A 144,179-nucleotide genomic window follows, 5' to 3' on the forward strand; every position below is an offset into this window, starting at 1 on the left:
ACCTTTTGAATTTACACGTACCAACTTATCAGTATCTGGGGCCTGGCACAAAACTCGAAAAAAGACTAAAAAGAGGAGATACTGGTATAAATAAATTAGATCAAGCTGCTATGGAACACGATATTTTTTATGCAAAACATAGAGACACAAATTCCAGACATATCGCAGATAAAGTTTTGCAAGATAAGGCAATGGATAGATTTTTATCAAAAGATGCTAGTTTAGGTGAAAGATTTGTTGCGCTTCCAACAGCTGGAGCAATGTTTTTGAAGAGAAAACTAGGAATGGGAATCGAAGAGAACTTGAAATTTTAACTATATAAATGGAGGTGAACGTAAATTTCAGCAAAAATCAGAAAGAAAAAATAAAATCCGCTTTTAAGAAGAAAATACCCGTTAGTATTCAATTTAAAATAGATCAACTAAAAAAATGGCGAAGATAAGATATTTTTAACAAATAGACAATACAATAAACTCGAAAAACATAAGAAAAAACAATAAAGGAACCAGAATAGAATTTTCTTATAATCAGTTGAAAGAACTTAAAAATGGTGGACTTTTGAAAGATTTATTAGATTTTGGAGAAAATATTCCAGTTGTTAAAAATGTTGTTCCTTATGTTCGTAAAGCTGCTCCAATCGTTAAAAAAGATGTGATTCCTATTGTTCGAAACATTTTAAATTGGTTAGATAAAGAGTTGGAAGATGTTACAGGATCTGGATTAGATGAAAAAACTTTGAATTACGTGAAATCAAACATTGAAAAAAAAATTTAAACCTTTAACATTCGGAGAATTGGAAGAAATCTGCAAAAATATTAAACATTTTAGAGGAATCTTCATGAGAGATACATTACCTGAAAAAGTTTAAGAAATTTGAATGTGGAACTGTGAATTTAGACTCGATTATGGGAAGTGGAACTCATTGGATTTGTTATTATAAAAAAAATGATAAGAATGCATGTTATTTTGATTCGTATGGAAGAATTGAGGACAAACCACCTATAGAATTGATTAAATATTTGAAAAAATCAAGCGTCTACTACAATGACTCTCAGATTCAAGACTATAAAGATCCCCCCAATTTGTGTGGTCATTTATGTGTTTTTGTTTTGAATGAACTGAGTAATGGTAAAGATTTTAAAGAAGTTGTTAACAAATTATTGCTTAATAAATATGGATTCACAAAATATTTTTGACGTATTTGGTACACAAATTATTCAAAATGTAGATAATAGTTTCAATTTTTGATAGTTTGAGAAATGAGGTTTGATAACAAGTTAGAAAATTTATTACAAAACCTTCCAGATTCAGATATGTTTGCTGTCGAGATTGAAGATTTTAAAGCAGAATATGATAACAAACTTGCAAATTTCATGAGTTCAAATGAAGTTGCTGATAAAATAAAAAACATTGAAAAAAGAATTTGAAGATGGTGCAAAAAAAATATTTACCAATTTAATGTCTCATATCGAAAAAAGCTGATAAAATTACTGAAGCGATCAAAGTTGAAAAGAATTATGTTAGTTTGGCTAATAAGAAAAGAATTGTCGGTGTTCGACCTGGTATTGACAAACATGATGTTGTTGTTAAAGAGCAAATTTTAAAACCTCTAAAATTATCAGAAAACATCGATATTGTTGATTTACATGATCCGAATGTTAAAAATGCCTTAGATTTTAAAGGAAAAAGAATTAGCAGTGTTAGTAAAGGAATTAATCCGTTTGATGTTGTTGTAATGATTCAATTAGAAGATCCTATTAAAATGTTTAATGAAACTAAAACAAAATTACGAGAATCATAAACAGCATGTTAAAGATTTTACAACAGAAGTCTATGACAAGTTTAGAAGCCAGAAATAGAAGATCAGTAGACGATGTTGGGGAAATTAATGAAAAACTTACTAAATTTAAAGAGTCTTTTTGATAAGTTTAGTTTAGATGCTACGAAAAACTTTTGAGAATATTGGTCATAAATTTGTTGAATACAATGATTCTTATGCTGACAAATTTCAAAAAATAGAAGAACAACTTAATAAGTTCGAGGAAGATCTTACTGAAATAGGTATTCGCGTAGGGTTTTTATGCATGATAAAATTTCCTTATATTAAATGGCGCTCATATACTGTGTGAGGTGCAAAGAGAAAACTGCCACAAACGATATAAAATACTATGCAAACATTAACGGAGTTAAGAGAAATTTCTGGAAAATGTGCTGAATGTAACGCTAAAAAGAGCCAATTTATAAAAACTTGAAATTTTTCCCTAATAAATAGAGATGGCGGGACACTACAGTGCTTTCGATCTTTTTATAATGCAACACGAAAGAGATTTGAAAAAAGAACATTGGGATGATATTTCTCAAAAATATGAATTATCCGAAGATATGATGCGATTGTACATTAATAAGTTAAATTGGTTATAACATTGCAAAATATCAAAATCTGTCCCCAGAGTTCATTCAAGAAAATATACATTATCAATTAAAAGATCATATGTCTGTTCTTTGCCTCTATCAACACTTGAGTATAAAGTTTTTGGATGAAAATAAAGATACAGTTGATTGGAATAATATTATAGATAGCGGTTACTATTCCTGTGCAGATTTTATTGAAATATGTGACCGAGATCGCAAAATTTAAGGAACAGAATCCTGAATATGACGAAGTAGATCATTAAAAAAATGACTAAAATCTTTTCTTATCGACTTATACATTGATGTTTAAAATTTCTAAATTTTCTCTTATTAAATGGTGGACTACAAAAAAGTATTCAGGCGATATTGAAAGGGCGGAGTTTAAAAATTTCTATCCAATTAGTAAACAACATTTGAATGAACCGAAATAAAACAACTGAGTTTAATATTGATTTTGGAGATAAATTTTTGCTCGTCTAACTTCCAGTTTTATATTTCTGGAACTTTAACAAAACAAGATGGTCAAGCATATCTTGGAACTGATAATGTTAGATTAATCGATAATTTTATAACCGTTTTTTATTTTCTAAGATTGAAGTAAGAAAACACAATAAATTGATAGAAGAAGTCGAAAAACTGTGGCCAATTAAGCACAAATTAAAGGAACTATTTGTTATTCCAAAAGTGATGTATTTTCAAACAGTTTTGAATCAACTTTTAAAATTTGGACAATTTGAAGCGGGTCGGTGATTTAGCACATTTCGGCTTAGGATTCTTTGAAAATGTAAATTTTCCAATCTATAAAGGTGGATTTTACATTAGTTTTCATAAGAGCTGAAGACGATGATGTGATTTCTGAAGACTGCAACTGGAAATGTTATGCCTGTTGATGGCAAAATTACAATTTAACGAGTTTTTCATTAGAGTTCCGATGATTGATTACAAAACCACGAGTAAAATTCAGTTGATTGATGAAATTATAAAATCTCAAAACATCACGTTTAATTTTCTAGATTGGCAATGTATTGAGCAAAAAGGTATTTCCGGAAACAACTTATTCGTTCGATATCACAAATATTTATAGAAATATCTTCAATCCCAAGTTCGTTATCAATTGGTTTTCAAACAGATAGACAGAATAATCAAGAAAAAAATCCTTCAAAGTTTGTGATAGTTTGAATGTAAAAAATATCAGAGTAAAATTGAATGGTTCTTATTATCCAGATGAATTACAAAATTTAAACATTTCCGGTGGTCTTTTCAGAATCATGTATCAGATGTATCAAGATTTTAAGAAAGTTTACTACAAAAATATGGAAATGTATTACAACCCCAAAGAATTTATAGCAAATAGACCCATTTATGTCATTGATACAACAACAAAGAGTTTGACAAATATTTCTAGTTCAAAGAACGATATAATTATCAATATGGATTTTTCAAAATGCTGTTACAAACGCGATTTGTTATGTGGTTGTGGTTTCTGAGAAATTTTTAGCCTATGATGTGATTAAGAACGATATTAAAGAAATTCAGTAAAAATCGTCTTATTTTCTGTTGAGCGAATGTTAGCAAATTTCATTATTTCCGTTTATAGATTTTTCATTGAGATTTCTGGATTTTTTTCATTAAAACAGCTTATAAATGTAGAAGCAAACATTAAAACATTAAACAGTAAAACAGCTATAGATTCGGTTATTTTCCATTCGTGAGTTACAGATTCGTTTATTGTCCTTTAAACAGTATTTTACGTTGATTTTCTGACTGTCCCAAAAGTGCGCCAGAATCGGCATGTTTATATCTACTTATATATATATATATATATATATATATATATATATATATATATATATATATATATATATATATATATATATATAATTTTGCGTGCGTCCGTTTCCGCCTCAAACCGGATCCGGGTCAGCCATAGTCCGAGTGGAGCTCGTCAGTTCCGGTTCCTTCCACAGCTCCTCGAATTACGTACCTTCCAGTCTTAACCGATTCTTGCCAGCGCTCCTAGCGGATTTCTGGAATATCATATTTCGATTTCAGTCCATTGTAGAGCGCACCCTTAATCTACTTATTGTAATGTGTCTGATTAAACAAATAACTATAATCCAATATGAATCATGTGGCGATGAGTTGTAAAATCTTGACACACTCAGCTGCAAATCAAGTTTTGCTAGGTCTTGAGGTTATATGGTTGTCTACGATTATTACTTTTATTGAAATGTTGTAAAATGTTTTATGAGCAAGTACGGAAGAAGACATTTATGATTGTTTAGTAAATTCTTGATTAGAAATGTGTTTCCTAATACAAACTTCAGTAATAGAATACAGTTAAACATTGCATAGATTTAGATAAAACTGTACAGGATTAAAACAAGTACTGTTTTTAATTATTTTCATTAGTAAGGTATGTGTTTGAAAAAAAAGTAAATAAAAACAAGGCCGAATTTACGAAATATTCAGACAGTAAAACGTGTAGAAAATTAGGTCCCGTAACTGTAAAAATCCTACCAAATTTACTTGTTTTGTATACCAAGATATCTAGATAGTATTGTTATACACATCGTTGTCAAACACTTGCACTTGGCTGCTCTTTACCCCAATCACAGTACGACAGGTGTGATGTATTTCCTTACACTTGTATACGGCCAAGTCAACACAATAGAGAACAAGTCTCGTAGATGTAAGACGAAGCTTTGTGTAACAAGATCTAAGTTTATATCTGTCACTGACAACAATTATATTTGATTACATATTCCCACCCCAGATATAAGATAAGTGTTATTTCCTGTTAGAATTTAGCCAAAGTTTTGAAATTAAATAATTGATGGATCGCATACTTACCTAATAATAATAAATAATTATAATCAAAATAACAAAACTTTTTTATGTACTTGCTGTAATCTTCCTAAACTATTTTCCAGAATTCTACAAGAGTATTTATATAAAAAAAAGAACTTTTATGGACGTTATTTTCACATTAATAATAAAACAACAAGACGCTCTGAAGAAAAAAAAGGTTTTTCAATATTGCTGTTTTGTCTTATTATATTTAAGGAAAGAACGACTTACGTGCTGTACGGCACAGTCTCAAAAGCTGTACGGCACGTACAGATTTCAAAATCAATTTTGTTTCTCCATTGATAGTTAATTACTGATGTGATATTGCATGAGTAATAATACGGATGTTGATACATTCCAAACTATAGGGAGATAAACTGGTGATTTTTATTGCAGTACTTACAGGAATAAAGGGAACCGGTACCGTACTGATGGATATCGTGGCTCGATGTGGCTCAGTGTGGTTTTGAGCTGATGATACGAGATGTAAGCCAAACAAGGATTACAGCAGTAGTAGGTGATATTGAGTCTATTTAAATAACAAAGAGCACAGGTACTGTACAACATGATGACTCCCTGTGATCTGAGTAGATGATACGAGATGGAAGGCAAACACGGATTACAGCAGTAATAGGTGATATTTATGCTATTTAAAATAACAAAGAGCACAGGTACTCTACAACATGATGACTCCCTGTGATCTGAGTAGATGATACGAGATGGAAGGCAAACAAAGGATTACAAACAGTACTAGGTGATATTTAGTCTATTTAAATAACAAAGAGCACAGGTACTGTACAACATGATGACTCCCTGTGATCTGAGTAGATGATACGAGATGGAAGGCAAACACGGATTTACAGCAGTAATAGGTGATATTTAGTCTATTTAAATAACAAAGAGCACACGGTACTGTTACAACATGATGACTCCCTGTGATCTGAGTAGATGATACGAGATGGAAGGCAAACAAGGATTACAACAGTAGTAGGTGATATTTAGTCTATTTAAATAACAAAGAGCACAGGTACTGTACAACATGATGACTCCCTGTGATCTGAGTAGATGATACGAGATGGAAGGCAAACACGGATTACAGCAGTAGTAGGTGATATTTATGCTATTTAAATAACAAAGAGCACAGGTACTGTAACAACATGGATGACTTCCTGTGATCTGAGTAAGATGATACGAGATGGAAGGCAAACAAGGATTTACAAACAGTAGTAGGTGATATTTAGTCTATTTAAATAACAAAGAGCACAGGTACTGTACAAACATGATGACTCCCTGTGATCTGAGTAGATGATACGAGATGGAAGGCAAACAACGGATTACAGCAGTAATAGGTGATAATTTATGCTATTTAAATAACAAAGAGCAACAGGTACTCTACAATATGATGGACTTCCCTGTGATCTGAGTAGATGATACGAGATGGAAAGGCAAACAAGGATTACAGCAGTAGTAGGTGATATTGAGTCTATTTAAATAACAAAGAGCAACAGGTACTGTACAACATGATGACTCCCTGTGATCTGAGTAGATGATACGAGATGGCAGGCCAAACAAGGATTACAGCAGTAATAGGTGATATTGAGTCTATTTAAATAACAAAGAGCACAGGTACTGTACAACATGATGACTCCCTGTGATCTGAGTAGATGATACGAGATGGAAGGCAAACAAGGATTACAGCAGTAGTAGGTGATATTGAGTCTATTTAAATATCAAAGAGCACAGGTACTGTACAACATGATGACTCCCTGTGATCTGAGTAGATGATACGAGATGGAAGGCAAACACGGATTACAGCAGTAATAGGTGATATTTATGCTATTTAAATAACAAAGAGCACAGGTACTGTACAACATGATGACTCCCTGTGATCTGAGTAGATGATACGAGATGGAAGGCAAACAAGGATTACAACAGTAGTAGGTGGATATTTAGTCTATTTAAATAACAAAGAGCACAGGTACTGTACAACATGATGACTCCCTGTGATCTGAGTAGATGATACGAGATGGGAAGGCAAACACGGATTACACACAGTAATAGGTGATATTTAGTCTATTTAAATAACAAAGAGCACAGGTACTGTACAATTATGATGACTCCCTGTGATCTGAGTAGATGATACGAGATGGAAGGCAAACAAGGATTACAACAGTAATAGGTGATATTTATGCTATTTAAATAACAAAGAGCACAGGTACTGTTACAATATGATGACTACCTGTGTTCTGCGTAGATGATACGAGATGGAAGACAAACAAGGACTACAGCAGTAATAGGTGATATTTAGTCTATTTAAATAACAAAGAGCACAGGTACTGTTACAATATGATGACTACCTGTGTTCTGCGTAGATGATACGAGATGGAAGACAAACAAGGGATTACAGCAGTAATAGGTGATATTTAGTCTATTTAAATATCAAAGAGCACAGGTACTGTACAATATGTCGGCCCGGTGTGGCTGTGTGATCCGAGTAGATGATACGAGATGTAAGGCAAAACAAGGATTACAACAGTTAGCAGGTGATATTCAGTCCAACATTTACATACCAAAGAGCACAGGTACTGTATAATATGTCGGCCCGGTGTGATTTGAGTTGATGATTCGAGAAGGCAAACAAAGATTCAAATGGACAAACAGGTCAATGCAACCTCGACACGTAATAGGTCACCATTATTGTAAATGTGTCTACATTGTGTACAATCTTTCCCAAAACCTATCCAATTTCTCTGTCTAATTAAATTATTATAACCTGTTTAATATTCTTACTAAATATTAGAGTGGAAAGCAGTGTATTAGTGTTTTTATTTATGTTTCTGTCAATGAAACATGTGTACCTGATAATGTTATATAATTCGTGTTACAAACATCATCCTCCAGATGCTTTTTGAATCAAAACTGTTTAATTTAGTATGGACATAATGAATGAACTTACCAGAATTTCGCTGATTTAACGTCTTCTAAAAAATTCCTACGCGTCTGAAAACGCAAAAATTGATCATTCTTAGTTAAGTTCTCTAACTTTTTAATGGGCCAACTTGACTTGAGTCCCAGTGACAGCTAAACTGTAATGAAAGACTTTGTCGCCTCAACCCACTTTTGTCTGTCCTCTGATATCCTGTAATTCCACACACTTAATTGTAATTATACCAATATAAAGTTCTCATTTTGAACTTTTTAAGTATTCGTAATGTGGGAATATCGATATAATAATGCCCACTAATATATTGGTTAGATGCTAGTTTCATTATATATATTATACATTGTGTATAACCGTGATAATTGGTGAGATTCCGTAGATTATCCTTGAAAGGTGAACCGGAACCTTAGCGTCGATGGCGGGTTGTTATAGAATATACCCCGCATATTATGACAGCGGTAGCCGGCACTCGCTGAGCGGTTTCTAAGTGACACTAGCTGATTATATATATATTTTTTATTTTAAGCACTATAAAAGGGAGAATTCTGTCGACGTATCCCGCCTGTATGAAAAATTAAAAAAAAAAACAGTCTTTTCAGTTTAGATTTATAGTTTGACATGGCAGACATTATTTTTGTTGATGTGTCTGAAGAAGATAGCCTTGCTATCGAAAGGCCTCACAATAAATAAAAGTATTAAATATTAATTTAATTTTTTTAATGTAATTAAGACAGACATTATTTTCTAAGCTTGTTTGTCCAAGAATACAAGGGAACACTACAAGCACTCCTTTATTGGACTGAAAGGTAGATATAGCACTGATATTCTTTTTCAGGTTTGCGGTCCAACAATACAATAGAACACAGAAGTTATAGATATTGTATACACGTCCGCAGTCAAATAAATAAAATACAAACTACAAGCAACTCGAAATTGTGTACTGTATTGGACTAACAAGGAAGAGACATTCTCTTCTAGGCGTTCTCTGCCCTAATAAAGTAGCAATCCCTCTATTAAAAATATTATAAGATTTTAGACCATATAGACTGGAACTTATAGACAGATAAAATGACAAGTCTTCGTGAAACGCGTGTTACTAGCATTTGATAATCAAAACATAAACGTAAATTAAATATTTATACACGTATTTAAATGTCTTTTACAGTTCGAAGATGCTGGCCATAAAAATATGTAATGTGTAGAGGAAACCGCGTAGAGGCTACTTGGATAAAAAAAGGATACATATCCGAATTTGAATGTTAATCAAGAACTAATTAGTAGGAGCTGCAATAACGGAAGGGACATTACGATTTAGATGGTTTATTTCTCAGTTTGGACATATAAGGCAAATTATTCACAAACGATAATTCATAACTTAAAATGTTTATGACAATAATAACAGAAAAAGGATACTGTTTTTTGGGAATTTTTCAACCAAACCGCAACCTTCAAAATCATAATTTGGACAATTTTCAGATCCAACTAAAGACCGTATTTGTATACATGACAGTTACAAGTGTATCGCTTTTTAATATGTAATTTATAATTATATGACAAACTTGTTATTAAATTACCTCCTTAACTTTTATTCTTAACCTGGCAGTTCTAAAGATTCAGCATTTAGATTAAAGTCTTTATCGTTATTAACCTTTCAAATTCAATTTACTTGGCCATGTGATTTTGTAAACGATTATTTAAAAAAGATTTATTTTCAACACAAATTTAATTGAGCAGGTTTTGTTAATTTACCCGTTTTATAACGCGCAAAACGCCTAGACTTTAGAAGATATTTTCACTAGCAGAATCAATCATAGACTTTTTCCCTGGCCGAGAGTTTCGTAGAAAACTATGAAGTAACATGTATCTTCAATTCAAAATTAATGCAAGTAAAAGCTGCTTTTTATTAAATATATAGAACACTTCTATCTCAGATTACCTTATCAACAGGTTCGTTTGCTTACATTGTCTCAAACTTTTAATGAGCATCTTCATTCTTAATGAAAACTTTGTTGAAGGCTGTCTTCTTGTCTTGGTGTGAAGTCAACTCCAGACTAAGTTCGTCGACTCGAAACGTGACTTACGAAATACACTTGATATACGAATATCGGTACATCAACCAATAGGTAGCCCAAAACAATCACCGTTACTGAACTTTTTAAAACTTAAATTTTATATTATTTAAATAGCTCAAACTTTTAGCGGCAAAAAATAGATTCATGTTAATATGTGTTATAATCCGTGTTAATAACACCATGCTGTTCAGATCGACTAACTAATAAAACTTACTTGTGATTACTTAATTTTCAAATGTTCTGTGGATGTTCGTTCTGTGGATATTCAAATATATACATAAAGTACTGATCACTTTCGGGGTGTCTGAGGTCTAGCGAGGTCAGAATATCATTCAAAGAAAATGAGATCCGGCAGTCCTTCGAAAAGCTTTAGAATGTCATGTGTAAAATAAGGGCACATTCAGACCTTCTGTCAGGTAGCTTTTACATTTTAAGTATTATAATTGCTGCAAGTTTATTATTGACGATAGATGATTTGAGAAGATACGTTACAAAAATCAGAACACAGTTACATAGTTGTATACATATTGTGACTCTGCAGCTAATTATGGGTATTACATAAAATAAGTTTTTATTTTTTCTAGTATTTTAATATTTTTTATAAACACAAGAGAGACTAGTTAACGTTAGTTATATTTCTTCGAACACAGATACACCTATTTTAGAAACGTTGTACTGTATAAACAAACTCAACATTTCGATGTTTTTTCACAAACTTTATTAAGATATGATTACCCCTTACTTCCCCTCGTCAGCTCATCCCCTTCAAGCGGATTAGGTCAGCTATTGACAATGTGGTTCTGGAAATGTTCCTTCAGTTACAAGTTTTGCAACAGAATACAAACATTTACAATTACAAGTTATTACACAGGCTACGTTAAGATTATGCAAATCGGAATATAATGTTTAAAAGACACTCCTCGTACTATACAAATTTCTTTTTGTTTTAACCTGTATAAACTGACTTTTAAATAATGTGTGATTGCGATGGAAACATAAACAAAATATTTTTAAATTGCACCAAAGATTTATATATTGTATTAAAATTCGGCCTAAAATACTATGTTCTCGGTTTTATTAAAAATTATATGATTTATGTCCAACCAACAACATGCAGTGTTAGTATTCACAGACAATTTTATTAAGCAATTTCAATGATGGGTAAACCCCTCCACTGCTTCCAAACACCCTTTCACATCCCACGGAGAGATAGTGGTCAACAATGCGGTTCCAATAATGTTCTGTCGATAACCAGGTTTGCAAACCAATATTCAATGTTTGCAGAGAGAAACATAATTATCGTGATGAAGCGCGAATAATAGTGAGAACTGTGTATGAAAAAGGCAAATTTACTAACTTAGTAAGTGTCTTTGCTACTGTAACTTTGAGTTTTATTGGTTTTGGAAATAAACAATTAATTTATTACAGTCCTAGCAATAATGTGGAATTCGTAAAACAGCTTACTATGTCAATCGGTACGCACACCTGCTGATACTTTTATGCCATTGATTATTAAAGCATATGAACAGTCAAATTTAAGCTATAATTTATAGAATCAATTGATGTGAATCAATATTAAACCAAAATACTGAGAACTTATTGTGTAAATTTAATATTACAGCTTTAAAGTAATAAGAACTGAATGCAATGGACCAGATCAGGTCTGAGAAATCGGAACAAATCTCCGGCATTCCGCAAAAGAACGAGACCAATTATTGCTCTCTCAGGAAACATTGTAGTGCTTGAAAGCAATCTAAGAGATTTTATTTCTTCAAATAGCAGTTTCATAAATAAAATATTTTCTGGTTAGGTAATAACTTATATGAGTATGATTACCTAATTGCAAATTATTTATAAGCACTCTTTATTTTTCATTATGACTTTTAATAAAAATGTACGTCATCAAAAATGAAACGTTAAATGTTTAAAGTACAATTATTTACTGATAAAAACTATTCAACATCCCTTCCTACTCACTGCATCACAGACTTCCTTCTTTGGATGGCTTTCTCCGCACTAAAGGAAATTCCTTTTTGAGCTAGGTGAATTATTTTTGTTTTTATCAATTGTAGCATTTTTAAAGCTACAATTTATTTGTGTTTTTAATTAAAACTTAAATTAAATGAAATTTTTGGGAAAGAAAATATTGGGATTTAATATTAATTAGATTGTGAGAAGGTAGGATAAAAAACGAATATGTAATCCTTTGGCAAGTTAGTGCTGGTAACTTGAAATTGTTAAGAAGGCGGTTTCACTGCCTTAAATTAATGAGAACTTGTATTGTGTACTGCAGTTACGTAAGATCTGAAAGGGATATTGTAATTCAAATTGGATACGGCTGGGCCAGTGAGAGAACGCCGCCGCGGATGTCCATCAGATGGGGGGTGGAACTATGAAAACTGCCAGCTTATAATTTTCGGCCCTTTTTTGGTGAATTGAGAGTGCGCGCCGTGTTTCTAAATTTTTTTCCGCGAGGGATTTTGAGGTAAGCACCAAATTTATTGTACTTTATATTGAAATAGTCTTCCAAATCTGATATTATATTAATTTTTTCTCTCTTTTATAGGAAAAAATTAAATTTATAGAAAACTTCGGAGCAATCTGAATAACTGATTCTTGATGAACAATAAAGCACAATAGAATCAAAACAAGTTACATTTGGTTCAGACTTGCAAGAAAAGTGAATTAAAAATTGAACTTTGTTAATAACTTTGATAGAAATTTTGGATATTTAGTAATTTAATTTGAACTGTTTTTGTTGTGAATTTTTTATTGGAAGATATTTGAACTTTAATAGTTGTTTGAGAGAGTTGTAATCTGAATTGCAAAGACTTGAAAATTAAGGTACGATTAGTGGAAAGAAAAGTTAGATTTTTTATTTTTGAATTATGGTTGAACTTAGAAGTGAAGATTTTAATTTTAGTTATTTCCAAGTAGTATTTGATTTGTATTTGAAAAACTTTATTATTTTATTTAAGGAGAGAGCTCTGATTCTTAGTTTGATATATTTGACTGATGTTTTTTATTTCTTACCAAAGGAACATTTTACTATTAGTAAATGGTTTATCAATTCTTAGTGGAAAACAGAGTGATGAAAAATTATGAAACATTGAACTTTTTATTTTGCAAGTTTAAAATAAATCCATTATTTTATTTATAATTGTGATTTTTATTTAAGAAAAAAACCAGATAATATTTAATAGTTAAAACATCTTAGTAATAAATTTTACTAAATATTCACTCGGAGCTTATTAATCGAAGAATATTTTATATTGTCTTGGATGTCTGAATAATTAATATCTAAAATCCATGTTCGCGGTTATCAATGAATCTCGATTCAGCCAGGAAAGTCAAAAAGCAACCAGCACTGTACAATTTCGTCATTCACTCGAAGTAATCAAGTATAGGCAGTCTGTGATTGATGTGCGATGAAGGAACAAACCTCTCCTCTCTTTAAGCAGGGAAACCCATGAGTAGTAAAGGGAATGGAAAAGCATTTGCTAGTAGAAATGTAGTCGATTAGTAAAGAAAAGGAATGTTATACTCCATCAAGTTGAGCAAGACAAGCTAGCCAGGATTGTCGCCTTAGGTCAGACTATGATTATTTAGCTGCAAAGGGGTAATTAATTGTCTGCTAGAGTGGTGTCGAGTACTCCAGGGTTCTGCAGAACAATTTACCGTGTCTGCTACTGAAAGCCGGAGATTTGTTCCGATTTCTCACATCAATTCTGGTCCATTGCTTTCCGGTTCTCATTAGCTTCAAATGTTTGAATGAGTCTAAAGTTAATGATTTTTTCAATCTTTTAATTCTTAAATTTTATTTTCACAGAACACCTATATTCTTAAATATGTGTAATATGTTTAGTTTTGAAATCCATATATTCTAATTATAGCTCAGAATTTTGGAGTTTGCACTTGATCATCTGTGGTAATTTCATTACATTCTACTTATATCACAGCACTGTTTTCAATATATCACATTTTCACAATATTGCTCTCATATTTTAGTTTGTTTCATACACAGTTATAGGACAGAATCTATAAAATAGATTGTTTCATAACCACACTTAGGTGAAGAGAACTTTCCGTTTGGTCAAGACGTTGATCAGGTTAACGAATGTAATACTATGTTTTAAAATTTTCTACGAAACGGATATGTCAAGAGTATTACGTCGTTATATTTTAAGGTTTTGTTCTGATTAGTACGGTTTGGCTCTCGAAATGTTATATACTATTTGGTGACCTTTTAAAATTATAAGGTGAATTTATTATGAAATTTGTGAAAAATAGTGTTATGACTTGCGCTTAGAATACTCCATATCGCTACTCGTGAACAGTTTCATTATCTTTTATGAGGAAACGTTTTTATTGTTACAAGTATTAAACTAAAAATGGGCCGATGAACTTAATTTAACTTCGGTTTGGATTGTAAGTATTTTGTAAAAGGTTACTTGAAAACTTTGTGTTGAAACAGTTCAGTACCGTATTTGTCAATATCAATAGATTGGTGCTTGATTAGAAACAATAGTAGTATGAACAGTAGTTGTACTGCTAGCAATTGCTCTTAAAAGTTATAGAAAATAACTCAAATTTTAATATTAGAAGCTAAGCCGTATAGCAGGTAGAGGATACTCGAAATTTGAAGGCTCATGCAATTCCATTACCCGTTAAACCTATACTAATCACATGGTGTAAAACATTTAATTGATGTCAAATATGTAGCAACTATTTTGATAGTTTTTTTATTGGTTAAAGCTTGAAATGTCAGTGAACATGTTGGAGTAGGTTGTTCTAAAATTAAAATCTAGCAAATGTTTAGAAAGTATTCCATATCTTTCTGCAAGACTAAGTTAGCTATTTATGGATAAATTAGCTGACTTAGCTACTTTTGTTAAATTAAAAAAATTAATATCTTTTTTGAGTGTTAAATGTTTGTGGCTCCTCAAATGTATTGCAATTGAGTTTTGAACTAGACTAACAATAACATTATTGGGGCATGTGAGGGCGATGAGAAATAACTAAAGTCTGGCGTTTCTTGGTCCTCCGGACTTCAAAAGTCCGATTACATGAAAAATCAGGACAATACTTTGGTGCTGGGAAATGTAGGACATTTAAGACAAGACAGTATTTTTGACCGTGAATGTTAATTCATTTGAATTAAGAATTATTGGTAATATTTACAATATTACTGTAATCTGCTATAGCCTTGATTAACATTACTAATTATTTATCACTGGAAAAAGCCTAGGCCTGTGTTGAATTTAATTTGTTCCAAATATGATTTGACCAAAAAACATTACAATTCAATCATTCATTTAATAAAAGTGGTTATAATATAATTTTGAAAAAAGAAGTAGAGAAGTAAAGTTAAATTCTTATATTGTTGTAGTAGCACATTACCAAACTCATCCGCTGAAATTAGGAATTTGAAATGTCTGGTTGTGATGTATTATTAGTCATTATAATATAATAAGAATATCTAAAAAAGTTAAGATAAAAATCACTAATTTGAAATATATTTATTAATGAAGACTGACAGGGCTTAAATTATAAATTAAACATAAATCTAGAATAAAAATTTAATGAGGTATATAATATAGAAATGGTGATTTATTAATATTACATGTGCGTATTTTATAATTCTAGTTCATTATTATGAAGATCAACAATTTGTTTATTTTTGGAATAATATTCATACATTTCCAGAATCATTTACTGAAAAATTCAAACAAATTATGCATTAAAGCAGGATTTAAATATAAAAGGAAAATTATATCTAGCTTGTTGCAGAAACTATAACCGTCAGTTACAAAAGCTAAAATAAAAGTATAATTACAAAAAGAAAATTCTCACATTATGCGCTTCATTGCGATAATGATATTTCCCTGCTAACAGTGAGTACTGGTTACAAATCCAGTTATCGACAGAACATTTATTGGAACCGCTTTGCTGACCACTGACCGTAACTCCCAAGGGGTGTGAAAGGCCTGAGTGGGAGTGACAAGAGGAGGTTATTGATTATAACTGAACTTAATAGTTTTCTGTTATTTATGTATCTCGCTTCTAAGTAATATAGAGGACTATACGTTTAAATGTGCTCCCGCAGTTGGATTCACTGAATCTATTAAAAATAAGAACTCGATTTAATGCCAGTGTATATAGAATGTTAATTGTTCTTGTTTTTATGAGCTGTATAGTTACATGATTATTCTATGACTAGTTTTTTTGTTTATAGCCATACAATCCACATACTTTGTTCACACATAATCAATGGACTATATTAGCTTATCAAAGATAGGTAGATTCTTTTGTTTTTGAGTACGAATATTGAGTATTTATAGCGATATAAGTTGTTAATAAACTTACAAATATTAAACTATTTTTCTATGATCAGGATGAGTTCAAAATAAAATTTCAGGCATTGGACTATCTGGTTTTTTCAACTACTATATACATATTTTTAAAACCACCAATTAATTAGAGTAGGATTTGTTCATTTACCGCGCCCGATGTGGCACTGCTGGATAGAACGCGCAGACGACTCACCACATTGGCCGAGGGTGGTGTTACAGCGTTGTTCGCGCGGCCTCACTGCGCTGCGCTATGTATCAGCTATGAAGGAGGTTCACGATTTCATGAGGATTGTAAGGTTGGTAGTATGGCCCGCCCTCTCCTGGAAAATATTGTGTTTACGTTCTCAGTAAGAAGTTTCGTCTCTTTTTACTCTATCTGGGTAGTATATTTTTAATTTGGTGTTTATTTTACTCTTTAACATTCAAATAATATTGTTTTGCTCTTTAATGTATCTGCTTCGGATCATATATTTACTACATAAAGCATACACAATAATATGTTATTTTTGCTTCATAGTTAAATTATTTAATGAAGTTGGTGGTTGTATTAATTGTATAATTGTGGAAGTATAGTTTAATAATTAGGACAAATCTTGTTTTTTCGAATGCAATGGTGAAACTCATATTGAACAAAAATCACAAATTGATCAAACAAAAAAATCAATAAAGTGATCCTTTGGTGGATTTTTTTTGATCTCATAATACAATAAGTTGAAGTTGAAACCTGTTGCACAGGAAAAAGGTATGTTATGATGCGAATATGTTTAAAGTTATGAAGTATGTTCTGACATTGTGAATCGTTATGTTTAAAGAAGACCAAAGAGATTTAAAAAATATAAAAATCACTAAAATAGGGGTTTTATCGTTTTATGGAATTCAAATATATTAATTAGTAAGACGTAGTCAAGTGCTGGTCTTCTCACAGTTTCTCACTTGGCAGAATAAAACCTGAACAATGAAGTAATTTTGTTTTCTTCGGACGAGTTATCTAATTAACTCTTATCTCAAAGCTAATACGCACTCCTTAAGAAGTTTATAAGGAACAATAACTTCTGTCCAAATATTGGTACCGCGTCAGAGATGGAGTCAAAGACTACTGATAATATTAAAGTTTTGGATTCGTCTTGTGCTATGTTAGTAATTTGAGGGTGTATGCAGTCAACTCTTCGATCTCCTTTATGAGAAGACGTTCATACGCATTTAATAATGTTAAATGAATACAGATTTGCTCAATGTGAACAATACGTTATATTGTGATGATTTTCGTAATTAGTAGTTCTTGATCTTCTAATTAATGACGATGTTTATTTTGATTCTCACTTTGTCACTCTCTTTTATTCTGCAGCTAATTTATAATATATATTATTAGACTTCATGAAGTAAGGCAATGTAAATTATAGATAGAGATTATGAAGTGATTTTAGGGTTTATAGTTAATGAATTTAAAATTTTTGAGAATTAATATATAAACGATTTTATATAATATGATCACTTGTAGCCTGCGATGAATTACAAAAAGTATAACACAAGCATATATCGTAATTTAGAGGTTAACTTTCTGAATTTATAATGTTGGCAAGTGTCTGATATCCTATTATCTTTCAAAATAATCTCATTGTCAATATACATAAGATTTCTGTGCAAATAATCTATCATGTTGATATGCTTGAACAAGGGCCTTCATTTTGCACCACTCTTTCTAAACCCTTTTCGGAAAGACTTCTAGGATATTTGCACTTGAAAGTTATTCTGAACTCTCCCAGATCCTCTGTTAGGACAACTCCCGGAAATTATCTATTCTTAACTAAAATTACTCTCTTTTTATATACTCAATGTGATACATAATCTAGGAGTTTGTACAGTTATAAGTTTACAAGTGAGTTTATAATAGTAACCTGAAGCTTAACTCACTCATGGCTTTTATTTTTATCATTTATTTATTTCAATAAATTTTATTTAAAGGCAATAGAAATAATTAAACTTTAATGCCTAAAAACAAAATTTAACCCTGAATCTATTTGTATGCCGTCTATATAAAGTTTTTGCATTTAGTGATTTAAATATATACTACATTTTATATCATCTCGGCTCTATGTTCCGCAAATGGTGTTTTGGGTAAGTATAAGTTGATGTATCCAGAAGACACGTATATTTTGTGTATTTCGTAATTCCCATCGGTCGAGTTCGCAGGAAGCTATATTCTGGAATTAGTACAAAAAACAATCTTCAAACACACTTTGTCAGTGAGAATGAAGATAGCTCATTTAGATAGTTTGAGACAAAAGTACGTAAAGCGCAAACATTATACGAACTCTGTCATTGATAGGTATTTTTTGCTTATAAAAGATATGTCAACAGACAGTTAGTATGAAACCTAGCTTTTTTTACTTGGGAATAATTCGATTCTAAACATATTACAATACTACGCTTAATAATTAATTTGAATAACACATTTGAAAAGAGAACACTTATAGTCTTCTCTTATACATGTTTAACGAAAGTTCATATATCTCTAAAATTCCAATACTTAAGCATACTATTTGTATGCTTAGTTCCTTCTGTTCGCCTCAATTGGACTTGTTTATAAATTTTGTTGACCGGTTTTATATGATTATCAATATCCGGTGAATAGTTAATATGATTTTGATCTACTGATGTTGTTGGGTATGCTCATTATGTTCACTCAATAGTAATTCGCGGAATTTGTAAAACGACTTAATATAATGAAAATTCTCATCTTCACGTGTTGCTTCTGTCTACTACCTTTAACCTATTTCAGAAGGAAACAAGACTCTCCAACCCAAATGCAAGAGAAGTTTAAAAATGATAATAAATGTTCAAAATATAATATATTTGAGAGCTCCCCACATTACGTTTATTTTCATTTTATGATTTTTCAAGGTTGTGGTTTATGAATAAAGGTCATAACACCAATACCCATATTTCTCGTTGCAAATCGTACATAAAAATTTGAAGTCTATTGTAATGATCTATGTCAGCTGTATATGTCTCACAAAAACTCATATATTATCCAAAATTTAATTTGTATTTTGTCCCTAGCCACTATTTGATAGTCGACTAAGTTGTAAAAGTTATCTCTTTTGAAAAGTCGAATTCGTGTATATTGTCTCTTATCACGCAATTATTGCTGATACGCAGTTGATTATACGCAACTCTACTCACGGTGCGCTAATGCAGCCTTTGAATGTTAGAAATCGCAGTTTCATTTATATAAAACTTTTTACAGATGTTAATGTAAGTAACATTGTATAACAATATAATTAAAGATTCAATTATATACTGCTATTATACTCGCGCTTTTACTAAGACAGATTATATATGAGTGTCTCATTTTATTTTCTACATAGTCCAAGGACTATCTGGTGTAAAACCTCTTAACCAAATATAGAGGCCATGTTACCTTTATTAAAGGAGGTCCAGTACGCCTCGATGAGTTGTCTGTTTCCTTGTGAGTTCCAATGCAATTTTTCGATTTGTTGGAGCACTTGTATGTGTATGTTTTGTATTTTTGGACTGCGATACATGGAAAGAAATATCTATAGACCCTTATCTCGGCCATTTCATAATACAGACTATTCTTTAATGCTGTTAGTGTATCTATTGTATTTTTGGACCTCGCAAGATAACCTGAAAGAATATCAGTCATTAGTACCTTCTTGGCAGTCCAATACAGTGAGACACTGTAGTGTTCGCTTTGTATCTTGGCACAACGGGGTCTCAGAAAAGGAATATCTGGCCTAGTCATGTCCAACGACGGAAAAATTGGTATAAATTTGATGGAATCAAGACGGGATATTTAATATTGAGTCGGGACAGAATTCTCATTTAAGGAGCTTACCTTAGCCAACTTAAATAATCAGAAGTGTGAATAGGAGGAAAAAAAAAAGATAATCCTGGCTACAGCTGTTATAATATGTCTGGGGTATATTCTATAAACAGTCAGAAATTGACGCCAAGGATTCAACGTTCCATTTTTCGATTGATACTCCACAGAATGTCTCACTAATTATCAAGAGTATTAACAATTTATCATCATCATATGATGCAATAATGCATCCTAAAATTATATTTGTATAGTATTATTTTAACTAAAACTTAATAATTACGAGTTTAATTAAAAGTGTAAAATATGAAATTTTATATTAGGTGTATTTAGACTGTCAAGTGGGTGGAATTACAGGTTATGAGAGGACAGACAGTGAGCGACTTATTCGGCGACAAGTCTTTCATTACAGTTTTGCTGTCACTGAATCTATGTTGGCTCATTAAAAGTTCATAGAAATAAAACTAACATCGATCACTTTTGCGTTGTCAGACGCAGGGATGTTTGTAAGAAGACTTTTAGATATGAATGTGAAATTTGTGCTTAGTCCAAAAAATGTATGTCATACTAATTTAACGAGTTCTGTAAAAACTACAGTTTAAAAGATAAAGTATTTTTACTCACGAATATGTATATTAATAATACTATTAATGTCTTCATTAACACAAAATCTAATAAAGTAAATATAATACACTGTCTTCCCACTCTAGTATTTAGAATTAATAATATTTAATCAGGTTATAATTTTAATTTGACAGAGAATACTGTATAATATGCGCAGTTAAGATCATACATCATGCAAACATAGAACTGATACAATTAACGTGACTTATTTAATGTTCAAGGTTTCATTAATGCTTTTGCCGTTTGAATTCTTGTTTGCACTTACATCTTCGTATGATCAACTAGGTCACACAGTTCCTCCATAATGTACAGTACCAGTGTCTTTGTTATATTAAAATACTGGAATAATTATCAATCTGATTCAGATTGTAATCCTTGTGTGTTGCCTTACATCTCGTATCATCAGCTACTATCACACAGAGCCAAATATTGTACAGTACGGTGTTTTTTGTAATAAATATACTGGATGAATATCACTGTGTTACGTTGTATTCCTTGCGTTTGCTCTTACATCTCGTTCTCATTCAGCTCTACATTAACTGAGGCCAAATATTGTACACTACCGGTTGATCTGTGTATGTAAATACTGGACTCAATGTATCTGTTACAGGGGTAATCCTTGTTGGCTTACATCTCGTATCATCAGCTCAGATCACACCAGAGCCAACAATTTGTACAGACCAGGCTGATCTGTGTTCTATTAAATACTGGATAAAGTTTCATTGGTTACAGTTGCAATCCTTGTTTACCTATACATCTCGAATCACTACCCAGCTCACTCACGCAGCCACACCGACACACCCATATTGTACAGTACTTGGTCAATTACCTGATGTCTTCTTCATTGACCCAGCGTTGCTGGATGATGAATGCGTCATAATAAAATAAAAATAACTAGACTAAATTTTCTATTTTTACATATTTACAAATGCAAGTGGTGAAGGCTTAGGATATGTTTGACTCGCTCGTTCTGTAAAAATTTGGTTGAGTAGAGAGGGTTGTCCAGGGACCACTTCATAGCTGCAATTCGCTCAATACGGGCCCCATGCTCTCAAGAGCTTTAAGATTTTTTGAGGGAGGCTAGTTGTAATACTTACCAAGCTAGAGAATGCGGGAACAATCTCTTCGTCTTGTATTAGCTATAGTGAGACTGGTATTTAGGTGTAAGCTGTTCCTCAGCCTGTAGGCTCATCACTAGAGCTCTTCAACCCCTAGTTCCGAAGGCTGCACGGTTTTCATTGAAATGTAACAAGGGGTGTGGCGACACCATACTGGCTGAAAAACCGTGTACGATCTTTAAGTCGTGTAGGAAACATAAGGACTTGCAGTGATCATAACGAAGCCTGCAGATGAGATTGATACGCTATCAGCATGATTTTTGCAGACAATTTTTAATAAATTTGTCGGCACATCAGAATGAATGATCCCCAGCGTCAAAGTGATGACCGTAGTAGGGAATGTGGCTATGTAAACAGCCCGATGATATATAGTGACAAGATGTTTTTCTCCGTAATAGAGGCTTCAGTCTGCGCAACAAACAGGTTATCAAGACAGTTTCTTATCAGTTCTGCCATATCCCGTTCCACGTAAGTTGGAATCAAGAGCAAAGCCCCCCCCCCAAAAGTTTGACACACCCATGATGGTTAGCTTAGAGATTAAGGGTGCATGTTAAGATCCTGCGTTTTGGAAAGGTTTAGACTGAGTGTGTTGTGGTAAACCACATCCATTGCTTATGTACTAGACTTGGGCGTCTTGAATTCGCATCCTTCAGGTGTGCTCCGCTTTAAAGAATTGTAGATAATTCATTCTGCGAACAGAAGTAACAGCACCACCAACTCCCAGATACGTTAATTTAGTACCAAGAAGAGCATGGGTCCGCAGAACCTCGGATGCCGTGGAGGCAAGTGCAGAACAGCAGCGGCTTGGATGAGCCACCGTTAAAAGAAAATATTTCTATCGTTCCCTCTACGATAAGAATGGAAGCATTAGAATGAGGCTGCACTGTAAGCTTCCGTACCACTCAAGTTTTTCCTAAGATGACTCACTGTGGGAAACACTCAATTCTCAAAGGCTACACTGAGTATCTGTAAGAATCGCGCTGTTGACCTGCTTTGCTTCATAACGATTCATAACTTCTGCCACATGTTGACGCACAGCAGTTGTAGTTGAGTGGGGGGGGGGGGGGGGTGGCTCTAATAAATATCTATGTGTTATGCCAGAAAATAGTTGGTCTATCCAAGTCATAGACTAGTGTGCTTCTTATTATGTTGCTAATTACATTTTGTGATAATAGGAGTCAATGAGTCTGTCCACCCCCCCCCCACCCCACCCACCCCACCTCCCCCCCCCCCAACTTTATTAGCGCTCGATGATCTCAGGATTACCCTTCTTTGTAGACGGGATTGTACGTGAGACTTTAAGTGCCTTAGGAACAGCTGACCCAAGGAGTAATCAGAACTTGGTAAGGGGGCAGCAATGACATCTGAAAAGATAATTCAGCCACAGGGTGGACACCCATAAATATTTGAGACTTGAGGCATTTTTTATTGACATATTAACTCTTACATTTTGCAGGACGCGACGGATTCCAAGTTTAGAATGGAAAGGGCTTAGGCCTATTTACTCATGTGGCACAGAATGCCAATAGGCCAGCCGGATTCCATTGGTTCTATCGAAGATATTTATTGATTAGGTATATGTTTTACTTCATTTACATAGTAGTATTAAATGATCAGGGCATGACATTACACTTGAGTACTGGCTTGTAGTCTTTACAGGTTTATTTACCAGATCCATTGCCGCTTTGCAGGATTGAGTGGCTGACTCAATTTTAGATATGTGAATTTTGTTTAGCTATATATCATGTCTCCTGTAGATACAATTGTTTGCCCTTAAATACATGCTATACAATAATCCTGCTTTGAGCAGCCTGCAACCTTATATCTGTCATGAACGCCACCTAAAGTTCTAATATTGAAGTTCAGGGTGTTACCAGTCTTATTAGGGACTAGGAGATCGGCCCCCACCGATTGTTGAGATTAGCACAATTACTTTGTTTTAATGAATTAGTGGATAACTATCCTGTCAAGTAATAAATAAATTGGAAAACGGTTTTTGGATTGGCATTGTCATAGCATTCGAGACCAGTCTAGTTTATTTATAAGGGCTTTTGCTAAAATAAGGAAATGCTCGATCATATAAGGCCTAAAGCTATGATTGTATGTGCTATGCCAACTAGGACTGCTTTCAGTGCCAATCACCAATTATGTTTACATTAGGACACCGGGCAGTGGATGGCAATTACAGGTCTAGAATTGATGTTGAATGTTTCCCAGGTTATTGAGATTATGTGGCTCAGATTGCAATCTAGACAGTATTGATCACAGAGTTTGATTTTACTGTATACACCTGCCAAACGTTAGTTTCTAGTGGGATGCTTGTGTGTGACTCTATCTTTGCCACTATTTCTACAGTAGTTTGTATATTCGGTAATAATTATTGATTCCTGGGTTCTCGTTTACTCATATGTCAGATCGATGGGAGTGAATACATTTTGAACAATTCTTTGATCACGGTACTTAATAAATTGGTGTTTACTTGTAATAACTAATCATTTTACATTGTTCACATTGTTTTAAATTCAAATAGCTATAATCTACTGAATGAATCACTTTTTGATGTCGGTTTGCACGGCAATTGTTTGCTAAGATTTGACCTTTATTTGATACACACATAATTGACACTATGCCCGGACTATTTAATGATTTTGTCTGACTCCTTGTGGACGTCCCCTAAAGAGATTATCCAGTCGGTAATTGGGGGGGGGGTGGCAGCTGTATGCGTTTACTATCACCAGTAAGAGCAGTGTGAACTTTGTATTTTTTATATTGTGTTTACAAATAAAAAAGAGGTTTCAGACTTTAATTTGACACCCTGTATGAAAACAATACTATTCTAGATCGTTGTACACTTAAGCTTGTCTTTCAAGTTACGAGCTTGCTTTCTACTAAATTCTTGATTGGTAGCAAGTGTAAGAGGAAATCTTTTTTTTATAAAAAAAAACATCACTGTCGTACTGGTCGGGTGGATAGAATCAAGTGCAAAGTGTTGACGGTGATGAGTATAAACATTAATATCTAGATCATGTTACATCAACTTCGTTTTACACTACTAGGCTGCTCTCTACTGTGTTGATTTATAGGTATACAAGTGTACGGAAATACATACTGTCGTACTGTGACTGGGGTGGAAGGAGCAGCAAGGAGCAAGAGTTGACGGCGATGGGTTTAAAAACAATTATAATCTAGATCTTAGTTAAACAAACAAGTATATTGTGTCTGGTTTTATAGTTACGCGGGACTACTTCTACCCCGTTTACTGTCAGAATTTGTCTCTCCGGCGGAGCGCAAGTTTACTTTTTGCGATTCAGTGTTTATTGAATTAAAGTAAGGCAATAGTCAATTTATACCATTATGTGAATAATAATGCTAAAATATAAGTAAACTATATAAATCATACTATTTTATCTACTTATTTTTATATATATATATTTATATTGACACTTTTATAAAAATAATTAAAACATACTCGCTCGTATAAGATCTACAATACCGGTTTTGCAATCCCTAAAAGATGACGTTATAGGTCAACAAAGTAATTCACACTTTAACTTATACTTTAAATTTGAGCTTTGCCGTTTACCTTTTGGAGCTAAAATATTCTATTTTATCAATGCTCAACCAATATCATGATCTAATCTCTACTATAACGAGACTAGAAGAATACGTAATAAGTATTATCTTAAGGAATACATTTTTACACAGATATTGTTCATTAGTTTACGTTGGTTTTTGAGACAAGTATGCAGTTTAGGAAATGGAAAATTATTGGAGTAAGAACCGCTAAAATGATGAACTTTCCAGAGCTTCGAAAAGCGTATTATTACGAGATTGGAATGTTGCGTTAACTAAACCCGTTATTAACAGTACAACAACTATGTGGAGTTGTGCGATTATAGTACTTCGGTAATCATCGTACCTTCATATTTCATTGTAATTTGAAAAACTCAACTGTAATAGCTGTACTCACAACTTCCCTCAGCTTCGGTCTTAATGAAAGTTTAGTATAGGCGTTTATATTTAGATTTATTAATTGAGATTAATGTTCTGTATTTAATGAATACTATTATTCTAATACATTCTCTGCATACTGTCCAATGCCTGTCAATGCGTTCTAATATGTTTTACAGTACCTTTATATGTATTTAAAATGGGTGCTAGGATTTTACATGTTAATAGGAAGATGTTAAAGACCTTACATCCGATGTTAAAAGTATAATATATTGAAACCTATCGAAATATCCTTCAGTGTTCGGAATTCTTAGTTTTTTTTTTTGTTTTCAACCACGCTACAAATGTTGAAAGTTTGGGGTTGAGCGATTTATATTTATTAATTTGGAAAAATCAATCTCTGCATACTTTATCTTAAATCATTGTCCTAGTACCTTAGAATATATATCCCATCTAAACACCTGGGTGGTGTCCATAAGACAAAAACAGGAAAGGTTGAATTTTCTCTAGTTTTATATGAGTTTGTTAGGACCCATTGAAACATTTTCACTATTGCTAGCGTAATACAGAAGGAAGTCTATATATACAGTGATTATTAAAAACTATATTGTAGTACCATTTTTTATTGCAGAATTCTAGATGATGAAATAAGAAGAAATTAAATTAAATAAAACTTTAATTTTAGACATGTATATTTTGGCTGAATTTTACCACAATACTGACGAACAACAACTTTATTTCCTTGGCCTAATTTATGATAAAAATATCATGGGACATCGTACTGAGGCCGGTTCAATTACCTATATCTCGGTCATGTGGTTTTACTCTATAGTGTATGTGTGTGTGGTTTATTGGCTGAGAGGCACTGGACCATTTGAAGGCGTTTGGCCTTTTCCGGTGAGTGGCAACGACTCGGCCGTGGTGTACAAGTTAGGAGTAGCTCCAGTTTATATATTTTGTTTATTTAGTGTTTGTTAGTTTGTGAGCTATTCTCCTTCTGACACTGTGCGGCTAAGTTTACGGCCCCTCACTGATGAGGGTCAGGAGATGAGTGGATTTTCTGTGCATTTCCATCCTGCGTGGTCGCAGAGAACTTCGCTTTTGCGCTCTGCTGAAGGGGTACGGACACCATGATGGACATTTCTATAGTCAACATCTGTGATACCCTGGCCCTTATTCTTTATTTATTGGTTATTGTTTATTTTTTTTTTGCCATTCATATATAGTTTATATTTTGTTATATAATTTTAAGTTGTTTTTGATATTATTTAGTATATTTCTTGGTTTTTATTAGAGCCCACCCCTTAGCCGAAGGATACCGGGTGGAATTGGCATTTCTTGTTTCAAATTTCTGGGTTTCTAATTTTTGTAGCAGGTGCACTGACGAGGATTGTTTGAGGTATACTACTGCAGGCACTTTTATTTTTTTATTGTTTAGTAGCCTATATATATATACTATTTTTTTTGACTGGATAGGCCTATGCGGTTCTTAGTAAATGAGCCTGAGTATACTGACCACGGAGTTCTTTTTTACCTAGTTTTGTTTTGATCCGGATCCCACGTTCGCCACCGATGGGCGGCGCGCTTCCCTGATGGTTTGCTGTGGGTGTTGCGAGCGGCGATGTACGGTTTCAATGGTAGCAGAGCGTGGGTTAGCTGCATTCTTCCAGCTGTCTCTCAGTTCTGGTTTTGTTTGTTGGTGTAGGTTAGTGTTAGGTAGGGGGAGTAGAGTACACAATTTTTTTTTTCTTAGGAGCTCGCTTGACAGGATACCGGGTGGAATGGGTTTAGATGTCTTGCTTCCGGCAGACTTACACTTTGCAGGGAGCAGGGACTCTAAATGGCTTACCGCTAAATTATCTAACTGTACTTCTACTTCTCCCTATCGAATTATGGTGTTTTGGTTTCATTTAGTGCTTCTGTGTTTGTAGGTTGTGTTTGTGTATATTTGCAGGGTTTCTTATATTAGGTAGCGGGGGTATTTAAGTTCTTCACTTGGACTCGTCAGTGTAAGACCTTTTGTGAGTTGTGTCCTTAGGTTACTAAGTAATTGTTGCGTCCGACTTTGTTGTTTATTGTGGTAATTTTCTTTGTTTTAATTGTCTGGTATGGCGTTTATCCTGGTGCTTGAAACATTACGCAAGCACGAGTTGGTTTTTGAGGTCCTGGCGACGAGGACAGAAGCGAGGGAGATGTTGAGGGCTTTAAGAGCTGAATTACGGGCTTGTATAGCGTTGGGACGCAGCTGGATTGCAGCGTTCCAAATTATCACTGAATTTGAGTTTTGGAAAACCAGCATGGAGGAATTAGAAGACGATATTAATTTGGGAGTCACTTCCATGTCCGGGTCCAGACAAAGGCTAGTTGCATCTAGGCTGTTTTCCATTTGCGTGACAGAATAGTTTTATTATGTCAGCTCCTAGTTTAAACTCTGATATTAAAAGTTGGGCTCTTTTCGGGCCAGTAACAATAAAAAACAAGCCTTAGATGGTTTGAGTGAGGTGGCCCTCGGTGAAGAGAAGGGGGTTATAGGTTACCGCTGTCACTCCAACGGCGGTTCCCACTACCTTTACTTTTGCTATCCATCCACTCCGGCTCTTTCTTTCGAGCCTCCCAGAGTTACTATGGTCTCGATGGGTAGTGGTGAGCTTAATATATTAAGTTTGTGCTTCCTTTTCTATCTTTGGCAATACTGCCCCATCTTTGGGGAGTGTTTTACAACATTTTCCCCAGAGTTGATGGGTTGACACTAATTTACTTATCCATTTCCTTCTGGAAGTTTTTAAGCTAGAGAGTAATTTCTGGTTATGACAGATGCCATGCTTTTGCAGATTTTAGCGCAGTTTTCCTTAAGGCCGCATTTTGATCGCTTCTAGACATGCTTAAGAGGAGGTGCCACCTGTAACCGTTCCACGCGAGATCTTGGGTTTTCTTTGTCCTGTCGGGTAGGGTGCGTTGCGGGTGGATCGCGTTTACGTCTCAGGCACCAGACGAGAGTTGAGCCATTTTTCGGGAGATACGGATGTTATCCCGGTGTGCGCATGAGCTTGAGCGAAAACGGAGTTGGTGAGCTTATTTTGGAGGGCATTAAACATGAAGATAACGCTCCGTTTGATTACTTTTGTAGCCGTCCGCATCTTTTGGGTTTTTGGACCGCCTCCCATTCATCTCTCGGGGGTTCAGGATGCGGATGATCAAAGGAGGGCCATGTCGAGGAATCTTCCTCATTGCTCGGGCCGGTCCATGTCGCCGGTGCAGTTGAAGCCAGCAGCTGCCTCCTTCCGTAGGCAGCCTCCTACCTGTTATGGCTGCAAGCAAGTGGGAACTTATTAGCCGTTTTGTCCATTTAATAATCAAAAAACTAGTAAGCTTCGGACGAGTAAGCCGACTCGTGCCGTATAAGGTAATTTTGAGGCAAAATGTACCTGATTTTGATGGTAAAAAGGGTAGCTTGTTTAATGCCAGGAAAGAAAGAAAAAACAGAAAGAAATGACTTGGGGACAGTTATCATCGTTGGCGAGAGGGGAGGTTGCTGCTCTGGATGCGCAGGGAGTAAGGGCTGCCGCTCAACTCTGCCTCACAACGGGATGTATTGTGTGGGTATGTGGTGCAGAAGGCCTGGTTGATCTCGGGATCAGCACGTCAGCTGATTTCTTTGTGTATTTTGAAGATCTTAAAATTCTCTGGGCTATACGGCAGGTTGAGCTCGTTCAACTTATTGCTTGACTGCTTCACGCACAACCTTTACTATTATCTGTAGTGCCAGATTCAATCCAAAATTAATTATTTCTTTGGGAATTGGAGTTTTTGTGTGGCTAAGACTGACTTTTCCTTTCATCTTGGGAGCAGATTTTATCGGAAAAATCTGGCGATGATTTTGGATTTGGCTCCAGTCAGGTTTTCTTTGCTTTGCCAGGCGGGTGCTGTCTCCCTTTTCAGATGTCGAGTCTCGTGGGATACTGACTGCCTTAGTTAAAATAAAATAAGATGGAAGATAACGAGCATGATCCTCTGACCCCATTAGGGACAATCTTATCGCCGAAAGAGGTGAAGGACATAGGCAGATTTGTTCAGTTCTTCCTGAATGTCCTAACTGGACAAACTGGCACGACCAAATCTCTTGGATTTAACGAGATTGTCTTACAGACACCACGTCCTGTACGTTCCCTTCCTCCAATATAAGCTTGGCTCGCCTCCAAGATGGAAATTTGAGAAATATGATTGATGATTTATTAAGAGTGGGTTAATCGAGCCTGTCTGCTCAAATTTTCCGTCCAGCGTTTAGAGTGAAATAATGGGAAGTCCAGATTGTCCTGGTTTTATCGAAAGCTCAAGGCTCAGTAGAACTTGACTCGTGCTCTTCCCGATTTGCATTCTGCTTTCGACTGGTTTGGTAAGGCAAGTATTGCTCCATTTTTGATCTCTAATCAGGACTATCATAGATTCCTCTAAAAACGAGTCTCGATCTCACTGTTTTGTGTGCCTCATTGGAAATTTTGTACCAGTTCACCCGAGTGCCAATGGGCTGGCTGTGGCGGCCCAAAACACTCACATGACTCTGGTATTTAATCTTTTCATGATGTCAAATTTAAGTTCGTGTTCAACAATTGGATGACCTGCCTTGTTGTAAGTGAGGTTATGAGAGCACTTGATCATCTAGAGGAAGGTTCAACTAGCTGCGAGAGTCTGCCCTTTACGTCAAATCCTGAAAAGGTGAGTTTTGTCAGCCTGAAATATCGTTTTGGGTCATCTTGCTCTTCTTCTCGAGGTGTTGTATTGATCCAGAGACGAAAACCCAGGCAATAGGGAGTTTCCTCTCCTTAAGGATGCCAGGGGATTGCGCCCGTTGTGTGGGACTTGATAAATTTTTATCGTCGTTTCATCTCACAATGTTGTGAAGTGGCGGCCCCTCTGAATCTCTCTTAGGAAAAGGGTTCTAAGTCTTGAGTGGGGGGAAGGCAGCAAAACAGACTGCTTTTGAGCAGCTGAAAGAGGCAGTGATGACAGCCTCCAGTCTTGGCTATGCTGATTTCAGTCGTAAGTTCGTCTTGCAAAATGATGCTTCCTTCATTGCCGTTGCTGTCTGTTTTTTCACATGATTAGATGGTATCCGGCTGCACATAAGCTTATGCTTCACGCACGTTAAACCTGTGAGAAGAACGAGTTGTTCTGTTTATGAGCTGGAAGGTTTGGCTGTCGTGTTTGGAATTAATAAGTATCAGGACGTTACCTAGAACATAAGATTTTTGTTGGAACCGGACAATCCAGCCACTTTTTTGGCTCTTTGCTCCACCCCGTCAGCTCAGGGAGATTGGTCGCTGGGTAGTTCCAAATTTCTGCCCTTAAGTTCACAGTGCAGCACGTGCGAGGCACCCAAAATATTCATAGCAGACACCTCTGTCAGAATGTATCAATTACCAACGACCACCAGATAATTATCAGAGCCGCATGTTGTGGCGTGATCCTAGACTTATCTCTGGATTTTCGGACATTGTTCCACACCACTTAAGGATCCCGAGTGACTGCTATCATCAATTGAGCTTAAAAACGGAGGTGCCCACCCTACCTTATTTTCTGTACGAGGGGGCCCCCCCCCCCCCCCCCCCCCCCCCCCCCCCCCCTTGGGGGTCTGTGCTGCGTGAAAGCAGCGGAGAAAAACTAAGTTAGTGCTGCACCATCTTTCTTGTTTTACGTTGGTTCATTTGTATTTTCATTCTTCTCCAGTGGGCGGAATTAGGAATTCATAGACCATCGCGAAGATAGGGATTAGTTCAGTCTGGAAGGTATGGACCGGGATTATTGCAGCTCGAGTAGTTCTTGTGAAACTGTGCTCGCTACGACAAACCGTCAAAATACAAGGTGGGTCTTTGTATTCTGAGGTGGCGGAAAACCTTTGGAGAAGGTTTTCATTGACTATGTTGCGGGGACTCTCCCGCGTAGCAAAGTCCGGAAATAAGTTCCTTCTTGTTTGTGTGGATGCCTCTTCCAAGTTTGTTTGGTTGTTTCCCTTTGCGGAGTTGCTAACCGCGCAGCTCTCGGTGCAAGCACTTCGTAACATTTTTTTCAACACTTTGGAATCCCGCCACATTAGTTTCCGATAATATGGTTCACAGTTTGTCTCCAATATCTCTTTAAAAGAAATGTGCTTTGGGCACGGAATTCCGCCATGTGACTACTTCACCTTTTACTATTACTCAGCTTTCACGCGAACGGTTTAATCGCAATCTTCGATCTGCTTCATTGCCTTTCATGCGGAAAAATCAGACCACCTGGGATCAACAATACCTTGGATCAATTTGCCTTTAATACGGCCAGGCATTAAAGTCACAAGGCTGGTACCTTTCGAGTTATTATTTGGCTTTCACGCCAAAAACCCTTTGGCGAACTTTGGAAAATTAGCGATCTTTGTCCACCTCCTGGTACTCAATGTGAAAGCCACTTAGGAGGCAGCCAGGGAATCTTCATTCGTGGCAGGGAGCTTAGTAAGGGAGGAAGTACAACGAGGTTCGTATTGCCAATCCCTTCCGGTGGGGGATTAGTTTACTGCAAGGCTCACCCGTCAGTTCGGCTGTGGATAAAAGAAGCTGCTAAACTTTGCTACAGGTGGTATGGTTCTCCCACGCATCTTGAAGTTTCTGACTCCGGTGACTGCCCGACTCGAGGTGATCCTCAGTCGGGAAGATTTTCAGGGACAGGCGCACGCATATCCCTCTGAAGCCTTGCCGGAGTCATCGTGATTTCTCTTTAGTCTGTGAGGGAGGGTTTTAGGTCCAGAGGCCTGATACCTTGCTCCTTTTCCTGGATCAAGGTTCTGTTGTCTTCTTTGTACCACGCAAGTTGGAGTGATTTCTTGCTCCAATGGCTCTTTCTTGGTTTTCCTTCTGCAGACTCAGGGTTTCCGGTTTGATAATTGTCTTCAACCATTGGGGGGAGAGGCCATTTGTTTGGTTCTTCATCTTTGAAAGAAAGTAAACAGAGGGGGAGTTCTCCTTTTGGGGGGGGATTTGAGGCCGGTTCAATATATATCTCCGGCTCATGGGTAGTTTTATATAGTGTTGTGTGTGTGGTTTATTGGCTGCAGCGGGGCCCATTGACAATTTGAAGGCGTTTGCCTTCGGTAGAGTGGCTTACTAGGACTCCGAGCCGGGCGCGCGCGTCTCAAGTTAGCGAGTAGCTCCGTTTAATATATTTTTGTTTATTTAGTGTTTGTTGTTTTGCTGAGCTATTCTCTTTGACATGTGCGGCTAAGTTACGGCCCCTCATGATGAGGTCCTCAGACATGAGTGATTTTCTGCTGCCATCTCTCTCCATCATGCGTGGTCGCAGAGAAACCTCGCTATTTGCGCTCTGCTGAAGGACGGCCACCCATGATGGACATTTTATAGTCAACATTGTGATACCTGCCCATTTCATTTATTTATTTTTTATTGTTATTGTTGCCATTTATATGGTTTATATTTTGTTATTTAATTTTAAGTTGTTTTTGATAGTATTTCGTTATTTTGGATTTCATTAGGAGCCGCCCTTCGGAAGGATTTGGGTGGGGAATTGGCATTTCTTGGTTTCAAATTATGGCGTTTGATTTTTGTATGCAGAGTGCACCTGACGAGGAGGATTGTTTGAGGTTTATACTACTGCAGGCATTTTATTTTTTTTATTTAGTAGGTATATATATATTATAGTATATTTTGACTGGATAGGCCTATGCGGTGTTTGTAAATGAGCCTGAGGTATATGACCACGGTGTTCTTTTTTATAACCTAGTTTTGTTTTGATCCGCATCCTCGTCGGCCACCGATGGGCGCGCGCTTCCTGATGAGTTTGCTGTGGGTGTGCGAGCGGCGATGTACGGATTCAGTTACCCTACGTATAATATTGTAAATTGCGCTTCATTTTGGTATAATTCAACCAAGACTTTTATGAAGCAAGTTGATTTAACAGACAACTGTAATGAAGAGATTGTGTCCTTTTAATTTTTTTTCTTCCCCTATTGACAGCGCGGCATATTTTATCTCGTGATTTCCCGCTACTAAAAATGTGACGAATTCTAAATATCCAAATTCATAGTAAATTATATTATCATATTTTCAAAGCTGGGTATCACGGTGTGCATTAGTAAAAAAATTATTGTTTTGATAAACTTGTATAGTCTATTTGTTTGGATTTCTTCACAGACTGTGTGAATTAAAAAAATATTTTACTCCAATGGTGTTGTACTTATATAATACAACTATTTACTATATATATTATATATATATATATTTATATATTATTACAACACATTGAAGTATATTATTTATATTTTTATATATATATATATATATATATATATTGTGCAGGTTCTCCATAGGATCTGGCTGAGCTCATGTAATAGATCTGGACCCAGTAGGCTGTCAAAAATATCCCTTTTTTCTTTTACAGGAAATGGTTGCCTGCCGACCTCTCTACAGTACAACTCTAAGAATATAATGAGCTAAGGGCTTCGAATTTATTATAATTAATCCGCCGTCAGGTGAAATCGTTGCGAGTTTGATGACGGGCATAATCCTCTTATTAGATTTCTTTAGGCCTTTGACGTAGCCTTAACTATCCGTGGGATATTCGAGAACTCCGAATTTTAAAAATCTGTTTAGATGTTTGTACGGGGTTCAAACAATTTTCTTTTCTATATGGTGGTCTTCTATGCAGGTATCTCTCAAAAATAAATGCCTGTGCTCTGAAAGGTTTGCATCATATATTTGTTAAATCACATTTTCCTCTCCAGGAATTTAACCAATCTTCGTTTATGTTACTTGCGTGGACGTATCATTGTTTGAACTTACACACGTAGTTAATAGTTGGTATTTCTGTTAATGATATTTTCAGTAGACTACCAATCAATAATGCTATACTTATATGTATAGTAAAGTTTAATTCAGAAGTACATTTCTGTGATGGTCTCAAAATTTTACTTATCTGAATAACTTCTATGCATTATAATATTAATCAACTGAGTGCTTGTAATAAGGAATGGTTTCCCTTTTTAAAACTATTTAATGTATACTAATGTTACAGCCTCTCTCGCATTGTTTAAACCTTGTTCCATGGACATTTCCAATTTGAGACTCAATAGATTACTGTTCCGTTGGAATTCCAAAATGGATTATTATTTGTTTAATCTAAGTGTTGTATAAAGTTCCAAATCAAATTGTTCTTATACGTTTTGCGTTATGGAACGGATACCATCTGTTCATCAATCAAAAGTGCACCCAATACCTCTAACCTTATATATTAATAATGATAGGTATGCATTGGCTCTCTGTTTTATAGCAAAATAAATAGTTGAGGATTCAAATGAACAAAAATGAACAATTTGACAAGAGTGTTGAAATATAATTGATGCAATTAAAACCAATTATCGAGTGTGGTGCAGAAACAATGTTATTCATTTTGTTAACAAAGATTCCACACTATTTTTTTCCGGACATATTATATCAATAGATAATTTTACTTATTTTAATAATTGGTATGTGTACTGTGCCTTCCCGTTATATTTTTTTTGACAAAACTCGAAAATAGACTAACTTAGGAAATAAATATCAGCTGTTTCTAAATATGCCAAACATGTATATTTTAAAATTTCACAATAAATATTATGAATATCTTCTAATATTCCCAATCTACAAATCCCAAGAGGAAAATCATTAAATATGAGTATTTCAACTGCAAGTGGATTAATTATTACTCTGTGGAGTGGAGTCAAGTTACTACCAGGACTTCTGCTTGAACGATTGGTCGTGTTGCTACAGAAAGCCGGAGATTTGTTCCGATTTTCACATCAGATCTGGTCCATCGATTTCCAATTTATGCAATTAGCTCAAAGTTGTTCCAATGAGGTCCAGTAATGGGTTTTGCAATCTTTGATTCATGAATTTTTTTGTTTTATTTTTCTCAAAAACCATTCTACATTTCTTAGGCATGTGTAATTTGTTCTTTCTATTTCTAATTATAATCATAATTTTGGAGTGTTAAATTTTCAAGTGTAGTTCTTTCAATCTGTTTGCTTATAACCGTCATACTATCTTTGAATACGCTACTCACAACACCTTTCGCCTAATTTTAATTATAGCATATCATGTACAATCCCAACGAACAGGCTTAAAGACCTATAATGGAAGTCACATTTTCTTATTCATCTAGCACAGCTACTCGGAATTGTATTCTTTCTTGGCCTTTTCTTAAATATAGTTGAGAACATTAAAAAGGGTAAAGACAACAACAAATTAGTTCTTTTATAAATTAATGACTCCTAATATTTCAATATGTTTTGTGTTTCTTCGGAAAAAATTCTATACCAGAATTATTTTATACAGATAAACGTTTTTCAATATTGAAGATAAAAGCATTCTGCAGTAAGGAAACGAGTTATATGATGGAAATTTGAAAAAGGATATGGAGATATCCTACTATGGTATCCTAACCGGCAAACAGATTTTAAATATTATATTTAAAAAATCAGTAAAACTAGAGAGTTTATTTATAGTTGTTGTGAAAAAAGAGCTATATTTTACGTAATTTTATAGTGTTTGATGTTGGTGCAATTTTATATTTATTAGTAAATTAATTTCAAGTTGCTGTATCTTTAGAGTTTCTCACCTTTTGTAGAACTTAACAATGAAGTAATTTCGTTCTTGGGACCGTGGTTATAATTAATTCTGATTCAGACTCAAGCTAAACGCTTTAACAGAGTTTGTATAAGGAAACAAAAGCTTTGAGCCAATTTGGAACGCGTCAGAAGATGGAGTCTAAAGACAACTGATGTTTTAAAGTTTGAGAATCTTCTTGTGACTAAGTTTGAATGGGGTGTGAATTTTTAAACAGAAGTCTTTGATCCTTTGTGATGATTAAAATTCAACTTTAATAAGTTTCGAATACAGAATTACAATGAACAATACGTTTATTGTAAGGGTTTTCCTAATCTAATATTTTATATCTTGGGGCCACAAAATTATGACTATATTATTCTTGGCCTTTCAAAACTCCATATATTTAGCATTCAATAATAATAGAACTCGTGTAGGCTTGGGCTATATAAGTAAGGATATTAATTCGAGTGTTTTACGAGTTACAATTTTAGAATTAAATATTTTAAGAGATAAATACGTGGTTTAAAATGGTTAACAGGTTAGTTTCTATTCAGACTTTTTTAGTTCGAAGTTATTAAACCTAATATTACGTTTATTATGTTAAAGACAAAAACGATTATACTTTACTAGTTATAAATTCTTTCATTCTCATATTTTTTTAGTTATGTAATAATTCAATTAAAGGTTTATTGATGATAGATCAAAATTTTTAGAGTCGAGAAAGGCTCAGAATTTTTTAAGTAGTAACATTTGAATCGATAAAGAGCAAACATGAAAGAATGCAGTTATATGCATTTAAATTAGAATATACCTACCTTTCGTTAGAGAAACTGCAATTCAATGAAGCTATACATCATATCCGGATTAATTCATTGGGCACGAAGATGATAGAAAGTTAAATTTATTTTTAGGAATATAATCAATAAAAGGGTTTATTAGTTCCTTTAATAGATAATTATAGAGAAAATAAAATAAAGAAAAGTTGTTTACAGTACTGTACAGGATATTATTGTGTGGTTAAGTGTTTTACTTCACTATCATTAATATTTCACTATCTTTGTTTTAGTGAAAAACAAAGTTTTGGTACTCAATTTGTACTTCGCTTTCGGTCATTATTCGCACAGATGGCTTGTAAAGCTGGAGTAAATATTTTCATTCTACCAAATTTAGAATTATCATTCTAGTAGACCTACTACAACCAATACTAAACTAGTAGGTTGGCAGCGCATGCGCGGCTTGAGTGACAGCACTTGAAGTCGCTCTATCATTTATTTCTAAAAACAAGAAAATTATTTAATTAGCTAAGCCGTTGCCTCAGGTTCAATCGTTTGATGAAGCTAGACGGAACGAACAGACATCAGTGGAGACGTTGGACACTTAGATTTCAGTGAGTTCAGTGAAACGGTTTCGCCAGTGTGACATAGAACTATTGCTGACTACTGAAAACCTAGCGAGAAAGCAACACTGGACAGGTGTTCCATTGCTTACGGGGAGACTGGAGAGCGTTCTACAAACTCTCTCCAATGCTTATGATACTGTGTGGCGGTATCGGTTACGTCATGGGACTGCCAATTGATTGACGCGGGTTCGGTTAATCAGGATGCAAATCATTTTTGCTCTTCATTGGTGATCCCTTTACTAGAATCTTATTATTTTTCTCTCTGTTTCTGTTACATAGTTTTATCGTCTCATTTTTTGTTGAAGATTTTAACTTTTATTGTTTTCTCTTGTTGTAATTTTTTTTTTTTTATATTATTGTCCTTGTCTTGGTTTGTAGTTTTAAACTGTGATAAGTGTAATTGGTTGCTTTCTATTATTTGGGTTTTTTTAATATTTTGTTTATATATAATGTATTAAAACTTTTTAAATTATTTGTATATTTTTATATCATACATTATATTTTACTATTCTTACTGCAGTTATTTTATCAAATTACTTTTTATTTTTTTACAATTTTAAAATAATTTAATATATTACTCTAAATGCTTAGAATTAAATTCTAAAATATTTATTATCCAAATCAAAAAGCATTGTTTTTATTTTTATGTATTACGGCTGTTGTCCTTCTTAATACTGTACAACTTTTTAAAATTGGACAAGAGAATGTTCTCTTTGGAATTATCCAAAAGTGGCATGTCCACATATCCTATATGATAACTGTAAGTATAGAGAAGTTATTCCCTCTAAAAAATGGTGAAGTGGTCTGGGAGATGTCTAGGCAAAACCTGCAGTGCTACAATTAAAACGGATGGAAAGTACGAAGGATACTAATTACAGTAAGCGTAAACATAATGGACACCATCCTGTGACTATGCGCAGCCTCTCCACTCCACAACGCAACCATCTCGCCGCCTTCCGGTCACGCGGTTGAGCCCGGTACGTCCACCCCGCGCGTTTCGTCACCGCGGCTGAGCGGCATAGTCCACTCACACGCGCTCGTCACCCGCGCGGCCGCCCTGTGAGGTCGCCCTTCTTCACCTGCGGCAATTCCCATTGGTCGTGTCTTGAGGGGAAATTGAAAACTCAAAGCAAAAAAAGAACTTGAGTTAATGAAGGAGGACCGGAAGAAATAATTTTAAACCACTCAATAGAGGTTGGATATCGGTTGCTTCAATCACTGACCCGGGTGTTTGTCGCAGGGTCAGAGGGCAATGCCACCTAAGAAGAGATCAGGCAGTTCAGTGCGAATCTCAATACGGCTGTCTTGACAGTCGATGCGCTGAAAATCCTGGAACTTGCTGGGCTAGCCTTAGAACGACCATCGGAAGTTGCTTGAAGCGGAAGTTGCTTGCCACTAAGAGCTTGAAAAGAAAACCTGTGAATGCTTCCAAAGAAGGCAGATGGCGTAATGGAACAATCCAAGATAAACAGGAAACTTGCACATAAAACTGCAAAATCGTTATCATTTCTTCCTGAAGATAAAAATGCAATCCCTTCGCGATCAAAAAACTATATAACAAAGAAAATCGAAAAACAAGAAGTCAACAGATATATAATCAATAGTAGAAATATTAACAAAGCAAAGAAGAAAAAAACATGCAAGACAAAAAAATAGCAATAGAGTGAAAATTAGCCAAATTGCAAAGTCAGCAACCTATGGGGTCAACGAAAAACCTTGGATTTCAGCTCGGTGGTGTTCGAGGAGTGACAAGCCCGCGCTCGTGGTCTAGCAAGTCTTGTCTCACCTGATCAACGAGTGGATCTGAGGACTTCAGTGACGGGTGTGCTGCAGAAAGACTGGGGACCAAGCATGGAGCTGTTACATCTGATCTCGCTACCGACCATCGAGGAGGCTGCCTGCGTCATACTTGCGGTTCCAACTGACATCGCTGCCTGAGGAGTCATAAGACCATCTTTAGAGGATCATCGAGCAGCCACATCCTCACCCGCACAGGCCGGCAGTGTGTTAATGGTCTACATGATACCACCTCATAGATCACGGGGGACCTTACCTGCCTCGCCTTACCAGTGAACACAAACAAATACCGCCTGGTGAACAACTCTATATGGAACGAGTTGTGTGTCAGACACATAACGTCTAATCTACTCAACTTCAACTCATTCAGTAGGGCGGTGGTTCACTGGGCTGGAATGCACCTTGGCTGAGGGCAAGTAGTCTACTGGCCGAGCTTATTCTGGACCTATTGGAGAGTCTCTCGGCACGCGGCAGGGATAGGCTACAGCCTGGAGTGCTCCCCTCTACTCAACCGGCTCCCAGCTCTCTCTCAACAGACTCTTCTGCCACCCCAAGCAGAGACCCCACCACCGCCGCTTCCGCTGAGTCGCTCGCCTCCGCCCCTGGAGTCACGGTTTCCAGCTCGATAGCTAGCGCGGATGTGGTGAGAATGGCTCCTTTGCTACAGTGCTCTGAAGGACAATATAGACATTTATCCATCACACGTTGAATCTGTTTATTTAGGGGACCCCGCTTCAAACTCATAGGACCAAATTGACTAAACAAAAACACAAACTCATAAATCGGAAAAATCTCATAAATAATCACCCAGAAATTGAAATAAGACATGCTTCACCAAAATTGCACAAATCAGCACCAACAAATTGGAGAGAAATCCTAACTCATGTGCGAGGATCAAAAAACTGATCTCCACTTGTGATAACTCGAAAAAACTGGTTCTACGAGGACATATCTCGCAACATTCACAAAATTCCACCAATTTACAAAATTGGCTTTGCGCGTTTTGTTCGACCTCACTCCAAAAGGACGGGGGGCGTCCTGCAATTTTTCTGAAGACATAATTTTCATGTTCTCCCCCTTTCCGATCAAGTATTTAGGCCGAAAAGAGGACTTTGAAGCAGTTGGAATCAATTTGCCATAACAAACAAATTCTTTATATGATTAGTGATCACGGAATGTTACTAGAAAAGTCTCCCAGCGGATCGTAGGGGACACTTTTCTTTTCATAAATTCGAACAATTACTTACGATAAACTGATAAACCCAACGTTCAGATATTCGTTCGTAATGGGTGGATTTTAACATTGACGCGTTGGGAGCAAAATTCATCATGTCACACATTCGACTAGTCGATTTATTAGAGGTCATTCATACGTTGAGGTTGCTTTGTCAAAACACTCGACGTGAGTTACGGGCTCTACAACTAAATCGGTCTATCGACATAACGTCATCTCCAAATCACTCAAGTGGTCGCAGGAGTGTTCTGTGGTAAACACAGCGATTTCACGTCACACTATGGGCCAAGGAGGTCTCATAATTAAGTGGATAAAATTAGAAAGGGGAGCCCAAAAGTACACAAACAGGTAAGAGACGTAAGGCCATAGAAAACACGCATCACCTCAACACTTCCCTGTCTAAGAAAGAGACATGGCAATTTTCATAAATACATCTGATCCTGTAGAGCTGCAATTCAAAAACGTTTAACGGACACTATAAATTTTCATTTTATCATGCTGCTGCCCTCCAGGGAAAAATTACGTGTTTGCGAAGAAGAAAAAAATCAAACAACAAACATTGGATCAAATAAAGGCATTTTGGTTTCTAGAGAAAATATTAAAGTTTTTCTCGGAAATTTATAAAAAAATACTTCAAATTGATAACTTCAAATTTTTTTTGAGGAAATATAAAAAGCATTTTAACAGAAAAATGTGATCAAGGCTGCAAAAAAGCATATGATGTCTCCCAATTCATTTCTCTCTTCCAAAATACCATTTCAAAAACAACTTGGAGCTATCATTAACAATAAAAATCACACAGTTCAGAAGGCAAATCAAAATAATTAAAAATTGGGGACTAACTTTGGGGGAAAAAGGATGCAAACTGAGATTGCTAACCAGTTTAACGGGTTTTTCCGCACACCGTTGCTGGTAAGGGCTTGAGTCCTCGATCCACTGATGAACTCAACGTACGACCTCGACTCGAAGACAGAGCTCCAACAACACCTCCAATTGGTGTTGGCTCCTGTTGTTGAGGATTGAGTTAAACGAATTAATCAGCAGCTCCCAGCCAAAAAATCAAAACGATCTATAATCTGATGTCAACATGGGTTCATTAAAAGTGGTCTTCAAGCAACTTAGTGAGGCCATGTAACCCACTGATAAAATTCTTCATTCAAAGTGGAGTTTTCCCCTCCCTCTGAAAGACGACTAAAGTATGTCCCTATATTTAAGAAAGACGATCCGGCTGTCTATCAATAATTATAGGCCTGTCTCCATTTTTGCCCAGTATTGAGCAAAATATTTGAAATAACTTTTTCTCATACGAATGCTTTCCTTTTTTGGCCAAATACAATTCAGCTCTCTTGATGAACAATTTGGGTTCAGTAAGGGCAAAAAATCGACAACTGACCGCAGTTGTTAAGACTTGTTGATATGATTGTGGGAGGGGATAGAATAATCGGAAACACACAATGAGTGTGTATTCTTGGTCCTGTCCAAAGCATTCGATCTGCGTATGACCAGAACCACACTGCTAGACAAACTTGAGTATCATGGCAATTCTGAGGCGTGCCCCTTGATAGGGCTTAGCTCAATTCCTAAGCCAACAGATCCCAAGTTGTCCAAATTTTCAAATCAACTGTCAGGCCAATAAAACTGAAATATGGTGTCCCACGGGGTTCCATACTCCAGTCCTTGTGCTTTTCCTGCTCATATGTTCATACGACATGAGGATCATTCACTTCGGCATGGAAAAAATCTAGTGCAGTATGCTGATGATGTCGACTCTCTGTTTCATGTGGGGAAGAATCCAGTGAATTTTTGGAACAAACAGGCTTTTGTTGACATCAAACAACTGTGTCCAACACTTCGAACAGCCTCAAATCTTCACAGCAAAACTCATCAAAATCAAATGTTTTGACTTATTTCTTGGCGTGTGGTTTGGAAAAAACCTGGTGAAACCCGTACGTAGTTTCGTGGGTGACTCCTACACACTGGGACCGAAGTAGTCTGCTCTTTAAAATTCTCGGGAATTCCACCTAGATAGAGGGTTGACCTGAACTAGGATCATATTGACCCACAGTTTGTGCCAAAATTTCCTCAGGAATTTTCGTTCTGAAGTCTTTAGCAAAAATACTGCCCGAGTCAAGGTACTGATAACGGCGTTTTACGGCTTGGGATTTATCCCCATTTTGTCCTACGGTCTGGTCTCTCGTGGGGAGCGTGTGCAAATCACTCATCTTACAGAGAGTTTTCAGACTTCAAAAAAAATATCGGATTCGAATAATCCGCAAAAAAATCAATTACAGAGGAGGTCGTGCAGGCCCGGTTTTTCAAGTAAATTGCAGCTGTTGACGACTTGCCGTGTCTCTACATTTTAGAAAACAACCATGTTTTGTATGTACAAATGTGCCTTATCCAGAGGCCGGGACTTATACACTTGTATGAGGACACGAAGGCAGAGAAAAACTACCGTACGGAGAGACACAGAAACGGTAGTTTGTGAACGCTTGCCTTCGCTAAGCAGGTGGTAATTTCCTCTAACAGACTGCCGCAAACTCTATAAAAACTACCCCAACGCCCAAGGGCGTTCAAAGCTCGTCTTCTCAAACGCCTTTTGGTGTCGCAATTGCATTTTATATAATGCAGATGAGTTTTTTGAATTCGACTGGGAGGACCACACAATTGGAATATGAATGACTCCATTGTTTGAAGTGGGTTTCATTGGGCCAGGAAGAAAAGATGCGGGATTGTAAAACTGTATGTTTGGAATGAGGTAATGTGGTATGATGTTGTAAAAATTTTAGGAATAGGACTATACATATATTGACGCTTTGCTATGGCAACTTCTTACATGTTGTCCTTGCAATAAAAGGAATTTGAATTTGAAGTTTGAATAATTAATAAACTATATCATATGGAGATGAGAACTAAATAGGGTCTGGATGAATTCGATCAAGTAAATGAGGCCCGGTGTGCTTAAATGAAATCCGTTTTATTTACGACTGGGAGAAATTAAAGATCCGGATAAATTGAGGCCCAACTAAAAGAGCTAGTAGCTTCATATTGTGACACTTATTTTATGATTTGTCTCACTCTTTACCATGTAGTAATCGTCTCGTTGCAAATGTTCTTATTTTGTTGCAAACTCCATGGTCACTGTAGGAACTATTTCCAGAACCAATCGCCGACCTATTGTGATTGGAATGGGTTCTAGTGGTTGGCGAGAGAAGAGTGGGGTCCGACAACAATCGTTATTTCAGTTAATATTTGTTAAAAATAACAATCAAAGTTTGAGTTTGTTTATTACAGATTGAAAAGATCCGCCTGGTTCTACCGAAATGTAAAACTATAAATTACACATTAGAAATAAGACTCATTATCCAGGGAGCGTCCTGCGTTTATAAAAACATTATATTGGAAAAAAGAAAATGACTGTATATAATAGCAGCACGAATTACTATATAAAAAGTATGAGAATAATCACAGCTATTGTAAAAACGTAATTTTACACTTTCTTTAACCTATAATGATGGCAAGTGTACGAAAATTCTATTATTCCTTTTGAAATCATCATTCGTACAATAAACGAATGTGTTACAATAATTATAAATGCTCTGAAATATCTGAGTTGCTTCATTTTTGCACCCACCTGTGTTAAACCTCTAGAAGGATATTTTGAGCTTCCAGGACCCCCATCCGGAATTTATACTCACAAATAAATTGACTGCTGCTTTATTATCTCCATTTGTAATATTAGTGTATGTACAGTATATTTTGGTAATTTACAAAGTGAGTGCAACCTGAGCTAAACAAAATGGCTTTATATAAATATGTTTTATTTTATACATTTTAATAAGTAATAAATTCGTAAACCTTTAATGTTTGTTAAAAACTCATTACTTGACCCTGAATCTTATTTTTGTCGCTTAAAAGTGTGATCGATGTTATAGTATATATAACTTTATAATCATCTAAAAGTTCAGAATTGATGTTCTTGGGTAAGCTATAAGTTGCTGTATATTTGTGTGTATTTAGGATATTTCATGGTCATCTCGAGGGAGCTTAGTCTGGAGTTGGACTTCACATCGGGTCCAGAAGACAGCCTTCAACAAAGTTCTGTCAGTGAGAATAAAGATTGCTCTATTAGTAGTTTGAGACATAGTAAGCAAACGAACCTGTTGATAAACGGTTAATCTGCGATACATAATTCTACGAAGTTTTTGGAATTAAAAAAGTTTGTTTCCACAGAGGCTAAAATACTATGCAAAAATAACCATTTGAAATAAATCTTATCCATTTGTCTTTTATTATATAAAACCACGGTAATCCGAGGCATGGACCATTTATTAATTTTTTTCATGTTTTTAGATTTGTATGTAAACTTAATTAGATGGGGTTTAATATTATTTTGAGTCCGCTTATCGATTACACTAACCGAAATATATACTAATGGGAAAAGGGGGTGGATTACTATTTTGGTTGTTCAGGTTATGCTACTTGATATCCAGATGTTAAATCTAGTGGAATTTTGAAACGGTTTTATGATATCAGAGTTTATCTCTATTGCCCTAAAATATTTTTCAACAAGAACAACTCAACCAATTTCGTCTAGGATTTTTAAAATGTAACTCATGTTTCAATATAATAACTTCGAGAGCTCCATAAACCTAAATCAAGTGACTGATAAAATTTCGAAGTAAAAAATGTTATGATTCTTTATTTAATAACAATTTATCAATTTAATTCTAAAAATTTTAAATTCCGCTATTATAAAACAAAAAAACTTTTTTAAATAACCTTGCATAAAATATATGGTCTTAATCAAATATAAATTTTTTTAAAAAATTTTATTGGTATTTATAAGGTTATATTTGGATAAAAAATTGCCAAAAAACCAATACCATTTTCATGTTGAAGTCGAAAATAAAAATGTGAACTTACATATATAATGAATAACGTGCGTTATATGTCTACTGTTATAAATTAACAAATTAAATTAAATGTATCTGCTGTTATTGTTTGCTCTAATACTCTTTCCAAACTCTACATGGAAAACTCGGAGTATCTTATTATATATGTTTTTTATAAAATAATTAGTCTTTAAGGTTGTTATAAACTTCTACATGGTCAGTGTCTTTGAACAGTGAACGGAATGATTTAAAAAACTTTAAGAGAAAGTTAAGTTAAATTTATAAACAATATATTTTATGTTTATGTTTTCAATTATATATTGCTATTAAACTCGGGCATTTACTAAGGATAGATAGGTTATCAGTGAACTTTTGACCTTGTATTACAATGTCTCACACTATAAGGTGTAAAAACCTCTTAACCACACAACGGCGGGAATCAGTTACTTTATTAGGGCTCGAACGCCCCGAAATGAATGTCTCTTCCTTGTTAGTCCAATACAGTATTCGATTTTGAGCACTTGCAGTGTATTTTCGGACCTCATCCTGAAAGAATATCAGTCCAATACAGGAGTGCATGTGGTGTTCCCTTGTATACTTGGAAAATGGCTCAGAAAAGAATATCTGCCTTGTCTGTCTCAATGACGGAAAATTGAATAAATTTAATTAATTACAGACGAGGTATTTAATATGCTGAGACAGAACAGAACTCGCATTTATGTGCTTACTTATGCAAATTATATCATCAGCATGTGTAAAACTAGGAGATAGGTGAATTCGCGCTAGCAAGGGTCGGCTTCCGCTGTTATGAATGTGGGGTATATTCAATAACAGTCAGCCATGACGTCTAAGATTCTCGTCCATTTAGATTAGATACTCCACAGAATCTTCACTAAATATAGTGTATAAAAATGTATATATATATGATGAAACTACATCTAAACATATATGTTGTAGGTATTTTTTACAGCTTCTAAATCAAAGTTATTTCAAAGTGTAAAATGCGAACTTTTTATTGGTTGTAATTACAGTTCAGTTGGTGGAATTCGGAAATATCAGAGGACAGACAGAGGGGTGTTGAGGCGACAAGTCCTTCATTACAGTTTAGCTGCCACTGGGAATGAAGTTGGCTCATTAAAAGTTATAGAACTTAAACTTAAGAACGATAACTTTTGCAGTTGTCAGACTACAAAGTGGAGGTTTGTACGAAGACTTTAAATGAATGATATTTTGGTAGTCCATGTCTAATTTATATCCTTACTAAATAAACAATTCTGATTAAATAGACATTTTGAATGATAAACGTTTGTAACACGAATCTTATACTATAATTGGTTTATATTATTTCATTCCCAAAAATCTTTGATAAAATACCAAATAAACTTACTTCCACTCTAATAGTTTAATCTACAATATTAGCAGGTTTCAATTTTATACTTGACAGAGGAAAATTGATAGATGCTGGAAAAAGATTATAGCATAATGGAGGAACAGGTACAATTCACAGTGGCCCCTAGTTACATGTCAACGTTCCATTGATCTGTTTGCCCCATTGAATCCTTGTTTGCCCTTACATCTCGTCCACTTGGTCAGGACAAAAACACTTCACCGGGCTAGGGGTGAATATTGTATAGTCCCGGCGCTCTGACTAAATATCACCTGTTCGATGTCGTAATAGGTTTTGACTATATCAGCATTCATATTATGAATCTGTGATTCCGTATCAGAAATTTACTATCGATGTAAAACGGGGGAAATTAATTTTAATCTCAAACAATAAAAAAACAGTATTCAACAATACTACCTAGATCTTGAGTACACAAAAACATGTAAAATGTGTTTCGTTTTTACTAGCACGAAACTTGCTTTTATACACGTTTACTGTATGGATTTGCCTTTTATTCGGCATTGGAGTATTTTGTTTCTTATTTTTATAACAAAAAATTCTTACCCAATACAAATAGGAGTATTTTTGGTATCCCGTACTGTTTAGTTTGGGATGGATATTCATTCTGTAATGCTATTACAGGAGGGTGTCTCAGGAGTTGCATTTTCACCTCTAAGAAATTAATAAAATGATTGTGTTATACATATTTGTTTACTTACATACTCAGTTTTAATTCATTCGAAGAACGTAAATTGGTTTAGTGATTGCCACCGATTTCTGAACCAAGTGATTCTGCACAAAGTGAAGACTAAACAAATACAGAATTCAGAATTACAATTTGAGACTGAAGAATATATAAACTTCAATTCATTCGAATCCCAATAAATAATGTAGTATCAAGAATAACAAGTCTCTCGCCACATGATTCGTATTGGATTAATAGTGATTTATTTCATTCAGACACAGCACATATTCGAAGATTAGGACAGCTCTACATGAGTGAAATCTAATATTCATGTTCCAAAAATCCCCAGGAGCGCTGGCAGAATCAGTTGAAGGACGGAAGGTAAAGCGATAAGCTGTGGAAGGGAGCGGAACTTAGGTGCTCTCAGTGTCATCTAACAGAACGGTGTGACGTCGAGGGACAGTCACATGCACGAATGACTTAGTATTTATTGACCTTTGCTTAAAAGCTTTAACAATATCGCTCTTCCAAGTACACAAAACATTTTTACAAAATTGTTTAAAGAAACATGTTTTAAGGTCAACATTACAATGCCCAACTTAATTTATGGTTTAAATTAGAGATTTTCTCCGTCACCTTCAAAACACAACTCGCTTGTCCCTAGAGTTTTTGCTGATGGTGTGATGGAGACGTTGATTTTCTCTTAACTGATATGATAATGTATATATACTAACGTATTTATACATATATACATATCAGTGTAAGAGGAAAATCTTACTCTTCTCAACACCATGTCAGCAATAAATCTAGGGACAATGCGTAGTTGCTGTGTGTGTGAAGGTGACGGAAAAGCTCTAATTTTAAACCATAAAATTAGTTGGGCATTGTATGTTGACCTTAAAACATGTTTTAAAATTGTTGTAAAAATGTTTTGTGTACGTTGGAAGTAGCGATATGTTAAAGCTTTTAAGCAAAGGTTGCAATATATACTAAGTCATTCGTGATGTGTCTGTCCTACGTCACACCGGATCTGTTAGATGCACACTCGGTAAGTTCCGGTCCCTTCACAGCTTATCGCATTTACCTTCCTGTCTTCAATGATTCGTTGCCAGCGCTCCTAGGGCTTTTTGGAACATGATATTGAGATTTTCACTCAATGGTAGAAGCGTGTTCCCTAATTACTATGTGCTGTGTCTGAATAAATAAATCACTATAATCCAATACGCGATATCATGTGGTCGGAGGACTTGTGTATTCTTGATACGAATTATTTTGGGGAGTTCAGAATGAATTGAGTTTATATAGTTTTCTTCAGTCTCAGAATTGTAATTCTGAATTTCGTTTGTATAAGTCTTTCTCTTTGTGACTGATTCACTTGGTTCAGAAATCGGTGGCAATCAATATATACAATTACGTTTCTTTCGAATGAATTAAAATGTTGTGTGTAGTAATACAAATATGGATTAATACACATTCAACATTTTATTATTTCATGAGGTGAAATGCCGCCTGAGACACACTTCTGATAATAGCATTAGAAGATGAATATTCCCATCCCAAACTAAACCGTACCGGATACCAAAAAGTTCTCCTATTTGTATTGGTAAGATTTTTGTTAAATAAATTATATAACAAAATACGTCACCAATGCCGAATAAAAGGCAAATCCTTACAGTAAACGTGTAGAAAGCAAGTTTCGTGCTATAAAACGAAACACAATTTACATGTTTTGGTTTACAAGATCTAGGTAGTATTGTTTATACTGTTTATTATTGTTTGAGAATTAAAATTAATTTCGTTTTACCATCGATAGTAAATTACTGATACGGCATCACATGATTCATTAATATGAATGCTGATATATTAAAAAACTATTTCCGACACGAACAGGTTGTTATTTAGTCAGAGCGCCCGGGCTATACAATATGTCGACCCTGGCCCGTGAAGTTGTTTTGTCTGACCAGATGGTACGAGATGTAAGGCAAACAAGGATTCAAATGGGCTCAAAACAGATCAATGGACGTTTGACATGTAATAGGCTCCACGTTAATTGTACCTGTGTCTCCATTATGTACAATCTTTTTCAGATCTATCAAGTTCTCTGTCAATTAAAATTGTAACCTGCTAAATATTGTAATTAAATATTAGAGTGGAAAAGTAGTTTTATTGGTATTTTATCAAAGATTTTGGGGAATGAAATAATATAAACAATTATAGTATAAGATTCGTGTTACAAACGTTATCTTTCAAATGTCTATTTAATCAGAATTGTTTAATCTTAGTAATGGATATAATTAATGGACTTACCAAAAATTTCATTCAATTTAAGAGTCTTCGTACAAAACTCCACTTGTGATCTGGACAACGCAAAAGTTATCGTTCTTAGTTTGAGTTCTAATAATTTTAATGAGCCAAATTCATTCCCGCAGTGGCAGCTAAACTGTAATGAAGGACTTGTCGCCTCAACCTCCCCTCTGTTCTGTCCTCTGATATTACTGTAATTCTCACCAAACTGAATCTGTAATTTACACCAATATAAAAGTTCGCATTTTACACTTTTGAAATACTTGTGATTTAGAAGCTGTATAATAATACCTACAATATTAATTTTTTTAAATTTTAGATGGGTAGTTTCTTCATATATGATATAAATTTTTATACTCTAGTATTTAGTGAGATTCTGTGGAGTATCAATCTAAATGGACGAGAATTTAGCGTCATTGCTGAGCTGTTATGTATAATAACCCACATTATCATTAACAGCGGAAGCCGACCCTTGCTGCGCGAATTCACCTATTTAGGTTACACATGTGATGATATAAGTTTGCTAAGGTAAGCACATAAATGCGAGTTCTGGTCTGTCTCCATATTAAATACTCGACGTCTGTATTTAATTAAATTTAATTCATATTTTCCGTCATTGGACAGACAAGGCAGATATTCTTTCTGAGCCCGTTTTCCAAGGATACAAGGGAAACACCACATGCCACTCCTGTATTGGACTGATATTCTCTTTCAGGATTGAGGTCCGAAAATACACTGCAAGTGCTCAAAAATCGAATACTGTATTGGACTAACAAGGAAGTAGACATTCATTTCGGGGCGTTCTGAGCCCTAATATAAGTAACGTTCCGCCGTTGTGTGTTAAGAGGTTTTACACCAGATAGTGTGGACTTGTATAAAGGTAAAAGTACACTGATAACTATCTATCTTAGTAAAGCCCGAGTTAATAGCAGTATATAATTGAAACATAAACATAAATTATATTGTTATAAATTTACTTAACTTTCTCTTAAAGTTTTAAATCATTCGTTCACAGTTCAAAGACACTGACCATGTAGAGTTTATAACAACCTTAAAGACTAATTTTTATAAAAACATATATATATATCCGAGTTTCAATGTAGAGTTGAAGAGTAGTAGAGCAACAATAACAGCAGATACATTTAATTTAATTTGTTAATTTATAACTGTAGACATATAAAGCAAGTTATTCATTATATATGTATGTCAAATTTTTATTTCGACTTCAACATGAAAATGGTATTGGTTTTTTGCAAATTTTATCCAAATATAAACCTTATAAATCATAATTTTAAAAAAATTTATATTTGATTAAGACCATATATTTTATGCAAGGTTATTTAAAAAGTTTTTTGTTTATAATACGGAATTAAAAAAATTTTAGAATTAAATTGATAAATTGTTATTAAATTAAAATCTTAACTTTTTTTACTTCGAAATTTTCAGCACTGATTTAGTTTATGGAGCTCTCGAAGTTATTTATATTGAAACATGTGTTAACATTTTAAAATCCTAACGAAAATGGTTGAGTTGTTCTTGTGAAAAATATTTTAGGGCAATAGTAGAGTTGAACTCTGATATCATAACCGTTTCAAAATTCCATAGATTTACTCTTGGATATCAGTGGCATACCTAACAACATCAATAGTAATACTCATTAGTATATTTTCGGTTAGTGTAATCGATAAGCGGACTCAAAATTAATATTAACTCCATCTATTAGTTTACAACAAACTAAAACATAAAAATAATAAATGGTCCATGCCTCGGGATTAACGTGGGTTTTAATTAAATAAAAAGACAAATGATAGATTTATTTCAAATGTTTATGTTTGAATAGTTTTAGCATCTGTGGTAACAAACTTTTTATTCCAAAAACTCGTAGAATTTTGTATCGCAGATTACCTTATCAACAGGTTCGTTTGCTTACTTTTGTCTCAAACTTCTAATGAGCATCTTTATTCTCACTGACAACTTTGTTGAAGGCTGTTCTTTCTGGTCCCGATGTGAAGTCAACTCCAGACTAAGCTCCTCGAGTTGACCATGAATTTCTAAATACACAAAATATACAGCAACTTATAGCTTACCCAAAACATCATTCTGAACTTTGTGAGATTTAAATTTATATTATATATAAATCGATCAAACTTTTAGCGACAAAAATAGATTCAGGGTAATGTATGTGTTTAACATTAAGGTTTACGTATTTTATTACTTATTAAAATGTATAAAATAAATTATATTTATATAAAGCCATTTTGTTAGCTCAGGTTGCACTCACTTGTAATTACCAAATTATACTGTACATACACTAATATTACAAATGGAGTAATAATGCAGCAATTTAGTTGAGTATAAATTCCGGGATGGGGTCTGGGAAGCTCAGAATATCCTTCTAGAAGGTTTAACAAGTGGTGCAAAATGAAGGCACTTCAGATATTTCAAGCATTATAATTATTGTAACAAATTCGTTATTGACGAATGATGATTTCAAAGGATAATAGGATTTCGGACACTTGCCATCATTATAGTTAAGAAAGTGTAAAATTACGTTACATGCTTTTATTATACTTTTTGTAATTCGGCTGCTATTATATACAGTCATTTTCTTTTTTCCAATATATGTTTTTATAAACGCAGGACGCACTGGATAATGTTTATTATTTCTATGTGTAATTTTGTTTTACATTTCGGTAGAACCAGGCGGATCTTTTTCATTCTGTATAAACAACTCAAACTTTGATTGTTTTTTACAAATATTACTGAAAATAACGATGTTGTGACCCCTCTCTTCTCTCGCCATCCACTAGACCCATTCAAATCACAATAGGTCGGCGATTGGTTCTGGAAATGTTTCCTACAGTGACAAGGTTTGCAACAAAATAAGAACATTTGCAACGACAGATTACTACATGGTAAAGATAGACAAATCATAAATATGTGGAACAATATGAGTACAAGCTCTTTTAGTTGGGCCTCATTTATCCGGATCTAATTTATCCAGTCGTAAATTTATACGGATTTCATTTAACCGGGCTCTCATTTACTTGGATCGAATTCATCCAGACCATATTTATTCTCATCTCATATGATATTGTTAGTTAATTTTCAAATTCAAATTCAAATTCTTTATTGCAAGGACAACATGTATGAGTTGCATAGCAAACGTCAATATTGTATGAGTCTATTCTAAAATTTTAAAACATTCATACCACATTACCTCATTCAAACATACAGTTTTTACAATCCCGCATCTTTCATTCCTGGCCAATGAAACCCACTTCAAACATTGGAGTCAGTCATTCCAATTGTGTGGTCTCCCAGTCGAATTCAAAAAACTCATCTGCATTATAAAATGCATGCGACACCAAAAGGCGTTTGAGACGAGCTTTGAACGCCTTGGGCGTTGGGGTAGTTTTTATAGAGTTGGGCAGTCTGTTGAGGAAATTAACACCTGCTTGCGAAGGCAAGCGTTCACAAACTACCGTTCTGTGTCTTCCCGTACGGTAGTTTTCTCTGCCTCGTGTCTCATACATGTGTATGTCCCGGCCTCTGGTTTAAGGCACATTTGTACATACAAAACATGGTTGTTTCTAAAATGTAGAGACACGGCAACGTCAACAGCTGCAATTTCTTGAAAACCGGCCTGCACGACTCTCTGTAATTGATTTTTGCGATGATTCGAATCGATTTTTTTTTGAAGTTCTGAAAACTCTCTGGAAGAGAGTGTTTGCACACGCTCCCCACAGAACCAGACCGTAGGACAAATGGGATAAATCAAGCCGTTAATACGCCGTTATCAGTACCTGACTCGGGCAGTATTTTGCTAAAGACCTCAGAACGAAAATTCCTGAGGAAATTTTGGCACAAACGTGGTCAATATGATCATTCCAGGTCAACCCTCTATCAAGGGTGTATTCCCAGGAATTTTGAAGAGCAGACTTCGTCCAGTGTGGAGTCCCCCAAGAAAACTACGGGTTCACCAAGGTTTTCACCACACGCAAAGAAAAATTCAAAACATTTGATTTTGATGAGTTTGCTGTGAGATTGAGGCTGTTGAAGTGTTGGACACAGTTGTTGATGTCAACAAAAGCCTGTTGTTTCCAAAACTTCACTGGATTTCCCACTGAAACAGAGAGTCGTATCATCAGCATACTGCACTAGTTTTCCATGCCGAAGTGATGATCCTATGTCGTTGACATAGAGCAGGAAAAGCACAGGACTGAGTATGGATCCTGTGGGACACCATATTTCAGTTTTATTGGCCTGGACAGTTGATTTGAAATTTGGACAACTTGGGATCTGTGGCTTAGGAATGAGCTAAGCCATTCAAGGGGCACGCCTCGAATGCCATGAGACTCAAGTTTGTCTAGCAGTGTGTTATGGTCAACGCAGTCGAATGCTTTGGACAGGTCAAGAAACACACTCATTGTGTGTTTCCGATTTTCTATCCCTCCACAATCATATCAACAAGACTAACAACTGCGTCAGTTGTCGATTTGCCCTTTCTGAACCCAAATTGTTCATCAGAGAGCTGATTGTATTTGTCCAAAAAAGAAAGCATTCTTATGAGAAAAAGTTTTTCAAATATTTTGCTCAATACTGGCAAAATTGAGACAGGCCTATAATTATTGATAGACAGCGGATCGTCTTTCTTAAAATATTGGGACAACTTTAGCGACTTTCAGGAGGGAGGGGAAAACTCCACTTTGGAATGAAGAATTTATCAGTTGGGTTAATGGCCTCACTAAGTGCTTGAAGACACTTTTAATGAGCCATGTTGACATCAGATTTAGATCGTTTGATTTTTTGGCTGGGAGCTGCTGAATAATTCGTTTAAGCTCATCCTCAACAACAGGCGCCAACACCATGGAGTGTGTGGGGCTCTGTCTTCGCGAGGGGCGTACTTGAGGTTCAGATGGTCGAGGACTCAGCCCACCAGCAACGGTTGCGAAAAACCCGTTAAACTGGTTAGCAATCTCAGTTGCATCTTCCTCAAGTTTGTCCCCAATTTTAATTTTGATTTGCTTGTGAACTTGTGATTTATTGTTAATGATGCTCCAAGTTGTTTTTTGAAATGTTTTTGGAAGAGAGAATTGATTTGGAGACATCATATGCTTTTGCAGCTTGGATCACTTTTCTGTAAATGCTTTTATATTTCCTAAAAAAAATTTTGAAGTTATCATTTGAAGTATTTTTTATAAATTTCCGAGAAAAACTTTAATTTTTCTCTAGAAACCAAAATGCCTTTAGTGATCCAATGTTTGTTGTTTGATTTTTTTCGCAAACACTAATTTTTCTGGTAGGGCAGCAGATGTTAAAATGAAAATTTAGAGTGTCGTTAAACGTTTTGAATTGCTGCTCTACAGGATCAGATGAATTTAGAAAAATTCCATGTCTCTTTAGACAGGGAAGTGTTGAGGTGAGCGATGTTTTTCTGGCCTTACGTCTCTTACTGTTTGTGTACTTTTGGGCTCCCTTTCTAATTTTATTCCACTTATTATGACCTCTTGGCCATAGTGGTCGGAAATCGCTGTGTTTACCACAGACACTGCGACACTTGAGTGATTGGAGATGACGTTGTCGATAGCCGATTTAGTTGTAGCCGTAACTCTCGTCGGAGTGTTGACAAGCAACTCAAGGTTGAATGACCTCAATAAATCGACTAGTCGAATGGTGGACTGATGAATTTTGTCCAACGCGTCAATGTTAAAATCCCCCATTACGACGAATTTCTGACGTTGGTTAGTCAGTTTCGTAAGTAATTGTTCGAATTTTGAAAAGAAAGTGTCCTTACATCCGCTGGGAGACCTGTAAATTCCGATCACTAACAATTTAGATTTGTTTGTTTGCAAATTGATTCCTACTGCTTCAAAGTCTTTTTCGGCTAAATCTTGGATCGGAAAGGGGGAGAACATGAAATTTTGTTTCAGAAAAATTGCAACGCCCCCTCCTTTGGAGTGAGGTCGACAAAAACGCGCAAGCCAATTTGTAATTTGGAATTTTGTAATGTGCGAGATTTTCCTCGTTAAACCAGTTTTCAGTTATCACAAGGAGATCAGTTTTTTGATCCTCGCACATGAGTTGGATTTCTTCCAATTTGTTGGTTGCTGATTGTGCATTTTGGTGAAGCAGTCTTATTTCAATTTCTGGGTGATTATTTGAGATTTTTCCGATTTTGTTTGTTTTTTGTTTGTCAATTTGGTCCTATGAGTTGAAGCGGGGTCCCTAAAAAAACAGATTCAACGTGTGATGTTGATGGTCTATATTGTCCTTCAGGCACTGTAGCAAGAGGAGCCATTCTCACCACATCCGCGTAGCTATCGAGCTGGAAACCGGTGACCCGGGGCGGAGGCGAGCTGACCAGCGGAGGCGGCGGTGGTGGGGTCTCTGCTGGGGTGGCTGGAAGAGTGTTGGAGCTGGGAGCCGGTTGAGTAGGGGGCACTCCAGGCTGTAGCCCTATCCCTGCACGTGCCGAGAGACTCGCCAGATGGTCCAGAATAAGCTCGGCCAGTAGACACTTGCCCTCAGGCCCAAGGTGCATTCCATGCCCAGTGAACCACCGCCTACTGATGGAGTTGAAGTTGAGTAGATGTAGACGTTTGTGTCTGACACACAACTCTTCCATATAGTTGTTCACCAGGCGGGTTTGTTGGTTCACTGGGTGGCGGGCAGGTAGGTCGTGTCTATGGGGGACAGTAGCCAGTAACACACTGGCCGGGCCTGTGCGGGTGAGGATGTGCTGCTCGAGGTCTCTAAAGATGGTCTGAGACTCTCCGGCTGCGATGTCGTTGGTACCGGCAAGTATGACGCAGCAGCTCCTCGATGGCGGTGGAGATGCAGATGTAACAGCACCCAGCTTGGCCCCAGGCTTGCAGACACCCGTCACTGAAGTCCTCAGATCCACTCGTTGTTGGAGAAGAGCTGCTAGACCACGCGCGTGGCTGTCACCCTCGATCACCACCGAGCTGAAATCCAAGGTTTTTCGTGACCCCATGTTGTCTGATTGCAATTGGCTAGTTTTCACTCTATTGCTATTTTTTTGTCTTGCATGTTGTTTCTTCTTTGCTTTGTTAATATTTCTACTATTGGATTTTATATTCTTGTTGACTTCTTGTTTTTCTATTTTCTTGTTTATAGTTTTTGATCGCGAAGGGATTGTATTTTTTTCTTCAGGAAAGTAAATGATAACGATTTTGCAGTTTTATGTGCAGTTTCCTGTTTTTCTGGATTGTCCATTCGCCATCGCCTTCTTTGAAGCATTCACAGGTTTTCTTTTCAGCTCTTAGTGCAGCAACTTCCGCTTCAAGAACTTCGATGGTCGTTCTAAGGCTAGCCAGCAAGTTCCGATTTTCAGCGCATCGACTGTCAAGACAGCCGATTGATTCGCACTGAACTGCCTGATCTCTTCTTAGGTGGCATTGCCTTGACCCTGCGACAAACACCCGGTCAGTGAATTGAAGCAACCGTGTATCCGACTCTATTGAGTGGTTTAAAATTTTCTTCCGGTCCTCCTTCAGTAACTCAAGTTCTTTTTTGAGTTTGGAGTTTTCAATTTTCCCACTCAGACACGACCAAGGGAATTGCCGCAGGTGAAGAAGGGTCGACCTCACAGGGCGGCGGCCGGCGCGGGTGACGGAGCGCGTGGAGTGGACTTGCCGGGCTCAGCCGCGGGTGACGAAACGCGCGGGGTGGACGTACCGGGCTCAGCCGCGGGTGACGCGGAAGGCGGCGAGATGTTGCGTTGTGGAGTGGAGAGGCTGCGCATAGTCACAGGATGGTGTCCAGTATGTTTAGCGTTTACTGTAATTAGTTCCTTCTTACTTTCATCCGTTTTAATTGTAGCACTGCAGGTTTTGCCTAGACATCTCCAGACCACTTCACCATTTTTAAGGGAATAACTTTCTCTATACTTAAAGTTATCATATAGGATATGTGGCTTGCCACTTTTGGATAATTCCAAAGAGAACATTCTCTTGTCCAATTTTAAAAAGTTGTACAGTATTAAGAAGGACAACAACCGTATACAATAAAATAAATATACAATGCCTTTTTGATTTGGTAAAATAAATATTTTAGAATTTAATTTCTAAGGCATTTAGAGTAATATATTAAATTAGTTAAAATTGTAAATAAATAAAAAATAATTTGATAAAATAAATGCAGTAAGAATAGTAAAATATAATGTATGATATAAAAATATACAAAATAATTTAAAAGTTTTAATACATTATATATAAACAAAATATTAAAAAACCCAAATAAATAGAAATCAACAATATAAACAGTTAAAAAACTACAACAAAGACAGGACAATAAGTTAAAATTACAACAAAGAGAAAACAATAAAGTTAAAATTTCAACAAATAATGACGTTAAAACTATGTACAGAAACAGAGAGAAAAATAATAAGTTTCTAGTAAAGGGATCTCAATGAAGAGCAAAAATGATTTGCATCCGGGAGTAACCGAACCCGCGTCATTCAGATTGGCAGTCCATGACGTTACCGATACCGCCACACAGTAGTCATAAGCATTGGAGTAGAGTTTGTAGATCGCTCTCCAGTCTCACGTAAGCAATGAACAACCTGTTCCAGTGTGCTTTCTCGCTAGGTTCAGGTTAGTCAGCAAGTAGGGTTATGTGCACACTGGCGAAACCGTTCACTGTACTCACTGAAATCTAAGTGTCCAAACGTCTCCTCTGATGTCTCGTTCGTTCCGTCAGAGCTTCACAAAACGATTTTGAACCTGAGCACGGGCTTAGCTAATTAAATAATTTTTCTTGTTTTGAAATAAATGATAGAGCGACGTTCAAGTGCTGTCACTCAAAGCCGCGCATGCGCTCCAACCTACTAGTTAGTAGTGTTGTAGTAGGTCTACTAGAAGTTGATAATTCTAAATTTGGTAGATGAAAATATTTACTCCAGCTTTACTAGCATCTGTGCGAATAAATGACCGACGCGAAGTACAAATTGTACCAGAAACTTGTTTTTCAACTAAAAACATAGGATAGTGAAAATATTAATGATAGTGAAGTAAAACACTTAACCAAAAAATAATATTCCTGTACAGTACAGTAAACAACTTTTCTTTTAATTTATTTTCTCTATAATTAATCTATGTAAAGGAACTAATAAACCCTTTTATTGTTATATTTCTAAGAAATAAATTTAACTTTCTATCATCTTCGAGCCCAATGAATTAATCCGGAATATGATGTATAGCTTCATTGAATTGCAGTTTCTCTAAACTAAAGGTCGGTAAGTCTAATTTAATGCATATACTGCATTCTTCATGTTTGCTCTTTTATCGATTCAAATTTACTACATTAAAAAATTCTGAGGCCTTTCTCGACCTCAGAAAAATATTTTATCTATCATAATATACCTTTAATTGAATTTACATAACTAAAAAATATGAGAAATGAAAGATTTATAAACGTAGTAAAGTATAATCGTTTTGCTTTAACATAATAAACGTAATATTAGGTTAATAACTTCGAAACTAAAAAAGTCTGATATAGAAACTAACCTGTTTAACCATTTAAACCACGTATTCCTTAAATTTTTAATTCTAAAATTGTAACTCGTAAAACACTCGAATTAATATCCTTACTTATATAGCCAAGCCCTACACGAGTTCTAATTATTATTGAATGCTAAATTATGGAGGGTTTGAAAGGCCAAGATAATATAGTCATAATTGTGGCCCCAAGATATAGAAATATTAGATTAGGAAACCATTACAATATAACGTATTGTTCATTGTAATTCTGTATTCGAAACTTATTAAAGTTGAATTTAATCTCACAAAGGATCAAAGACTTCTGTTCACACCCCATTCAAACTTATCACAAGAAGATCCAAACTTTAAATCATCAGTTGTCTTTGACTCCATCTTCTGACGCGTTCCAATTTGGCTCAAAGTTTTTGTTTCCTTTACAAACTCGTTAGAAGCGTTTAGCTTTGTGGATAGAGTTAATTATAACTCGGTCCAAGGAACGAAATTACTTCATTGTTAAGTTCTACAAAGTGAGAAAACTCTAAAGATACAGCACTTGAAATTAAGTTTACTAATTAAATATAAAATGTCACCAACATCAAACACTATAAATTACGTTAAATATAGCTCTTTTTCACACGAAGCAATAAATAAACTCTCTAGTTTTACTGATTTTTTTAATATATATTTAAAATCTGTTTGCCGTTTAAGGATAACATAGTAGGATATCTCCATATCTTCAAAATTTCCATATAACGTACTTTTCCTTACGCAGAAGCTTTATCTTCAATATTGAAAAAACGTTATCTGTATAAATATAATTCTGTGTATAGTTTTTTCCGAATAAACACAAAACATATTGAAATATTAGGAGCATTAATTTATAAAAGAACTAATTTGTGTTGTCTTTAGCCCTTTTAATGTTCTCAATATATTTAAGAAAAGGCCAGAAAGAATACAATTCCGAGTAGCAGTGCTAGATGAGATAAGAAATTGGACATCATTATAGGTCTTTAAGCCTGTTCGTGTGGATGTACATGATATGCTATTATTAAAATAGGCGAAGTGTTAGAGCGTATTCAAAATAGTATACTGTGTTATAAGCAGAACGTAATGAAAGAACTACACGTTGAAAATTACAACTCCAAAATTAGGAGTTATAATTAGAATAGATGGAACATATTACACATGCCTAAGAATGTAGATGGTTTGAAATAAAATTCATGAATCAAAAGATTGAAAACCCATTACTTGGACTCATTGGAACAACTTTGAGCTAATGAGAATTGAAATCGATGGACCAGATCTGATGTGAGAAATCGGAACAAATCTCCGGCTTTCTGTAGCAGACACGACCAATCGTTCAGCAGAAGTCTGGAGTACTTGACTCCACTCCAGCAGATAATTAATTAATCCACTTGCAGTTAAATAATCATAGTTTAATGGATTTTCTCTTGGTTTTGTAGATGAATATTAGAAGATATTCATAATATTTATTGTGATATTTTAATATAAATGTTTGGCATATTTAAACAGCTGATTTTATTTCCTAAGTTAGTCTATTTTCGAGTTTTGTCAAAAAAAAATATAACGGGAAGGCAGCAGTACACATTCCATTATTAATTAAGTAAAATTATTCTATTGATATAATATGTAGCGGAAAAAAATAGTGTGGAATCTTTTGTAACAAAATGTAATAAATTGTTCTGCACCACTCTCGATAATTGGTTTAATTGCATCAATTATATATTTCAACACTCTTGTCAAATTGTTCATTTTGTTCATTTGAATCCCTCAAAAAACTATTTATTTGCATAAAACAGAGAGCCATATGCTTACCTATCATTTTTATTAATATATAAGGTTTGGTTTGGGTGCACTTTTGATTGATGAACAGATGTTTCTCGTTCCATAACGCAAAACGTATAAGATCATTTGATTTGGAACTTTATACAAACTTAGATTAAACAAATAATAATCATTTTGGAATTCCATCGGACTGTAATATAATTGTCCAAATTGAAATGCATGGAAAAGTTTAAAATTGCGAGAGAGGCTGTAACATTAGTTTACATTAATAGTTTTAAAAAGTGAAACCATTCTTATTACAAGCCACTCAGTGATTATTATTATTATGCATAGAAGTTATTCAGATAAGTAAATTTGAGACCATCACAGAAATGTACTTCTGAATTAAACTTTACTATACATTAAGTATAGCATGATTGATTGGGTAGTCTACTGTAAATATCATTAACAGAAATACCAACTATTAACTACGTGTGTAAGTTCAAACAATGATAGTCTACGCAAGTAACATAAACGAAGATTGGTATTCCTGGAGGAGGAAATGGATTTAACAAAATATTTGATGCAAACCTTCAAGAGCACAGCATTTAATTTTTGAGATATCCTGCAGAAAGACCGACCATATAGAAAAGAAATTGTTGCACCCCTTACAAACATCTAAAGAGTTTTAAAATCGTTCTCGAATATCCCACGGATTGTTAGGCTACGTAAAGGCTAAAGAAAATCTAATAAGAGGATATGCCCGTCATCAAACTCGACGTTCACCATGAAGGGCGGATATTATATATAAATTCGAAGCCCTTAGCTCATTTATTCTAGAGTTGTACTGTAGAGAGGTCGGCAGGCAACCATTCCTGTAAAAGAAAAAAGGGGATATTTTGACAGCCTACTGGGTCAGTCTTTACATGAAGCTCAGCCAGATCCTATGGAGAAACATGCACTATATATATATATATATATATATATATATATATATATATATATATACTTCAATGTGTTGTATATATATATATATATATATATATATATATATATATATATATAAGTTGTATATATATACAACACATTGGAGTAAAATATTTTTAATTCACACAGTCTGAAAACCAAAACAAAAAGACTAAACATATTTAAAAACATAAGTTTTTTACTAATGCAAACCTGATACCCCAGCTTTGAAAATATGATAATATAATTTACTATGAATTGGATATTTAGAATTTCGTCTCATTTTAGTAGCGGGAAATACGAAATAAAATATGCGCGCTGTAAATGAGGGAAGAAATAAAGACAATCTCTTCATTACAGTTGTCTGTTAAAGTCAACTTGCTTCATTAAAAAGTTGTTGAATTATACCAAAAGTGATCGCATTTACAATATTACGTATGGTACTGAAACCGTACATCGCCGCTCGCACACCCACAGCAAACCATCAGGGAAGCGCGCGCCCATGGTGGCGAACGGGATGCCGGATCAAAACAAAACTAGGTAAAAAAGAACACCGTGGTCAGTATACTCAGGCTCATTTACTAAGACACCGCATAGGCCTATCCAGTCAAAAATAAATATATATATATATACTATAAATAAAAAAAATAAAAAGTGCCTGCAGTAGTATACCTCAAACAATCCTCGTCAGGTGCACCTGCATACAAAAATTAGAAACGCCATAATTTGAAACAAGAAATGCCAATTCCACCCGGTATCCTTCGGCTAAGGGCGGGCTCCTAATGAAATCCAAGAAATAACTAAATATATCAAAAACTAACTTAAAATTAAATAACAAAATATAAACTATATAAATGGCAACAATAACAATAACAAATAAATAAAGAATATGGGCAGGGTATCACAGATGTTGACTAGTAGAAATGTCCATCATGGTGGCCGTCCTTCAGCAGAGCGCAAAAGCGAAGGTTCTCTGCGACCACGCATGATGGAGAGATGGCAGCAGAAAATCAACTCATCTCCTGGACCTCATCAGTGAGGGGCCGTAAACTTAGCCGCACATGTCAGAAGGAGAATAGCTCAGCAAAACTAACAAACACTAAATAAACAAAATATATTAAACTGGAGCTACTCCTAACTTGTACACCACGGCTCGGAGTCTTTGCCACTCTACCGGAAAGGCCAAACGCCTTCAAATGGTCAGTGGCCTCTGCAGCCAATAAACCACACACACATACACTATATAAAACACACATGAGCCGGGGAGATATAGGTATTGAACCGGCTCAGACTCCCCCCCCAAAAGGAGGAACTCCCCTCTGTTAATTTCTTCAAAATGAAGAACCAAACGAAATGCCTCTCCCCCCAATGGTTGAAGAATTATAAACCGGAAACCCTGAAGTCTGCAGAAGGGAAAACCAAGAAAATCCAGTTGGAGGCAAGAAATCACTCCAACTTGCGTGGGTACAAAGAAGAAAACAGGAACCTTGATCAGGAAGAAGGAGCAGAGGTGATCAGGCCTCTGGACCTAAAACCCTCCCGCACAGACTAAAGAGAAATCACGGATGACTCCGGCAAGGCTTCAGATGGGATATGTGCGCCTTCCTGAAAATCTTCCCGGACTGAGGATCTCCCAGTCGGGCAGTCACCGGAGTCAGAAACTTCAAGATGCGGTGGGGACCAGTCCACCTGTAGCAAAGTTTAGCAGCTCTTTTATCCACAGCCGAACTGACTGGGTGAGCCTTGCAGTAAACTAGATCCCCCACCTGGAAGGGATTGGCAATACGACCTCGGTTGTACTTCCTCCTTACTAACTCCCTAGCCCGAATGAGATTCCGCCTGGCTGCCTCCTAAGTGGCTTTCACATTGGGAGTACCAGGAGGTGGCAGAAGATCGCTAATTTTCCAAAGGTTCGCCAAAGGGTTGTTTGGCGGAAAGCCAAATAATAACTCGAAAGGTACCGCCTTGTGACTTTCATGCTGGGCCGTATTAAAGGCAAATTTGGATCCAAGGTAGTTGTTGATCCCAGGTGGTCTGATTTTCCGCATGAAAGGCAATGAGAGCAGATCGAAGATTGCGATTAAACCGTTCGGCGTGAGAAGGCTGAGGATAGAAAGGGGAAGTAGTCACATGGCGGATTCCGTGCCCAAAGCACATTCTTTTAAAGATATTGGAGACAAACTGTGAACCATTATCGGAAACTAAGGTGGCGGGGATTCCAAAGTGTTGAAAAAAATGGTTACGAAGTGCTTGCACCGTGAGCTGCGCGGTAGCACTCCGCAATGGGAACAACCAAACAAACTTGGAGAAGGCATCCACACAAACAAGTAGGAACTTATTTCCGGACTTGCTACGCGGGAGAGGCCCAACATAGTCAATGAAAACCTTCTCCAAAGGTTTTTCCGCCACCTCAGATGACAAAAGACCCAACTTGGTATTTTGAGCGGGTTTGCTTAGCGAGCACAGTTCACAAGAACGTACTCGAGCTGCAATATCCCGGTCCATACCTTTCCAGATGAACTAATCCCTAATCTTCGCGATGGTCTTATGAATTCCTAGATGTCCGCCCACAGGAGAAGAATGAAAATACTGAAAGACCATCGGTACAAGAAAGCTTGGCAGCACTAACTTAGGTTTTCTCCGCTGCTTGTCACGGCAGCACAGAGCACCTCGGTACAGAAAATAAGGAGGGTGGGCACCTCCGTTTTTAAGCTCATTGATGATAGCAGTCAGCTCGGGATCCTTAAGTTGGTGTGGAACAATGTCCGAAAATGCCAGAGGAAAGTCTAGGAGCACGCCACAACATGGCGGCTCTGATAAATTCTGGTGGTCGTTGGGTAAGTGATACATGCGTGACAGAGTGTCTGCTATGATATTTTGGGTGCCTCGCACGTGCTGCACTGTGAACTTAAGGGCAGAAATTTGGACTACCCAGCGACCAATCTTCCCGAGCTGACGGGGGTGGGCAAAGAGCCAAGAAAGTGGCTGGTTGTCGGTTTCCAACAAAAATTCTTTATGTTCTAGGTAACGCCTGAACTTATTAATTCCAAACACGACAGCCAAACATTCCAGCTCATAAACAGAACAACTCTTCTTCTCACAAGGGGTTAACGTGCGTGAAGCATAAGCTATGGGCTGCCGGATACCATCTACTTCTTGTGATAAAACAGCAGCAACGGCTAAGGAGGAAGCATCAGTTTGCAAGACGAACTTACGACTGAAATCAGGCATAGCCAAGACTGGAGGCTGCATCACTGCCTCTTTCAGCTGCTCAAAAGCAGTCTGTTGCGCTTCACCCCACTCAAACTTGGCACCCTTTTTCCTAAGAGAGTTCAGAGGGGCCGCCACTTCAGCAACATTGAGGATGAAACGACGATAAAAATTTATCATTCCCACAAAACGGGCGCAATCCCCTTGGCATCCTTAGGAGGAGGAAACTCCCTGATTGCCTGGGTTCTCTCTGGATCAATACAAACACCTCGAGAAGAGACAAGATGACCCAGGAAAACGATATTTCAGGCTGAGCAAAACTCACCTTTTCAGGATTGACGGTAAGGCCAGACTCTCGCAGCCTAGTTAGAACTTCCTCTAGATGAGTCAAGTGCTCCTCATAACTCTCACTGTACACAAGCAGGTCATCCAGATAGTTGAACACGAACTTAAATTTGACATCATGAAAGATAGAATCCAGGAGTCTGGTGAGTGTTTGGGCCCCCCCACAGCCAAGCCCATTGGCACTCGGGTGAACTGGTACAAATTCCAAGGCACACAAAAGGCAGTGAGAGGTCGAGACTCGTGTTTTAGAGGAATCTGATGATATGCCTGATTAAGATCAAAAATGGAGAAATACTTGGCCTTACCAAACCAGTCGAAAGCAGAATGCAAATCGGGGAGAGGCACGGAGTCAATTTCTATCTGAGCATTGAGCTTTCGATAATCCAGGACCAATCTGGACTTCCCATTAGGTTTCAACTCTAGAAACGCTGGACTGGAAAAATTTGAGCAAGACGGCTCGATTACCCCACTCTTAAGTAAATCATCAATCATATTTCTCAGAATTTCCATCTTGGGCGGAGCAAGCTTATATGGATGGGAACGTACAGGACGGGTGTCTGTAAGACGAATCTCGTATTCCAAGAGATTGGTCGTGCCCAGTTTGTCAGTTAGGACTTCAGGAAAACTGGAACAAATCTGCCTTATGTCCTCAGCCTCTTTCGGCGTAAGATGTCCTAGTTGGTCAGGAGGAGTCAAGCTCTTATCTTCCATCTCTAAGGCAGCAGTCCCACGAGACTCGACATCTGAAAAGGGAACGAGCACCCGCCTGGCGAAAGCAAAGAAAACATGACTGGAGGCCAAATCCAAAATCATGCCAGTTTTTCCGATAAAATCTGCTCCCAAGATGAAAGGAAAAGTCAGGTCCTTAGCCACCAAAAAGCTCCAATCCCAAGAGAAATAATTAATTTTGATGTGAATCTGGGCACTACAGATAATAGGTAAAGGTGTGCGTGAAGCAGTCCAGCAGATAAGTGAACTAGGCTCAACCTGCCGTATTAGCCCAGAGGATTTTAGATCTTCAAAATACGACAAAGAAATCAGGCTGCGTGCTGACCCAGAATCAACCAGGGCCTTCTGCACCACATTCCCCACAAGTACATCCAGTTGTGGGCAGGTTGAGCGGGCAGCCCTTACTCCCTGCGCAGCCAGAGCAGCAACCTCCCCTCTCGGCCAACGATGATAACTGTCCCCAAGTCTATTTCTTTCTGTTTTCTTTCTGTTCTGCATTAAACCAGCTACCCTTTTACCATCAAAATCAGGTACATATTTGCCCTCAAAATTACCTTTACGGCACGAGTCGGGCTTACTCGTCCGCAAGCTTACTAGTTTTTTTTATTAAGTGGACAAAACGGTCTAATATGTCCCACTTGCTTGCAGCCATAACAGGTAGGAGGCTGCCTACGGGAAGGAGCAGCTGCTGGCTCAGACTGCACCGGAGCATGGACCGGCCCCGGAGGCAAGTGAGGAAGATGCCTCGACATGGCCTCCCTTTGATCATCCGCATCCTGAACCCCTCTAGAGATGATGGAGAGGCGGTCCAAATCCGCAAAAGATGCGGGACGGCTACAAAAAATCAAACGGGAGCGTTCTTCAGGTTTAATGCCCTCCAAAAATAAGGCTCACCCAACTCCGTTTCGCTCAAGCTCAAGCGCAACACCCGGGCTACATCCCGTATCTCCCCGACAAAAATGGCTCAACGTCTCGTCTGGTGCCTGAGGACGGTAAACGCGTTCCACCCGCAAGCGCTCCCTAACCCGAGCAGGTACAAAGAACTCCAAGATCTCGGCGTGGAACTGGTTAAAGGTGGCACCTCTCTTAAGGCAGTCTAGAAGGCGATCAAAAAGCGGCCTTAAGGAAAACTGCGCTAAAATCTGCATAAGCATGGCATCTGTCATACCAGGAAATTCTCTTAGCTTAAAAACTTCCAGAAGGAAATGGATAAGTAAATTAGTGTCAAGCCCATCAACTCTGGGGAAGTGTTGTAAAACACTCCCCAAAGGATGGGGCAGTTTGCCAAAGATAGAAAAGGAAGGCACAACTATAGATGATGCCTCACCACTACCCATCGGAGACATAGTAACTCTGGGAGGCTCGAAAGAAAGAGCCGGTGGATGGTTAGCAAAAGTAATGGTAGTGGGAACCTCCGTTGGAGTGACAGCGGTAAATAGTACCCCCTTCTCTTTCACCGAGGGCACCTCACTCAAACCATCTAAGGCTTGTTTTAATTTGTTACTGGCCGAAAAAGCCCAACTTTTAATATCAGAGTTTAAACTAGGAGCTGACATAAGTAAAACTATTCTGTCACGCCAATGTAAAAGCTGAGATGCCAATCTAGCCTTTGCTGACCCGGACATGGGAAGTGACTCAAAATTAATATCGTCTTCTAATTCCTCCATGCGGGTTTTACAAAACTCAAATTCTGTGTTAATTTGGAACTCTGCATTCCAGCTGCGGTCCAACGCTATACAAGCCCGTAATTCAGCTCTTAATGCCCTCACATCTCCCTCGGGCTTCTGTCCTCTCGCCAGGACCTCAAAAACCAACTCGGGCTTGCGTAGATGTTCAGGCACCAGGGAAAACGCCATACCAAACAATTAAGACAAATAAATACCACAATAAACAACAAAGCGTACGCAACAATTACTTAGTAACCTAAGTGGACTCAACTCACAAAAGGCTTACACTGACGAGGTCCAAGTGAAGAACTTAATACCCGCTACCTAATAGAAGGATACCCTGCAAATATACACTAACCACAACCTACAAACACAGAAGCAATAAATATAACAAAACAACATATTGATAGGGGAGAAGTAGAGTACAGTTAGATAAATTTAGCGGTTAAGCAATTTAGAGTCCCTTGCTCCCTGCAAAGGGTAAGTCTGCAGGAAGCAAGACACTAAACCAATTCCACCCGGTATCCTGTGCTAGGGCGAGCTCCTAATGAAAAAAAAATTGTGTACTCTAACCTCCCCCTACCTAACACTAACCTACACCAACAAACAAAACCAGAACTGAGAGACAGCTGAGAGAGCAGCTAACCACGCTCTGCTACCATTGAAACCGTACATCGCCGCTCGCACACCCACAGCAAACCATCAGGGAAGCGCGCGCCCATGGTGGCGAACGGGATGCCGGATCAAAACAAAACTAGGTAAAAAAGAACACCGTGGTCAGTATACTCAGGCTCATTTACTAAGACACCGCATAGGCCTATCCAGTCAAAAATAAATATATATATATATATGTACTATAAATAAAAAAAATAAAAAGTGCCTGCAGTAGTATACCTCAAACAATCCTCGTCAGGTGCACCTGCATACAAAAATTAGAAACGCCATAATTTGAAACAAGAAATGCCAATTCCACCCGGTATCCTTCGGCTAAGGGTGGGCTCCTAATGAAATCCAAGAAATAACTAAATAATATCAAAAACTAACTTAAAATTAAATAACAAAATATAAACTATATAAATGGCAACAATAACAATAACAAATAAATAAAGAATATGGGCAGGGTATCACAGATGTTGACTAGTAGAAATGTCCATCATGGTGGCCGTCCTTCAGCAGAGCGCAAAAGCGAAGGTTCTCTGCGACCACGCATGATGGAGAGATGGCAGCAGAAAATCAACTCATCTCCTGGACCTCATCAGTGAGGGGCCGTAAACTTAGCCGCACATGTCAGAAGGAGAATAGCTCAGCAAAACTAACAAACACTAAATAAACAAAATATATTAAACTGGAGCTACTCCTAACTTGTACACCACGGCTCGGAGTCTTTGCCACTCTACCGGAAAGGCCAAACGCCTTCAAATGGTCAGTGGCCTCTGCAGCCAATAAACCACACACACATACACTATATAAAACACACATGAGCCGGGGAGATATAGGTATTGAACCGGCTCAGTACGAGTGTCATGAATATTTTTATCATAAATTAGGCAAGGAAACTAAAGTTGTTGTTCGTCAGTATTGTGTAAAATTCATGCCAAAATATACATGTCTAAAATTAAAGTTTTATTAATTTAATTTCTCTTATTTCACATTCTAGATTCTGCAATAAAAATGTACTACAATATAGTTTTTAATAATCACTGTAAATATTGACTTACTTCTGGTATTACGGCTAGCAATAGTGAATATGTTTGCAATGGGTCCTAACATACAAATAAAAACTAGAGAAAATATCACCTTTCATGTTTTGTCTTATGGACACCACACCAGGTGTTTATATGGGATATATGTACTAGGACAATGAGTTTAGATAAAGTGCAGAGATTGGATTTTTCCAAATTAATAAAATATAAATCAGCTCAACCCCAAACTTTCAAACTTTGTAGCGTGGATGAAGAACTAAAAAAAAAAAAACTAAGAATTCCGGAACACTGAGGATTAGTTTCGATAAGGGTTCAATATATTTTACTTTAAACATCGGATTGTAAGGCTTTAACATCTTCTATTAACAGTAAAATCCTAGCACCCATTTTAAATACATAAAAGGACTGTAAAACATATTGTACGAATTGACAGGCATTGGACAGATGCAGAGAATGTATTAGGATATAGTAGTATTCTTTAAATACTGAACATAATCTATTTATAATATTCTGAAATATAAACGCTTACTAATACTTTCATTAAGACCGAAGCTGAGGGAAGTTGTGAGTACAGCTATACAGTTGAGTTTTCAAATTACAAGAATATGAAGGTAATGATTTACCGGAAGTAGCTATGAATCGCAACAACTCCACATAGTTGGGTTGTGACTGGGTTAATAACGGGTTTGTTAACGCAACATTCCAATCTCGTATATAAACCTTTCGAAGCTCTGAAATTTCATCATTTTAGCGGTTTACTCCAATAATTTCCAAGTTTCCTAAACTGCATACTTGTCTCAAACCAACGTAAAATAATGAAACAATATTTCTGTGTAAAATTGTATTCCTTATGATAATACATATTACGTATTCTTCTGTCTCGTTATGTAGAGAATTAGATCATGTATTGGTTGAGCATATAAAAATGAAATATTTTAGCTCAAAAGGTAACGGATAAGCTCAAATTTAAAGTATAATTTAAGTTGTGAATTACTTTGTTGACCTTAACGCATCTTTTAGGGATTGCAAAACCTGTATTGTAGATCTTATACGAGCGATGTTTTAATTATTTTATAGAAAGTGTGCAATATAAATATATATATATATATATATATATATATATATATATATATATATATTATATTATATTTACATTATTATTACATTAAATTGTATAAATGACTATTGCCTTATTTAATTTCAATAAACACTGAATCGCAAAAAGTACTTGCTCCGCCGGGAGAGACAAATTCTGACAGTAAACGTGTAGAAGTAAGTCCCGTAACTATAAAACCATACACAATTTACTTGTTTTGTTTACTAAGATCTAGATTATATTGTTTATACTCATCGCCGTCAACTCTTGCTCTTGGCTGCTCTCCACCCCAGTCACAGTACGACAGGTGATGTATTTCCTTACACTTGTATACGCTAAATCAACACAGTAGAGAGCAAGCCTAGTAGGTGTAAAACGAAGTTTGTGTAACAAGATCTAGATATTAATGTTTATACTCATCACCGTCAACACTTGCACTTGGATTCTATCCACCCCGGTCACAGTACGACAGGTGATGTATTTCCTCTTACACTTGTCTACGTCAAGTCAAGACAGTAGAAAGCAAGTCTCGTAACTGTAAGACGAAGCTTTGTGTACAACGATCTAGATAGTATTGTTTATACAGGGTGTCAATTAAGTCTGGAACCTCTTTTTTAATTTTTAAACCACAATATAAAAAAATACCAAAGTTCACACGTGCTTACTGGTGATAGTAACGCATACATCTGCCCAATTACCGACTGGATAATCTCTTTAGGGGACGGTCCACAAGGAGTCAGACAAAATTCTTAAATAGCAGCATAGGTCAAGTTTGGTATCAAATTAAAGGTCTAACTTAGCAGAGTACAATGCCGCAAACCGGACTTCAAAAGGTGGATTAATTCAGTAGTTATAGCTATTTGAATTTTAAAACAATTGAACAATGGTAAATTATTAAGTATTACAAGTAAACACCAATTTTTAAGTACCTGTGATCAAAGTAAGTGTTCAAAATGTTCCCCTCCCATCGTCTGACAATGTAGTAATCGAACCCAGGAATCAATAATTATTACCAATAATACAACTACTGTTAGAATGTGGCAGATAGAGTCACACACAGCATCCACAGAAACTTAACGTTTGGGCAGGTATTACAGAAAATCAAACTCGTGATCAATACTGTCTAGATGCTATCGCCACTAATCTAAATTCCTGGGAACATTCAACATCAATTCTAGACCCTGTAATTGCCGACCACTGCCCGGTGGTCCTAGATGTAAACATTGAATTGGTGAGTGGCACTGAAAGCAGGCCTAGTTGGCATAGCACATACAATCATAGCTTTAGGCCTATAAATGTCGAGCAATTTCCTAATTTTAGACTAGCCCTTATAAATACAGACTGGTCTGCTATTCTTGACAATGTCAATCCAAAAACCGCTTTCTAATTGTTCTTTGATGTTTTTTATGGTATCTTTGACAGGATATTTCCAGCTAAGTTCATTAAAACAAAGTATTGTGCTAATCTCAACAAGTCGGGTGGGCCGATCTCTTAGTCCTAAAAAGACTGGTACACGCCTGAACTTCAAAATATTAGGAACTTTTTTGTGGCGTTGCATGACAGGTATAAGGTTGCAGCTGGTCAAAGCAGGGATTAATTGTATAGCATGTATTTAAGGGCCAAAATGATCTACAGGAGACAGGTTGATATAGCTAAAAAGAATTTCAACATATCTAAAATTGAGTCAGCCACAAATCCCTGCAAAGCGGCATGGGATCTGGTAAATAGAACCTGTAAGACTAAGCCAGTACTCAAGTGTAATGTCAGCCCTGATCAATTTAATACTACAATGTTAAATGAAGTAAAACATATACCTAATCAATAAAATATCTTCATGTAACCAGATGGATCCGCTGGCCTTGGCATCTGGCCACATGAGTAATAGGCCTAAGCCGTTTCCATTCTAAACTTGGAATCCGGTCTGTCCTGCAAAGGTAGAGAGGTTAATATGTCAATAAAAAAATGCATCAAGTCAGAATATTTATGGGTTGTCAACCCCTGTGCTGAATTATGTTTCAGATGTCATTGCTGCCCCCTTAGCCAAGGTTCTGAATTACTGCTTGGGGTCTGCTGTTCCCTAAGGCACTTAAAGTCTCACGTACAATACCGGTCTACAAGAAGGGTAATCCTGAGATCTTCGAGCGCTACAGACTCATTGACTCCTATTATCAGCAAAATTATTGAAACAGTAATGAAGAAGCAACTAGTCGATGACTTGGATAGGAACCATCTTTTTTCGGCATAACAGCATAGTTTTAGAGGCCAGCACTCAACTACAACTGCTGTGCGTCAACTTGTGGCAGAAGTGTTTGAATCTTTTGAAGCAAAGCAGGCAACAGCGCTGATTCTTACAGATCTCAGGAAGGCCTTTGATTGTGTTTCCCACAGTGTACTCTTAGGAAAACTTGAGTGGTACGGAGTTACAGGGCAGCCTCTTCAAATGTTCCATTCTTATCTGGAGGGAAGAGAAGAAATATTTTCTGTTAACGGTGCTTCATCCAAACCGCTGCCTGTTATGCACGGTGTGCCTCAAGGCTCGGTTCTCGGACCCTTGCTCTTCTTGGTACTAATTAACGATCTGGAGTTGGTGGGTGATGTACTTCTGTTCGCAGATGATTCTACATTCTTTAAAGCGGGAGCCACACCTGAAGATGCGAGAGTTCAAGCGCTCCAAGTCTATGACAGAGCTATGGAATGGTTTTCAGCCAACACACTCAGTCTAAACCTTTCCAAAACGCAGGAGTTAACATGCACCTTATCTCTAGCTAACCATACAGTGGGGTGTGTCAAACTTTTGGGCTTTACTCTTGATTCCAAACTTACGTGGAACGGGGATGTGGCAGAACTGAGTAAGAAACTGTCTTGAGTAACCTGTTTGTTGCGCAGACTGAAGCCTCTATTGACGGAAAAACATCTTGTCACTATATATCATGGGCTGTTTCATAGCCACATTCTCTACGGTCTGCTGCTCTGGGGTCATTCTTCTGGATGTGCCGAAATTTTATTATTGCTGCAAAAACATGCTGTGCGTATCATCTCATCTGCAGGCTTCTTAGATCACTGCAAGTCCTTGTTCCACCGACTTAAGATCTTAACGGTTTTTAGCCAGTATGTTGTCGCCAGCTTGTTACATGTCAAGGAAAACCTTGCAGCCTTCGGAACTAGGGGTGAAGCTCAGGATGCCTACAGGCTGAGGAACAGCTTACAACCTAAATACAGTCTCCTATAGGCTAAACAAGACAAGAGATTGTTTCCCCGCATTAGCTGTAAGAATGTACAACTGCCTCCCTCAAAATCTTAAAGCTCTTGAGAGCAGGGCCTTTGAATGCAGGCTTGAAGTGGTCCCTGGCCAACCCTCTCTACTCAACCAAAGATTTTTACGAGAACGCGAGCAACATAGCCTAGCCTTGCCACCACTTGCATTTGTAAATAGTGTAAATAGTAAAATTTAGTTAGTTATTTATTTTATTATGACGCTTTCATTCCAGCAACGCTGGTCAATGAAGAAGACATCAGATATCAGGTAATGACCACAGGTACTGTACAATATGGTGGGTCGGTGTGGCTGCGTGATGTGAGCTGATGATTCGAGATGTAAGGTAAACAAGGATTACAACTGTAACAGATGATATTTAGTCCAGTATTAATATAACAAAGATCACCGGTACTGTACAATGTGTTGGCTCTGTGTGATCTGAGCTGATGATACGAGATGTAAGGCAAACAAGGATTACAACTGTAACAGATGACATTTAGTCCAGTATTTACATAACAAAGATCACCGGTAGTGTACAATATGTTGGCTCTGTGTAATGTGAGCTGATGATACGAGATGTAAGGCAAGCAAGGAATACAACTGTAACAGGTGATATTCAGTCCAGTATTTATATAACAAAAATCACCGGTACTGTACAATATGTTGGCTCTGTGTGATGTGAGCTGATGATACGAGATGTAAGGCAAACAAGGATTACAACTGTAACAGATGATATTTAGTCCAGTATTTATATAACAAAGAGCACTGGTACTGTACAATATGGAGGCTCTGTGTGACCTGAGTTGATCATACGAGATGTAAGGCAAACAAGAATTCAAACGGGCAAAAGCATTAATGAAACCTTGACATGTAATAGGTCACGTTAATTGTATCAGTGTTTGCATGATGTATGATCTTTGCCGCAAATTTATCAGTTTCTCTGTCAAATTAAATTATAACCTGATAAATATTATAATTAAATACTAGAGTGGGAAGCAGTGTATTAGTATTTTCTTTTAGATTTTGTTAATGAAACATTATAAATAATAATATTACATATTTCGTGTAAAAATACTTTATCTTTTAACTGTATTTTTTACAGAACTCGTTAATTTAGTATGGACATACATTTTGGACTAACCAAAATTTCACTCATCTAAAAGTCTTCTTACAAACATCCCTGCGTCTGACAACGCAAAAGTGATCGTTGTTAGTTTATTTCTATAACTTTTAATGAGCCAACTTGATTCCAGTGACAGCTAAACTGTAATGAAGAACTTGTCGCCGTAAGTCCTCTCTGTCTGTCCTCTCATATCCTGTAATTCCACCCACTGAACTGTAATTACACCAATATAAAAATCATATTTTACACTTTTGAATTACTCGTAATTTATAAGTTTGTAAAATAATACTTACAAATATATTTTAGATGGCATTTTCATCATATATGATATAAATTGTTATACTCTGGTATTTAGTGAGATTCTGTGGAGTATCAATCGAAATGGACGAGAATCTTTGCGTCAATTCTGAGCTGTTATAGAATATACCCCGCATATTATAACAGCGGAAGCCGGATTCTCTTTTCTCCTATGAGACACTTGCTGATTATATAAGTTTGCTAAGGTAAGCACCTTAAAATGAGAATTCTGTCCGTCTCAATATTAAATATCCCGTCTGTATTCAATCAAATTTATACAATTTTTCCGTCGTTGGACAGACAAGGCAGATATTCTTTCTGAGCCCGTTGGCCAATGATACAAAGGAACACTACATGCTCACCTGTATTGGACTGATAAGGTACATATTGGACTGATATTCTTTTCAGGTTTGCGGTCCAAAAATACAATAGAACACTAAAAGCATTAAAAATAGTGTATTGAAATGGGCCGATAAGGTATAGATATTCTATCCAGGTTCGCAGTCCAAAAATACAATACAACACTACAAGTGCTCAAAATCGAATATTGCATTGGACTAACAAGGAACAGACATCCTCTTCGAGGCGTTCTGAGCCCTAATAAAGTAACATTCCCTCTATTTTGGGTTAAGAGGTTTTACACCAGATAGTCTGGACTTGTAGAAAGGTAAAATTGACACTGATATTAATCTGTCTTAGTAAAGCGCGAGTTAATAGCAGTATATAATTGAATCTTTAATTATATTGTTATACATGTACTTAAATTACTCTTAAAGTTTTAAATAACTCGTTCTCAGTTCAAAGGCGCTGACCGTGTAGAGTGTAGAACAACTGTACAGAATAATTGTGATAAGAACATATACATATTCGAGTTTCAAAGAAGACTTTACAACTAGTCGAGCTACAATAACGGCAGGGACATTACAATTTAATTTGATAATATATAAGTTTGGACATATAAGGCAAATAGATCATTAACAATAACTTCAAATTTTTATGTCGATTGCAACGAGAAAATGGTATCGGTTTTTGACATTTTTCATTTAAACCACAACCTTGAAAATCATAAATTGGAAAATATCGTAATGGAGCTCTCAAATATATTATTTTGAACATTTATTTCATTTTAAAATTCTCTTGCATTTGGTTGAGTTGTTCTTCTGAAATAGTTAAGGGTAGTAGAGAAGAACACTGATATTATTTTCATTATTATGTCGTTTCAAAATTCCGCCGATTTACTATTGGACATAAGTGGCATACCCAACAACATCAGTAATAATAATCATTTTTATATTACCGGTTATTGTAATGTAATCTATAAACCGGCATAAAAAATTATAAACTAGTCCTATTGGAGAACAAGGAACTAAAGCATAAAAATAGTATGCTTAATGAATTTAGAGATATGACTTTAATAAATGAAAGAGAAACTAAAGCTCTATTTCAAATGTGTTTCAAATTAATTTTAGCATCTATTGTTACGATTATTCCAAGTAAAAGCGTTTCATAGAACTCGTGGAATATCTTTATAGCAAATTACCTTATCAACAGGTTCGTTTGCTTACTTTGTCTCAAACTTCTAATGAGCATCTTCATTCTCACTGACAAGTGTGTTGAAGATTGTTTTTTGTACTAATTCCAGAATAAGCTCCTCGACTCGACCATGAATTACGAAATACACAAAATATACGTGTCTTCTGGATACATCAACTTATAGCTTACCCAAAACACCATTGCTGAACTTTGTCAGATTTAAATGTATATTATTTAAATCAATCAAACTTTTAGCGGCTAAAATAGATTCAGGTTAATATGTGTTTGGCAGTAAAGTTTAATTATTTATTGCTTAATAAAATTTATGAAATAAAAATATAAAAATAAAGCCATGTGATTAGCTCAGGTTACTATTAAAACTCACTTGTAAATTATACTGTACAAACTCTAATATTACACATTGAGTAATAAAGAAGTAATTTAGTTAGAATATTAATTCCGGGAGTGTCTAACAGAGGATCTGGAGAGTTCAGAATATCTTTCAGGCAAAATGAGATCTAGAAGTCTTCCGAAAAGGTTTAGAAAGTGGTGCAAAATGAAGGCACTTTCAAGCATATCAACCATTATAATTATTGCAACAAATTATTTATTGACAATGGATGATTTTAAAGGATAATAGGATTTCGGACACTTGCCATCATTATATTTAAGAAAGCATCAAATTACGATATATGCTTGTGTTATACTTTTTGTAATTCTGCAGCTAATGATCAGTATTATATAAAATCGTTTTCTTTTTCTAACATTTTACATGTTTTTATAAACTCATGACAGACTGTTAAATGTTTATTATATTTCTATGTGAAAATTTGTTTTACATTTCGCAAGAACCAGGCGGATCTTTTCATACTGTATAAACAAACTCAAACTTTGATTGTTTTTTACAAATATCAACTGAAATAGATAACGATGTTGTGACCCCTCTCTTCTCCTCGCCATCCACTAGAACCCATACAATCGCAATAGGTCAGTGATTGGTTCTGGACATGTCCCTACAGTAACAAAGTTTGTAACATAATAAAAATATTTACAACGACAGATTACTACATGTTCAAGATAGACAAATCATAAATATGTGGAACAATATGAGTACAACCTCTTTTAGTCGGGCCTCATTTATCCGGACCTCATTTATCCAGATTTCATTTATCCAGTCGTAAAATTATACGGATTTCATTTAACCGGGCCTTCATTTACTTGGATCTAATTCATCCAGACCACATTTATTCTCATCTTATATGAGGGGATCTCATTGTTCAGATTTCCGTGTTTTCTGATCGCTTTTACAGGATACAGGAGTATTTTTTCTTAATTAACACATTTTTGACGATCAGAATAATGCTAAAATATTAAACCTAAATTAATAGTGTTGTAGTAGGCCTACAACGAGTTGATAATATTGTAATTTTGGTAGATTTAAATATTCACTCCAGACTCACTAGCATCTGTGCGAAGAATGACCGACGCGAAACAAATTGTACCAGAAACTTGTTTTTTAAACTCAAACATAGGATAGTGAAGATATTAATGATAGTTAAGTAAAACACTTAACCAAAAAAACACTATTTGTATACAGAGCAGTAAACAAGTTTACTTTTAATTTATTTTCTCTATGATTAATATATGTAAATGAAATAATAAATAGGATCTTTTTATCGTTAGGGTATATTTCTAAGAAATTAATTCCACGTTTCTATCATCTTTGATCCCAATAAATTACTGCGGATAATGTTTTATAGTGTCAGTTAATTGCAGTTTCTCAAAACTAAAGGGAGTTAATACTAATTTACTGCATATAATTCTTTATGTTTGCTCCTTTATCGATTCAAACTTACGACATTAAAAACTTTTTAAGCCTCTTCTCGATCTCAGAAAAGCATTTTAACTATCATAATAGTCTACTACTAACTGAATTTACACAACTGAAAATATGAGAAATTCAAAATTGTAAACGTAGTAAAGTATAATGGTTTTGCTTTAACAGAACCAGCGTAACATTTGGCAGTCATTTCCTTAAACTAAAAAGGAGGATATATAAACTAAAAAAACTTGTTAACCATTTAAACTACTTATTCCTTACATTTTTAATTCTTTAACTATAACCCGTAAAATCACTTTAATCTATATCTTAATTTACATTGCCTTACTTCATGAGTTCTAATTATTATTAAATGCTGAAGAATAAAAGGAGTGTCAAAGATCAAAATAACATCGTCATAATTAGAAGATCTAGAACTACTAGATTAGAAAATCATCACAATATAACGTATTGTTCATTGCAATTCTGTATTCTTAACTTATTAAAGTTGAACGTCTTCTCATAAAGGATCGAAGAGTTCTGCTTACACCCAATTCTAACTTAGCACAAGACGATCCAAACTTTAAATTATCAGTTGTCTTTGACTCCATCTTCTGACGCGTACCAATTTGGCAAAAGTTTTGTTTCCTTTATAAACTCTTAAGGAGCGTTTAGCTTTGAGGATAGAGTTAATAATAACTCGGTCCAAGAAACAAAATTACTTCATTGTTCAGTTCTGCCAAGTGAGAAACTGTGAAGATCCAGCACTTGAAACTACGTTTACTAATTAAATATTTAATTCCACAAAACGATTAAAAACCCCTAGTTTTAGTGATTTTTTTATTTTTAAATCTCTTTGTCTTTTAAACATAACATATTAGAACAACTTCATATCTTCAAAATTTCCATCATAAAATACCTTTTCCTGTGCAACAGGTTCAACTTCAATATTGATATTTGTTCAAAAAAATCACCAAAGGATCAATTTATTGATTTTTTTGTTTGATCAATTTGATTTTTGTCAATATGTTTCACCATTCATGTCGAAAAAACAAGATTTGTCCTAATTATTAATAACTTCCACAATTAAAATTAATACAACCACCAACTTCATTAAATAATTAACTTTGAAGCAAAAATACATATTTATGTGTATGCTTTATTAGTAAATATAGACGCGAAGCAGTCATTAAAGGCAAAACAATATTTTTGAATGTTAAGAGTAAAATAAACACCAAATTAAAAATAGACTTCCCAGATAGTAAAAAGACGTTACTTTCTACGAACGTAACACAATTTTTCCAGGAGGCGGCCCATACTACCAACCATACCTATCCTCATGATTCGACCTCCTCATGCTGTTCAGAGCGCGAGCGCAGTGGGCCGCGCGACAACGCTGTAACACCACCCTCGGCAATGTGGTGGTTTGCGCGTTCTATCCAGCAGGTGCCACATCGGGCGCGGTAAATGAACAAATCCTACTCTAATTAATTGGTGTTTAAAAATTGTATATAGTAGTTTAAAAAACCATGTCCAATGCTGAATTTTTTGAACCATCCTGTCATGAATAATAGTTAATATTGTAATTTATTAACAACTTTATCTCATATAAATCTAAAAATTCGTACTCAAAAACAAAATATTTCTACCTATCTTTGATAAAAATATTGTCTTGATTTGTTAACAAAGATGTGGATGTTATGCTATAACAAAACTAGTCATAGAATAATCATAACTTACGCTCATAAAAACAAGAACATAACTTTACACTGCATTAAATCGGAGTTCTTATTTTATAATTCAGGAATCCATAATGCGGGAACTTTAAACGATAGCCTCTATATTCTTAGAAGCGAGAACATAATAACTAAGTAGTTTATTAACAGAAAACTATTAAGTTCAGTTATAATCAATAACCTCCTCTTGTCACTCCCACTCAGCCTTTCACACCCCTTGGGAGTTACGGTCAGCGGTCAGCAAAGCGGTTCCAATAATGTTCTGTCGATAACCGGGTTTGTAACCAGTACTCACTGTTAGCAGGAAAATATCATTATCGCAATGAAGCGCATAATGTGAGAATTTCTTTTTGTAATTATACTTTTATTTCAGCTTTTGTAACTGAAAAGCAAGTTGCGTTTTTTTTTTCTTTTTTTTTAAATCCTGCTTTAATGCATAATTTGTTTGAATTTTTCAGTAAATGATTCTGGAAATTTATGAATATTATTCCACAAATAAACAAATTGTTTATCTTCATGATAATGAACTAGAATTATAAAATACGCACATGCAATATTAACAAATCACAATGTATTTATATATCTCGTTCAATTTTTGTTCTAGATTTATGTTTAATTTATAATTTAAGCCCTGTCAGTCTTCATTAATAAATATATTTTAAATTAGTGATTGTTATCTTAACTTTTTCAGATATTCTTGTTATATTTAATGACTAATACTACATCACAACAAAAATTTCAAATTCTAATTTCAGCGGATGAGTTTGATATGTCCTACTACAACAACATTAGAATTTAACTTTACTTCTCTACTTCTTTTTTCAAAATTATATTATAACGACTTTTATGCAATGAATTATTGAATTGTAATATGTTTTGGTCAAATCGTATTTGGAACAAATTAAATTCAACACAGACCTGTAGAGGCTTTTTCTAGTGATAAATAATTAGTAATGTTAATCAAGGCTATAGTAGAGTTACAGTAATATTGTAAATATTACCAATAATTATTAATTCAATGAATTAACATTCACGGTCAAAAATACTGTCTTGTCCTAAATGTGTACATTTTCCCAGCACCAAAGTATTGTCTGATTTTTCATGTAATCGACTTTTAAAGTCGGACCAAGAAACGCCAGACTTTAGTTATTTCTCGCCCTCACATGCCCCAATAATGTTATTGTTACTCTAGTTCAAACTTAATGCAAAAAATTTGAGGAGTCACAAACACTTCACGCTCTAAAAGACTATTTATGATTTTTGAATTTAACAAAAGTAGCTAAGTCAGCTAATTTATACGTAAATAGCTAACTTAGTCTTGCAGAAAGATATGAATACTTCTAAACATTTGCTAAATTTTAATTTTAGAACAACCTGAGGTTCACAGACATTTCAAGCTATAAAATAACAATATAAACAACCAATAAAAACTATCAGAATATTTTTCCTACATATTTGATATAAATTAAATGTTTACACCCTGTGATTAGTTAGGTTTAACGGGTAATAGAATGAATCATCCTTCAAATTTCGAGTTCTCTACCTGCTATACGGCTTAGCTTCTAATATTAAATTTGAGTTATTTTCTATAACTTTTAAGAGCAATTGCTAGCAGTACAACTACTGTTCATACTACTATTGTTTCTATCAAGCACCAATCTGTTGATATTGACAAATACGGTATTGAACTGTTTCAACACAAAGTTTTCAAGTAACCTTTTACAAAATACTTCAATCTAAACCGAAATGATAAACCGAAGTTAAATTAAGTTCATCGGCCCATTTTTAGTTTAATACTTGTAACAATAAAAACGTTTCCTCATAAAAGATACTGAAAACTGTTCACTAGTAGCGATATAGAGTATTCTAAGCGCAAGTCGTAACACTATTTTTCACAAATTTCATAATAAATTCACCTTATATTAAACCTTTTAAAAGGTCACCAAATAGATATATAACAATTAGGGAGCCAAACCGTACTAATCAGAACAAAACCTTAAAATATAATGACTTAATACTCTTGACATATCCGTTTTGTAGAAAATTTCAAACATAGTATACATTCGTTAACCTGATCAACGTCTTGACCAAACGGAAAGTTCTCTTCACCTAAGTGTGTTATGAATAATCTATTTTATAGATTCTGTCCTATAACTGTGTATGAAACAAACTAAAATATGAGAACATATTGTGAAAATGTGATAAATTGAAAACAGTGCTGTGATATAAGTAGAATGTAATGAAATTACCACAGATGATCAAGTGCAACTCCAAAATTCTGAGTTATAATTAGAATATATGGATTTCAAAACTAAACATATTACACATACTTAAGAATGTAGGTGTTGTGAAATAAAATTTAAGAATTTAAAGATTGAGAAATGATTACTTAGACTCATTCAAACAATTTGAAGCTAATGAGAACGGAAAGCAATGGACCAGAATTGATGTGAGAAATCGGAACAAATCTCCGGCCTTCAGTAGCAGACACGGTCAATTGTTCTGCAGAACCCTGGAGTACTCGACACCACTCTAGCAGACAATTAATTACCCCTTTGCAGCTAAAGAATCATAGTCTGACTTAAGGCGTCAAGCCAGGCTAGCTTGTCTGCTCAACTTGATGGAGTATAACATTCCTTTTCTTTACTAATCGATTACATTCTACTAGCAGATGCTTTTCCATTCCCTTCTACTCATGGGTGTCCCTGCTTCAAGAGAGGAGAGGTTTGTTCCTTCATCGCACATAAATCACAGACTGCCTACACTTGATTACTTCGAGTGAATGACGAGATTGTACAGTGCTGGGTTGCTTTTTGACTTTCTGGCTGAATCGAGATTCATTGATACAGCGACTTGGATTGTAGATATTAATATTCAGACATCCAAGACGATAAAAAAAATTTCTTTGATTAGTAAGCTCCGAGTGAATATTCAGTAAAATTTATTACTAGATGTTTTAACTATTAAACATTATCTGGTTTTTCTTAAATAAAAATCACAATTCTAAATAAAATAATGGATTTATTTTAAACTGGCAAATTTAAAAGTTCAATGTTTCATAATTTTCATCACTCTATTTTCAACTAAGAATTAACAAACCATTTGATAATAGTAAAACGTTCCTTTGGCAAGAAATAAAAAATCAGTCTAATATATAAAACTAAGAATCAGAGCTCTCTCCTGATAGAAAATAATAAAGTTTTCCAATAAAAATCAAATGCCAAATTTGGAAATAACTAAAATAACAATTTTCACTTCTAACTCAGTTCAATCAAAATTCAAAAATTAAAAAATCAAACTTCTCTTTCGACTAGTTGTACCTTAACTTTCAAGTCTTTGCAATTCAGATTGCTAATCTCTCAAACAATTATTAAAGTCCAATTAATTTCCAAGAAAAAATTCACAATAAAAAAGTAAAAATTAAATATTAATAAATTACTAAATGTCCAAAATTCTATCAAAGTAAGTAACAAAGCGCAATTTTAATTCACTTTTCTTGCAATTTTGAACCAAATTTAACTTGCTTGAATCCATTGTGCTTTATTGTTCATCAAGAATCAGTTATGCAGATTGCTCCAAAGTTTGTATAAATTTAATTTTTCCTATATTAGAGAGAACAAAATTAATTCATAATCAGATCTGGAAGACTATTTCAATATGACGTACAATCAATTTGGTGCTTACCTCAAAATCCCTCGCGGAAAAAAAATTAGAAACACGGCGCGCATTGTCATCAACTCTATTCACGATAATTACAAAAAAGGGCTGAAATTTATGAGCTGGCAGTTTTTATAGTTCCCCTTCCACCCCCATCTGATGGACATCCGCGGCGGCGTTGTCTCATTGGCCCAGCCGTATCCAACTTGAGAAACAATAGCTCTTTCAGATCTTACGTAACTGTAGTACACAATACAAGTTCTCATTAATTTAAGGCAGTGAACCGCCTTCTTAACAATTTAAAGTTACCAGCACTAACTTGCCAAAGGATTACATATTCGTTTTTTATCCTACCTTCTCACAATCTAATTAATATTAAATCCCAATATTTCTTTCCCAAAAATTTCATTTAATTTAAGTTTTAATTAAAAACTCAAATAAATGTAGCTTTAAAAATGCTACAATTGATAAAAACAAAAATAAGTCACCTAGCTCAAAAAGGAATTTCCTTTAGTGCGGAGAAAGCCATCCAAAGAAGGAAGTCTGTGATGCAGTGAGTAGGAAGGGATGTTGAATAGTTTTTTATCAGTAAATAATTGTACTTTAAACATTTAACGTTTCATTTTTGATGACGTACATCTTTATTAAAAGTCATAATGAAAATAAAGAGTGCTATAAATAATTTGCAAATAGGTAATCATACTCATATAAGTTATTAACTACCTAACCGGAAAATATTTATTTATGAAACTACTATTTGAAGAAATAAAATCTCTTAGATTGCTTTCAAGCACTACAATGTTCCTGAGAGCAATAATTAGTCTCGTCTTTTGCGGAATGCCGGAGATTTGTTCCGATTTCTCAGACCTGATCTGGTCCATTGTCTTCAGTTCTTATTACTTTAAAGCTGTAGTATTAAATTTACACAATAAGTTCTCAATATTTTGGTTTAATATTAATTCACATCAATTGATTCTATAAATTATAGCTTAAATTGACTGTTCGTATGCTTTAATATGGCATAAAGTACCAGCAGGTGTGCGTACCGATTGACATAGTAAGCTGTTTTTACGAATTCCACATTATTGCTAGGACTATAATAATTAATTGTTTATTTCCAAGACCAATAAAACTCAAAGTTACAGTAGCAAAGACACTTACTAGGTTAGTGAAGATGCCATTTTCATACACAGTTCTCACTATTATTCGCTTCATCACGATAATGATGTTTCTCTGCAAACATTGAATATTGGTTGCAAACCTGGTTATCGACAGAACATTATTGGAACCGCATTGTTGACCACTATCTCTCGTGGGATGTGAAAGGGTGTTTGGAAGCAGTGGAGGGGTTTACCCATCAATGACTTTGCTTAATAAAATTGTCTGTGAATACTAACACTGCATGTTGTTGGTTGGACATAAAGTCATAATTTTAAATTTAATTTAATTTCATTCAATATTTAAAACCGAGAACATAGTATTTGAGGCCGAATTTTAATACAGTATATAAATCTTTGGTGCAATTTAAAAATATTATTTTTATGTTTCCATCGCAATCACACATTATTTAAAAGTCAATTTATACAGGTTAAAACAAAAAGAAATTTGTATAGTATGAGGAGTCTCTTTTAACATTATATTCCGATTTGCATAATCTTACGTAGCCATGTAATAACTTATCATTGTAAATTTTTGTATTCTGTTGCAAAACTTGTAACTGAAGGAACATTTCCAGAACCACATTGTCAATAGCTGACCTAATCCGCTTGAAGGGGATGAGCTGACGAGGGGAAGTAAGGGGTAATCATATCTTAATAAAGTTTGTGAAAAAACATCGAAATGTTGAGTTTGTTTATGCAGTACAACGTTTCTAAAATAGGTGTATCTGGTTCGAAGAAATATAACTAACGTTAACTAGTCTCTCCTGTGTTTATAACAAAATGTAAAATACTGGGAAAATAAAAACTTATTTTATGTAATACCCATAATTAGCTGCAGAATCACAAAATGTATACAACTATGTAACTGTGTTCTGATTTTTGTAACGTATATTTATCTTCTCAAATCATCTATCGTCAATAATAAACTTGCAGCAATTATAACACTTAAAATGTAAAAGCTACCTGACAGAAGGTCTGAAGTGCCCTTATTTTACACATGACATTCTAAAGCTTTTCGAAGGACTGCTGGATCTCATTTTTTTTAAATGATATTCTGAGCTCGCTAGACCTCTTAGACACCCCGAAAGTGATCAGTACTTTATGTATATATTTGAATATCCACAAAACGAACATCCACAGAACATTTGAAAATTAAGTAATCACAAGTAAGTTTTATTAGTTACTCGATCTGACAGCTTGGTGTTATTAACACGATATAACACATATTAACATGAATCTATTTTTGCCGCTAAAAGTTTGAGCTATTTAAATAATATAAATTTAAGTTTTAAAAAGTTCAGAAACGGTGTTTTGGGCTATCTATTGGTTGATGTACCGATATTCGTATATCAAGTGTATTTCGTAAGTCACGTTCGAGTCGACGAACTTAGTCTGGAGTTGACTTCACACCAAGACAAGAAGACAGCCTTCAAGTTTTCATTAAGAATGAAGATGCTCATTAAAAGTTTGAGACAATGTAAGCAAACGAACCTGTTGATAAGGTAATCTGAGATAAAAGTGTTCTATATATTTAATAAAACGCAGCTTTTACTTGCATTAATCGTTACAATAAATGCTAATATTAGTTAAACATAAAATTTCAAATATAGCAATCATTTGTCTTTTATTTACTAAAACCTACGTTAATTCAAGGCACTGATCATTTATTTTTAGTTCTTTGTAAGCTAATCGTGGGGTGTTTATATTATTGTGTATCCGTGTATCCACTACATTACAATAACAGGAAATATACAAATGATTATTAATATTGGTGATTTTAGATATGCCACTGATATCCAATACTTGTTGGATTTTCAAATAGATGGAATTTTGAAACGGTTAGATATCAGGGTTCCTCTTTATTGCTCTTAGCTATTTCATTATAGCAAGTATTAAAAAGAACGACTCAACCAAATGCGATAGAATTTTGAATTGAGATACATGTTACTTCATAGTTCTCTATGAAACTCTCGCCAGGGAAACAATCGATGATTGATTCTACTAGTGAAAATATCTTCTACAGTCTGGCGTTTTGCGCGTTAAAACGGGTAAATTAACAAAACCTGCTCAATTAAATTTGTGTTGAATGTTAATTTTATTTTATAATGGTTTACAGAATCACATGGCCAAGCAAATTGAATTTGAAAGGTCCATAACGACTTGAATCTTTATTGTAAATGCTGAATCTTTTGAACTGCCAGGTTAAGAATGAAAGTTAAGGAGGTAATTTTAATAACAATGTTGTAATATAATTATAAATTATATATAAATTTACAAATTACATATTAAAAGCGATGCACTTTTAACTGTCATGTATACAAATACGGTCTTAATTGGATCTGAAATTTCCAAATTATGATTTTGAAAGTTGCGGTTTGGTTGAAAATTCCCAAAAAACAGTATCCTTTTTCTGTTATTATCGTCATAAACATTTTAAGTTATGAATTATCGTTTGTGAATAATTTGCCTTATATGTCCAAACTGAGAGAAATAAACCAGCTAAATCGTAATGTCCCTTCCGTTATTGCAGCTCTACTAATTAGTTCTTGATTAAATTTCAAATTCGGATATGTATCCTTTTTTATCCAAGTAGCCTCTACGGTTTCCTCTACACATTACATATCTTATGCCAGCATCTTCGAACTGTAAAAGAACATTTAAGTACGTGTATAAATATTTAATTTACGTTTATGTTTTGATTATCAAATGCTAGTAACATGCGTTTCACGAAGACTTGTCATTTTATCTGTCTATAAGTCCAGTCTATATGGTCTAAAATCTCATAACATTTAATAGAGGGATTGCTACTTTTTTAGGGCAGAGAACGCCTAGAAGAGAATGTCTCTTCCTTGTTAGTCCAATACAGTACACAATTTCGAGTGCTTGTATGTGTATGTAGTGTTGTATTTTATTTATTTGACTGCGGACGTGTATAGAATATCTATACCTTATCTGTCCAATACAGGAGTGCTTGTAGTGTTCCCTTGTATTCTTGGACAACAAGCTTAGAAATAATGTCTGCCTTAATTACATTAAAACTTTAAATTAATATTTATTACTTTTTTTTTATTGTGAGGCCTTTCGATAGCAAGGCTATCTTCTTCAGACACATCACAAAATAATGTCTGCCTTGTCAAACTATAAATCTAAACTGAAAAGACTGTTTTTAAAAATTTTCATACAGGCGGGATACGTCGACAGAATTCTCCTTTTATAGTGCTTACAATAAAAAATATATACCATCAGCTAGTGTCACTTAGAAACCGCTCAGCGAGGGCCGGCTACCGCTGTCATAATATGCGGGGTATATTCTATAACAACCCACCATCGACGCTAAGGTTCCGGTTCACTTTCAAGGATAATCTACGGAATCTCACCAATTATCACGGTATAACAATGTATAACATATATAATGAAACTAGCATCTACAATATATTAGTGGGTATTATTATATCGATATTCCCACATTACGAATACTTAAAAAGTTCAAAATGAGAATTTTTTATTGAAATAATTACAATTAAGTGGGTGGAATTACAGGACATCAGAGGACAGACAAAAGTGGGTTGAGGCGACAAGTCTTTCATTACAGTTTAGCTGTCACTGGGACTCAAGTTGGCCCATTAAAAGTTAGAGAACTTAACTAAGAACGATCACTACTAAAATAAAACACTAATACACTGCTTTCCACTCTAATATTTAGTAAGAATATTAAACAGGTTATAATTTAATTAGACAGATAAATTGATAGGTTTTGGGAAAGATTGTACACAATTTAGACACATCTACAATAATGGTGACCTATTACGTGTCGAGGTTGCATTGATCTGTTTGCCCATTTGAATCCTTGTTTGCCTTACATCTCGTATCATCTACTCAGATCACAGGTAGTCATCATATTGTACAGTACCTGTGCTCTTTGTTATTTAAATAGCATAAATATCACCTATTACTTCTGTAATCTTTGTTTGCCTTCCATCTCGTATCATCTATTCAGATCACAGGTAGTCATCATATTGTACAGTACTTGTGCTCTTTGATATTTAAATAGACTAAATATCACCTATTACTGCTGTAATCCTTGTTTGTCTCCCATCTCGTATCATCTACTCAGATTACAGGTAGTCATCATATTGTACAGTACCTGTGCTTTTTTGTTATTTAAATAGACTAAATATCACCTATTACTGTTGTAATCCTTGTTTGCCTTCCATCTCGTATCATCTACTCAGATCACACGGAGTCATCATGTTGTACAGTACCTGTGCTCTTTGGTATTTAAATAGACTAAATATCACCTATTACTGTTGTAATCCTTGTTTGCCTTCCATCTCGTATCATCTACTCAGATCACAGGGAGTCATCATGTTGTACAGTACTTGTGCTCTTTGATATTTAAATAGACTAAATATCACCTATTACTGTTGTAATCCTTGTATGTCTTCCATCTCGTATCATCTACTCAGATCACAGGGAGTCATCATGTTGTACAGTACCTGTGCTTTTTGTTATTTAAATAGACTAAATATCACCTATTACTGTTGTAATCCTTGTATGTCTTCCATCTCGTATCATCTACTCAGATCACAGGGAGTCATCATGTTGTACAGTACTTGTGCTCTTTGATATTTAAATAGACTAAATATCACCTATTACTGCTGTAATCCTTGTTTGTCTTCCATCTCGTATCATCTACTCAGATCACAGGGAGTCATCATGTTGTACAGTACCTGTGCTTTTTGTTATTTAAATAGACTAAATATCACCTACTACTGCTGTAATCCTTGTTTGCCTTACATCTCGTATCATCAGCTCAAACCACACTAAGCCAAATCGAGCCACGATATCCATCAGTACCGGTTCCCTTTATTACTGTAAGTACTGCAATAAAAATAACTAGTTTATCTCTCTATAGTTTGGAAAATATCAACATCCGTATTATTACTCATGCAATATCACATCAGTAATTAACTATCAATGGAGAAACAAAATTGATTTTGAAATCTGTACGTGCCGTACAGCTTTTGAGACTGTGCCGTACAGCGAACAAACAAGTCGTTCTTTCCTTAAATATAATAAGACAAAACAGCAATATTGAAAACCTTTTTTTCTTCAGAGCGTCTTGTTGTTTTATTATTAATGTGAAATAACGTCATAACAGTTCTTTTTTTTATAAAATACTCTTGTAGAATTCTGGAAAATAGTTTAGGAAGATTACAGCAAATACATAAAAAAGTTTTGTTATTTTGATATAATTATTTATATTTTTAGGTAAGTATGCGATCCATCAATTATTTAATTTCAAAACTTTGGCTAAATTCTAACAGCAAATACACTATCAATATCTGGGGTGGGAATATGTAATCAAATATAATTGTTGTAAGTGACAGGTATAAACTTAGATCTTGTTACACAAAGCTTCGTCTTACATCTACGAGACTTGTTCTCTGTTGTGTTGACTTGACGTATACAAGTGTAAGGAAATACATCACCTGTCGTACTGTGATTGGGGTGGAGAGCAGCCAAGTGCAAGTGTTGACAACGATGTGTATAACAATACTATCTAGATATCTTGGTATACAAAACAAGTAAATTTTGGTATGGTTTTACAGTTACGAGACCTAATTTCTACACGTTTACTGTCAGAATATTTCGTAAATTCGGCCTTGTTACATGTTTATTTACTTTTTTCAACACATACCTTACTAATAAAAATAATTAAAAACAGTACTTTTTTTAATCCTGTACAGTTTATCTAAATCTATGCAATGTTTAACTGTATTCTATTACTGAAGTTTGTATTAGGAAACACATTTCTAATCAAGAATTTACTAAACAATCATAAATGTTTTCTTCGTACTTGCTCATAAAACATTTTACAACATTTCAATAAAAGTAATAATCGTAGACAACCATATAACCTCAAGACCTAGCAAACTTGATCTGCAGCTGAGTGACAAGATTTTACAACTCATCGCCACATGATTCATATTCGATTATAGTTATTTATTTAATCAGACACATTACAATAAGTAGATTAAGGGTGCGCTCTACAATGGACTGAAATCGAAATATGTTATTCCAGAAATCCGCTAGGAGCGCTGGCAAGAATCGGTTGAAGACTGGAAGGTACGTAATGCGAGGAGCTGTGGAAGGGACCGGAACTGACGAGCTCCACGGACTATGGGTGACCCGGATCCGGGGTGAGGTGGAAACGGACGCACGCAAAATTATATATATATATATATATATTTCAATAAACATTGAATCGCAAAAAGTACTTGCTCCGCCGGGACTCGAACCCGGATCTCTCACTTGCCGGGTGAATGTGCTACCATTACACCACAGAGCGCTTACTTTTTAAGATTCAATTATTTTGTATTTGGCCGTTTCTTTCACATATGTGTTTAAATAACCAAACTAACATATGATCGGAAGACCAAATACGTGTCAAATGACTTCTATTTACATTCATTAAAATTGTATAAATGGCAATAGCCGAATTTAATTTATTTCAATAAACATTGAATCGCAAAAAGTACTTGCTCCGCTGGGACTCGAACCTGGATCTCTCACTTGCCAGGTGAATGTGCTACCATTACACCACAGAGCCCTCAATTTTACGATTCAATTATTTTGTATTTGGCCGTTTCTTTCACATATGTGTTTAAATAACCAAACTAACATATGATCGGAAGACCAAATACGTGTCAAATGACTTCTATTTACATTCATTAAAATTGTATAAATGGCAATAGCCGAATTTAATTTATTTCAATCAACATTGAAACGCAAAAAGTACTTGCTCCGCCGGGACTCGAACCCGGATCTCTCACTTGCCGGGTGAATGTGCTACCATTACACCACAGAGCGCTTACTTTTTACGATTCAATTATTTTGTATTTGGCCGTTTCTTTCACATATGTCGATTCATGGCCAAATTTATTGGAGACTGACCATAACTACACAAATATTGAAAAGAACATGGAAATTTTAGATATCGAAAGGAAAGGAGAGAAATTAAACACAAAAGAAGAATTACATATTTATCTAAATTATAATAAAGATCCTCATAACATTTTAAATAGTAATCTGAAAAATAAGACAAATCCAATTTTTGAAACAATTAAAATATTAAATACAGATTACTAATAAGAAAATTACAACTGTGTCATTTAAATTTAACATATAGTTAAAAGTTCCACATGTGTATATCTAATTGTTTATTATTTATTTATTCATTTAGAGGGTTATGTACACTGATAATGGTTACAAACCGAAACACGTGTATGTAATAAAAAGTTTTAATTTAAAGGGTTTTAGGTATTTTCATTACATTAATATATATAGATAACCCTATAAGTGGAGTTAATAACATAACTAATAATATAGTAATAATAATAATATGTATATATATATTATTATTATTATTATTTTATATGTAAAGGGGCGACTGGATTTTGTGAAATGTTATACATACTCATTTCTCCAAGTTCCCCTTTGTACGTCGCACCACTCCTTCACCAGCTTCAAATTTTTCTGTAGAGAGACACAATCCTCCAAAGAGGAAACGAGGAATACAATTTTATGTCGTCGTCACCTTACTAACAACGGAATCTATGTCCAAGGATATGCAGACGACATAGTCCTTATGGTACAGGGAAAATACACAAATGTTGTTGTTGATATCATGAATACCAACCTTCAACATGTACACAACTGGTGTCAGGGAGAGGGGACTGAAAGTTAAATCCCTCTAAGACAGTAGTTGTACCATTCACTAGAAAAAAGAAACCTAGAGTCTCTTTCTAGGCTGAAACTCGCATCCACTCAGCTGGAGTGGTCAAAGACAGTCAAATATTTAGGACTGACTCTAGACCATAAGCTTACGTGGAATGATCATCTGAATAATATCCTGCACAAAGCAAAGTGGGCGCTCATGACGTCCAGGAGACTTGCAGGAATCTCATGGGGCGTAAAACCCCATATAGCACTATGGCTTTACAAAGCAGTTGTAAGGCCTCAAATCACTTATGGTTCATTAGTCTGGTGGACAAAGGTGAATCAGGTAACTGCCAAAGCCAAGCTTGAAAGCTTACAAAGGCTTGGCACAATCTTTGTAACCGGAGCATTCAGGAGCAGTCCCTCAGCGACCCTCGAGGTGGCTTTAGGACTTCTACCTCTTGATGTTCATATAAAAGCCTGAAGCGCGCGTAAGTCAGCTTATCGGCTGATGGTTGCTGGCTTGTGGAGGAATGGCGCGTCTAACGCAAGCCATGGCGCCATCACTGAAGCTGTAAACCCAAGCGCTATTCTCGAAATGGTCTCCGACACAATGAGAACGGAGTTCGTATTCAATAAGCCATTCTCTGTTGACTTCTACTCCAGAGATGAGTGGAAATCGCAAGATAACATCCCAACAATAAGAAAGAGCTTTGTCTGGTACAACGGATGGCTCGCTTATTAAGGGTAGAACTGGATATGGAGTGTTTAGTCAATCCCCTAGAACTGCCCTTAGCGGCAGTTTGGGTCGGAATGCTCCATATTTCAAGCCGAAATCTATGGTATCCTAGCCTGTGCCAACCTAGGCCTCACCAGAAGGTACCAGGAAATGAACATCTGTATAATGTCAGACAGTCAGGCAGCTCTTAAAGCTCTTGACTCCAACAGCATTTCATCCAAGCTTGTGTGTGGGAGTGCTTTAACACTCTCTGCAAGCTTGGATCACGCAACTGTGTGCGTCTTGGTTGGGTACCGGGCCACACAGGCATAGGTGGCAACGAATGCGCCGACAGGCTTGCCAAAAGCGGAGCAAGCATGCCATACACCGGTCCAGAACCGAGTTGTGGTATAAGCAAGTCAGCCGCTTATCAAAGTATAAACAAATGGTCCAGGAAGACACACCGCTTGCGGTGGCAGAGTCACCAAGGACAAGCACTCGGCAAAAGACTGCTTGCCGATTCTAGCTCCGGATTCACCAGATGGCTGATGGGGCTGGGGAGGGATCGGGTTAAGCAAGTGATTGCCTTGATCACTGGGACACGGCCACTTCAGGAAACACCTAAACACTCTAGGTTTACGAAATGAGGACTCGGAGTGTAGACTCTGCAATAAGTCTGAAGAGACTGCAAAACACATAATACTGGACTGTGAGAGACTGGGAGCAAGGAGAAGGGCTCTTTTCGGTGATAAACAACCAGGCGACGAACCAGATGCTAGTATCGGGGAAAAGCTTCTTAGCCTAATTAAGGGCACGAAGATAGGCTTACCCCTCTAACATCAAAGGGGCACACAATAAGCTCAGGTTGACGTGTGAGGATCTAGGAATCCACCCCAATATCCCAAAGGAAAAAAAAAAAAAAATGTCGTCGTCAAAGAAGAGGTGTTGAGAATATATAAACTAGGAGAGTTCATTTACAAAGACATTGAAAATTACAAAGTCAAAATGAGTTGCAATATCCCGGTCCATACCAAAGTCAATGAGCTTCAAGATTCATTTAAAGAAATTGCTTTTTGTGCCAGGTGCGTTATTTTCATGCTTTTATCAATAAATACAGACACAAAAGGGAATAAAAAGTAATAGAGAAACTTGTCCTTTCTTCGGAATGTTTAAAAGTAACCATAGGACTGTGCACTCTCATCATTCACTCTGGTGTTAAAGTGTAGGCGTGATCGATGTGGGACGAATTAACAAACCTCATATTTTCTTGGAGTCGGAAAATTCAGGAGTTGAAGGGAATGGAGAATCTACTTAACTAGGCCAGCAAAAAGAGCTTATATAAATTAAATAAAACCTAAACCAGAATACGGGTTGAGTACTGCTTAAGCAAAGGAAATATCTTTAGGCTAGAAATTATGAGCTAAAACAAACCAAAAGATAACGAACGAAGGCAAGCTGAGAAGGTTATCAGACCCGACAGGAACAAACTAAGTTTTTACGGGTTTCCCTAATGGGAACTGCATGTTGTATGAACTCCTGAAGAATTTGAGAGAAGATGGTACTTGCAATACTTGCAATCAAAATTTTTCAGGATCTGCAAGTATATTGTGATTTACTTATCATCTACTGGCAGAATGTGATGTATTAGCAAGGAAAGTGAATTTTAAGGTACTATCAAATTAAGCAGACAAGGTAGCCAGGCTTTATGTCTTAGAAGTTCCTTGAAGATATATGACTGATATATTACTTATAACATAATAGGATAATATAATACAATATACTGACTCACTTTTTTATTCTATTTATTCGGCAATAGTCTCGAGAAAACTGACCGATTGGCTGCCTATCACTTTTGGGGCTGATAAATTTCATTTCTGACTGTCTGTTCACACGGTATCTCGAGAACGAACTAACCTATAGACTTGAATTTAAACTCCTGTGTATCATATGGCAGGATATCTATAGACATTCTGTAACTCATTCTAGCTCTTCTGTAGACTTTAAATTTTGACGTTTCTTTTCTATTTAAAGGCAGCATCCAATGCGATGATAGTACATATGACTCAATAGGATTTGGCTGTGTGTCATTTAAATACTGACTCAGTAGGCTGGCACAATTTTCCCTTTGCCTGTCGATCTCCCTGCAGTACATTTCAAGACTGAAATGAGCTATGGACTTGAAACTTTACATGAAAGTTCGGCGAAGCCTGTTATGCTACACATGATATGACGTAGTCTTACCTAGTTTATACAGGGTGTTCTGAAAAAAGGTGCCCATAAGTCAGGGCGTGATTCCTCACATCAAAATAAGAAAAAAAAAGGTCTAATTAACATAGGTCCGAAAATGCTTAGTTACCAAGTTATACAGGGTGAAAGATTTCGTCTGAATTTCAGTTCCCCTGCTGCAACGAAGCCCTACGGGTATTTGTTGGCTGTTAATTAAGATGTACAATTTAGCGTACTTTATGTAAAATGAACTGAAAAATTGAATAAAACCGTTTCCAGACCTGTAGCTACAGTAATTTTTAAGATATGTGACGAAATACGCGAAACTTGGTCCCGAAAAACAAGTTACATTTAGGTTTGAAGCAGATTTACTATGTTAAATGTACAATAAACACAAAATATTTTTTCACGGTACTTGTAGAAAATTTAATTTCGAAGAGAAAGATGTAAAATAAGTCTATAATAGACAAACGCAAACTTTAAAAAATAATCCTTAATTACATACAAAACGCATGAAAAATAGACAAAATCTGTTAAGCTCTCTACAAATGTAATATTGAAATTAAAACAGCTGTTTTATTAAAATATTTGATTTGAGAAACAAAATAATTTCTATTTAAAACATATGTTTTAAACAATGTAACATTGTTTATAATAATTTAAATAAACATTACAAGCAGCTATTTTTCCATTGCTCATTAAGTGCGTGTGTTGATCTGTACTTTAATACAAGTTAGTGCGAGTGCCGTTGAAGTTAATTTTTTGATAGCTAATAATATCTTATTCATCATGGCAGGTAATATGAATATTATGTACACTAATGGTGAAATGGCAGACATGCATTTAATGTACGGTCTTGCACATTGCAACAGTCGTCAGGCTAGACGACTCTATCAGGAACATTTTCCTCATAGACAGTTACCGACTCATAAAATGTTTTCTTCCATTCATAGAAGGCTAAGCGAGACGGGAACCTTTAAATCTGGAAAAGTTGGTAGATCAGGACGGCCACGTACAACGTGTACAGCTGAATTGGAGGAGGGCGTGTACGAAATAGAGAATCATCCTGGAAGAAGTACTAGAGAACTAGCCTTGGATTTCGGTGTTAGTAATTCAATTGTCTGGAAGATTTTACACGAGCAGCAGTTGCATTACAATACTCACATGTGGGCAATTGAAAATCCACGTGCTATTTCAGAGAACCGTCACCAATATCAGTTTTCTATAAACGTATGGGCTGCTATTCTGGGTGATAAAATTTTTATTAGTTTTTTACCTGATACGCTCAATGGTGAAAATTATTTACATTTCTTGACGACTAATCTGAATGAGTTACTCGAAGATGTGCCACTATACACACGCAACAACATGTGGTTCATGCAGGATGGAGCTCCAGCTCATTACACATTACAAGTAAGAGAATTTTTAAATGAAGCATATCCAAACAGATGGATTGGTCGAGGAGCCCCAGTAGCATGGCCTGCAAGGTCACCTGACCTCAATCCTCTAGACTTTTTCTTATGGGGACATTTAAAGACGCTTGTCTACGACTCGCCTGTGGATACCATAGAAGAGTTGCGAATAAGGATTGTTAACGGGATTCAAAGGATACGTGAGACACATGGGATCTTCGAAAGAGTTCGGCAGTCTATGAGAAGACGGCTGGATGCTTGTATTTTGAATGAGGGGAAACATTTTGAACATCTACTGTGACGTGGTTAGTTTTTTTAGGACAAGTGTAACTTTTTTGTTGAATGATAATTCAGATAACTTTTTTATGTATGATAATGTATGATTGTTAAAAATATTTACTTGATAAAAATTAATAGTAACTCATTAATTTGTTTTAATAAAACAGCTGTTTTAATTTCAATATTACATTTGTAGAGAGCTTAACAGATTTTGTCTATTTTTCATGCGTTTTGTATGTAATTAAGGATTATTTTTTAAAGTTTGCGTTTGTCTATTATAGACTTATTTTACATCTTTCTCTTCGAAATTAAATTATCTACAAGTACCGTGAAAAAATATTTTGTGTTTATTGTACATTTAACATAGTAAATCTGCTTCAAACCTAAATGTAACTTGTTTTTCGGGACCAAGTTTCGCGTATTTCGTCACATATCTTAAAAATTACTGTAGCTACAGGTCTGGAAACGGTTTTATTCAATTTTTCAGTTCATTTTACATAAAGTACGCTAAATTGTACATCTTAATTAACAGCCAACAAATACCCGTAGGGCTTCGTTGCAGCAGGGGAACTGAAATTCAGACGAAATCTTTCACCCTGTATAACTTGGTAACTAAGCATTTTCGGACCTATGTTAATTAGACCTTTTTTTTCTTATTTTGATGTGAGGAATCACGCCCTGACTTATGGGCACCTTTTTTCAGAACACCCTGTATATGAACAAGCTAGAGTCCGATGATGATGCATGTTCCTCCATAAGTTTGGCTTAGTGTTAGCAAAGCCTATATATCAGTTTAATATCTCGAGAATGCCATCTTGAAGCTATAAAATTGAGATGTTGTGTATTTTGCTTAGCTATCACGTACAGTTCTAACAAATTCCACTTATGTGCCTAATTTTGTATCTTTTCCACTGTATACCTCTAATGTCATATTTCTAATGTATATTTCTAATGTCAGCCCTTCATAGGTAACGTTGTGTTTGATGCTGACGTGGAATCGACCTGAGCCTTTACATAGCCTAAATATCCGAGGGATATCTGGAGAACGATTTTAAAACTGTGTATATTTATAGGGGGATACAACAATTTCTTTTTATTGTCTGCCTCTCTGCAGGACAGAACTCAATAATTAAATGTTGTGCACTGTGCCGAATGGACGATACACATGGGGTTGGATACCGCTGAGGTCGTAGTAATGAATACTAGAAATTAACTAATACTAAAAATAACTTCCCTTTACGATGAACTCGATTCACAAACGCGGGCGTCAGCATTCTTGGCTCGACAATGCAGCTGTAGGCGGAAAAGGAGAAGATTAGTAGACTGGGTCTAAAACCTGAAGTAATTTGCCTTTAACCCAAGAAGTGAGCTCGAAGAGCGAACTGCAAACTCGCCTAAAACAAAATCGCGACAGTATTAGCCATTTATAATCACAACTTATAATAACGACAACGTGATCTCGTCAGAAAGACATCGCCACAAATATTATCCAAGTTGATCTGGCAAATAAAACACATCCAAGGTAGGTTACTTTACAAGTAATAATTTTACCTTACATTACATTCAAATTCAGATGTATCGCATGAAAGGGCTGACTTATAATATGAAAATATAAATTTTACTTACTGAACAAGGCACGCAAGATGTTAGTTATCAGCAGGAACGGCAGCTACAAAGTTCCAGAGAGAAAAAATATACACGCCTGCCAATTAGGTTATCAATCCGTCAAGAAATTAATTCCAAGAACATCGGATGTAACCAGTAACAAGTAACTGGGTTGCAAAGATATTTACTATATAAGGTACAACTAAATAACGGTACAAATTTAAATCAAATACCTCCTCCAGGAATACCAATTTTGTGTATGTTACCTGCGTAGATTATAATTGTTTAAACTGATACCTCTAGTTAATAGTTAATACTTGTGTTAATGATACCTACATTATACAACCCAATCAAGCATGATATACTTAATGTATAGTAATGTTTCTTTCATAAGTATATTTCAACTATGGTCTAAAATTTTCTTATTTGAATAACTTCTATGCATAATAAGAATAATAATCACTGAGTAGCTTACATAAAAGAATGATTTCATTTTTGAAAACTTTAAATGTCAACAAATGTTTCAGCTTCATTCGCAGTTTCAAACTTTTCCATGCATTTAAATAGGACAATAATTCTACAGTCCAATTGAATCCCAAAATAAATATTGTTTTTTTAATCTAAGTTTGTATAAAGTTCCATATTAAATTATCTTATAAGCTGTGCGGTATGGAACAAAGAACATCCGTTCATCTGTCAAAAGTGCATCCAAAGTAATCCTTATATATTAATAAGATTATAGGTAAGGTTATGGCTCTTTCTTTAATACAAAATAAATAATTTGAGGGATTCTAATGGAGAAAAATGAGCAATTTGTACAATAGTGATCACATGTAATTGATGCAATTAAACCAAACACCGAGAGGTGTAGAACAATGTATGAAAATTGCTGCAATAGACACTATACTTCATTTTTTCCGTTACACATATATCCATAGTATAATTTTACTCATTTAATAATATAATTTATACTGTTGCCTTCCCTTTTTTATATTCTTTTGACAAAACTGAACAGAGACTAGCTTAGGCAAATAAAATCAGCTGTTTAAAAATGCCACACATTTCAATTAAAATATCACAATAAATATTATGAGTAACTTCTAATATTCGTCTACAAAACTAAGAGGAAACTCATTGAAATATGATTATTTAACTGCAAGTGGGTTAATTGATTATCTGGTAGAGTGGTGACAGGTACTCCAGGATTCTGCAGAACAATTGGCCGTGTCTGCTACAGAAAGCCGGAGATTTATTCCGATTTCTCACATCAGATGTGGTCCATTGCTTTCAGTTCTCATTCTCATTAGAACTGTGGTGGGGAACAAGAATTACAACTTGGATAAATATTGTAGTGTGATTGTGCTGACTTGCTTAGGACCAGAGCAATAAATAATCTGATCTCTATAAAATAAAATAATAAATTGGCTCTCTTTTACTGTTATATTTGTATCAAATAAATTCCATATATCTAGCTCCCTTAATCCCAATTACAATGTATCATTCTATATTTACAATGGTTTCAGTAAAGTGTAGTTTCTGTAGTTCAGTAATAGAGATAAGTCTCATGTACAATAAGCTGTTACATATACTGCATTAAACATATTTGCTCCGTTACCAATTCACATTTGCCACATTATTAAATGTCTGTGAAATAGGGTCAAAAATGTATAAAAGTAGTAATTTCCTTATTTAAATCACCACGTGTTACATAAACTCTAAACATTACTGAAATCTAAAGAAAGAAAGTGGAGTCAAAGATCAAATAAACATAGTCATGATTGTGCCCCCAAGATCTATCATATTATATTAGGAAACCAACACAACATAACGCATTGTTCATTCTAATCCTGTATTTGAAACTTATTAAAGTTTAATTTCCTCTTACAAAGGACCAAATAATTTTGCTCACATTGAAATCTAACTTGGCATGAGACGACCCAAACTTTAAATCATCAGTTAGTTGTCTTTGACTCCATCTTCTGACGCATTCCAATTTGGCTCAAAGTTTTGTTTCCTTTATAAACTAGTTTGAAGCGTTTAGCTTTGAGGATACAGTTAATTATAAGTCACTTCAAAGAAAAGAATTACTTCATTGTTAACTTCTACCAAGTGAGATAATCTAAAGATACAGCAATTGAAACTTCGTTTACTAATTAAATATGAAATGCCACCAACATCAAATACTAAAATTACGTTAAATATTGCTCTGCTTTAATACGAAACAATAAAAAAACTCTCTAGTTTTACTGATTTTTATATTTTAAAATCTGTTTACCTTTTAAACATAACATACTAGGACATCTCCATATCTTCAAAATTTCCATACAACATACCTTTTCTTACGCAAAAGCTTTAACTTTAATATTGAAAAACGTCTGATGTATAAATATAATTTGTGTATAATGTTTCTCGATTAAACACAAAAAATATTGAAAATATTACGAGCATTACTTTATAGAAGAACTAATTAGGTTTGTCTATAAATCCTTGTAATGTTCTCAATATATTTAATAAAAGTCTAGACAGAATACAATTCCGCGTAGCAGTGCAAAATGAGATAAGTAATTGGGCATCGTTATAGGTCTTTAAGCCTGTTAGTGTGGATTTACAGGATATATTATCATTAAAAGTGTTAGAGCGTATTCAAATTAGTAAATAACAATTTATTATTATTACATGTATATTAAAATATTATTATGCATAAGCAGATCTATACATATATAAATGAAAAAGCTTCAACTGATTAACTATTTCATTAATACTCGTTCAACTGTTCAAAACAAAAATAATTGAATGTTTAGAATTGACTTTTGTGTCTAATAACTTCTATAAACCACTATAAATATCCTTAGGTTAATTACTATTTGTTTCACTCCTCATGTCAAACAAACCAGATTTGTCGTAGTTATTAATAATTTCTACAATAAAATCCATACAACCGCCAATTTTATTAAATAATTAACTTTGTTGCTCAAATACAGATCTATGTATATGCTTTAATATTACGTACAGATGCTCAACAATTGTTATAAGCACTGCAATATTTCTTTAATGGTAAAAATAGATACCAAGCACATAAATAAACACCAAATTAAAAATATCTTTTCCGCAAAATCGTTTTTCCTATGGTGCGGGGAAAGTAAAAAAAGGCGTTACTTCGTCGAACTAAGAAGATTCGTTAAGAGATCAGAAGTACCGAAAGACCTAGACGTCCCAGATGCTGGGAGCAAGAGTCCCCTTCCGAATTCCAGTGGCTATCAAAGGTCGGTAGTTGTCATAAACCCGAATCTAGACGGCGAAGCCTTCAAAAGGTTCATTAACACTAGATACAGCTATTCATGTAGCATGTTTTAGCTTATTGTCAACGTAAGCGTACGTAAAAGGCTGTTTAGCAAGTTGCTTGACAAATCTTCCCCAAAAGTCGTCCCTCCTCCTTGGTCGTTCCTTTCAATTATTAAATACATAATATTTCAGGAATTAACGACCACTTGTCTCCAAAGTTACCTTCGCCAATTCTTCAGAGCGTTTCCAGGAGGCTGCCCACAATACCACCCATGTCAGTCCTCACGATATTCTTGCAGTAAAGAGCGCGAGCGCAGCGAGCCGAGCAAAAACGTTTCAAAGTCACCCTCGGCTATCTGGCGGTTTGCGCGTCAACGAAACGTGCGCAACGTAGGTCCCTTTAAATTAAAAAAAAAACCATTTAAGTAGGTGTTAAAAACTAAATATTAAAACTATTGGCTCCAAAACCTAATAATATAATCAATGCTGATTTTTTAAACCGTCCGGACAAAAAATAACAGCTAATATAGTCATTTATTAACATCTTCCTCTCATATAAATCTAAAGTTTAATACCGAAAAAAAGTACACTTGAACCTATTTATGGTCAAATATGGTCTTAATCTAATCATAAATGTTCAAATTATGAATTTTCAAAGTTGCAGTTTATTTGAAAAGGCATACACACCCGTACTCTTTATGCTATCGACATAAAAACTGGAATTGTTTGTTAGTAAATTATTTCCTTTCTAAGAACGTAAAAAATTATAAATAAATGAGCTAAATATAATGTAACTTCTGATAATGTAACTCTACTAGTTAGTTTGTGGGTAAATTTCAAACTCACAAGTTTGAGGGTTCACTTGTCCCAACTTAAAAAAAAATCAAACACTATTGAACTGTCAATAAATTCTCCTATTGAAAGGCGTTGTCAAACACTTCTAATATTAAAAATAAAAAATAATAAATTCATATTTAACTGTGCAAGGTGAACGCTATTTTAAATTTACACTGGTATTAAAATTTCAATTTACTAAGTTCAAATATTTCAAATAAGTTTGAATTGTGAAAATTTGTTACTATTAGTCTAAATTGTTCTCAAATCTCCTTATATCATTTCTCTTTATAATATCGCCATGTAATCATTAACTCAACACATGCTATACAAATAAATAAGTTCAACGATTTTTAATGAAAACTACGAATTCTCAAACAATGTTAATATCAAGCGATAGATTACCATGTTATACCATCCACCAAAAAAATCTATTAGTACCCAAAGCTCTCTAAACTGATTAAAGTCAATATCTACATGGTTGCTATATTGTTACAATGCTTAATATATAGACATACTTTTTAAATTCTTAGGTTTGGTTAGATTTAGGATAATTACAATTTTCAAACACGGACAAAATAGTCAAAACTAATTTTTTTTACCGAAGATAGGGCTACCAAACGTAACATCTATAATGATACTGCAAAAAAACTTAAATAGTAATATTACTTTAGTATTTTTGCAAACATATTTTTAAGCGTCTAATTACCCAAACCAAATTTTTAATTTTAAATTGAAAATAAAATTTAATGTTATTACAAAACTGGTCATACAATAACCATAAAACCCTCATAAAAACCCGAAAATAATCTATACTACATTAAACGTAAATTGGGAGTTTTTAATTTACTATTCAGGAATCCTTAATGCGGAAACTCTGAACTATAAATATTATTAGAATTTGGAATATAAAAACTTAGTGGTTTATAGAATACTATTGACTTAAGTTATAATCAATAAACCTGATCTTGTTACTTCCCACTCACCCTTTCATATCCCTTGGGAGTTACGGTCAGCGGTCAGCAAAGCGGTTCCAATAACGTTCTGTCGATAACCGGGTTTGCAACCAGTACTCACTGTTAGCAGGGAAACATGATTATCGCAATGAAGCGCATACTGTGAGAAACTTTTTGAAAATAACACTTACTTCAGTTTCTGTAACTGGTGGTTACATTAATTTGGGCAATAAAACTACATATGATTTCCTTTTATATTTAAATAATTATACAATGCAAAATTTGTTTAAATTTTTATTAAATGATTCTGGAAATGTATGAACATTATTCCATAAATAAACAATTTGTTTATCTTCATAATAATGAGCAAGAACTATAGAATAAGCACAAGTAATATTAACAAATCACGATTGATCTAGATTTATGTTTAATTTATAATTTAAGCCCTGCCAGTCTTTATTAATAAATATATTTTAAATTAGTGATTTTTATTTTAACTTATTCAGATATTGAAATTATATTTAATGACCAAAACTACATCACAACCAAAAATTTCGAATTCTAATTTCAGCGGATTAGTATGATATGTGCTATACTACATAAATATCAGAATTTAACTGTACTACTCTATTTTTGTTTTTTTTTTTTTTAGATTACAACGACTTTTATGAAATGAATTATTGAATTGTAATGTTTTTTGGTCATATCATATTTAGAACAAATTAAATTTAACACAGGCCCGTAGAGGCTTTTTCCAGTAATAAATAATTAATAATTTTAATGAAGGCTATAGTAAAGAGTAACGTTAATATTGTAATTATTACTAATAATTATTAATTCAAAGAATTTACATTCATGGTCAAAAATACTGTCTTCTCCAACATGTCTACATTACCCAGCATCGAATTATTGTCTGGTTTTTCATGTAATCGACTTTTAAAGTCGGACTAAGAAACGCCAGACTTTAGTTATTTCTTGCACTCACATGCCCTTATAGTGTTATTGTTACTCTAGCTGAAACTTAATGCAATACATTTGAGGAGCCACAAACATTTCACGCTCAAAAAGATTAAGATTGAATTTAACAAAAAGTAGCTAAGTCAGCTAATTTATACATAAATAGCTAACTTAGTCTTGCAGAAAGATAGGAGTACTTCTAAACATTTTCCAGATTGTATTATATTAATTTTAATTTTAGAATATATTACTCCACACGTTCACTGACACGTGAAGCTTTAACCAATAAAAAACATAAGAATATTTGCGAAATATTTGACATAAATTAAGTGTTTACACCCTTTAATTAGTTAGTTAATGGATTGAATGAGCCTTAAACTTTCGAGTCCTCTACCTGATATATGGTTTAGCTTCTAATATTAAATTTGAGTTATTTTGTATAACTTAGAAGAGCAATTCCTAGCAGTACAACTACTGTTTATACTACTATTGTTTCTATCAAGTACCAATCTGTTGATATTGAATAATAAGGTACTAAATTTGTTCAAGCCAAAATTTGCAAGCAACCTTTAACAAAAATATTTCAATCTAAACCGAAATCAAAGACCGAACTTTAATTAAGATCATCGGGCCATTATTAGTTTAAAATTTTTATATGCGTGGAACAATAAAAACGTTTCCTTATAAAAGATACGGAAACTGTTTACGACTAGCGATATAGAGTATTCACAGCGGAAGGAATTACATAAATTTTCACAAATTTCATAATAAATCACCTTATTTAACTGTTTAAAAAGTTACCAAATATATACAGTAAATAACATTTTGGGCCCAAACAGTACATATTCTTCTTAAAAAATAATGAAGTGTTATCTTGACATTTAAGTTTTGCAGAAAATTGAAAACGTAGTATACATTCGTTAACCTTATCAACGTCTTGATCTAACGGAAAGGCCTCTTCACATAAGTGTGTTATGAAAAATCTAATTTATAGATTCTGTCCTATAACTGTTTAAAACAAACTAAATTATGAGAACATTTTGTAAAAATGTGGTATGTTAAAAACAATGCTGTGTTATTAGCAGGACATAATGAAAGGACCAAACGGTGATCTATTGCAATTCCAAAAATTGGATTTATAATTAAAATAGATGGAATCCACACCTAAACATATTACACATGCTTAAGGTGTTATGAAATAAAATTCAAGAATCTGAAGATTGAAAAATCATTACTTGAAGTCATAGGAACAACTTGGAGCATGAGAACTGAAGGTAAAGGACCACATCAGATGTGAGAAATCACAAAAACATTCTGGATTTCTGTAGCAGCCACGGCCAATTGTTCTGCTCTGGACTTTTAGAACCCTGGAGTACTTGACTCCACTCTAGCAGAAAATTAATTCATCCACTTGCAGTTAAATAATCATAGTCTGGCCTAAGGCGTGAAGCCTGGCTAGCTTGTCTGCTCAACTTGATGGGGTATATAACATTTCTTTTTTTTTACTAATCGATTACATTCTACTAATAGATGCTTTTCCATTGCCTTCTATTCCTGGGTGTCCCTGCTTCAAGAGAAGGGGAGGTTTGTTACTTCATCGCACGTCAATCACTGACTGCCTTCACTTTATTACTTCGAGTGAATAACGAGATTGTACAGTGCTGGGTTGCTTTTTGACTTTCTGGCTCAATCGAGATTCATTGATAAAAACAAAAATAATTCACCTAGTTCAAAAAGGAATTTCCTTAAATGCAGAGAAAGCTATCCAAAGAAGGGAGTCTGTGATGCAATGAGCAGGAAGAGATGTTGACTAGTTTTTATCAGTAAATAATTGTACTTTTATGACGTGAATCTTTATTAAAAGTCATAATGAAAATAAACAGTGCTATAAAAAATTTGGAATTAGGTAATCATACTCGTATAAATTATTAACTACCTAACCGATAAATATATAATTATGAAACTGTTATTTGATCAAATAAATATCTCTTAGATTGGTTTTCAGCACTACAATGTTCCTGAGAGCAATAGTTGGTCTCGTCTGTTGGAGAATGGTGGAGATTTGTCTCAATTTCTCACAACAGATCTGGTCCATTGCCTTCAGTTCTCATTACTTCAAAGTTGTTGTATTAAATTTACACAATTAGTTCCCAATACTTTGGTTTAATATTAACCCACATCAATGGATTCTATAAGTTATAGCTTAAATCGACTGACTTATCTGATTTAATATAGCATAAAGTATCTACAGGTGTGCGTACCGATTGACATAGTAAAACTGTTTTACAAATTCCACAATATTTATAGGAATGTAATAATTAATAGTTTATTTCCAAGACCAATAAAACTCAAAGTTACAGTAGCAAAGACACTTATTAGGTTATTAAATGTGCCATTTTCATACACAGTTCTCACTAATATTCACTTCATCACGATAATGATGTTTCTCTGCAAACAGTGAATATTGGTTGCAAATCCGGTTATCGACAGAACATTATTGGAAACGCATTGTTGACCATTAACTCTCGTGGGATGTGAAAGGGTGTTTGGAAGCAGTGGAGGGGTTTAACCATCATTGACTTTGCTGAATGAATATGCCTGTAAGTACTGTCATCGCTGCATGTTGATGGTTGGACATAAGGTCCCAATTTTTAAATTAAATTTTAAGTTCATTTAATATTTAAAACTCTGAACATATTATTTTAGGCCGAAGTTTAATACTATATATATTCTTTAGGGCTATTTAAAAAATAATATTTTAATGTTTTCATCGCATTCACGCATTATTTAAAAGTAAATTTATACACGATAAAACATAAAGATATTTTTTGGTATGAGTCTGTTTTAACATTAAATCATAAAATTAGATTTACAGAATCTTAGCCTGTAACAATTTGTCATTGTAAACGTGTGTATATTGACTTGCAGAAATTGTCACTAAACGAACATTGCCAGAACCACACTGTCAATAGCTGACCTAATCCGCTTGAGAAGGGTATGTGAGCTGACGAGGGGAAGGGAGGGGTAATCTTAGCTCAATAAAGTTTTAAACAAACATTGGAATAAGTTTGTTTGTAAAGCACAAACCTTTATTAAATAGAACCATTTAGTCCGAGGAAATCTAACAAACGTCAACAAGTCTGTCCTGTGTTTATAACAACATTTAAATTATTGGAAAAAACCTAATTATATCATACAATACCCACAATTAACTGCAGAATTACAAAAGATATAAAAACAACCATGTAACGCTGAGCTCAGATTTTTTGTAACGTATAATTATCTTTTCAAATCATCTATCGTCAATAACAAACTTGCTGCAATTATTATACACAACTATAATGCTTAAATTGTAAAAGGTACCTGGCAGAAGGTCTAAAGTGCCTCCAATATACACTAGACTTTCTAAAGCTTTTCGAAGGACTGCAAGATCTCGTTTTGTTTAAAGGATATTCTGAGCTCCCCAGACCCCTTGTTAGACACCCCCAAAAGTAATCCTTAAACTAAATCACAACTTTATGTATGTATTTATAATATTTGAATATCCACTGTATAATTAGGTAATCACAAGTAAGTTGTATTAGTTACTCGATCTGACAACATGGTGTTATTCTATAATATGATAATATTGTATTATGTATTAATTAAGAAAACATATTAACATGAATCTATTTTTGCCGCTAAAAATTTTGAACTATTTAAATAATAGAAATTTAAGTTTTAAAAAGTTCAAAAACGGTGTTTTGAGCTACATATTAGTTGAGGTACCCAGATACGTATATCGTGTGTATTTCCTAAGTCACGTTCGTGTCGACGAACTTAGTCTGGAGTTGACTTCCCACCAGGACAAGAAGACAGCCTTCAATAAAGTTGTCAGTGAGAATGAAGATGCTCATTAAAAGTTTGAGACAATGTAAGCAAACGAACCTGTTGATAAGGTAATCTGAGATAAAGTGTTATATATATATATTTAATAAAAAGCTTTTACTTGCAATAATCCTTACAATAAATGCTAAAATAAGTTAAACATAACATTTGAAATATAGCTATCATTTGTAGTTTATTTAATAAAACCTACGTTAATTCAAGGCACTGATCTTTTATTTTTTAGTTATTTGTGAACTAATCGTGGGATTCCGTTTATCGATTACATTACAATAACAGGAAATATACAAATGGTTATTAATATTGATGATTTTAGATATGCCACTGATATCCAATACTTATTGGATTTTCTAAATCCATGGAATTTTGAAACGGTTAGATATCAGGGATTCTCTCTATTGCCCTTACCTATTTCATTATAGCAAGTATTAAAAAGAACGACTCAACCAAATGCGATAGAATTTCGAAATGAGATAAATTTTACTTCATAGCTCTGTACGATCTCTCGCCAGGGAAGCAATCAATGGTTGATTATTCTATTGAAAATACCTTCTGCAGTCTGGTGGTTTGCTCGTTAAAACGGGTAAATTAACAAAACCTGCTCAATTAAATTTGCGTTGAAAGTAAATTTTTTTTAATAATGCTGTTAAAAATCACACGTCCAAGCAATTTGAATTTGAAAGGTCCACAAACGAGATGGATTATTAATCTGAATGCTGAATCTTTTGAACTGCCAGGTTAAGAATAAAAATTAAGGTGGTAATTTAATAACAAGTTTGTCATATTATAAATTACAAACACATGGAATGATTTCAATTTTTAGACAGGCGGGATACGTCTAACAGAATTCTCTTTTTATGGTGCTCATCGTAACAAACTTATATAATTAGCATGTGTCACCTAGAAGAAAGGAGAAGCCGGCCAGCAAAGGTCGTTTTCCGCTGTTGTAATATACGGGGTATATTCTATATGACGCTAAATTTCTTTGTCCATTTTGATCAGAACTCCACAGAAATTCATTAAATACCAGAGTATAAACAATTTATAACATACATTATAGAACTAGTATCTACAATATATTAGTAGGTATTATAATATCAATATTCCTACATTACGAATATTTAAAAAATTCAAAATGAGAACTTTATATTGGTGTAGTTAGAATTCAGTTGGTGGGATTACAGGATATCAGAGGACAGACAGAGAAGGGTGGAGGTGACAAGTCCTATATTACAGTTTAACTGTCACTGGGAATCAAGTTGGCTCATTAAAAGTTATAGAACTAAACTAAGAACGATTATTTTTGCTTCGTCAGACGCGGGTGTTTTTGTAAGAAGACTGTTAAATGAGTGACATTTTGGGTAAGTCCATTAATTTATATCCATACTAAATTAAACAGTTCTGATTCAAAAATCATCTGGAAGATCATGTTTGTAACACGAATTATATAATATTATTATGTATATTGTTTCATTGATAGAAACATAAATAAAATATCAATACACTGCTTTCCACTCTAATATTTAGTTATAATAGTTATCAGGTTATGATATAATTTGATAGAGAAATTTATAGGTTCGGGGATATACTGTACATAATGTAGACACAGATACAATTAACGTGACCTATTACATGTTGAGGTCCCATTGATCTGTTTGTCCTTTTGAATTCTTGTTTGCCTTACATCCCGTATCATCAGCTCAAACCCCACCGAGCCATTATATTGTACAGTACCTGTGCTCTTTATTACGTAAATACTGGACTAAATATCATCTGTTACTGTTGTATCTTTGTTTGCCTTACATCTCGTATCGTCAGCTCAGATCACACAGCCACACCGAGCCGACATATTGTACAGTACCTGTGCTCTTTGTTATGTAAATACTGGACTAAATATCAACTGTTACTGTTGTAATCCTTGTTTGCCTTACATATCGTCTCGTCAGCTCAGATCACACAACCACACCGAGCCACCATTATGTACAGTTTCCGGTTCTCTTTGTTTTGTAATTACTGTAATAAATATCACCAGTTTACCTCTTTATAGTTTAGAATGTATCAACATTCATATTATAACTCATGCAATGCCACGTCAGTAATTAACTATCAAGGGAGAAGAAACGAAATTGATTTTGAAATCTGAACGTGCCGTACAGTGTACAAACAAGTCGTTCTTTCCTTTCCATAAATGCAATAAGACAAAACAGCAATATTGAAAACTTCTTCTTTCTTCAGAGCGTCGTGTTGTTTTATTATTAATGTGAAATAACGTTATAACAGTCCTTTTTTATGAAATACTCTTGTAGAATTCTGCAAAATATTTCACGAAGATTACAGCAAACACACAAAAAAGTTTAGTTATTTTCGACATAATCTTTTATATTATTAGGTAAGTATGCGATCCATCAATTATTTAATTTCAAAACTTTGTTTAATTCTAACAGGAAATACACTACCTATGTCTGGGGTGGGAATATGTAGTCAAATATAACTGCCCCCATAAGAATAAAAGCCCTAAACTCCAGAAACAAAACTTTTCAGGAAATGAGGATTACTAATTTTTTTTACCTGCATTAACATTTTAGCACTTTAAAAAAAAAGGTTTATGCTAAAATGTTATTGATATACCTACAAAATTATATTATGTTGATGTGAAATTTCATGGAACAATTTTTTTTAATAGAAAAAGTGGAGTTGTGGGCTTTTTATGTCACAGTTTGTTTGGTCTGAGGCGCACCCTTGAAAAGCCCTAACTCCTTCTACGGGAAGTTAGGGCTTTTCATCGTCAAAGTGGACTTGTTTAGTTGCTACACCTAATTGGCATAATCATATTTTTAAATGTTCCTTTAGTGTTTAAAACTGCAGTTTTAAGAAAACAAACCAACATGTAATGTTATTTTATTAGAATTTACTCACATAAAACAAATTGAAACAAGTATAAACAAATATTTATCAAGTAAAAGTTTATTTTTTAAATTTAAAAGCTTGTTAAAAACAATATATTCCTTTAATCAATGATCAATTTTAATTTGTAAGCTAATTAATAGAAACAAGAAACTTATCACGTTATAATTGTTGACATTAATCAATTTAAAAACAGTAAAGTTAACAAGTACATACAAATATTTCAACAATTTACAAACTTGTAAAAAAATAAGTTACTTAAAATGAGAAAAAGTGTTAAATTGTAGGCGGCCTACTACAAGAAAAAACTAAATATACATTGTGTTTTATACATGACTTAAATAAAAAGAATTAGAAGTAATCTACGCACAAACAATGTTTTTTCTGGCACAAAGTCATTAGAATAGTTTAAATTGTAGGCCTATTACACAGTTAAGAGATACTGGTGATAAATAAGTCCCCACTTAAACACTTTAAACTCAGTAATAAATAATAATAAGATTAATTGAAAACAAAACACTTCTGCCATTTTATAGAATTGATCACTATCTACTTTAACTTTTGGCATTAACTTCTGGAAATTAGTTTTTACTCATCACAGTCAATCAAGTCTCGTTCTCCTGACTCTGGAAGACTTGTCCAAACCCCCCGACCGTTGCATGGCATAAGGGGACACAGTTTTTCAATAATGTCTTTCTTTTTGGTTTATTGAAACCCCGAACTTTATTTTATTTTTTCTGGCATAGGAAACTTTTTGATATACTTGGATTGAATAAAGTTCAACTCTTTTGAAGGAGATTCTTCATATTTCATAGAGTACAAAAGCGTTAGTTTTACCTCTGTCAGCAGTTACTTTCACAACATCTTTGAGATATGGCACATTTTCTCGACACTTAAGCTTTTGTTTAGAAGAACAGTCTTTCCATTTATACAAGTCACTTTCACCAAGTTCTTTGATGTCTACCTTTCCTACATTAGCTTTTTCAACACATTTAACAAAGTCCTGGAAATCGTAGACCTTTCCACTGTGTTTCATAGCTAACTCAACTTGATGGTGGAAGGAGTCAGCAGCCATAAACGTGTGGCCTGGTTCAAAGTAGAAAACATCAATTTTATCAACGGAAATCTCGGGGCAGTAATTTACAAGATAAACAAGGAAGGTGAACAGAGCCCAATTTTTTGTTTTGTCCCTCACAATTGTCCAGCCAAATACAAATATGCTTGATATCCCTGAAATGATAGAAACAGGAATAAAATGCATTTAAAGATGTCTTCTTTTTTTCTTCCACTTATTGCCTCGTGCCATAAGACTGGTAGAGGCCTAGTTTTTGATTTGGTCCCAAGAGGTACAAAAACTTTCATTGAATGCTACCATTCTTCTTGTAAAAACGACCTCCTTGAAATTGTCCATCCTTGGCAGCATGATAACTTTTTGTAGATCAGCACAAAAATATAAGGTATCATCAGAAGAAGACCTTTCATGCTCCTTGTAAAGATCTCTAGATTTCTCGGCCTTATCAATATGACATTTCCAGTTCATACAAACGTCACAGTCTTGAGACAATTCTTTTGGTTGTGACCATTGTCATGTTCTTTGAACTTGAAGCATGTGCCACATTCCTCGTGGCCAAGTTTTGTAAAAGATATATGAAGCTCATTTATGACCTTTCTATATAAATCGTAAGAACAGTCACATGACTTTTCACATTCCATAAAATCATTATACATTCTTTGAATGGTCACGTCGTTTGGGAGATACCGCCGATTTGGAGCATGCTCCCTTCTATAGTGAGAGATACTGGGATTGTAACTCTCAATATGATGTTTGATAAGGAACGAGTTTAAAGGAACGAGAAGTATCAGTGTATTTTCAGGGTCTGGTAGATCATTGACATTTACGGGAACAACAGCCTCCAAAGTTGACATTTTTGGGACACATTCAAGATCTCTTGCTCTTTCTTCTGATGATGGAACCCAATAACTTGAAATAACTTGATCTTGGGGTAGAAGGAGCTCTTCAAACTTCACAGGTTCAAGAACTTCCAGCGAATTATCAGGTCCAATCAGCTCATTGGGATAACGTAAAGAGACGATATCTTCATCTATTTTCTCTTCTTGAGGAACAGTGATACTTAAGGGTTGCTCTTCATAGTTGAAAGGAACCCACAAATCCCAGTGTACTTTCAGGCTCCGATATTTCATTACCATTTAAGGATTCAAGGGCCTCCGAGGTTACCGCTTTTGGGGAACTACATTTATTTCTTTTTCTACTTTGGATGAAGCATTGTTTAGAGGACACTTTTTAATTCTAGGAACAACTGTATCGTTTTTTTGTTTGGTCAGCATTGACAGCATTAAAGCACCCCTTGAGGACATTTTAGTATACGAGTTTTATATTATTTTACCGGCCATTAAGGTATCGATTTGTACATTTTGAGGTTAGGTTTCTGTCTGTAGCAATGTTCCATTTTTACAAATCAACTTTTACAATTATAACTTAAAAAATAAATAAAGTGCAGTAGAAAGAAAATCAGGCTATCTGACACAATATAATTTAAAACACTGAAACCGAATAACTAATTATAACCAAAACACACGTTCATGACACATTAACTTGATAGGTTGTTGAGTTACTAAGTGAGAACAGCTGCAACAACAAAAACTCTAGCCTAGTCATCCTGCTATGTTTGATGAAAGAAGGCCCTAATTCCAGGAAATCTCCTACTACTTAGTCTTATGAGAGAAGGCCCCAAGTTCCTTGATGCTCTTGGGTGGACTATGGAACCATAAGTCTAAAGGCCCTAATTGCAACTGCCTATGCACTTAGGGTGTTTTAAACATTTAATTGTTACATAGGGCCATCTTATGTCAAAAACCACGTTATTTCGGAGTTAGGGCCAATATAAATTGTAGTAATAGTGATCATGGAGTTGAATTTAGGGCCTTTTTATGTCATAAAAAGACGTATTTTATCCCAGTAAATCAAAAAACAACAAAAAAAGTCAATTTTAAAAAATTTTGGAGTTAGGGCCTTTTAACTTATGGGGGCAGTATAGGTGTTGTCAGCGATTACACAAAGCCTCGTCTTGCATCTACGAGACTTACTTTCTACTGTGTTGACTTGTTGTATACAAGTGTAAGTATTTACCTCACCTGTCGTACTGTGACTAGGGTGGAGAGCTGCTAAGTACAACTGTTGACGGCTATGTGTATAAACAATACTATCTAGATTTTGTTACATAAAGCTTCGTCCTTACAGCTACGAGACTTACTCTCTACTGTGTTTACTTGACGTATACAAGTGTAAGGAAATACATCACCTCTCGTACTGTGATTGGGGTGGAGAGCAGCCAAGTGAAAGTGTTGACGGCGATGTGTTATATAAACAATACAATCTACATAGATCTTGGTACACATAGCTTCGCCTTACGGCTACGAGGCTTGCTCTCTACTGTGTTTACTTGACGTATACAAGTGTAAGGAAATACATCACCTGTCGTAATGTGACTGAGGTATCGAGCAGCCAAGTGCAAGTGCTGACAGCGATGTGTATAACAATACTATCTAGATATCTTGGTATACAAAACAAGTAAATTTTGTATGGTTTTATAGTTACGGGACTTACTTTCTACACGTTTATTGTCAGAATCTTTCTTAAATTTAGCCTTGTAAAATGTTTATTTACTTTTTTCATCACAAACAAAAAGTAACTTTTTTAATCCTGGACAGTTTATCTAAAACTATGCAATGTTTAACTGTGTTTTATTACTGAAGTTTGTATTAGGAGCACATTTCTAATCAAGAAATTGATAAAAAAAAATCATAAATGTCTTCAACGTACTTGCTTACAAAACATTTTACAACACTTTAAAAAAGTATTAATCGTAGATAATAATAGTGAATAAATCCGATCTAAACCGAGTGATATTACAACAAAGTGATACGTTACGACTGGTCTCAGTACAATACTTATGAGACTGAGCCAACCACATAACCTCAAGACCTAGCAAACTCCACTTGGATCTGTGTGCCAAGATTACACATGTCATCGTCACATGATTTATATTCGAGTGTCGTGATTTATTTAATCAGACACTTTAGAATAAGTAGATTAAGGATGCGCTCTACAATGGACTGAAATCTCAATGTGATATTCCAGAAATCCGCTAGGAGCGCTGGCAAAAATTCGGTTAAAGACTGGAAGGTAATGCGAGGACCTGTGGAAGGGACCGGAACTTACCGAGTGTACCGACTTCTGCCGACCTGGAGACTGAACAACGCGAGGACGGACACACGCACGAATGAGTTCGCATATATTGTACACTGCGCTTGAAAGCTTTTAATTATCGCTATTCCAAAGTTTAAAATACATTTAACATGTTTTAATGTCAACAAAATAAACACACACACACACACACACACACACACACACACACACACACACCACACACACACACATACACACGCGCGCACACACACACACACACACACACATACACACGCGCGCGCGCGCACACACACACACACACACACACACACACACCACACACACCACACACACTGCTCGCTCGTCTCCTGAGTCTTGCTGATGTGTAAACTGTAGATTTAACTGAAATTTTTCATGTTTATATACTCAACCCATACATGATCTAACTCCCTACATAACGAGATAGAAGAATATATAATATGTATTATTATAAGGAATACAATTTTACACAGAAATATTGTTCGTTATTTCGTTGTTGTGAATCAAGTATGCAGTTAGGGAAACTTGGAAATTAGTGGAGTTATAACCGATAAAATGATGAAATTTTGGAGCTTCGAAAGGTTTATATACAAGATTGGAATGTTTGCGTTAACAAACCAGTTAATTACACAGCCACAACCCAGATATGTAGAGTTGTCGCGATTCATAGCTACTTCCGGTAAATCATGACATTCATGTTCTTGTAATTTGAAATCTCAACTGTATAGTTGTACTCACAATTTCCCTCAGCATTGGCCTTAATAAAAGTGTTAGTAGGCCTGTATATTTTAAAATATTATAAATAGAACATACTCAGTATTTAAAGAATAATTCAATATCCCAACACCTTCTCTGTCTCTGTCCAATGCCTGCCAATTCATGCACTATGTTTTACGTCCTTTTATATATTTTAAATGTGTGATAAGATTTTACTTTTAATAGATGTTAAATCCAATTTTTAAAGAAAAAAATAATGTTACCCTTATCGAAACCAATTCACAGGGTACCAGAGTTCTTAATATATTTTAAGTTTTTAGTTCTTCGTCCTCACTACAAAGTGTGAACCTTTATACCTATAGCTGATTTATATGTTATTGATTTGGAAAGATCCTATCTCTGCACTCCATCTAATCTTGTTGTCCTAGTAGATATACTCCACAAACACATGGTGTGGTGTCCATAAGCCAAAACATGAAAAGTAATATTTTCTCTAGTTTTTACTTTTATGTTAAGACCCATTGAAAACATATTAACTATTGCTAGCCGTAATACGAGAAGTAAGTTAATCTTTACAGTGACTAATAAAAAACTATATTGTATTACATTTTTTATGGGAGAATCTAAAATGTGAAATAAGAGAAATAAAATTATTACAACTTTAATTTTAGACATGTATATTTTGGCATGAATTTTACATAATACTGATGAATAACAACTTCAGTTTCCTTGTCTAATTAAGGATAAAAATATTCATGAAACTCGAACCCTACGTAATATTTTAAAGGCGATTACATTTGGTATAGTTCAAGAATTTTTAATGAATCAAGTTGACTTTAACAGACAACTGTAAAGAAGAGATTGTCTTTATTTCTACCCTCATTCACAGCGTGCGTATTTTAGTTAGTATTTCCCGCTTTTTAAATGAGTCGTAATTAAAAATATCTAAGTAATATTAATTTATATTAACATATTTTAAAAGTTGTGGTAGCAGGTTTACATTAGTAAAAAACTTTTAAATAATTTAAATGTTTAAATCAATTTTATTTTTATTTTTGATTTGGTTTTCAGACTGTGTAAATTACAAAATGTTTTACTTTATATGTATATTATATATGCATACAATATATATACATATATATATATATATATATATATATATAAAGGGCCCACTGGATTTTGTGAAAAGTGATACATCTACATTTCTCCAAGTTCAGCTTCATACCTCGCACCACTCCTTGACCAGTTTCAAATTTTTCAGGAGAGAGACACAATCCTCCAAAGAGGAAACCGAGGAATAAAATTGTATGTAGTAGGCAAAGAGGAGGTGTTGAGAATATATAATCTGTGAAAGGTAATTTACAAAGACATTGAAAATTACAAAGTCAAAATGAGTACCTTCAAGATTCATTTACATAAAATTGCTTTTTTGTGCCAGGTGTATTATTTTCATGTTTTTATCAATATATCCCGACTCATAAGGAAATAAAAAGGAAAAGAAAAAATTATCCTTTTTTAGGAAAGTTAAAAAGTTACCAGAGGACTGTTCACTCTCGTCATTCACTCTGGTATTAAAGTGTAGGCGTGATTGATGTGGGACGAAGTAACAAACCTCCCATTTTCTTGGAGTCGGAAAATTCAGGAGTTGAAGAGAATGGAAAATCTAACTAACTATGCCAGCAAAATGGCTTCTATAAATTTAATAAGACCTAAACCAGAGGAAGGGTTTAGTACTGGATGCTTTAAAGGTAAAATTTGAAAGAGGGAAGATGAGCAAAGAAAATATATTTAGGCCAGCAATTCTGAGCTAAGACAAACCAAAAGATAACGACCGGAGGCAAGCTGAGAAGGGTATCAGACCCGACAGGAACAAACTAAGTCTTGACGAGTTTCCTTAACGGGAACTGCATGCTCTATGAACTCCTGAAGAAGTTGGATTGGGAGAAGATGGTACTTCCAGATTCTGTCAGAATTGTCAGGATCTGCAAGTGGACTGTGATTTACTTATCATACACTGGTAGAATGTAATGGATTAGCAAGTACAGTGAAATTTAAGCACCATCAAGTTGAGCAGACAAGCTATCCAGGCTTGACGCCTTGGGAGATCCTTAGAGCCAGGGCTGATATGATACAACACAATAGGATAATATAATACAATATACGGACTCTTTTTTATTTCTTTTTTATTCGGCTAGTCTCCAGGAAACTGGCCTATCGGCTGCTCCTCAGTGACCCTATCACTTGGGGGTTAATAAATTTCATTTCTGAATGTCTGTTCACACGATATCTTGAGAATATAGACTTGAATTGAAAATCAAATGGATGTCTCTCATTTAAGACTGACTCAGTATGCTGGCACAATTTTCCCTTTGTCTGACGATCTCCCTGGAGTAAATCTCAAGACTAAAATGAGCTATGGACTTGAAAATTGAAGTTGGGTGAAGCCTGTTATACTACACATGATATGACGAAGACTTACCTTTTTGTAAATGAACAAGCTAGAGTCCGATGATGATGCATGTTCCTCTATAAGTAGGGCTTAGTGTTAGCAAAGCCTATATCAGTTTGATATCTCGTGAATGTCATCTCGAAGCTATAAAATTGAAATGTTGTGTATTTTGCTTAGTTATCACGTACAATTCTAACAAATTCCACTTATGTGCCTAATTTTGTATATTTTTCTGCAGTACATCTCCAGAAAGAATTCAGCTGTATGTAATGTCAGCCATTCTTAGGGAACGTTGTGTTTCATGACGGACGTGGAATTGGCATGAGTCTTTATATAGCCTAAATATCTGCGGGATATTTGTAAAACGATTTTAAAACCGTATAAATGTATGGGGGGATACAACAATTTATTTTATATGGTCTGTCTGTCTGTAGGACAGAACTCAATAATTAAATGCTTTGCACTTGAAGGTTTGCATTAACCTTTAGGTTAAATTCAATTCCACCTCCAGGAATACCAATTTCGTGTATGTTACTCGCGTAGAGTATCATTGTTTAAACTGACACCTGTACTTAATAGTTGGTCCTTCCGTTAATGATATTTACAGTAGACTACTCAATCAAGCATAGTATAGGCTACTTAAAGTGGAGTAAAGTTTAATTCAGGAGTATATTTCAACTATGGTCTCAAACTTACTTATCTGGATAACTTCTATGCATAATAATAATAATCACTGAGTGGCTTGTAATAAGAATAGTTTCACTTTTTAAAACTTCAAATATAACAAATATTTCAGCCTCTCTCGCAGTTTCAAACTTTTCCATGCATTTAAATTGGAGAATTATATTACAGTCCAATGGAATCCCAAAATAAATAATATTTGTTTAATCTAAGTTTGTATAAAGTTCCAAATCAAATGATCTTATAAGTTTTTGCGTTATGGAATTAGGAACATCCGTTCATCCGTCAGAAGTGCATCCAAAGTAAACCTAATATATTAATAGGGTGATAGGTATGGTTATGACTCTCCTTTTTATACGAAATAAATAGTTCGAATGGAGAAAAATTAAAAATTTGTACATTAGTGATCAAATATAATTGATGCGATTAAACCAATTACCGAGAGGTGTAGAACAATTTATTACAAATTGTTGCAATAGACTCTATAATTTATGTTTTCCGTTACACATATATCCATAGTATAATTTTACTCAACTAATAATATAATTTATACAGATGCCTTCCTGTTTTTTTTTATTATTTTTTTTACAAAACTCGAACAGAGACTAGCTTAGACAAATAAAATAAGCTTTTTAAAATGCCAAATATTTCAATTTAATATGATAATAAATATTATGAGTAACTTCTTATATTCGTCTGCAAAATTAAGTGGAAACTCATTAAACTACGATTATTTAACTGCAAGTTTGTTCCGATTTCTCAAATCAGATCTGGTCTATTGATTTCCATTCTCATTAGCTCCAAATAGTTTGAATGAGGCCAAGTAATGACTTTTCAATCTTTAGATTTTTGAATTTTATTTCACAATACATACATACTTAAATATGTGTAATATGTTTAGTTTTGAAGTCCATCTATTCTAATTATAACTCTGAATTTTAGAGATGCACTTGATCACCTGTGGTTTTTTTCATTACATTCTACTTATAAACGCAGCACTGCTTTTTAATATGTTATAACATTTTTACAAAATTTTCTTAAATTTTAGTTTGTTTTATACAATTTTAGGACATAATCTATAAATTAGATTGTTCATAACACATTTGGGTTGAGAGAAGTTTTGGGTTTTGGAATGAGGAACATCCGTTTCATCCGTCAAAAGTTCATCCAAAGTAAACCTTATATATTAGTAGGGTGGTAGGTAAGGTTATAGCTCTCCTTATTATACAAAATAACTGGTTTGAAGGATTCAAATGAACAAAAAAAAACAATTTTTACATAGAGTGATCAAATATAACTGATTGCAATTAAACCAATTACCAAGAGGTGTAGAACAATTTATTACAAATTGCTGCAATAGACTGTATACTTAACTTTTTTTCCGTTACACATATATCATCTATAGTATAATTTTACCCAATTAATAATATAATAATACCGTTGCCTTCCCTTTTTTATATTTTTTTACAAAACCCGAACAGAGACTAGCTTAGGAATAAAATCAGCTGTTTAAAAATACCAAACTTTTCAATTTAAGTATCACAATACATATTATGAGTAACTTCTAATATTCGTCTACAATACTAAATGGAAACTCATTAAACTATGACTATTTAAATGCAAGTGGATTAATTAATTATCTACTAGAGTAGTATCAAGTACTCCAGGGTTCTGCAGAACAATTGGCCGTGTCTGCTACAGAAAGCCGGAGATTTGTTCCGATTTCTCACATCAGATCTGGTCCATTGCCTTCAGTTCTCATTAGCTCCAAGTTGTTCGAATGAGTCCAAGTAATGATTTTTCAATCTTTTGATTCATTACTTTTATTTCACAACACCTAAATTCTTAAGCATGTGTATTATGTTTAGGTGTGAACTCCATCTATTCTAATTATAACTCAATTTAGGAATTGCAATTGATTACCGTATAGTTCTTTCATTACTATCTGCTTATAACACAGCACTGCTTTTAATATATCACATTTTTACAAAAATTTTTGAAGTGAAAACTTCTTTAGGCGCGTTGAGCGTTTTGGTAGAGGGTAAAATCCTCGGTTCGCGTCCACCGACATGCTAATGATAATACTCTATGTAAAACAGCTGATCCCTATCAAAAGACAAACTGGTTGTTGTTCCAGGCTTGTGCAAGCCTACCTTTAACGTGGTTGTGTTTACTTGGATTGACAGAATTCAATGAAACAAGTACCGTTGGAATTGTAATGTAATTTTTCATTTAATTGGTGTCTAGTAAGTTTTTTATAACTGTACTGGTTTTTTTCTAATTTGCCTTTAAAATTTTAACCGTAGACTTTGGCCGCGGACTACTAACCTGCATGAAAAAGTCAGTCTCGCTGTGTTAAAACTATCCCGGCGGAGTATGAAAACAGACTGCGAAAAATCAGTGACCTCTACGGCTTCCTCTCGCGATTTAAAAGTGAAGCCAATGTCGTACAATCCTGTAAGATGCGTCAAATTAAAGCTCTTAATATTGGCAATCTATTGGTTACATTTTTAAATACTAAAAAAATTTCGATATAATTTTGATTATTGTTTACATTTTACATAGCGTTTACAATGACAAGAAAAAAGTAGTAAGCGAGGATTTTTTTTATTTTTTGGTCAGACAAAATTTGTCAGCGAGAAAGTTGTGTGAAAATAGATGAATATTTTTTTTGTAATTTATCATTTTTTTATTGGAAGTTTAGTTTAGCCTGTAGTAGCGTCTGAATTGATGAGTGAACGTTTCTGCCGGAACTGTAGTTGGCGCATTGGCTCACTGATACCGTATTAACTCAATAAATTAGTTTATTGTGCAATAAAAATACCTTTACGAAAGAACCAAGTTAATTTAACTAATTTATTAGTCTTAAAAAATATTGTGGGTTTAATTGTTATTGCAATTATATACTTTATCCGTAGCAATAACTGTATTATTTACAACGGTGTTAACTCACTTGTATTCTATGTTTAACTAACTATTAATATTGAGCAATTACAACAAGTATAATGATTGCATTGAAATTTTTTGCATTAAAATAATATTCTTTAATACCTACAGTACTTTTTTACAATGGAGCGGCGAGTTCCTCCACATCACTGGCGTCACTATCCTCTTCACTATCGGTGGTCTCAGAATCACCGATGTTTATTATAAAACTTTCACTAATACATCGACTATTTCTGACTGTATTATGTGCGCGTTGGACGCTTTTTGGATAAGTATAATTTTGTGAGTCACGTCAACAATACGTTATAGTAGCAGTACATCTGTATAATTTTTGCATATAGTTTTAATTACTCTCAACTTAATAGTTCCGTTTTCACTTCTATCGGCAGTCCCACGACTGCTACTGTTTTTTTTACAAATTTTAGTTTGTTTTACACAATTTCTAGGACAGAATATATAAAATTGATTAGATTGTTTATGAAACACTTGATCGGATTAACAAATGCGTACCATGCTATCTGTTTTTAGTTAAACGAATACGTCACGGGAATCACGTCATTACATATTAAGCTTTTCTTCGGGTTTTTACTTTTTGGGCTCTAACACGTTTTTACTATATTTGGTGACTTATTAAAAGGTTAATACAAGGTGAAATTAACATGGAATTTGTGATAATCAGTTTTACGCCTCTTGAATAATCTCACTACTCTTGAACAGTTTCCGTAAACTTTTATGAGTTAACTTTTTTATTATTCATGACACGGATAGTCATATTTTAAACCTAAAATATGACTCAATTAACGTAAATTCGGTCTTTGATTTCGCTTTTTATAGAAAATATTTTGTTAACAGTTACTTGCAGTTTTTGTGCATGAACAGTTCAGTACATTATATGCCAATATCAACAGCTTGTTACTTGATAAATATAATAGTAGTATGAACAGTAGTCGTATTGCTAGGAATTTCTCGTCAAAGTCATTCAAAATAACTCAAATTTAATATTAGTAACTAAACAATATATGGTGTAAAAAACCCGAAAGCTGAAGGCTCGTTCAATCCATATCCTTGATGTCAAATATGTATCAACTATTCTGAGCTTTTCATTGGTTAAAGTTTCACATGTCAGTGAACGTGTGGAGATTAAAGTCTGACCAATGTTTATGCGTACTCCTGTCATTCTCCAGGACCAAGTTAGCTATTTATTTATGACCATTTATATTAAATTATAAAACTCCTCAAATTTACTTTGTAAAGTAATTATTTACTGTATTAAGCCACGGGTGGAGTAACAATAACACTATCAAGACATTTGAGTGCAAACATAAATAAAATCTGATGTTTCTTTGTCCGATTCAAAATTTGATTACATTAAAATACAGGCGATACTTTTATGCTGGGAAATATGGACATTTAGGAGAATCCAACAGTTTTTGCTTGTATGATTGATAATTCTTTAAAATAATAAATATTACTAAAATTTACAAAATTCATGTAAGTCTTTACTATGGTCTCTTATTAATATTATTAATTATTTATCACTGAATAAATCCTACATACGCCTGTGTTTATCAACAGTGTTGAATTTAGTTTCTTTCAATATGACATGACCAAAACAACAATATAATTCATTAATTCATTTCAAAAAAGTCGTTCTAGAGTAAATTTTGATTAAAAGAAGTACATAAGTACAGTTAAGTTATGATTTTGTTGTAGTAGCACATATTATATTTATTCACTAAAATTTGAATTTGACCCTTGCGTTGTATTGTTGTAATCGTTAAATATACGAAATAAATTAAACTAGCTCAGGTAACAATCACTAATTTTAAAATATATTTACTAATGAAGACTGTCAGGGCTTACATTATAAATTTAATATAAATCTAGAATAAGAATTAAGGGGGTTATATAAAGAAATCGTGATTTGTTAAACACATGCGTATTTTATAATTCTAGTTCATTATTATGACGATAAACAATTTGTTTATTTATGGAATAATGTTAAAATATTTCCAGAGTCGATTACTAAAAAATTTAAACATGTTTTGCATTGTATCATGATACAAACATATATTATATCTAGCTTTTAGCCCAAATTAATATAATTTTTAGTTAAAGATACTTAAATAAAAGTTTAATTTTCTAACAATTTCTGAAAGTATCCTCTTCATCACGATAATGATAATTCTCTGCTAACAGTGAATATTGGTTGCAAACCCTGTTATCGACAGAACATTATTGGAACCGCGTTGTTGACCGCTGACCGTAACTCAAATGGATTGCGAAAGGGTAAGCGGGAGTGATAAGAGGAGGTTATTAAATATAACTTGAGTCAATATTTTTCTGTTAATAAACCACTAACTTATTGTGTTCTGACTTTTAAGAGTATGTATAGTTCAGAGATTTTGCGTTAAGGTTTTCTGAATTGTAAATTAACATCTCCCAATTTGCGAGTTAAAGTATTATAATATTATCTTTGCATTTTTATGAGGGTAAATTATGATTATTGTATGGCCAGTCTTGTAATAGCATACAATTTTAAATCCAAGATTTAGTTTTGGTAATTTTACATCATAAAATATGTCCGCAAAAATACTAAAATATTATTGTTGTTTAGTTCGGTAGTCCTTTCTCCAATTTCTCCAAAACAAAATCAATTTTCATTATTTTGTCCGTGTTTTAAAACTTACCCTGAAACTAACTAAACATTACATTGTACAAAGAATGTCTACTATGATACTGTACGTTATAACCACGAGGCAATTATGTAGACATTGACTTTAATCAGCTCAGATACATTTCGTTACTAAACGATTTTTTTGATGAATGGTATAACGTGGTAATCTATACTTGATACTAATATTGTTTGAAAATTCTTATTTTACATGAAACATTCTTGTACGTATTGATTTCTTTACAATTTTTTGATTTAATCATTATATAGCAATATTAAAAGATAAATGATAAAAGATTAGAGAAGGAAGTAAGAGGAAAAATAACACATCTTCACATTTACCAAAATAATTGAAATGTTTAAAATTTGTGAATTATTAAATCAAAATTGAAAACTTGTGTTAATTTTAAATATTATTCGGCTTGAAAATCTAAATTTATTTATTATTTTTATGTTCAATATAAGATTGTTAAGTAATTGACAATTTGTATTAACACGAGGATCTAGAGGCAGTAAGATGATGTTTCTATATTTTGTTCACTTGGGACAAGAAGCAGTAATATCTCACATTGCACATGCTCACGCATTATACATTTTGAAAAGAGTTTGAAAGTTAACCACAAACTAACCAGTAGAGCTGCACTCACAGGTTACAACAAAATGTTTTCAACAAAACGGCAACTTGGAAGATTCATAACTTGAAAATTCGTCATCAGATAACGATATGTTATCAAAGATAGGTACAAGTGTACTGTTTTTAAGTAGGCAATTTTATATTTACGTTATGTACAGAAACCGCCATATTGCCGAGGGTGGTGCTGCAGCGTTGTGGCGCGGCCCTCTGCGCTCACGCTCTGAACTGCATGAGGAGGTCGAATCATGAGGATAGGTATGGTTGGTAGTATGGCCGCCTCCTTGAACAATTATGAACAATTGGAATATAGAGGCAGGCGAAGGGACAAGTGGTTGGCAATTCCCAAATTATTATGTATAATTGAAATGGCAACCGAGGAGAGGACTTTTGGGACTTTTTTACCAAAAGATTTGTCAAGGTACCTCCTGGATAGCCTTTTACGTACGCTTACGTTGTAACTAACCTAAAACATAATACACGAATAGCTGCATCTTGTGTCAATGAACCTCTTGAAGTCTTCGCTGTTTACCTTCGGGTTTATGACAACTACCGACGTTTGATAGCCAGTGGAATCTGGAAGGACTTGGACTCTAAAAGCTCCCAAAATCTGAGATGTCTTAGTCTGTGTGCATTTCTGATCTATTGAAGACTTTTCTTCCGTCCATGGAATTAATGACGTTTTTACTGTCCCCCGCACCATAGCATAAAATACCCACATATATTTTTAATTTAGTGCCTATTTTTTTGCTCGGTATCTTACTCATACCATTCAAATATATAAGAATTTTTTGCTTGTTAGCATTGTTGCGCATCTATACATCTTAATTAAACATAAACATAGATCCGTATTCGCTGATGCTAAAGAGTTAATTAATTATTTAACACCGTTGCTGGTTGAATAGATTATCATTTTAGCAATTATTTATAATTAGTCCAAATCTTGTTTGTTTGAAACATATAGTACATAACCTAAAGATAGGTTTTTATTACGGTTACTAGAATGGGAATTATTAGACAAAAAATTAAATTTGAAACATTCAATTTTTGCTATTGTAAACATCAAATAGGAACAACTGGTAACAAATGTAGACGAATACAATGAACAGATAAATAAATAATATTACATCATTGTCTACAGCTTCATTTTGTGACGTAGTCAATTTGCTGAGATGACAACCTCAAGTTTGAGGTAAAGAATATCTATCTTGAGGGGAATAAGTTTTCAACCATATTTGAATCATTTTGGGGCAATTTTCAATATTGAATAGTGGCTTGGTCCGGTTATTCATGTACGTCAGGAGTCTTCAGAGTTTCTGGAATCACTGACTGGATCCTGATTTTCATGTGACTTAGTTTCTAGTGCTAGATACTGCTTTCTACCGTCTGTCTGAGAATCTGACCTGTGCATAGCCAGTATTCACTTGAATGTATACAGAAACGTTTTTAAGGAGTAATTATTCGAACATATAGCAATGTTTAAGCTAGAGCTAAATGAGAAGGTATGTTGTGATGTAAATTTTAAAGATGTTGGACTACATTACATTTATAAGAAAAACAGATTTTAAAATAAAGAACACCAAGATAACAAGTGAATTTTTTAATGCATATTATGAAAACAGAGCAATATTTAACATCAATTGTAGTATTTGATGTGGCATTTCCTATTTATTTAGTTAACGAAATTTGATGAACTGCAACTTCAAACTCTTAACAATTTAACATCCCATTGATTACAATTGAGTTTCTCACTTGGCAGAATTTAACAATGAAGTAATTTCGTTCCTTAAACCGAGTTATAATTAACTCTATCCTCAAAGCTAAACGTTTCAAACTAGTTTATAAAGGAAACAAAACTTTGAGCCAAATTGGAACGCGTCAGAAGATGGAGTCAAAGACAACTGACTGATGATTTAAAGTTTAGATCGTCTCGTGCCAAGTTAGATTCGGATGTGAGCAGAACTCTTTGATCCTTTGTGAGAGGAAATTCAACTTTAATAAGTTTCGAATACAGAATTACAATGAACAATATGTTATATTGTAATGGTTTCCTAATTTAATATTTCTATATCTTTAGCCACAATTATGACTATGTTAATTTTGCCTTTGACTCCCCCTTCTTTCTTTATATTTCAATAATATTTAGAATTAATGTAAGGCGTAGTAATATAAATAAGGATATTGATTTCAGTGCTTTGACGAGTAGCTATTTTAAACTTAAACATTTGAGTAATATAACTGATATACGTGGTTTTACAGATTTATTTATATTCTAGACACTTTAGTTTAATGACCTTGACCACCAAATATAACACTTACTTAAAGTAAACAATTATAGTTTACTAAGCTTTAAAATGTTTAATTTCCCCTATTTCACAGAAGATAATAATATAATAAATTTGAATTGAGAAAGTAGCAACAATGTAGGATGCAGTATAAGTAACAACTCAATGTAAACGAGTCTTGTCTACTTAAACAGTAAAATAAAACTGATTATTTTCTTTTACAAAGATTAATTGTAGAGAAAACAAATAACATAACTAATAAAAAGAAAATGTGTTTACTGTTCTGTGTAGAAATAGTATCTTTGATTAATTTTGGTAATTTACTATCAGAACCATTTTCACTATCTTCTGTTTCAGTTTAAGAACAAGCTCCCGGTACAATATTTACTTCACGTCAGTCATCGCACAGGTACTATTTTCAGTCTGGAGCTAATAATTTACAACTACCAAATTTACAGTTATCAACTTCTAGTAGGCTTACTACAGGATTGTTAATTTAGTTTTATATTGTAGCATTATCCTGACCGTCAAACATATTTTAGCGGGAGGAAACTATGTTGAAAATCATACTAAACATGTCAAGTATAAAAACTTTGACTCCCTCTACCCTGTAAAACCGATCCGAGTAATACGGAGATGCGTATAAATAAGAGCCGAATAAATAAGGTTCGGATAATTGGAGATCCGAATAAATAAGGTCCGGATAAATGAGGTCCGAGTTTGAAAGTAGACTACAAACTAACTAACAAAGTTACACTAACGGGAGTTATATTAACATTAGCTTGTTTGTTTCTACTTTTCTCCATATCAAACTGATTAAAAACATGAACTTCCAGTTTGTATATTGATAACAATGAAAAATGCCGGTTTTTTGGTGACTTTCAACCTATCTCTTACTTTAAAAATTCATAAATCGGAAATATTTTGATCCGATTATGACCATATGTTTATACAATATAAGATACACGCATACTTAAATTTTAATTGTGCTATGTAAATTTAAGAATACTAAGACAAAAAGCTGTCATTAAATTACCATATTACCTTTTATTCTTGACCGTGTGGTTCACAAAGGTCACATTATCTTGAGCGTGTAGTTTTTGTAAATCACTAATTAAAAACGTTTAATTTTTATCATATATTAAAGTTTTAGTGCCTAGGTGTAGTGATTAGTGCTTAAAAACTAACACAGTACAGAACTGCTCATAGTTCGGCAAATCTCTCACTACTGTAACAACTGATTAAGTCGGGGACTAATGCAAAAGATAGTTGGTACCGGGCACTCGTCTGTACAGAGAGTACAAGTTACTGCAAACCGAAAGTACCCCGTATAGGTTACGTGTACTTTTAACAATATAGATACCTTCCACGACACGATTACCGACGTTCCTAGTACAAAGTATTCGGACTCTTAGCAGGAACAGTAACTGGGACTTGTACCTGAACCATTTTAGGATCAACTCTGTAACGTATGATTCTAAAATCAGTACGAGTGCATTTGTCCTCGGTTTACTGAAGTACGAAAGGCCTCACAAAAATAAAAAACTTTATGTTATTGGAGAGTTTGTTTGAATTAATATATGTGTTTGCTGTATGTTACAATATACACTTAATATTGATGCCATACTTTACATTTAAGCGAACAATTTACGAGCTTAAGGTTTTAGAACCAGATGTTTTAGGTTTTCAAATTATGACTTATTAAACATAGTCATAGTCAATAAGAAATAAATGCTTCATTAGTTTTGCTATTTGTATGATTACTAAAAAAGATAACAAACTAAAATCGTTACTGAAATCGTTTCTTCATAATGAGCAGCAATTAAGGGTAAAATGGCTGAATGCACCTTCCAAAATAATAATTTGGATGGTATACATAGTTGTATACGTATGTATACAAGCATGTTAGAATTATGTACGCGGCCGGGAGTTTCAATAATTTGTGTGTTTAGCTTTGTTTTAATTATTTTCTAGTATATGCAAAACACTTTTTTAAATACAAATTACTATTAAATTCTAAATTTTTTAAAGAAATTTTTGAATTTCAAATTCAAATTCAAATTCTTTATTCAGCATGTTGACAGAGTTAACAATGTATATGCTAAGTCAACAAATCATAACAAAATATAATAATGTCTCTCAATAAAATAATTTTACTTTTTCAAGTTTACACTATCTTATCAGCTAAAAAGTCCTTAAACAGAATAGTAAGCCTTCTCGATCAACAACCATTTCAATTTTTTTCTAAAAACTGTGTAATCTTGGACTAATATTAAGCTTAATGGAAGACTGTTAAAAAGAATTACTGCTGAATATTTTAAATGATTTTCAAAAAATGAGGTGGAGTGTGGCGGGATATTCATAATGCATCTGGGTTTACTTCTTGTTCCATACATGTGAGTCGGAAAAAATCTATTAAAAAGGTGAAAGTTTTTATGAAGAAAATGATAAGGTTTCCAGAATATAAATGGAAGGAAAAGTTAAAAGTTTGTTGGAGGAAAAAAGGTTAGCACATGAGGTTTCTGGATGGGACATGACAAATTATTCTTAAAGCTTTCTTTTGAAGCCTAAACACAGACTTAGTTTTGGTGCTTTCAGAACCCCAAATGGAAACCCCGTAAGATATGAATGGATAGATGATGCCATAATAAGTAGCAGTAAGAATTTCAGTTGATGCGAAACGAGCCAGATTTCTGAGCACAAAAAATACCCTGACTCAGCTTCCTACATACATGCTCTATGTGGAGATGGAAAGACAAATTGCAGTCAATAATAAGGCCAAGAAATTTTACGGAGCATTCTGAGAAAACAGCTTCATCACCCAAATGAATACTGAGCAAACTTTTGCTTGAATGGCTGTTAATTAAAAATTCAATGAGTGTAGTTTTTGAGACATTTACCTGAAGACTGTTTTGCTCAAGCCAATTAACAAGTGCATTCCCTTCTAAGAATGTGTCGAGTTCCAGGTGATCTCTGGAGGAATTAGAAAACGTTAGTGACGTGTCATCTGCATATAGGCACAAGTTTGGCACAGTTAAGCCCTTACAAAGATCGTTGATAAAGATTAAAAAAAGGACAGGGCCCAAAATTGAACCTTGGGGCACGCCCTTGCTGATAGTTCCTTTCGTGGAAAAACTATTGCAGATGTTATTTGACGCATCAATAGAACTCACCTTAACAAACTGTGCCCTTTTGACCAGATATGATTGAAACCACTGAAGTGCGACACCTCTAATCCCCATGATAGACAATTTATTTAGAAGAAGAACGTGATCAACTAAATCAAAGGCTTTAGTTAAATCAAAAAATAAGGCCACTAGACCGGTTACCCGAGTCAATAGTATCAACAATGTTCTGCACGACACAGAACATTGCGTCAACAGTACTTTTCCCTTGGGTGAACCCATATTGATGTTGAAACATCAGCTTGTTGTGCTGTAGGAAACTCCAAAGCCTTTTTAATACTATTTTTCTCTATAACTTTAGAGAAGGTTGAAACTACAGAAATCGGCCTGTAATTTGAACAGTCCAGATTGCAGCCTTTCTTGTACAAAGGGGTGACCATAGCGAGTTTCAAACAGTCAGGAAATATACCCATTGAAAATGAATGATTAATCAATTCACTGAGTGGCTCTGCCAGCTCTAAGACTACGTTTTTCAACAAAGCAGATGATATTCCATCTGAACCAGCGGAATTCTTTGATTTTAGGCTGCGAACTGACTCAGCAATCTCCATAGGATTAGTAGGCGACAAGAAAAACGAATTCAGAGGACATGTGCTCAAGGCAGAAGAGCTAATATTAGGCGGAACCTTGTTGGACTTATCACCCACATTAAGAAAATAATCATTGAAAATATTACACACTTCTGAGGGATCATTAACAACCTCTCCTAAATTATTCCTGATTTCTGGTTTTTGGTACTTTTTAAAGTCATGTGAACCTCGACTCTGATTAACGATCCCCCAAAGTGTTTTGGTTTTATTAGATGACGTACTGAGCCGCTTAGCCACACTATCAGACTTGAGTTTCAGAATAAGCTTTACGATACAACTTCTTGAGGCCAAGATATCTTTGCCTAAGGGGGTGGACAGAAGGCAAATCTTTCGATTCCAAGTAAGAGGATCTTAACTGTTCCCTAACCCTTATTGCCTCACCATCTAGCTTAATCCTACACTTGTCCCTACTCTCTGAAGGGACCTTTCTCCTGACCAAGGGGAAACAAACGTTGAAATAATAGTCAATGTGACTCAAGAACAGCTCAAACTTTGCATTTAAGTCAGTCAATGAATACAAATCAGCCCAGTTTTCCTTATTCAAGTAATATTTGAAGAGACTAATGTTTCCCTCTGAGAAAACACGGTTGTAGCGGAAAAGAGCTGGGGATGACTTTGAAGATGATTGAGAGCCAACAATTGCAGCCTGTGCATGATGGTCACTTAAGTATGACACTATAACAGAGCTCGAAAAACAGGGTTCAGGTATATCAGTGTATATATGATCAATCAGGGTCCTAGACTTCTTAAACTCTCGTGTATACGAACGAATGGTTTGGCGAAGACCAAAGGACAGCATATCGTTTTAGTATAGTTTTTGGAGTCGTTGGAAGAACCCGCTAAATCAATATTGAAATCGCCCAGGACAATTGTATTTGCACTCCCTTTCATAACCTGTGAAAGACAATCATTAAATATTTTTGTAGAAGACCTCCTTGCAATTAAGGGGGGGTCTATATACCCCAACTATATAAAGTTTTCCACTGCCTAGGTCAACAGAAATGGCCACCAATTCACAGAAACCTTCAACGCAGTAGTTAGAGACATCAATAAGGGAAAAGGAAGCATCTGGTTTAATGAAGAGAGCAACTCCACCCTTTTCCATTCCGGATCTACAGAACGAACTTGCCATCACATAACCATCCAATTGCAAAATGCCGAATTGGTTAACGTGATGCTCACTAATACACACCACCATTGGATTTTCTTCCTGAATGAAAAGCTGGAGAGTTTCATAATTAGAATTTAAACCCCGTATATTCTGATGAAGGACCTTCAGGGAGCTATTATGAAAGCCGTTGCGTACATCACCTGGACTGAAGTCCAAGGCAGAAGCAACGGGGGAAAAGTCACGTAGTGCTAAGATGGGGGATTGGGATGAGGCGTTGAATCGTTTCCCGACGTGAGAGCAGGAGTATCTGGTTCGGGTTCAGGTGTATAAGGTTTAGTTTCAGGAGCAGTAGGAGTATCAGGTTCAGGTGTACCTGGTTCAAAAGGATTGTGTTTCGTCCTTATGAGCATTTATCTTACAAAGAATCTGATGCATTATGAAACCCAGTAGAAAATTACCCTCCTTATTCAGATGTCTACCATCCCTTGCAAGGTGACGCAGTCTTAAGCAAAAGTTTAAATCAACATACTGTACTCCAAAGTTGAAACACATCAACTCTATCTGCTCATTCAACATGCACAGAGTACCATACTTCAAATCACGCCTTATTGGAATACAATTTAAAAATACCTTAGAAGTAGGGAACTTAGTTTTAACAGTATATAAAAGATCTGCCATAGAATCTAGAATTAAACGTTTGCCACACCCCCCGTTATAACCAGATCCACCATTATAGCACAAGGGTACATCATTAGTGCCAACATTTAAATAAATAACCTTAGGCTTTTCATTTAGATAAGACATAAGTTTTTGCTTTATTGTACGTATTCTGGCTCCAGGATTCATATCAATTGTAGCACCTGAGTCGGAACACTGCTTGCCCGAGTATCTCAATAACGAATCACCAATAATCATACATGATTTTAAAGGTAACTCATTACAACTTAGGTTTTCATTACATGAAATATCATTAAACAGTCAAGGGGCTATCGCTAACATTACTTTTATTTGCATGTATGTTTTTCTCTTTTGGCTGATTTCGATCTGTTACAGAGACAGAGGAATGAGATATCACTGAGAGCTCCTTAGCTGGCTTAGAAGTCCCGCATACACCAGGGGTCATGTTTAACTCTGTACAGTCGTCAACATCAATATCACTCAGGACAGCATATTTTATTCCCGCACTCGATTGACACTTCTTTGCCGAGGAAGTTTTGTTTGTTTAGATCGTTTACGCTTTGAATTTGATTTTACAAGTTTCCACTTGTCACCTTTACATCTAACAAGTTTTACAGTGTCAACTTTACAGCTAGTAGTATGAGTATTGTTATCTAAACTGAGGGGGGGATGATTGCGACTGGTTGTGAGAAGGAGTGCTTGAAGGTATGACAGAGTTGAGGGCAGGTGATGGACAGTCAGGTAAAGTTACAACATTACAATAGAACCAATCAGTGAATTCTTCCTTACGTCTAGGAGAACAATAGTAATTAACAATGAATTTTGCATTGACAATTACATTGAGACCACATTCAAAATCATTCGCCTGTTGTTGACATTTGATCTCTACTAGACTAGATTGAGGTACATTTAAATTTCTTAAAATGTTTACTGCTGAGCTCAAATTTACACCCAAAACAGAGTCAATGTGGTAAGCCTTACATACACCTCGATCAATAAATAAAAGGGACCAGTGTGTTCCAGAGTCAGCTCTCTGCTTATCAACACTGTTATTTACACAAAGAAATACATACTTGGCATTATTGAAAGTGGAGTTTGACAAAGTGTCATTAATCGCCTCAGGTGTACCAACTTTTAACAAATGAGAAACAGCTGGGCTAAACAATAAAAATTTCATCTCTACCCTTCACACTATTAGCAATAGCTGAAAAATAATCCGAAATAATATGCTCCTCAACCCATTTGTAAGAACTACATTTTTTGTCACTAATACTATTTACACTGAGTTCAGCAGTTAATAAATCTAGCTTATAACTGAGATTTTTTATAGTTAAATCGTTTTTTTCATTGGACTCAGACGACAACAAAAGCTTGGCTTTAATACTGCGAACATCGTCAGACAAGGTGTTGTTCTCGGCGATTGAGCGTTGAGATGTGAAGCTCTCGCTGCCGTAGTTCGTCAAGCAACGATTGGACTTGTTTTTTAAGGTCGACAATCTCAACGTTCGATTCGTCCAGGATTTTAAAAGAGTTGTTTCATTTCGTTCCTTCTCTGTTCCTTTTCTAAGTCAAGCTTCGTTGAAAGTAACTGAAGTTTCATTACTTGAATGAGTGAGATCACTTAGGCAGCATTTATATGAGGAGTTTTGTTTATCAATTTTATTTAGAAGATCACTGATGTGTATACTAAGGTTAGTGAAATCAAGTTCTGGATAGTTAGTCATTAGAGCGTTCAGCTCAGAAGTCAAAGAAATAAGACAGATCTGAAGATCGTCGTCAGTTTCGCTTGTAAACAATATCTCCTCATTGTTAATCATCTTGCGAAAAACAAAACTCCTACCTGATTACAGTTTTTTATGACTTGTCAAGGATTTTATTTATTTTTGCTGGCCAATGTCTATGCCCTTTAATAATCACTTTAGGTGACGCAATGTCAATCGCCTACACATAAGTAAACTACAAGCCCAAATACACGTAAGAAATGTAGTTGCAGCGTAGAAAATTGAAGGCGCAACAATAAACCTTCACAGCGGGTAGGTACAGCCGAGCTGGTCTGGCCGTACTGTACAGCAGTTAGTCACAAGCGGGGACAATCAAGCGGCGGCGGCTGCGGTTGGTAGCGGCGCACACTGCCTGCGCATAGGATGAAAGCCGTTGACAGATAACGAGTCCACTGCGGCCTGCTGTGTTCAATCTGGTTAGTCACAGAGCGTCACATTCAACTACTTACAAATGTCCAACGCCGTCGATAAACAAAATTAACGCACTGGATCTCGATAAAACTACCGGACAACACTGGTAATACAATTCACCGGTAATAACGGCGAAAAAAAATAAATTAGACGCAGCGATATATACGCAGTCAAACTTCAGCAGACCAGGTCTGCCACCCCTCTAACCTTCAGGAGTAAATACACCTTCAATGTCAAACTCTAATAATTAACCACGTCAAAAGAATTGTACAACTACTAGGGCACTACCTATCAGTCTAAGTCAAAAATAACTCGTCTTTCTACCTAGTGGACAATAACCGAATTAGCATCCCAACCGATGTATAAAATAATTAAATGTTACATAACTTGTTTTATTAAAAGTAGTTTATTTCATTATTTTCTTATTATTAACACATATAAACATGATGTGGTAATAATAAAGATAAACATGCATCTAGTATTAATTACGTAATGATTAAACGTATTATAACAACATGTTTTAACACAATAACACACATGCCTGGAGTTAAAAGGATTAGTGGATTTATATAGATACAAGTTGAAATTAAATATTTTCTTTTAAAATTTCACTATTCATATAAACTTAATTACATTGAAATTTTCTTTTTGTGACTTGTCGTAGAATCACCACATTAGGCCTATCGAAATCATGAGTTTTTTCAATCAAAAATATGTTTTGTGAGTAGGATTACGTTAATACAATTTGTAATGGGTTAGGTATGGTGTGTCATATTTGTAGCTATTTACAATAGTTAAAGTACTTTTAAATTGACATTTCTCATTCATAAGTAAAATTGAAAGTTATGGTCAAAATTTGTACTTTCCTCTACTCTATGATGACCCAATAGGAAGTTGAGGGGTTCATAAACTGCCTCAACATAGGTAATATATCTGGAGTAGCTGTGTACCGTACGCGTGTTACGTTTTCATATACATTAACACGTTTGAAGTTTTCTTTGCTTTTTTTAATGGAATTCACAATGTGGTTTCTTATTGGTGCCATAAAGTAAATTGTAATATTTCAATCACTACAATATGGAATACAAAGATAGGGTGTTTATCGAATGTATCTCATGCTGCATATTTAAAATATAAACCTAAGGTTCTGGAAACTGTTATAATGACAGAATGATATAAACATACTACAGCTTAATCTGCGGCCGAGTTCTTATTAAATATGTTTCATTTTTTCTTCTGTTTTTATTTATTTTGAAATATACACAATATTTCATTCTTACGGGCAAATATTTTTATGTATTTTTTCTTTTATTTTATTTAAAAAAATGAATTAACTAATAATTTAAATACTAATATTATTCCTTTTAGTAGAAATAAACAACTACTAGGGCGCTTTCCACCCTTGTAACAGTTAACTAGCTCGGCCTACGACCTGGTGGACAAGAACTGAACTAGCAATACTGTTGAATGTCGATCTAGCCCCTTCAATCCCTCATCCATCCTTATATACAAAGCAATTAACAAGATTTTGGATAATTTTAATTACAATATTCATAGTACTTGGTCATATTCAATAATAATGTAATGCTCAAAACTATAATGCAAATGTCTATGAATAAAATAAACCTAAAAATGTGACACAAATAAAATTTATTTATAACAAAGACGAGTTTTATTTCATTTAGAAGTCAGGCGGTATTTCATTAATCAATACTTTGTAAAGTTTTGCCTTTCCCCACTATCTGAAACAGATACCGCGATAACAAAATACTGATGACAGATACTTTGTATCCAACAATCGATATGATTACAACATAGTGATGTTTTTTCATACTCAATACATTAATAGTTTTGAAGTACGCATATCCGCATTGATACTGAATAATGAAAAACTGATTTAAAGCTGCACTAATTCGGTGTGTTTTTATTTATCCATATAACATATTTTGTTAAAACCCTTTTTTCAAAATGTTTAGGTTTATACATTTTTAGATTAATTCAATACTTTTATGCAGTTTCATAATAAGTGTGCCTTAGAATATTTAAGAGTTAAAAATTATCTAATACATTTTGTTATAACTATTTAGTCATGTGAAATATAATTAGATTATTCATAATGTATTTTACTTCAAGACCTTCAAGATTTATTTTTATTCGTGTTATAAAACTCCAAAAATAAAGAAAAAGAAATTTAAATTACCAGTAAAGTAGAAATTTGTTTTATGACCTTAAAGTATACCTAGTGTGCCTACTAAAATATATGTACATAAATATATTTACGATTATTTAAATATTTAAATTATTTAAAACGTTACCAATACCACCAAAACTGGTTTAACGCTACTACTTATGAGCATAGGGGTATTCGGTTAGTCAGTATCTAAACCAGTATTTTTTATACTCAGTACGGCCAAGTAACGATGACTGTTAAGTACTGATTGACCCTTCTGTTAGCAACACAATCTATATTACTTGGTAAAATGACTAAAATGCAGTTTTCAAACATTATTGAGTCCTTAAGGCCGTTGTAACCACTACTTTCTCTTAGTGAATTTTCTTTGAACGAGGATTTTAAAATAACTAACGTTAAACCTGCTAGTGGGAATGTAAAAATAAGATTGGTTGTTATTCTACGTTTTTACTTTTAAACTTTAAACAACATAAAATTGTAAATACTAAAATTTTATTATAAAATCATTTACTGCAAACTGCCATGGTTTTGTAATTTTAATTACAATTCTAATAATTATTCACTTCCGGGGAAAAACAACAACAAACACGGCACCTACCAAAAATTCAGGTAAACTAACTCAGTGTGTAAACTGGTGGACACGAGAAGAACTTGTTTTACCACTCGCCTGGTAGCCAGCTGTTAAATATTATAGCCTAAGTTAACTAAGAAACATATATTGGAATTCACCATGTCAAATTCTGGCGTATAATTCTTATCCTTTTTCGTGAACTTATGTTCAGATTAAATCTGAGGAATGTGTAATTAATCTACAAACTCGTTGTCATATGGCAAAGTTGTAATGGTGCTGTACTATTCGATAAGTTGTCTTCAGTAAATAACTTTATAATCGTGTTTTTCTGATTTCACTACTCTGCATTATCGTTTTTTAAATAAATTTAAACGTTTTCTTAGTCACGTAAAACAACTTTTAGAAGGTGACCACTGAGATCTCAGTTGGAGATCTCATCTTGTTCTTTTTTAGTTGCTAGCTCGACTTTGCAGTTAGTTGGTTCTACAGACAACCCACTCCCGGCAGTTCTCTTACAGTGGTTCAGTGTTTGACTCCTAGTTGTATCATGAGCTCCATGTGTCTGAAACACATACAGTGTCATATGAACTTATAGATAAATTGGTAATATTACTAGTAGAAGAATGAAAGTAATAGCAAAGAGTAGAGATTTCAAAAAATTTAATCTTCAATGAATCAAGTCCAAATTCGTGTTTATATATATATATATACATATACATATATATGGCATCAACGCCATGAACGCGAAAGGCTGATCTCCCTTTATATTACGGCAGTTAATATAAAATAACATATAAACTCGAATATTGGTTTAATTTTTATCCTTATCTCTGGACTATTCAGCTTTTTTCTGTACCTGAACTATTATAATCTATTTGCAGTTTTTCTACTACATTTTATATGGGTTTTACAATATGCATTTTGACATTTCCAAGCACTACAATAAGAAATTAAACGATACGGTAGTTTATTTAAACTATGAAACTAATATTGAGGCAATAAGAGGTATTTCAAGCACAAAACAATTTAAGAGATTTTGTTGTTAAAACCATATGTTTTAACGCTTTTAAATTATGACTTTTATTTTACATAGTCATTGCAAACAATAGTAAATGTTTCAATTGCATTGCTAGTTGTTCATAGTTTATAAGATATCTTACAGGTCAGTCACTTTAAATTAGATGACATCTTTAAGTCATGAGCTGCCATTCAGTATTCATGTGAGAATGACTGAAGGCAGCTTCCAAATAAATTAATATTGAACGATTTTATAACCTAGTCCTATCCCGAAAGGAAATTTTTGCAGGAATAACTATATAAATATACTCAATTTAAATCTGCAAAGGGACTGTTTTTTAATACATTTTATTTTCTTGCTACCCACAATATATAGTGTTATCAATATAAATTTTATACATAATCATTTTATTTCATTTCAGGAAGTTTGGATTTTTAATTTAAATACTGATAATTATTACTAACTTTAGTGGAAACGTACAGCTACAAGGGCGCCTCTAACGACGTTAGTAAAAACTACTAGGCATTCCATCTGGTGGACAAGAACTGAACTAGCTGTTGACATCTAACATTAGCAAATGATTTGTACTGGTGGCGAGAGAAAAGAAGAGACCTGGTCCGTGCCGGCGCACAGCTATGTACTAGTGTGTTGCCGCGCGGTAATTTCAGGCGCTTCGCCCCACAGCCAACCCTGCGAATTGTTTATCCTAGCAATGGAGTTATTTGTTTTCAGTAATATGGCAATATTCAATATTGTGTTAGTCAGTAAGGTATCTATGTTAAATTTTATATACATAAAAGCACTACATTTACATTATACATATATGAACATTAGTATTTGTTATATTAACAATAAAAAAAATCTTCAATTTCAGCAATTCATTCCTTTAATTATTGTTTGTTTACAACCACTGTAGAGCCTAATTATTAGAATTTATTACAAACATAAATTTTGCTCAATTTTAATTGATCAAAACAGTACCGTCATTTAAATTATCTTATAAAACATAACAATTAGGCCGCAAAATCAATCAAAACAGTGTAACAATAATGAAATTACTAAACTAGGCGCGGCAACATACTAATAGTAGCGCCTGCAATTTTCAGATAGGCCATAATCCAGGTCTCTTCTTTTCTCTCGCCATCAGTATTCTTTGATAATAAAACTGATTGCTTGAATCAAGGTTTTTATGTATGCAAAACTTGTTTATTGGAAACCGTTATTATATTTTTTTATATTAGAAAGTAGCATCATATAATTGGTATTATTTATCAAGATTAAAGTAATATTTAATTTTAAATGTTATTACTTAACTTGGTCAATTATTTGTTTCTATACTAAAATCTTTTGAATCGGAAAAAGCATTGTAGCTACTGTTCTCTCATAATAATAATTGAAATGTCTTTATTAAGAGCATTTCTTAGCTAAACCGTTTTTTTTTTTTTTCAGAAAAACTCAAGTTATAATTAATAACTTACAGATTTACTATAAAACTACAAAGAAATAAAGGTAGGACATAAAAATGAAAGATAAATTCAAGATTTAAACATTCCTAAGGTATCAGTATATCATGTCTTTAAAATAGCATTATAACATTAGTTTTGAAAGTTGAGGATTTACATTGACTTCAAGACACTCAGGGAGGTTGTTGTACAAGACAGGACCAATAAACTACTCCTATGTCATGTAATACTATTCCCATGCCAGCCTGGGAAAGTGTAACTCCCGATCATGACGGGTCCCTCAGTTGAGCAACTCTTCCCTGTCTCATGCTCAAGTACTGAGGGTCCCTTGAGGGGATATAACCTTGTGGATCATGCAGCTTGTAAGTATCATGCATATGGTCTCCATTGGCAGCATGTTGGGCGCATGCCTTTAGATATAAAAGTGATCGAAAACTCAAAGATTTAAAATTAATACTCTTTCCAGTAAGATTACCAGAAAGTTTAGGAAGGTGTTTTCTTAACAAAGATTAAGATACCCGGGGTTACTGGCTAGTAATTCTATCTATATGTGAAATCTTTTGAACCTGATTTCAAAAAGGCGTTTTGACAACCACGTCTGTACTTACGTGCATGCATGTGTGTGTTTGACAAAGTTGCATTTTTAAAAGATCATGGATTATAAGGATATAAACAACATAAGCAAAATAAATAAGGATATAGAATTAAAATATATACTTTACACAATATACTAGTAAACAAAAACATGTTATCATAAATACATGATGACCTCATTGAAAATATACACATCGGAAATATATCAATCCCAGTGTGAGTAGTATCCAATAAAATGTAATTTCGAACCAATATAATTCTACAATTTTTAATAGACACACATACAGAATTTATAAATTGTTTACCAATCTAATTTATTTAAATCATATAAATTCAATACACTGTGGATAAAATATTTTGCCTTAACATGAAAACAAGACCATGACATGAAATCGAATGTTTTCTGAAATTGAGTATTTTAGGAATTGATTTGAAATAAGTTATCAATTTTACAATTTGTTAATATTTTATTAACAATAATAATCCCTATTATGTGTACCTTACGTGCATATATTCACAATTTTGTTGATGTTTTATATAGCAATGTTGAAATCGTATCCATAATGCAATAAATATTGCTATATGTATACAGTAGTATTAAAAGTCTCATAATACTATACATTGTCATTGCTGTTTACAATACAATCTTTCAAAATTCTTGGAAATTTCATTGTGACTTTCATTGGATACTTTGGGACTTATACATATTTTCCCAGGATTTTCTCCTGTAAAAAGGTTTGTATGCGTTTTTGCGAGCATTAAAAGTAAAAATAACCACATATGCCTCCCCGTTTATACTAACGAACAACATTTAATTTTGTTTATGTCAATGAAACCGCACATTTCAACACAATTACTGATTAGTACCGAGAAGTAAGTTACACTGACTTAAGTTGTATAATTTTGTTTATGTCAATGAAACCGCACATTTCAACACAATTTAGTACACTGATTAGTAACCGAGAAGTAAGTTACCACTGACTTAAGTTGTATAATTTTGTTTATGTCAATGAAACCGCACATTTCAACACAATTACTGATTAGTACCGAGAAGTAAGTTTACACTGACTTAAGTTGTATAATATTGTTTATGTCAATGAA

This window comes from Homalodisca vitripennis, unplaced genomic scaffold, assembly GCF_021130785.1.
Source record: "Homalodisca vitripennis isolate AUS2020 unplaced genomic scaffold, UT_GWSS_2.1 ScUCBcl_540;HRSCAF=2788, whole genome shotgun sequence".
In the NCBI taxonomy this organism is placed as follows: Eukaryota; Metazoa; Arthropoda; class Insecta; order Hemiptera; family Cicadellidae; genus Homalodisca; species Homalodisca vitripennis.